At 32.2% G+C, this 128,393-nt stretch overlaps 11 protein-coding genes across 23 annotated transcripts; 4 read left to right on the forward strand and 7 right to left on the reverse strand.

The window, feature by feature from the left end:
• The first annotated feature begins 46,467 nt into the window (after positions 1 to 46,467).
• Positions 46,468 to 47,077, forward strand: LOC108731783 (uncharacterized). The gene is made up of 2 exons (XM_018462286.1): positions 46,468 to 46,611; positions 46,883 to 47,077. The coding sequence occupies exons 1-2, from the start codon at positions 46,468 to 46,470 to the stop codon at positions 47,075 to 47,077; spliced, it is 339 nt and encodes a 112-aa protein (XP_018317788.1).
• A 9,270-nt stretch (positions 47,078 to 56,347) lies between these two features.
• Positions 56,348 to 57,836, forward strand: mRpL46 (mitochondrial ribosomal protein L46; the record flags this gene model as incomplete). Its single annotated transcript, XM_018462309.1, has 4 exons — positions 56,348 to 56,597; positions 56,786 to 57,151; positions 57,335 to 57,477; positions 57,576 to 57,836. Coding segments are annotated over exons 1-4 (828 nt in total), but the record flags the coding sequence as incomplete, so codon positions are not given.
• Positions 57,837 to 58,841: 1,005 nt separating this feature from the next.
• LOC108731798 (probable 18S rRNA (guanine-N(7))-methyltransferase) lies at positions 58,842 to 60,882 on the reverse strand. Of its 2 annotated transcripts, XM_018462303.1 has the most exons (5): positions 60,718 to 60,882; positions 60,538 to 60,575; positions 60,272 to 60,450; positions 59,147 to 59,573; positions 58,842 to 59,013 (listed from the first exon to the last, which is right to left on the reverse strand). In XM_018462303.1, exons 1-5 carry the CDS (start codon positions 60,754 to 60,756, stop codon positions 58,869 to 58,871), a joined length of 828 nt encoding a protein of 275 aa, XP_018317805.1. In that variant the 5' UTR covers positions 60,757 to 60,882; the 3' UTR covers positions 58,842 to 58,868. The 2 variants fall into 2 exon arrangements, with proteins under 2 accessions (XP_018317805.1, XP_018317806.1); XM_018462304.1 differs by lacking the exon at positions 60,718 to 60,882 and having other exon boundaries at positions 60,272 to 60,436; positions 60,538 to 60,553.
• Positions 60,883 to 63,370: 2,488 nt separating this feature from the next.
• On the reverse strand, positions 63,371 to 69,645 carry eIF4A (eukaryotic translation initiation factor 4A). Its single transcript, XM_018462318.1, has 8 exons — positions 69,554 to 69,645; positions 68,156 to 68,273; positions 66,782 to 66,929; positions 66,508 to 66,617; positions 66,137 to 66,412; positions 65,122 to 65,573; positions 64,493 to 64,684; positions 63,371 to 63,440 (listed from the first exon to the last, which is right to left on the reverse strand). The coding sequence occupies exons 1-7, from the start codon at positions 69,574 to 69,576 to the stop codon at positions 64,540 to 64,542; spliced, it is 1,272 nt and encodes a 423-aa protein (XP_018317820.1). The 5' UTR covers positions 69,577 to 69,645; the 3' UTR covers positions 63,371 to 63,440; positions 64,493 to 64,539.
• A 1,256-nt stretch (positions 69,646 to 70,901) lies between these two features.
• LOC108731796 (uncharacterized) lies at positions 70,902 to 72,974 on the reverse strand. The gene is made up of 3 exons (XM_018462299.1): positions 72,798 to 72,974; positions 72,343 to 72,524; positions 70,902 to 72,225 (listed from the first exon to the last, which is right to left on the reverse strand). Exons 1-3 carry the CDS (start codon positions 72,969 to 72,971, stop codon positions 71,037 to 71,039), a joined length of 1,545 nt encoding a protein of 514 aa, XP_018317801.1. The 5' UTR covers positions 72,972 to 72,974; the 3' UTR covers positions 70,902 to 71,036.
• Positions 72,975 to 75,094: 2,120 nt separating this feature from the next.
• LOC108731800 (activating signal cointegrator 1 complex subunit 1) lies at positions 75,095 to 77,942 on the reverse strand. Of its 2 annotated transcripts, none has more exons than XM_018462306.1 (7): positions 77,830 to 77,942; positions 76,824 to 77,057; positions 76,557 to 76,666; positions 76,041 to 76,359; positions 75,694 to 75,854; positions 75,401 to 75,513; positions 75,095 to 75,313 (listed from the first exon to the last, which is right to left on the reverse strand). In XM_018462306.1, the coding sequence occupies exons 1-7, from the start codon at positions 77,847 to 77,849 to the stop codon at positions 75,200 to 75,202; spliced, it is 1,071 nt and encodes a 356-aa protein (XP_018317808.1). In that variant the 5' UTR covers positions 77,850 to 77,942; the 3' UTR covers positions 75,095 to 75,199. The 2 variants fall into 2 exon arrangements, with proteins under 2 accessions (XP_018317808.1, XP_018317809.1); XM_018462307.1 differs by having other exon boundaries at positions 76,824 to 77,010; positions 77,830 to 77,861.
• A 1,234-nt stretch (positions 77,943 to 79,176) lies between these two features.
• Positions 79,177 to 89,590, reverse strand: Set2 (SET domain containing 2). 9 transcript variants are annotated; one of them, XM_018462328.1, is made up of 16 exons: positions 88,914 to 89,590; positions 86,340 to 88,134; positions 85,741 to 86,111; positions 85,467 to 85,656; positions 85,220 to 85,339; positions 83,991 to 84,119; positions 83,633 to 83,834; positions 83,443 to 83,540; positions 83,140 to 83,308; positions 82,358 to 83,015; positions 82,188 to 82,248; positions 81,678 to 82,051; positions 81,306 to 81,569; positions 80,782 to 81,227; positions 79,565 to 79,900; positions 79,177 to 79,494 (listed from the first exon to the last, which is right to left on the reverse strand). In XM_018462328.1, exons 2-16 carry the CDS (start codon positions 88,106 to 88,108, stop codon positions 79,339 to 79,341), a joined length of 5,343 nt encoding a protein of 1,780 aa, XP_018317830.1. In that variant the 5' UTR covers positions 88,109 to 88,134; positions 88,914 to 89,590; the 3' UTR covers positions 79,177 to 79,338. The 9 variants fall into 9 exon arrangements, with proteins under 9 accessions (XP_018317830.1, XP_018317828.1, XP_018317822.1 ...); XM_018462326.1 differs by having other exon boundaries at positions 85,467 to 85,596; positions 85,675 to 86,111; XM_018462320.1 differs by having other exon boundaries at positions 80,782 to 81,569; positions 85,467 to 86,111; positions 88,914 to 89,052; positions 89,499 to 89,590.
• A 1,670-nt stretch (positions 89,591 to 91,260) lies between these two features.
• Positions 91,261 to 96,909, reverse strand: LOC108731823 (uncharacterized). The gene is made up of 5 exons (XM_018462341.1): positions 96,722 to 96,909; positions 93,545 to 96,530; positions 92,703 to 93,352; positions 92,330 to 92,457; positions 91,261 to 92,209 (listed from the first exon to the last, which is right to left on the reverse strand). Exons 1-5 carry the CDS (start codon positions 96,827 to 96,829, stop codon positions 91,261 to 91,263), a joined length of 4,821 nt encoding a protein of 1,606 aa, XP_018317843.1. The 5' UTR covers positions 96,830 to 96,909.
• A 1,334-nt stretch (positions 96,910 to 98,243) lies between these two features.
• ksr (kinase suppressor of ras) lies at positions 98,244 to 106,208 on the forward strand. Its single transcript, XM_018462290.1, has 16 exons — positions 98,244 to 98,562; positions 99,501 to 99,638; positions 99,786 to 99,933; positions 100,030 to 100,284; positions 101,511 to 101,697; positions 101,833 to 102,197; positions 102,272 to 102,535; positions 102,677 to 102,810; positions 102,994 to 103,111; positions 103,192 to 103,400; positions 103,485 to 103,661; positions 103,767 to 103,952; positions 104,709 to 104,842; positions 104,933 to 105,067; positions 105,687 to 105,816; positions 105,942 to 106,208. The coding sequence occupies exons 1-16, from the start codon at positions 98,413 to 98,415 to the stop codon at positions 106,092 to 106,094; spliced, it is 2,883 nt and encodes a 960-aa protein (XP_018317792.1). The 5' UTR covers positions 98,244 to 98,412; the 3' UTR covers positions 106,095 to 106,208.
• Positions 106,209 to 108,173: 1,965 nt separating this feature from the next.
• Positions 108,174 to 110,214, reverse strand: LOC108731818 (lys-63-specific deubiquitinase BRCC36). The gene is made up of 7 exons (XM_018462335.1): positions 110,138 to 110,214; positions 109,488 to 109,621; positions 109,192 to 109,396; positions 109,014 to 109,102; positions 108,653 to 108,757; positions 108,469 to 108,571; positions 108,174 to 108,337 (listed from the first exon to the last, which is right to left on the reverse strand). The coding sequence occupies exons 2-7, from the start codon at positions 109,599 to 109,601 to the stop codon at positions 108,192 to 108,194; spliced, it is 762 nt and encodes a 253-aa protein (XP_018317837.1). The 5' UTR covers positions 109,602 to 109,621; positions 110,138 to 110,214; the 3' UTR covers positions 108,174 to 108,191.
• A 325-nt stretch (positions 110,215 to 110,539) lies between these two features.
• spin (lysolipid transporter protein spinster) lies at positions 110,540 to 121,575 on the forward strand. Of its 3 annotated transcripts, none has more exons than XM_018462332.1 (11): positions 110,540 to 110,561; positions 110,657 to 110,949; positions 111,049 to 111,291; positions 111,431 to 111,627; positions 112,179 to 112,330; positions 112,393 to 112,596; positions 113,625 to 113,759; positions 113,866 to 114,127; positions 114,205 to 114,303; positions 114,370 to 114,574; positions 121,165 to 121,575. In XM_018462332.1, the coding sequence occupies exons 3-11, from the start codon at positions 111,093 to 111,095 to the stop codon at positions 121,275 to 121,277; spliced, it is 1,566 nt and encodes a 521-aa protein (XP_018317834.1). In that variant the 5' UTR covers positions 110,540 to 110,561; positions 110,657 to 110,949; positions 111,049 to 111,092; the 3' UTR covers positions 121,278 to 121,575. The 3 variants fall into 3 exon arrangements, with proteins under 3 accessions (XP_018317834.1, XP_018317835.1, XP_018317836.1); XM_018462333.1 differs by lacking the exon at positions 110,540 to 110,561 and adding an exon at positions 117,757 to 117,849 and having other exon boundaries at positions 110,870 to 110,949; positions 121,165 to 121,231; XM_018462334.1 differs by lacking the exons at positions 110,540 to 110,561; positions 121,165 to 121,575 and adding an exon at positions 115,754 to 115,836 and having other exon boundaries at positions 110,870 to 110,949.
• The last annotated feature ends 6,818 nt before the right edge of the window (positions 121,576 to 128,393 follow it).

Consider the following 128,393-nt stretch of genomic DNA (forward strand, 5'->3'; position numbering starts at 1 on the left):
AGCATAAGTGTCATATCAATTTTACTTGGCCATTTGCGCGTAGAAATCGGTCTCCGTGATTACAAAAGTCAATCAGCCTCGGAGTACACATCGAAGAAATTGAGTACCGGCGTAAATTATATTCTAAGTAATCATTCTGCTACTACTGTAGTTATCTGATTATTTGTAGTGAATAATATCACGGATTATTATTACTGAACAGATTAATTAATTATCAATTAATTTCATAGTAGTATAATTATACGAAATAATGTCATAAAAAATATCAAAATAAAAGCACTGTCCTCGTAATGAGTTGGCCCATGCACGGATTCTACAACACCGCGATTCGCTATGTACGATGTACTATGTGAATATAGTGAAAAGTTGAGGCTATAGACGAGAAGATACGCAGTGGGAATGCGAGAGTCAGGAGACAAGAAGGAGATGGGGTTCGGGGGTGAGGAATTAGAGAAAGTTTTCGAGGGTTGTACTGACCCCTGTTCGCTCATTGTTAATATTTAGGGTAGCCCGGCGCCACGAACAATGCCGAATGTCCCCCAACGTGCAACGGGGAGTGTCTATAACGTTAACCTGTTTCAGTTTTAGGCTGCGTATACTCGCACGCGTACATAGCGCAGCGTCTCTATTTTCGTACACACGCGAATGAACGTCCTTGCTTGTAGAATCCCCCGGGTTATGATTAATGGATCTGGCGCATATTAGCGCCCACTTGGTGCACCCTCGTTGGGCTTCACCATTCACCATTTGCATTTGCAATTTAATGATCCTCCCTGGAGGCTGATTGACTTTTGTAATCACGGAGACCGATTTCTACGCGTAGACGTATCGATTACTATCGAGCTCAAATTCAAAATTTATTATGCTGCCCAAAGTGAACTGTTAATGTACTATGGTATTATGGTAGTTTATAATTATATCAATTCTTGTTTTTTCAGTAAGAATATATCAAATGTTACATTTATATATTTATAATCTTATAGTATTTGTTACAAATAAATATTCTTCGAAAAAAATATATCAAGTTTATAGATAAAAATTAATTTAGAAAAAATTAATTTAGAAAAAATTAATTTAGAAAAAAAGATGGACATATCGCGTTTTCATAGAAATAAATTTATATATTGTGTAAGTTTTTGGACGAATAGCGTATCCGATACACGTTTACTAGGAATTTGTTGCAACCGATGCAATTGATGACTACAGTAGTGCAGTATAGTAACTATCGCTTGGTCAGCAGATGGACCGAACTGACCGATGCTTTCAAGGGGACAATAAAGCTCATACACATTGTATCCCACTCGAGTATCCCATTGTAACCGTATGTGAATCCGTGTCGTGCCACGATCCGATAATTGTGATTTCACCCACGAACCATTTCGATGAATCGCCAAAGGACCGTAACGAAAGCGAAGCAATATTTTCTGGGTCTGAATCATGCGCAAGGCATTTTCTGTGTACATTTAAACTTTTAAAGATTTTATATCAAAGACAGAGAGAAAAGAAAGAGAAAGTTAGAGAGAAGAGTAATTAGAAAAGAAACCTGATAGTCACTTTATCTGTGATTTCCACAAACTTTACTTTCCGAGATTCAAACTTAGCAGTGTACAGATCAAACTAGCCGCGAACGCATAACCACCTGCTATCGTTGGATTGTACTCGGAATGGTGTACTCTTTGGTGTTACCGTAAATACCGAGACCACGGACTACACACGCCAAAAGGATGCAACGAGGAGGATATACAGAGGGTCTCGAACGAGGAAGTAAGAAAAGCACGGTTAATGGCCGAGCATTCGCAAAGTTAGCATGCAACGCCGCGTTTCGAGACACGCAAACCCGGGGCCGGAGCTCGTGGTGGGTAACAACCCACCATCGTGTGTCAGTCGGCTGATTGACAAGTCGAAAGATTTGCCCGCGATTATTATGATTGTCCGTGTTTCGTATCGTTCGCTTACTAAAATTGCCGGTGGGTCGCCAGGAGGTCAGCGTTAATTATAGTGGTACCGGTTAGGCAGGCGGACGGATATCTATCCGTTTATCGGATCACAACGAGTCGCTCCGTCGACCATGCTGGAGCGCTCGAGAGATCGTTTGCTTCGTTCGACATCGCTATCGGGGCTAACGGATGAACAAAAGAGTAACACGCGAGGGAAACAAAGAACAGTATGTATGTGTCTATGGTGTTTTCCTCCCAATGTATTCGCTATACACTCAAAGGCGGATTTATACGCATTTTTTTTCAATTGTGTGTGGTTGTACCTTTTATTTAAGTTTATTAAGTCTTTCATTCTCTATAACTGTACTCTATAACTCTATAACTCTACTTTTTATGTTATTTGTTTTTGTTCTTTTATAATATACGTGTAATGCAAAATTATATTTTGCAATAAAATTACTCGCAGTTTTTAAATTCCCATTAACATTTAACTATTGATATTTTTACAAAAAAATTATTAAATTGCTTGCCAATTTAATAAATGATATTACTACTCTAGTTGCTCATGAATGCGTTTTAAGACGAAAAAGAATTTCGGAAAAAGAGAAAATTTTGATGCACAGTTTGCAGAATCAGATCTTATGTATATAAATTTTCACACAGAAATATTTAAGTACTAATTGTAAGATCCGCTTTGACCGAATATATATACAAGAATTTAATTAAATAACGTTATATTATTTATAGTATAATAAAAAAGGTTTTTATTTATTTATTCAACGACATATTTAATTTGTGGAAGATTCGAAGTTTCTTAGCAACGTTAGATAGTATCAAAACTCATACTACTTTCCAAAATCTATTTCAAACACGCGAGAAATAACGAAGATCGGATCTACTCTTCCCGGAAGATACGCGCGACCGACCATGAAGTTAGAGCAGAACGACGTATCCTTTCTGTTAGCTCAATTAGATAATATCAAACAAAATCTGCCGTTTCCCGAAATCCAACTCTCACACTGACTTCCGCTTGTTATCGTTAAGCTTAGCACTTTTCTCAGTCGTGCTTGCACACAGCTCTCTCTCTCTCTCTCTCTCTCTCTCTCTCTCTCTCTCTCTCCTCCACCTCTTCTCTTCTTCTACGAAATAAATTAAAACGATGCAGCTGTAAAATTATTTTTTCAACACCTATTGGCAGGAGAAAAATCGAAAACCTAGACGAACATGATACATATATTTTGCTTCTATATGTATGGTATCAAAAGATAACTTTTATATTACACTAGCTTATTTATGATCTTTGCTGAACCCCAATGATTTAATGAATAATTTTTTTCTCAGAAATTTATGCAATTTGGATTTGATATATTGTCAACGTACCGATAAGATAATTTATTTGAGAAAAGCAAGTTAATTTTAACAAACATTTCAATTACTAGTAAAATATCATTTGATCAAATTGATTAAATTCACAAATTTCAGACAACTGATGATCATTCATCAATAACACATACCAAATAATAAATCTATGATGAGTCGAGCAAACGAAGCAAAAATCATTTGACTCATCGTTAAATTGTAAACTTTAATATTTTTTTAATATTCAGCGAGAATAAAACGTATATTATTTATACAAAAAAATTTACCTGATTTGCTAAACATTAAATCTACTATGTATAATTCGAGATAAACAAATTGTACTTGTTGAGCCAATCAAATTCTACTTATAATCTGTGTAATTATATTCTGTGGTCTATGCTAATCTAGAAAATCTGAAAAACCGCGATACGTCATGCAACCGAATGAATGAATAGACAGAAACGACGCGGCATGGATGGGCGGAAGAGTGCATCGCGGTCGGAGATGCAGTTAGGGTAGTGAACAGTAGAGAAGTAATTCTCCGGTATAATACTGCGTCAGCAGCAACAGCAGCAGCAACAGCGGCAGCAGCAGCAGCCCGGCAGAACAGATACGTATGCTAATGCAACGCGATGCTCGTTATAATAATCTACAAGTCGAATGCGCACGGAACCTCGCTCCACACTCTCTTGCAGGTTGCCGGTGACACTGTGCCGGCGCTATCTTGAGCGCGGGATCACAACCAATGGGGGAGGGGGGGCGTGAGGGCCCTATGTAAGCCGGTTATCTAAATACCGTAAATAACAACATCCCCCTTTCCCCCCCTCTCCATCACGTGAAGAAGAGGCCTGCGACCATCTCTCTATGTATCATCCCTTTTCGCGCCTCCCTTGCTTCATGACGCACCAACCCCTTTCGTATCCTCGGCCAAATCTGCAACGCTCTGCCGCGCAAAGGAATCTCACCCGAATGACGCTATACTACGTTGAAACAAATGCATTATTTACACTAATTTTTATTAATAGATCGTCCTTGCTATCGAAAATCAAAATTTTTGCAACAGCAATTTGCAATTTCAATAAAGTTACTAATGTATGTAATGTAATCCATTTCCACCAACGTAGATTTAATCTCAGTTCATCAACTTTTCATCTTTTTTTAGTTCTAAAAGTCTTTTATTCCTGACTAGAGTGCATCACAACTTTCTTCTTCGCTTTTGGCAAATTATCAAATACATATATACATATCATATATATATATATATATATATACACTCCTACTCTATTTTAAGTTACAAAAGTATACATAGTTCAGCTATAAAAAACAAACCTAATGAATCAGAAAAAGATGAAGAGTGAGATAAGATTGATAGTGGTAGAAACGAACATAAGAACTTTATCTTTATGAACTTTAATTTAAATTTAACCGATTCTTTATTTTTTCCGAAACCAAGATTAGAAAAAGAAAAATAATAAATTAAATCACGATCGAAGTGATACCAGACGTGAGGGACACATTTCTTACAGCATGCATCCTAGTTGTGACAATTAATAACTATTTCCGCCGGTGGGTACAACATCTCGCTAGAGCATCGAACGGCTGTCAGAGGCACCAGCCAATAGACAAATGAATGCATCGTGACGAGCGGCATTTCTCGCTTAGTCTGTCGTGAAAACGGTTGGCGGGCTTCTCCCCTTTGAAGACTGATCGTTAGATGTTATCGTTAAAAACGTTATCGTCATCTCGTAAATAATCTTTAATCTCCGAGCGCGCGCTATAAAGCGCCCCCTCCCGTTCTTGTCAACCCTAAAATGACACTACCTCGTCGTTTATGGATGCGGCGATGCGACAAGATGCTATCTCTGGATTATTTTCTGGATAAACGGATACATCTCCGGTCCCGTGTCGATATCCGCTTAACACGTGCACGGCGACGTTTGCATTAGTTCGCACGTTATATCCGCCGATACGCTAACGCGACGTTCCTAACAAAAGCAAATATGAAACGAATGGTCACCCTTACGTAAAATACATATCGATCCACCCTCTGACGCCGTTTTCGAAATGTACGACATCGTTATCGAGGATTATCCTTTACGTGGCTCAACGATGCCGTTACTGCGAAGCGCTAAAAGCGAACGAGAGTGAAGAAAAAAGCATTCGTACTGAACACGACTGAAAAGATACGCGCGTTATATGTACATTATTTGATTTTTAACAAATAGATTACTTTTTTAGATATTATACGTATATATACTAGTATTATATTAGCAGATATTCTGCTATATATCTAATATAAAAAAAATAATATGGAAAGACATAGTATAAATATAATACAGAAATTTTCATTGTAATAAATAATTAGTATAGAAATATATTCTTGTATATGTGTATTCTGTGTAGTGAATTTAATTTTCTTATTATACGCTTTCTAAAAGCATTATAGTCTTATTCTTCAGGGCAAACATGTTTAATTGATTTTTCCTGTATCTACTAAAAAATAAAATAAAATATGTAACAGAAGAAATCTATCATGAGTTATTTTACATAATATATGTATATAAGATACTTTTAATTCCATAAATAGGACAGTATAGATCAGATAGTAAAGGGAGAGAGAAAGACAGAGATTATTATTCTTATTTCCGACATTCCGATACAATTTACAGTGATGCAATAAAGGGAAAATTTTCAAACATATTGAAAATGTTGTGCGATATTGAGCGCGTTTAGTCAATCCAATAAATCTGGAGAGTAACAGATGAATATCGACATAATGTATAAGAGGGAAAAGAGGGACCTCACATCTATTGTCAATATGCCTACCGCGAACATGCCATTTCTTACCCTTATGTTGTTTTGTCGCTTTTTATTGGCACCTTACGCGCAAATATATCCACGCGTGATTACATTGGCAGCGCTTCATATGCTTTGCAAGGTGTCGACAGTAAAGGCAAGGTAATGCAGACTTGAATGATAGGTGGTACACGATTGACGTAGTTACCATAGACTTACCTGTAACAAACAAAGCATCATGGTTATGTTACTTAATTTTATGTTTGCAACAAACATTTTAAATAGATCTATTTGGAACATTATATTAATGCTTAAGTTATTATTCATAATAACTAATAAAATAACTCACATTTTTATAATATTTGGCATAATATTTGGTATTTTATTAATACTTGCTTTTCGATTTTTAATAATATTAAAATTTAACAGCAAAAAGTAAAAATCAATTTTAATTTAATCACAATTCAAGCAGTAATGGAAAGTCTTGACGTACGCATCTGCATCCGCCATCTTCGATTAAATTCCGGAGAACTAGGGAGGGATAAAAACGATGAACTTTATTTTATAGCTGATGCGGGGGAGTCGGGCTTTCGGGTTCTTTAGAAATAGAATATGTTTCGTATCATCATAGGGGATTTAGCGCCGTCTCCTTTCTATCCATAACGCTCCCGCCCGCCTGGCAGCCATTTTGAATACATTCTCACCCGAGGAGAGTTATCTGCGAAGCGTTTCGATTTCCCATTTAAAGTATCTTATATGTACACGTTCTCTCGGGGAAGGATGCGCAGAAGCATCGAGAATAGACGGAGGAGAAACGGATGTCTGAAAATATTAGCCTGTTTGCCGTTATTTCACTGACATTCCCGTTTCTCTTAGATACCAAAACAATCGCATTTGGAATGTTGAAATCATAAAAAATATACATAACCGCGTTTTAATAGAAATTTATTCAAAATTATTATTTTGCCTCGATATATTTTTCATTTCTAAAGAAAAAAAAAGAGACATAAACGACGATCTCTCTGTCTTCCTATAAATCGTGTTATCGATCGCAAAAAAAAAAACACGTATTAATGTCATCAAGCTTCAACGGCTGCTTTCGTATTCAGATCTCGACGACACTGAGTAATATACCCGGACGAGGGATAACTTTTTTCGATCTTCTCGAGAGGGAGAGAGAGGACGCCGATGGGTGGCTGAAAGAAAGAAGCGGTGGTCGGTATTGGCTCGCTAGCGGCGTATGCTTATTTTAATTGAAACAGTCGAACACCGCTACCACCTTGCCCCCTGCTATTGCCATGTCTCTTTCTCTGTTTCCCTTACCTCTCCCATGCCCCTCTGTCTCGTGTAGAAGGCGACAAACTCTCCCTCCATTCTGCTGGCGCCCCTGCCGCGTTAAAACGACCTACCGCCGCGCTCACCCGAGGATATTGTTTCAAACGAATATGCAAATCATGAGCCAACCCAGAACGTGGTCCGCTGTAATTTCTATTGCTTCCACCTAGCGGGCGACACAAATAGATATCCTTAACGCTTCCCAGATCTAAAGGAGAAACGTGCGCCGAATGTGCTCCACGCGATCCAACTTCCCTCTCTACCGCTCGCTATCAGCTACGTAGCAGAATTTCCGCGGACGCGGCGGGGAAAGAGCGAAAGCAATTCTGCTCAAAGATTACCATTAAGGGTGTAAACAATTTTCATTAAGCCCGGCATCGCGTACTCACTATTCGCAACGCGCTGTTCGACTTTATCAGTAAACTTCAAGCTACATCGACTGCACGCGCCAAAGTTAAAAATTTACACTCTACGCTGCTCGTATGCTGCTCAAAGTGAATTTCTCTTTCATATTGGCGAATAATACCGTGTAATATAGGAAGAAAATATTAGCCTGTAATTTCCAATATTTCTGTATACATATAAAATTATGAATATGATTTTGCTTCTTGGATTCCATCACGAATTCGTCTAAAATGAATTTTTTGCATAAAAAGTAAGATATACATAAATTAAGTTAAATTAAATAAGATTATTACAAGTGAAAATATAGAAATATATATAAATGTACTTAAATCTAAGTATTAATCACAGCTGTATTAAGGGTGTGATCAATTCGGAAATTTTCTAAACTACAATACGAGAAGTTTCATGTCTACGACGAGCAGTCTAGCATTTACGTATCGACTCTCGTGGGTGGCGAGATCGATTGCAAAAGTTGTACGTAGAAAGCGTACCTCAACATATATATAGAACGTCTCTATACGTAGCGGTTCTAAATATCTGCGAACGGAACAGCGAAACAAGTATCCACAGTTTTCAAATTCTAGTTGTAAAACTTATTCTATCTTACGTGTAGATTATGACATGTCGTCCGATTCTCTCTCCTAAAATAGAATAATATAAAATTAAATTTAAAGGCAAGAAAGTTACAAAAGTAGAATTTATATTTACATAAAAATTTTCCGTAGCAATTTAACTAATAACATTTCCATTTATTCGTTTCTGAAAAAATCCGTAGTAACGCGATAACGCGGTAACGCGAAAATCAGACGTGTTTCTGAAAATCAGATTCCCTCAACTAAGAAGGAACTGAGATTGATGTCCTCCAGCCAGTCCGGGGACGCTAACCTTCCCCAGCTCCGAAGCCCGGTTAACTAAGTGAGAGAGTGACCCGTACTTTGTTCCCTCGCGCCGCGCCAGCAATATTCTCTCGTAAATACGAAAATGCTATCCCATTATTTACTGGTTAATTGGATTAATGAGACTCGTTATTCCGTGGAGGGCCGTGACTCGCGACCCACTCTGGAGTCTCTGTCGTAGAAGAGAGGAGAGTTAAGAGGGATGGGTCACCCGGCGGCAGGGTCACGACGGCGAAGGATGAGAATAGGGAATAAAGGGTAAGACCACCACGTGGACAAATATGTCCCGACACGTCGCCGACATGCACGCGTGCGCGTATAAAATCGTATACACCGACGTTATTTTGTGGCGTACCCATAGATTTTAGAATCTTGTTATACAAGATAAATTCTCACTCCATTATGATATCTTGTTGATAACTAAGTTCTCAAAGTTAATGAGTTGATATGAAAATTTTGAAAAAAATTGCGTGCAACATTTTAAAGAAAACTGATTGAAATCATTTCTTAAATCATAAAAATTTATCAAAAATTTTTTATTAATGAGTATAAAATCTCTTTTTATAGATTGCATTATAAGATTGCGTATAATTCAGATTTAGTCAGCAAAAGGGAATATTGATAATTTTTATAGATATACAACATATAATTTAATAAAAATTCGAAGAAGGAAAAGCGTGTGAAATTACAATTTGTACGTGCAGTTTACACTTATATGTGACAACATTAAAACATAAATCTATATCCAACAAAATATTAAATCTTATGAGGGATTAAGTATCCCGCTGGCGTTAAAAAGCTTCTCGCCAACTCGCTCGCTTCCGTGTTTCGACTCACCGCACCGTCGCGTTAAGGACTTCAGCGACAATTAATTATTCCTAATGCCTCCACAAAGTTCGCGGTGCCTCGCGCCGGTTTCGATTATTCGCGTGTTATTGGAACGATAAATCAAAGATTCTCTGAGAAAAGCTGCGCGTCAAACCCGAATTCCGCGGGAGGGATACACTTTTGAAATGGCAAGCCGACTTCATTAATCAGCGGCACCGCCGTGTCAAGGGCGGCTGCACTCTGGATGCCGTATTATATGGAATAAAATTAATGAGATACACAGAAATACACTCCAGTTCCGGCTCAGCGCGGCGCGCGCGATCTCGTAGTTCCAACAGAACGATCTCCCTTAGATCTAGACCTGTACATATCGCTCAATGCTCCAGGTCTGAATTAGACATTCCTGATTACATATATATGTTTGTACGATCGTGATTTGAAACATTAAAATAAATACATCTTTCAAAATGTCTATAAATTATACAGAAAGATAAATACAATGGGAATTTGCTTTGGGAAACATAAATTTGTAAAGCAGACTAGTTAATAAACATTAATTATATACTCTTATCTTTACGATAAATGTCTAATATAATATCAAAATATGTTTTGTTTTATTATTTTTCATTACTTTTATTAAAATTATCTTCTAACATTTATTAAATGTTCCTTAAAAATATATCTCATTCTCATATGACAAATTATTTGCGGAAACTTTAAAGATCTTTGCTTCATTAACTATTCTATCTTTATTTTAAAGAATAATCTTAAGCACTATTTTGTTTATTGTAACTAAACAATTTGATCAGACTTCTTTGTTATTCATATTGGCTTATTTATCATTATAACATTTCATTCTGTATATATAAATATTTATTTATCTCTCAATAAAATTATTAATTATATATATTAATTCCCTATATTTTTATTCTTAAGATTAATCTCTCTCTCTCTCTCTCCTCTCTCTCTCTCCTCTCTCTCTCTCTTTCTGTTGTAATAAATTAATTTTATTAAGTGTCATATGTTAGCTGCTATCAAAATAGAAAGATTGCGCGCGTTTCCCTGCCAAGTTGTATATGTTGTACTCCAACGCAATTTAGGATATACCCAACTAGTCATGCAACTAGCGGTCCGGTGATAGTTTGAGCGCGAGAACGTCGCCCGAAGGACGAAAGGACCTGCCGCGCCGCGCCGTCCAACTTCCGCCCTCCGTGCGTCCCCACCATCTCCGTCATCACGCACGCGACCGCTACCCGCAAGCAAGTAAGACAGAACGAGAAACGTGGACAGCGTGCCCGCTGCCGGGAAAACGTAGTGAGCGCGAGGGAGAGATAGGAAGCGAGAACGAATGAGGAAGGGAGGAAAACGCGGTGAGAAACGGAGAGTGGGTTCTAGCAGCAGCCTCTGGTTCCCCAACGGGATAGCCCAAGGGGGGTGTAAAGATGGCGGCCGAGGAGGGAGAGAGAGAGAAAGGACGCGCGTCGGTTATGATAAGGCGATGCTTTAATGACAGCGCGTTTCTATGGCAACGGGCGTGTAGGGGCTGGCCGCCGCGACGCCCGGCGTCGGTCAGCTCGGGGGGTGGAGAGTGCATTGAGCGGCCAGCCGCCATACTAGTGGACACACAGCCTCGATTCTCAGGGATGAATTTCTCTGTGTGTGCGCGCGTGTATATACCCATGCCATTCTCGCGCTCCCCGTTTTACTCTCTACTCTGCCATTCCTCCTCCCTGATACACACACGCGCGATCGTCCTCTCCTTCGTCTCACACGCAGGGGATGAAGGTTCCTTCGTATATTCTATCTGCTCTTACATCTACCATTTCCACCTCTGCCTTTGTCTTCCCATAGCTGGGGCATAGCAAAATCAGTAACAACGCAACGTTATCTATCTTATAAATTCGACACGAGACGTCTCCAAATATTGAAAATTCAAATGAATCTTATTTACTTAATTCAGAAAAATATTTTTTTTTCAGCAAAAGCTGAATAATGAAACATTAATTATATCATAATAATGGTAGAAATATATAAAAAATATAAAACTTATATTGAAATATTTAGTGAATAATCAACTTTACAAGATTTAATAACGAGCAATTATATCTTTAAACAATAAATTTTAGGAAATATTGTACTATATTCTGACTCGATTAAAAAAGTTATTAAAATATTCTATTTTTACTTTATCTCTCTCTCACTATCTTTTCAAAATATTTTTCTTAGTGAATGAAATGAAAAATTTTAATTTAAAAAATAATTTGAAATATTCAATGATTAAAAAAATGTGTAATAATTAAATGTTTTATTAATTTTTGCAGTACTTCTTCCTACTTCGTGATTTCAATTTGCCTATTCTACTTTAACATTAAGGCATACATAAGGATTCCTCAAGTTATTAAACAGATTCAGAAGTTTCCCCATAAAGTTCAAATTCCCACAATTAAATGAAGCGTACGACCCCCTGCGTGCGAGAATTTAGAACCTCTTCACCTGTAGAAATTGCTCGGGACACGTTAGCCTTTCAGCGGGAACATTTTAGGAGAACATCAAAGAATCTTTAATCGTTCTGCGTGCGATCCCCTTTGCGCCGTCTCTCAATGAATATCCTCGATAAGCTGGTTGCCTTCCGTCAGGCTATATACTGTATATCGCTAAGTAAATTATACATTCGATCATAACGGGCATTTTAAGCGTATGCTAACTTCCATGTAATAATCGCTCTATTGTAAAATATAAATTTATGTTTTATTTACAATTTTTTCGAACATATATTTTCTCATACGTGTCCAAGAAATTGTCAGATCCTTCTAATATCTATAATCTCTTTTATAATTTTCTTATAAGATAGAATATAGATAAAAAATAGAACAAAAACATAAGTACGTATAAATATCCGTGTAACTTCTGTAATCTTTAATTCGTCATTTTCGATTCTAATTTAAATTTGCGCACTTGGCCCAATCTGTTCCGCTTTTGTGCGATTTTCGATTCGTGATATTCACGGTACGATCGCACGCCGATCAAGAGTGCGAAAACGCCGAAATAGCTGCCTTCGAAAATTCAAAAGCAAATCTCCGTGGACGACGCGGATATACATACATAAGAGCGATAACGGAATTTCGTAGTAGGAAACTCCGGGCAGACAAACCGGGCATCAAGAGTATCCGAAAACACACAAGGGATGTTTAGGGGAACGCAAACACACCGTGTCTCTGCATTATGGATGCAACGGAGTGGACCGCTACCCTAGCTGCACCCCTTCCTCCCCCTCGATTTCCCCCTGATTTCCCGCTCCCGCCTCCTCGCTTTGCCTTCTCTTTCCGGTCCTCTCTATCCTCTTTCCATCCCCGTGTGCACCACGCGAGATGGTTGGTTGCGCTGGCTCTGGGCTTCACCCCCGCTCGCATTTATTTATAATCAAATTCCATGTATACCGGCAGCCGGTGCGGTGGCGGTCTGAATTTCTATCCGAATGTGTACACACTCGTCCGCGAGGAGGTAAGCGCGAGCGCAGGCACGGCGACACACGCGCATGCACACACATGTGTATACATGCATATACGGGTGAACGAACACATAGATAAACGCGCGCGAGTTCGAGGGTGAATTCTTCCGCCTCTCTCTCTCTCTCTCTCTCTCTCTCTCTCTCTCTCTCTCTCTCTCTCTCTCTCGCGAGGGAGCGGGAAGGCGCGGATTCGCTCGGCGGTCAATTTAAAAATCAATATTGACCGAGGAGCAGCCAATCCTTTATTTATCGACGCGGATTGTTGGCTGCACGGAAGAGACGCGCCAAGAAGATTGCTGCTCTCCCCTTCTTACCCCACTCACAGCATCCCCTAGGTTTCCGCTGCCATGTTGTTCCAAACGCGTCCTGAATAATGCGGTCATCCTCGTTACAGTCCCTCTTTAGACCGTCATGTTACAGTCCGCCTCGCTTCAGCAATGAAAGTTATCGAAAGAAAAATGAACAGTTTACCATTTTTCCAATAATTGACAATTATGGCATTGAAATGGCATTTGTAGATATTATGATTTGTTAATGCGATCACGAAAAAAGATAATTCAGAATTAAGTAAGTTGCATTCGGTAATATCTGCAGTAAAAAAGTTGTATTCGGTAATATTTGCAATAAAAATTATAATAAAGATTTTTAGGCACAGTGAAAGTGCGTGTGTGAAAAAAGAAATTAATTTATAATATATATTTTTCTTAATATATACTTTATATATTTTCCTTGGCGTTTATTTTATGTTAAAGTATTTGCGCAACGGATGAGCGTGATTAAGCGACGTTTACAATGAGATTTTAAGGCGTAAAATTTAAGCTTTAAATCTTAAACTGTAAGAAATTGTCCAATCATAATCGAATGTGAGGAGAACAATCAACTATGATTGGTCAATTTTTTACAGCTTAAGGTTCAAAGCTTAAATTTTACGCCTTAAAATCTCATTGTAGATGCCGCTTTACTTCAAAAGAGAGATAGCGGTTTAGAATGGTTGTAAAGAAGAGCTCGATAATCATGCCGCAGTAATCGCTTCCTAGGATGAATTACTAGGTCCATTTTTTGGATTGATCGTCCATAATAGTGGGTGTTTGGGATTGTGGGCTGATCAAAGCGGGAGCCAAGGCGGAGTCGGGAAGATGTAAGACTCAGCATCGAGGGTTCGACCCTCAGTATCCCTCCGACTTACCCTTCAGCAAGGTACCCTAACAGACATGATCAAGAAAAATGATATCACCCGTTCAAAAGCAGATGACTTTTTGCGCAATGGCGGACGCAGTTCTTTCCTTCGCCAGACTACCATTTGTTATCAAGAAAAATATGGCTGCGTCATTAAAAGACTAACTACTTGAAAAACATAAATTGCTTGAATTTCACGTTAACTTTATATTTCGTTTTCTAATTTTGCAAAAACTATCGTCACTTTTTTGTCATTTATTATTTTATTTCATATTTAAATATATATTTAATATATTAAACATATTAAATATATCAATATATATTATATATAGAATAATATCTCAATTAAAGATAATTTCATTTAAAATTCCATTTAAATTCCATTCATTTAAAAATATGGTTTTATTAAATGTTAATACTCTTGAGACTTTAGTCATTAAAGTCTTGCTTATGTGATTAACTGTAATTCAAAGATCACGGATATCTTCACATTACGGTAATCACCATTCTTCTTAATTTAACCTTTAGTATCCCCATTAAAAGGAAAAGCGATGAATCAGAGACACCCTATGTAGCACTTCTCGGCATTATAAAGATTTATTTTATCAAACCGTATTTTTGCTGGTAATGTACGAATTACTTCGTTAATACCATGTAGAAAATGTATTTCTTATTTATCTCTTTGCAAAATATTTTTTGTAAAATCAAAGAAGATCGTAATATGAACGTAATCTTTTTATCTATATAACGTAAATAATAGCAAAATATTTCATCATTTTTAAACGCAAATATGCAATAGATATATCAATTCCGTTCATTTATTCTTATTCGATCGTTGACAATACTTACATTTAACTGCATGTAAAAACAATTTTTTTAATATTCTCATATCTGTTGTTTGACTGTTTATTTGTGGCATTGTCGTTTATGAGAAGTTCATGCTTATGTCAAAATACATAATAAATGCAAAATTTTCAAAAACCTCTGTGTGTGTATTCTAAATTTTATATAGTCATCATATATTACTATTTTTATCCAATTTATATTCATTTCTATCAGTGTAAATCAACTTTAATTTTGGTTCTTTATACTCTCTATCTTTCTTTAATTCTTAAAACTAGAAAAAGATGAGAATTTAGTGAGAAATCAAGATTAAAATTAAATTACATTGGTAGAAACGAACATTAATATCTTGCTACAAAGTTCAGCGATAACTGTTGTTAAATATATCTATTCTTATATATTGGCTTGCTCAGTTGTGTCGGCTCGCACCGAAAACATCGGAAATACGAAACCACCCCCTGCCCATACGTACGATATGTCCATCTTCGAACGCGACGGACACGAGGCGGTCGTCGCGCAAACAGATCAATGCTTCACGTTCCAATATAAACAGTATTATTGAAACAAAGCGGGCGGGACGGAGGTGTAGCTGGATGAAGCCTGGTGCGCGCGTGTGAGGAGGGGACCGAGGGATGAAGTTGGGGCAGGAAGAGGACAAGAGAGGCGGTCGGGCGCTCTTCGACAAGGGCGAGGGAGGAGTGAGGTCAGGGGAAAGCGAGCGAGCGGGGGTCGTGCGGGTAGAACGGGGGAGCAGGGGGAAGCGACCCAGCGAGGAGGATGAGGGTTGATGTTTCTGCCGTTCCGCTGGGTTGCGGGGAATGAACGAGGGGAGAAGAGTTATGTTGCCGCGATATTGTGCTGCGCGGCACGAGCGAACCTCGAGGGGGTGGCTTCCTGTTCCACCACCCTCTCCTCCTCCACCTCCGGCCAGGATCCCCCGTCCTCCCCCCTCTTCGTCCCCCGCTGGATTCTACGCCGCGCCATCTCGTCGTATCCTCCTGTTACCCCCTTCCCCTCCCCCGACTCCCGCCAACCGCGCTCTTGCTCCCCCTTGTCAGACTCACGAACCCATCGACTGTCGATTCTGTATTATATGTCAGGACCCAAACTCCTTGATGCACGTACCACTCTGCCACCACCTCCCCCTCCTGTCGGTCCTTTTCTTATATTCGCCGGTAACTTATAGCGCTGTCGGTGTTTTCTTCAATAACGAAAGAAACGTATCCTCCGCCTCGGATTCGTTCATGATAAAAAACGACTTCCCGCGATCAGACACAAGAATTGATGCTGTAGAAAATAATAGTCAACTACACTGAAAAAAAGATTGACTGCTGCAGCAAATTAAATGGTTAAATATGGCATAACATTTTTAATTGGTTGCAGCAGCCAATTTTTGGTTGTGTTAGCCTATCGAAATCCTATACTGACATTGTGGATAGGCTAACGCAATCAAAAATTAGCTGCTGTAGCCAATTAAAAATGCTGTGCCATATTTTACCATCTAATTTGCTGCAACAGTCAATCTTTTTTTTCCGTGTATATCAGCAAAAATTTTATTTTGATACAATAACATTTTATCGTTACTTTCTTATTATTACTACTTTTTATTTTACTTGAGTTAAATATAGTTGTAATTGAGATTCGCAATTTTAATTAGCAATTATTCGAGAGCAAAATTTTAATTTCAAAAATTTGCTTTCTTAATTGTGATATGACGATTTTTAATAAAATTATGAACAATCAAAGTCAAAATGTTCTTTTTGTTTAATCCGCGATAATTCAGTAACAAAAAATTTTAGAAGTAAAAAAACAATTTTGTATGAAAAAGTTTAAGCTTTCACGTTAGAAAGTCAAACAATTTTGCAAATTTTTTTTCAACACGTGGCAGGTCTAGAAAATAAGAAAATTTCCCATTTTGTCCAGCTCGTAGTTTTCTATATATAAAAATTACTAAATTTACAGAAACTCAAAAAACATAGTGACTTTTGGAAAATAGAGATTTTAAAACTTTAAAATCCTTTCTTTAATTTAAATTTCGTTTATTTTCTAACGAAGTTGTAGCTGTTTAAATTTTGAATAATAAATCAAGCACGATAATTTTTGCACCCACCCAATATAATTACACAATGGATTGAAAATTATTATAAAGCCACAACTATAATAGTTAGCTATAGTTTTATATTTAGTAGACTATCATTTTAATAAATATTCTTATTTCTTTTGTGATACTTATTTAAATTTACTAAAATAAAAAGTGATAAAAATCTAGAAAAATTCTATTTTTTATGTGTTATAATTATACAGTAATCAAAAAATGTCGAGAATAAAAAATGACATATGTAACAAATGTTTTGCGGAAAATATACACAACGCAAATAAATCATCTATTAATATAAAAAGATGTGTTAAATATATAATTAACGCGATGTGCATGTATATCATTTTAATGAAAATCATAATAATGCTTTGCGGTAAAGTCAGTAATTCGAAATAGAGGTTTCCAATCTAGATCGACATTGCGTGCGGCAACTCTTGCCTGATTATTAGTGCTACTACCGTGGCGAAGCAAACAGTCAATCAGGATAGCCGTCTATTCGGGTAGGTGGGTAGCTCGCTGGACGCAGTCAACTTGGTGTGAAATTAGCGCAGATGTCGCGGCGATGGTTCATGCTACAACTTCTCTGTTCATTTTCCACGAGAATGGCTTGGGAAGGGGTCGTCGGCCCTAAGCTATCTTCTACCACTCACCCTGGATTTTCAGTTTCTAGCATTAAGCAATCGTTGACCCAATTAATCCACCCACCTCCACGATATTCTACAAGATAACTCTTTGAAGAAACGTAATCCCGTGGTATTATTGCTGTTAATCAACGAAACTAATTAATCCTTCAGTAGATGGTTCGAGTAGTCGGTAGTTAATTTCAGTTCGATACATACCCGCGGCAACTCGGGAAAAAAATCGTCACGTACTACGATTTATTAGATATAAATCTTTGCAAAACGACTGAAGCTTTCTTTCATCCTCTCGCATACATAAAAAGTCGAAACAATAGCCGTATTTAGTCGTGAGAAAAGGATTTTTCATTAGGACAACCTAAGCCCCGATGCGAAAGGATTAATAGAAGTTATAAAGTAGAGCCCGAAGAGGTGGAGGAACATTACGTGACCTGACTCCGATCGAGTCTTTCTTCAGGTTATATTGCAGGTTGCCGTCGTTTCTCATTCACCCCCCACGGCTCATGCGCATCACATCTGACCAATAGAATCGCGTGGTCCATCTCTGCTGCTGACCAAACCCCTTGACTCGTACCACTCTTGCCCCCGAGATACATTCCCCCGCGAAGAAAAAAAAAGAAACTTTGAGACTGGTCTTCCCTCTACCCCTGGCAACCCCGCCATCCAGCGTACCCACGTCGAGTGTGTATTTTCTAGAGGAAACCTCATCAACTCCATCGAAACTCCATTTCTAAGAACGAAATTGGAAAAGACGGAGAAATACGTTTGATTCGACGTGAACGATATATGTATAAACATATCACCCGAAAAAATATCAACACCTAGCCAGAGAAATGATTGGTCGATCGACGTTGAATCAGCATTGGTTCAACGTTGCTCGACCAATCATTCTGACTGGGTAGATACCTATAAGTTTTTCATAATGATTTGTCAAGAAGAGATATTTCTGTTTCTTTATTTTTAAATTACTGTTATACGTATGTGTGTGAGTATACACATAATATAAAAAATGTAAAAAATATCAAATCAGTGTAATTATTCTATAAATTACATATTCTTCCAAAATATAAAAAATAAATAAATTTTTAACATAACCAAATGTATGATAAAAATTATTTGATTAATTCATTTTTCCAAAACAATTAAAATAATTCTAGAACACCCCAAATATTAAAATAATATTTAATGTCAATTAGGACCTACATTAAGTGTATAATCGGGATAATTACCGACTATACTGATAAAGAAATAAATAAAGTTAAGAAATGCGCAATATAGAGCAATAGATTTAACGAAGATTTAACGAAATGGCGATAATCGTGGTTGAAAGTAAAAAAACGAAGAATGTGTTTTCGCAACAAAACTGGCTTTAACGATTCGACAATTCGCTCTTATCCACCAATCTGGCGTTAACCATAGCGCAAGCTTTCTCGCGAAACTGTCTGGTTGGGCGCGTCGAGCATGACTGGAGTGCGACGTGAATAACTTAGTAGCTCAATTCTGCTCATCCAGCGCCGGCGAGACCCGGTTCGGCCTTCAACCGAACGCAGTAGCTACATCCATTCTTCGCCACTTCGCAGTAATATAATATTATCCGAGCATTGTACCCGACTAATTAGTTGTACTAACGCTGTGCGACCTGATTACACATTCGGCTCGGCTACCCCGGACTTACAGAGTTGCGAAACGTATAAAGCTTCAGAATTCCTTACGAGTTAGTTGGATACTTCTCGAGTTGGCACAAATAATTCTTACTTTTCACAATTACTATTAAAACTAAATATTTTATATAATATATATATTCTAAATGTATATCATTCCTTATAAATTTCTGTTCGATTTGTCTAATGACGATATAAATTTTGGCTTGAAAATTTTTCTTTAAATCTTTTAGGATTTAGTTATTTATAAAAATAGAAGAAGACAAAAAATCCGTAAGCTAAATGTATGTATCTTCTAATAAATAATAAACAATAAATAATTTTGTTGTATTACAATAGATAACATATATCTAATTCAAGCATATATAAATAAATAAATAAATGTCAAAGTTTAAAAAATATTTTTAAAGCAAGCGAAATATTGATAACATTGCTATAAATGATTAAATAGCATTAATAAATTCTTTATTCTTTTTTACATTTTAAATAAAAGAAACAATTAAAAAATGAAAGTAGAAAATAAAACATATTTTTTATTCTGTCTCCGATACAAAAAAACATAAGAGCTGTTAAAAACATTAGAGAAATAAATAAATAAATAAATCCCAAGATCATAACTCTGCTGAGATTGCTCTAATCAACGTATATTGTTTGCTCATGTTATAAGAGACTAAAAAGAATGGAAATTTTGGAAAAGGACATTGAACGATTAGGTTTTAGCACGAAATAAAAAATCAATCAATCGCACTGACTATACGAGCTGGTTCCATTTCCATCGACAAATATTTGGTCAAAACTAACGTCACGCCACACTAGCTTGAATCGATACAATGTTTTGATGCTATTTCGAAAAACTTGGAAACAATTGAATCGACCATGCGACTATAACAGCGTTGTGTAATTTTACTAATTCTTTTTTGTTCTATCGTATATTGTAGACTGGTAATACAGCGGATAACAATTGTGTATAGATTCAAATGAGTTTCAACTTTTCTGGAAGTTTGACAAATGACAATTGTTGACAGTAATCAATCGATCGATTGAAAATGTTCAAAGTTATTCACAGGCCCATATTTATATTTGTTACATAAATTTTAAATATAAAAAATTACTTTAAAAAAATTGTTTTAAAAATTATTAAAATAAATTATATTAAATTAATTAAACAAATAAAGTATGTATTCATATCTGGAAACGCAGACAGTTCAATAGTCATATTTGTATTATATATTGACTAAGTGTGTACTCAATTAACTGTAAAATTAAGACCGGATTTCACCAATGTACATAAGATTAATTTTTATTTTGATTTAATTTAATGTTTATTTTTTTTTAATACTTAGATTTAGAAAAAGATAAAGAGTAATTGAACCATAATTAAAATTAATCTTACATTAGTAGTACTGGATCCCTATTCTTGAAAAGTAAATCTACGAAATGTTTATTTTGTTTCACGTAGAAACTCCTTAAATTACTTCTTGAAATTATCATGTGTTTCAAAAATTATGAAAAATATATCCTTAAATTTTTAACAGCATAATAAAATACAATTTTTTCCTTTTTTTATGTAATTTTTAAATTTTTTACATATCATAATGTTTTAAATGAGGAATATTGTTGCGATTTAGGCAACGAATTACTTCGTTTTCGAAAAAAAAAATTTTGATACGAAATGTATAGGGTATCCGATAAGTTTTGACAAAGCGCTCGTGTGTAAACAGAGTGAACTAAACTGAGTCGGAAAGTTCTCTACTATTGTGCAATTTTTTTTAGTTACTTAATAAGCAGAATCTCTAAAAGTTGTTGTGACGCATAAAATAAGATTAAGATATCTTTTAGAGTTCGCTAAGAAATATCTTTAAGATATCAAAAAAAAACACTGGAAAAAATCTTAAAGTTGTCTTATGTGTCGATTTTACTCCACTTATTCGACAATCTTTAGAAATTAATATTTCGTTTATTGCAAAAATTGTAAAATGATAGAGGACTTATCGACTCAGTTTAGTCCACTCTGTCTACACAAGAGCGCTTTGTCAAAACTTACACTCTGTATAACGTATTATGAAATAAATGTATGTTTTTTTATTTTTATATATCACACACACACACACACACACACACACACACACACAAATTTAATTATCCACACGTAATGATCAAAATAACGTAGGATTTTAATATTTGATGTGACAAAATTCGTATAATTATTCCGTTATCAATCTTAAAATCACACATATATTGCATTTAAATCTCGAAATTCAAAATGTAATATGGAAAATATCTGAATTTAACCCTTATTGTGTATACGTTTAAAAATTCATTAAAAGTGTTAATTGATAAACCATTATAATTTTTGAGATTTTTGTAAACCATAAACATATTAGCAATTTTGATAACATCGAGACGGATTATACACTGTTTATATAGTAACATGTAAAACTTTATTCTAAACGTCGCGTCGACTTCATATTACAATACCCCTATGCAATCAGGATGGTAACAAGTAATAGCCGAAACAAGGGTTGAAAGGAGGGGTTATACTCACACTCGACATCCTCACTCTTTTCCATTAGCGCTCTTTTTCACGCTTTCTCTCTCTCTCTCTCTCTTTCTCTCATTTGCTCTCTATGGAGCAATTTATCTATATTATACTCTCAGTTGGTTTCACTGTATGTTTTGACACAGGAACGGCATTATTAAATGCCCTAGCTATCTGATCCTCGACACCCCTAATATACATAATACGCCTTTTTCTTACGCGTGGCCGGTTATTCCCCGGTGACTGTGCGCCCCTAGAACGCTCAAATGGTCAATCGCACATGACGATTCATCGCAAAGAGATAAAAAAATTTTTCCTCCATAAAGAAAATTTTCATTATGAAGAATATTTGAAATTTATTTAATTTATTAGGTTTCCTTGAAAAGACCGAAACTTTTGGCTCATTTTATACACGGAAATTTGTAACATTTCAAGCATTAAGCAATATGCTTATTTAGAATATAAAATGTAAAAAACATAGTTTACATGAGAGAGTTACTTATACTTCACAATCTTTATTCACTAAATAAGTGACGTAACGGCGCGGAAAAACGAGCAGTCCACCATACAAATGCAAGATATCTACTTATCCCTTGTAACGGCAGTCTTGTCATAATATATCCTTGATACAACTTAATGATCTATTGTCGAAATGCAGCGGGGATGTACTATAATTCTCGACACGTTTCCTGTCACGTGGATCAGCTATTTGATGCGTTCTACTGCCATTCAATGGGATTACAAGCGTGCATACATCGCTAATTTTTCTCATGCCCACTGTCACCCTGTTATCTGTGGATGATCCGGCTTTCATCCGAGCCGCAACATGCCAGTATCCCATAAAAAATGTGGGATTTCAGCTATTCCCACCGGAATAAATATAAGGCAGATAAGCAATGACGCGATCTTAAAACCGTCAATTAAAACTCATTATTGTGATGGATCGAGCAAATTATATTACAATACAGTTAAAACCTATTCAAGTTTATATGTGTGCATAATAAAAGAGATACTATTTATCAAATTTTCAAAATAAATTTGCTTATAGAAACATGCTCTAAAAATTTTTTTTTTTATTTTTGTGACTTACCTTTTGATGCAAATCCGTAACTTTCCCATTATCTTCTCGATTGCACCATTAACGGAGAACAATGTACACACTGTAATGAAAAAAATTTATTTAATTAAAATTCATACTATATTTGTAATTGTGTATATAATTATATTGAGCTAAGAACGCTAAGATATATATTTTGTATATACAATAAAATAAATTAATACATTAACATAAAATAAATTAGTTACAAAGCATTGCTTTATATCTTTAATCTGGATTATTGAAAACAATATTGTGTCAAATAGAATTTATAGAAATGATGCTATTTGCTGAAATGACTGAGAAAATAACGATTAGAGAAGCTCGCTTTTGCGTGTAATAAGAAGAGGTGGGCAATAATTGCGGTACAAGTACGTGCTCGCACCGAATAGAGTTTAATTCTGAGCGATATTATAATTAAGTGGTTCCCAACGTAATGGTTGGCGTCACGTCAAGCAGTAACACCGAGGTTGGCGCTCATCATACTGCTTAGTTCGAACAATCAGCGACCCGATGGTGGCCGTCACGCGAACCTATCTTTTGCCTCAACTAGCGTCCTAATATTCAAGAAGTCTTATATTAAAATTATATAGGTATAAATGCGGGAATAAATATCCGTATTTTAAATTTGGCAAAAAAACGCAAAATAAATTAATAAATTTTTAAAATATGTAATATAAAATTACTTGAATATAAAAAATGTTATTTATTGATCTACAAAGTTATAAGTTATGGAAATAATTGAATATTTATTGTTATCAATTTTTAAGAACATAATTAATAAGATAAACGTGTAATTCTTTCATACATTTTGCAAAAATTTAAATGTTTACATAAAAATAAAACGCGTTAAAGATGTATAACGCAAATATAAACGAAACAGCAGTTCTCTGAAATCACAGTCAACGTATGTATTCAATCAATCAGCATTCACGATGACGAGGAACACGTCTTCCGCCATGCGAATTAGCGTACGTCAATCTGGATCAGACTTAACACACCGTTGAGTCGAGTACTCTACCGATCGCCGAACCGCAACCGGAAATTGGCCGCTTGGTTATCAAAGTTTGCGGTTTGCGTGTCTGCCGAGCTGAGCGGTAAATAGGCGAAAAGGGAGGAAGGTATGGGCGGATGGGGTGGGATATCCCCATTAATAAGCGAGCAAGAGATAGCTGACTCGTTGAATTAGGGTGCTGAAGGTAAATATTCATTTCACGATTGAACTGACGCCAGCAAGCAGGTAACGAATCCTTTTTTTTGCAAAAAAAATAGCATTTTCCGTATCTATGTTGTGTTATAAAATACATTTATTATTGGAATTTGAATACTATTTCTTTCATTTTCATTAAAAAAAATAAATATGATAAATATAAAAAAATAATTGTACGTAAATAAGTGTACATATCAAAACTATTTCAACATTTAAATTTCTTTTTACATTAATCTTAATATTAAATTTAAAAAAACTGTTTTTTTAATATTTAAAATTTATTTAAATATTTAAATGCAGTTTTTTTTAATTAGAAAAAAGTATTTTCCGTTTTTAAAGAATTGATTTCCTAATAAAAACAAATATATGATTTACGAAATACAAAATTACGTTGTTTCACGCGTAATATATTAAACTACCGCTACAGAGATATATGTTATATTGTGACAAACAAATAAACGTATTTCCAATTTGCATTTGCACTCGACCCGCGCGTGCGATTGTTCGTCCACGATGGCGCGCACTCGGAATCAACGCACCGACCGCGATGCGGATGTCGTCGCGAGTTGAATAATAAATTGCGCCGTTAATTGAAACAATTAATTAATAATTCATGATAGGCAAGGAGAATTTGCCAGCCGGATAGTGAGCGAGTGAGCGGATCGGGATGGAAGGGGTGCCTGGTCGGGGGTGTAGTGAGGCGGTCGTCGCGGAAGCTTGTAATTTGCGTCACGAGTAATGCGTAAAAGCGAGACAGTGAGGAAAGTTGCGGGCGTGTGGGACGCAGACGGATGTATATACGTCTACCATCCTGAATATAATTTACTTGAACAAACTAAAATCCCCATCGAGAGCGCGCCACTTCGTCGCGCCTTCTGCCGCGGTAGCTTGGCATCCTTTTCGAGAACCTGTCGCGTCTCGTCGCCTCAGTAACCCTCAACGCTCCCCGTACTCCGACCTACGAAAACCGCCCCGATCGGTCCCGCTCAACCCCATCGTTTCGCGATTCGCCCGATTCACTCCTTTAGGAATACTTTATAAGCCGAAAGACGCAACCCGATGCCGCGCCGCTCAAACTTATTCTCTATTTATGTTTAGTCACGGCCAAAAAAAAACGCAGCTTCTCTCCACAAAATTTCTCGCTTTTTAAATCAATCTCACATTAAACGTTACTTCCTTGTAGAAATAATCTTGCAAAACTAATTTTAATTACTAATTTTAAAAGCTTGGCATCAATTTTTAATAAAAATTTAATGATGATTGTTGCATTCTTTTCAACATCTCATCCTGATAATTATGTACAAGTTTTACATTTAATTTCTAAGATCTTCTTCGTAAAACAAATTAAATAAAATAATATAATTTTTTTAATTTTTAATGCAATATTTATTACTATAAAACAATGCTTTGACATTAAAATAATTGCTACTTTTCAATATACACATATCCTTATGTTTTGTCCTCGAAAAAATATCCAACGATTTTCAAGCTTTTTGTATTCGATAACAAAAGTTAACGTTAAAATTTGCAAAACGATAAAATTCTATTCTTCAACTAATGGAAAACACGTGTCGATCAGCGAAAGATTCTAATCAGATCGACTTAGAGAGAGCTCAATCGACCTCCTCGGCGAGATGTGGTTCAATCCCTGTGTGCGGACGATAAAAATCCAAAAGGATAGAAAGCTGCAGGTTCATTTCATAGGGAAGAGCAAGAGACGCGCAGGGTGTGGAAAGGGGAAATGGGTACAATCAGTAGGAACGACGAGGAGGCGGCGGGTGGCAGACGAACGGAGAGGGATGAACCGTCGTTCATAAATCTCGATAGATTACTAAATCCCGGGTTTGATGAAACTCTGAGCTGGAAGCGTACATACACGTATGTCACCACGCGACGATTACGCATACACGCACTCACGTAAGTCGGTGTTGGTATCGCGCTAGCTCATCGGGAGCCGGGCGCTGATAACATTATCATAAAACGGCAATATCGCGCGGATATTGACTCGACAGAGAAGCGCATCGCATACACCGTGAGCTGCTTGCCGTCAAACTGAGCTTAAGAAGTAATCTAAAACGTGGCTCCATAGCTTACAACTTTTTCATATGCAAATAATCGAACAGAATGGATTTAAATTTTGAACATTACGTGAACTTTCGAGATAAGTAGTTACATATTTTCTTTAACTTATTTCATTATTGTAACGTGAATAAACAAAATATTCTGTTACAATATTACGCGATCGTAATTGTAGTAAATAATCGTGAATAAATAATTATCAATAATAAATGCATAATATGTCAATATTAAATGAAAGTCAACCGATGAGATTAAACACACATGAGTGAAAAATGCCATATTCGATCAAGGCGGTTCTTCATGTCTAATAATATTTCTTGTATTTGTATAGTTTCTGTATTGTATTGAATTAAAAATTAAAAAAGATTTAGGATTGTTTCAAGGCAAATTAACATTTAATGTTAAACAAAGACAGATGATCAATCCGAGGCATCGGAGGTATCGAGCGACGTTTTCGAACGCAGTCATTGTAGAACAACCATTACGCTCAAAAATAAAACACTCAAAAAATGCAACACTCAAATCGCAGCGAGAGGAAATACGTTATTTATAAAGATTAAATCGATATTTTTACCAAATCTATCAAGTTTCTTAAATTGTACTTTAATCCTGTAAAAGGATGTTTTATTCCGTTCAGTCAATTCGAAGATTTTTATACAACTGTAATGTGATAATTTGGTCACTCCAGCATCCCCTTAATAATTATTAAATACTTGATCATGTTTCTATAAATTATTAAAATTAGATATTAATTAATTATTATTTATTAGTTAACGACTTATTTTATTAATCTTAAACTTTATTGGTTTCATTCATAAATCCCGATGCTTTGAAAGGAAATACGATTTAGAAGATTTACAGGTATAATTTAAGCGACTGGTTGCTTAAATTGTACCTTTAGTAGTATGTTAAAAAGAGATCTATAACAAATTAATTTGTTATTAATGAAAAAAAGTTAGACGTTAATAATAAATATCAAATTATATCCTATTATATTAATCAAGCATATTCAATGTTCATGTGCGTACAAATCAATATCAAAGATATAATAAAAATATGAAAGATATAATAAAAAATAGCTTAAGTGATATCTACGTATTCAGGAACTCTCGCCTATGATATATTTTTAGTAAATAATAAAATTATTATAATTCTTTTCTTAAGGAAAAATTTCGAATATTATAGTATTATTTGTCATAAATGTTATTTCTTATGAGTATTATTTGTTGATTTTTAAATTCTATCATGATTAAATAAAAGAATTAAAAGTACTATTTAATATTAAGATTACGGAATTTTCAATTGTTTTTATATAGGTATATCAGAATTTCTTTCAAACTATGTCAAATCCTCTCAGTCCTTAATTAAAAAATTTTATTGCGATAATAAGATTTCACATCAAAGTGCGGTTTGATAAAAGGGTGAATGCAGTCGAACTAGGTATAAGAATACTTCAGAGACGCGCATCTTCCTTCTCTCCTTCTCTTTCTTTCTTATTCCCTCTAGCAGTCGCCTCGCCAATAATGTCTAATATAGCAGAAGGCCTAGATGATGAGACTTCGTCCCGCCTCAGTTCAGTTCAGTTCAGGTATTAGATTATGAATATTCATGGCGGTGTGTCTGCGCGGTGCTTCATTACACCTTCCCTCCGTGCCCCTGTCGCCTGCTCAGTCTCCGCCTCGGTTCTCCGTCTCGTCCTCTTCTTCTTCTCCACCCTCGCCTCCTGATCCGGCAGCAGGCGCGTCAATCAATATGCAACACCACACCGCGCTTTGCTTATCTTCCGCAGTTTCCTAACCCACGCGAATATATTCGCCAACCGATCCACGCGAATATCTTTCCAATTCATGCCGCGTCTCACGATGATAATGATACGCAGGCAGATCGATACAACGATGAAACCAATCAGAAGCTATTAAAACCATCTGTTTCAGTCTCGATATTATTGATAGCGAATGACTGGTTGGTTAAATACGGTGACAAGTCCATTAGCGTAAACAGCGATGAAGTAAATCCGATGCACCACAGACAAGCTCGTCTCTGAAATATATGCAACTCTGAGATTCACTAATTTTTTGAAAGTTTAATGGAATCGATCAAGAACATTGTGTTTAATAGCTAATTTTTTTTTTAATTTTAATACGATTAGCTTAAAACGGAATTTTTTGATACAGTTAAAAAGGACACGGCACGAGAGAGAATACGCGAGACATGACGATTTTATACTAAATTCAACATTGATTTTCAATAATAAAACACTTGAGATCAAGTGCTTTAAATAAAATGTCAAGCTATTGCAAATACATGATTGAATGACAAGTGGATGATTAAATATCATCAATTATTTGATCTTTTGATTTAGTAACTCGAATATTAGTAGCTATTACATATAATAGATAAGATCTACCAAATTAGTAACTAATATTTAACATACGTCGCTAATATAAGTATACTGAACTATTCATATTGTGTGATTCAAACTAATGTGAATACATCTAATATTCGAATAAATGAATAAAAAATGATTGAAAATACTCATTCGAATACATTTCTTTTTTATTCGTCAAGAAACGAATAAATACTTTTTCATTCCATTTGAATGAATATTTTCGTTTCGTATTATCACTTTTATTCTGTATTATCTGCACATAGCCTGTAAGCCTACAAGAGAAAACAGAAATCTATAAAAACAATGCGGCTACAATTACACCGTGGTCTTACTTAGTCCGCAACCTACACGATAGGCGTTCTTGTTTAACCTATAAAAACATTTAAACATTTTTATTGGGAATAAATAATATATCTCGGAATTTAATGTCCTCAGACCATAATGAACGACGCGTCCAAGATATTTTATAAAGTGTTTATAACATTACTGTGATGTAACTGGAATTATATCGGAATATGTATGGCGCTCTATCAAATAAATATTTATAAATAAAAAGTGTACTGTTTTCTAAAATATTTTTCAAAATTTCTAAGTTTTCTTCATAAAATCTGAATACTTCAATGACAAAAATAAATAAAATTTATTTTTTTTAATTAAAGTCATCAAAGTGCCGGTTATAGTTAAAGGATAACGATTGCTTATTGCAGCTCTCTTTTTCAGTTTATATTTTGTTTGAATGAATATAAATACTCGTTAAATATTCATAGTTTTTTTTATATGAATAAATGTTTTTTGAAAACCCAAAATTTTATAATAAATGAATATATGATTACATGTTTTTTTATGTGAAAATTTTAAATAAATACAATTTGGAGCTCAATTACAAATTTTTGTATTCATCGGGTATACTAATTCAAACGAATGATTTTTTACGACTCTCTAAATGCGTCTGTATGTCAGAAATAAACATTAACCGCTCATACATAAAGTAAAATCGATGAAAAGACATAGTTTAAGTGAAATAAACGTAACATAATCTGGCGTAACTTTGTACAAACTCTTTCATTAAAATGATAAGTTAAAAAGCTATTGAACGCTTAATAAGCTTTTTAAATGATAAAAGTTTATCGTGAATTATATAGATCGCGTGAAACAAAGCTTAAGGAATTAAAGTTGCAATTAGTGGAAACTATTAGTAGCGGCTCATATTAGCCGTGATTGTTGGCGCACACTCGCTTAGTCGCCAGACAGCAGACGCGTCCTATTAGTCACTTGGCCGGCGATCGGGAACAATTTGACGCCCCACCGTCGATGGAATTAATAAAGCGCGGCCGGGCAATCTGCTCGTACACACCAGGCCGGACGACGGGGATACCAGAGGCACGTTGGCGGCGGCAATATAGAAAAGTGGGGAGCCGGCAACCCCGGAATCAACGTGGTGGAGAATCCCCCGTGGCGACGACGACTACCGACTACTACGGACTCGGTCGGAACCTGCATGATTTGATTAGCCTCAGATTGACCCCACGAGCCATCCCCGTTACACTCTCGCTTTCCATGCTCGCCATGCGGGGCTCTAATCACTCACGAGACGATCCTTTTTACTCGGTCCATCCCTCCCTCTTCCCCGCACGCTCCTTTATGCTGCGCAAGCGACACCTACTGCGCGCAGCAGCGCGGATAGCGCCGGCGACGGCACCCTTGCCCTCTCCCTTCCGCGGCACCCTCGGCCCTCCGCACCATTAGTCTTACGCCGGGCACTTTATGTCGGGAAATTTGCAATCTTTCCATTTAATATATCGACGGTGCGCAGTGGCTGGAGGCATACGATTTGAATACATTAGCTCGACAGGAAGGCGCTTCTCGCTTCTGTCTCCTCGGCACGAATACCATGGTCGATATACGTCAGGACAGCAAAATGCGAAGCTACGTCACGTAAAGAAGTTTGCCAAGTTACACACAACCTGCGATTTTTTTTCGGAAATAAACGGTATTTATTTAAAACTCGGGAAAATCTTTCAAATTTCTCAACTAGTAATATTTTTCCACTAATAATTTATTAAAACTTTATCGACATCCATCGAGAAATTATTAAATTCTTAAATGCATATCATATTTCTGCAGTTTTCTAGAACGCCATGTTTCTAAATTTGAAGTTTAATTACAAATAATAAAATCTTATACTCCAGTAACAATCTTTGATCTGTTTTTCATACTTTATGCAAATTTCATATTTTTACGATCTTATTATAGTAGTAGTAGATATATAGTAGACGTAAAGTAGCAATCTCTGTTAATAACGGAAGTAAGGGTGCGACCAAAATGAATGGAAGAAAGAGTACTGGATTAATTTGAGACAACGCGTATAAATGTAGTTGATATTGAACATAAGGGACATCATATTAGTCAGGGTGCTACCCTCTCAAATTATATACACTAGCCACACCCCGAAAATGAATATTGTTACAGCTCATATTTGGCATCTGGCTTGATTTTTCCGAATATAATTTCTACGAAATATAATTACCCTTACATGAATAAAATTCGAAAAATTGTAATCAATGAAATTAATAGTAATTATCATTAATATAAGCATTTGTATCGAAACGCCGCGTGTTTAATAATTAATGACGATTCGAGCAAGATTAGATGTGCTACTACTACCTATAGTACCTATAATTCAATTAGACCTTAACCTTAGACGAAGGTTGAAAGAAGAAAAGGTGGTGGACGCGCGGAAGCTGCAGAAAGAAGGCTCCATGAACCTTCATTATGTTACTCATTATGTTCATTATCTTGTTCACTTGGTTGCTTCACATTAATATTGAGCGTGTAATGATTTTTTCTGCCAAATAAATGAAGTATTATAAAATAGAAGAATCTCTAAAATAACTAAAAAAAATCAGATACAATTATGTCACGAATTTTAATTTCATCTTCATCTCATTGATGATCGTCCTAATCGAAACGAATTATAAATATATTCATAACGTAATATAATATAGTATAGTTTATACAGTATTACATAATATAGTTTAATTATTATTTAATAGTATTATATAATATAGTTTAATTTAAATTTTATAAATAAAATATGCAATACAACAATAATATATGTTAGCTTGAAAATATATTATATTACTATAAAATATTGAAATTCATTTAGAGATAAATTAATTGTTACTGATGCTAATTTGACAAAAGTATATTATAGATATAAAAATAAAAGAGTAGAAATAATACTAACAATAAGTAAACTAGAAAAAAGTTTTATTTAAAAGAAAAATATTTTACCTTAAAAATGTGTTTCAATATTTTATAGTAATATATTTTCAAGCTAACACACACACAATTACTTTAATTATAGAATTTTATTAAGAAGAAAATATTTTTGCTCGAATATTGTTGATATTAATATTGTTCGCTTCGAAAAGATAATAAAATGAACAAATTACACTTAGCAAATAATACACATTTTTGTTAACGTCAACAGAATTTCATGGGCGATAATGATCCAAGGCAGTGCGTAAGAAATGGAGAGGGTTTTGATGAAAAATGAAGATGTTTGCACGAAAGAAAACACTGGTTGGTTCGCAACATATACCATCTCAAACACGGGAGAAAAAGACTGAAGGGGCGTAAGCAATAGACGAATCATTCATTCCAAGGATAAGATACCTATCGTGGACAAGATATAAAAAAAAAGACAACGTCGCCGAAGGCGCAAGATTTGTTGCCATAAAGAAAATTGCTTGGCGCTAATGAAGAAACATTACCTCGGCAATATTGCGTCCTTATTCACTACACTGTCTTGCATTTATGGATGAGGAGATAAAAAGAATCGATCGATCCGAACAAATGGGTTAACGCGCGTACCGACTTTAACATTAACATATTAAAAACCTTTTAGAATGTTTATTATATTACATAACAAGAGTGGTATTGCTTACATGAATTTTATTTTATTAAATATGCAATATATAATATATAATATTATTATATACTGCAATATATTGCAATATTCCGCAATATTGACAAAGCTTGATAGGAATAATACTGCAGTCATACATATTGCAAGTAGCAATGTTTGATAAAATTCTTGATAAAAGAGAGAGTATAATCACTTTTGCGCGCGCTTTTTCATTTATAACTCTCTTTTTGTTTATTTGTACTTCAGTTGTGAATCAAAAACTCTGAAATTGAGAAATCTGAAATATTCTGCATTATATCGCACTGTGGTATCGTATAGTATTACTACGGTCATTCAACGGTCCCATCTTTCTCTTTCGCATTCATTAAAACCTTCCTGACATCTGTCGCGTTTCCATCCGTTAGATCGATCGGCGTTTCTCCTCCTATGGTCAGCCTGACAAAGAGATACAGTCAGTAACACACCGATGATTTGTGAAACTGTCCGGTCAGCAAGTATGCCAGAATGTATATGGCTTCGCGCAAGCGCAACCCCTTTTTCCGGCGACCCCATGTATTGACGCGGTGGTCACTAGCAGAACTAGAGAACCCTCACTGACCAGCACCCCTCTATTCCGTTCGGGCGTCCATGGAGAAGGCTGTATGTCTTACGGAATGCCTATGATGCTTTCTCGCAGCCCCTCCGAATCCTCCTCCGACACCCCTTCCGTCCCGCCGTACGCCCGTGCATCCTCAACTTCCAAGCACTCTCCAGCACCCCGATTCCCCGAGTCACCCTCTCTATCTCTGTTTCTCTCTGGACCCGACCCCATCTCTTCTGACGGCCACACGCTCGTGACAAGTGCGAGGCGGCCATCCAATAACCCGCACCGGCCACTGGCCTCCTCGGACTCCCACCTTCGACGCCGCCATAACCAGCCAAGTTATTGAGGACACGGAGGAATTAAGAAACGGAAGGGGATGCGTCTGTCTGTACTTCGAGTCCCTTCATTCTTCCTTCACAATCTTTCGGCAGATGATGCATGTGGAAATATCAAGCATTTTATATAACATTTTTTTTTCTTGATCCACAAAGAGCGATTCTGTTATAAAATTCATAATTATAACATGTCTAATTTTTCAAAGAAAAACTTAAAAAGAAAATATTTAGATCCATTTTCATACTTCACTTTCAAATATATGCATTTATTTTGTAGATTTTATAGTATATGTAACATATACTATGTGCTAAATGCGCGCATTTATCGATAAAAGTGAGATACAGACTTTAATGACATTCAGTAACATCGGAGATGTAATTTGTTACCACGATTATCTGTGTTATCTATTTAAAAAATATGTCATTGTTAATATTATGTATTTTCCTTTTAATAATTACCATAAGACTTAATAATTCATGAAGTCTCCAACAAATTTATTTTAAAACTAAATCTAATCTATACATGATACAATGTTGAACAGAAAACGTGAAATATTTTTCAATAATTCATCAGATTAACATAGAATAATCTACAAAGAAGTAATAATTAATTAGAATCAAGAAGAAATCATATCAGGAGAAGTAAATAATTAGATGTTCGTCCGATCTTCTTTCGCTAACAATCTATCCACAAAATACATAATAAACGAGTCTCTCTATCTCTTTCTCAATTTTCATTATATATACATATAATTTCAGATATTTCAATATTATTAAAAAAATACATTTAATTATAATCGAAAAGACAGATCAAAGCCTTTAGATATAACATTATTGCACAAGATTAATAGTCTCTTCGATATTTGAAATTATTGAATGTCGAGATAAGTTGGACAGCTTTTAAGAGTCAAGCTGCTATTATTAGGCAAGACTCATTGTAAATAATAATACGTCAAGAACAATTAATCTTTCACAATGTACGCCTCGAAATAACAGGTGCCTGAGTGCTGTACAGCGTTCATTCTGTATTCAGACGAATGGATGAACATCGTGTGCTGACGGTTATAGTCCGAAACGCTGGAGATGAGGCACATTTATATAGGCACGCACACGCGCAAGCAAGTCCAGTAGTCGGTCCAGTGGCCGTAGCTGCGGCCGGCAGCTGCGGGGGTGGCGATCGGGGCTTTCCCCCCTCGGCCGTAGGAGGGTGGCGAGGCGTTGATCAATACGTGAAGATAGAATCCGATGCTACCCATCCAGCCATTCCGCCTCCCCCCTGTCCCCTTTCCCTCTTTGTCCCCTTGGTTCCTCTCCACCATACGCCAGCTCGACAACGCTACAACCGCCGCTGCCCGGTCCGGCTGAGGGTATCGCGGCTCAATCGACTGATTTGTCACCCACGCATCATTTTCTTCGAAGGAGGGTGGATTTCTCGAAGCTTACCGTAGAGAGCGTTCAAGCCTTGCGGCGTTTCCATTAGTAGTGGTAAAACGTTTAATTTTAAACTTCAGTATAAATTTGCACGATTTATCATTAGTACAATCGCACGATCAAATATGATAATTGCAATTATATATCATTCCATTCGTAATACTCAAACAAATCACGAAATCCATTCTAGTTTCGTAAATGTTATACATGTGATGAATTTTAATGAAAGCTAGCTCGTATTCAGCTCAATAATACAAAAAGTAAAACCATTACAATATTTATAATATTTAAAAGAAAGAGAGGAAAACACATTTTATAGTTTATCAAGTAGATCATTTAAAATATCCCGAAACTTTCTGTTTGTTAAAACTTTTTTTTATTTAGTGTTGATAAATCAATTCACCTTACGATTCGATTTAGCGCTTTAATCGCTACATTTTTTTTGGCAACAAAGCCGTTCGCTCAGAATACGAAAAACAAAATTACTAATGCGATATTAGCATAGAGAAAATAACAGGTAATTTAACACGGAGGGATTAGTGCGATAGGAGGGTCTAGAATTTTGCAGGCAGGCAGAGGGAAAATGCCAGTCCGGTAACGGGGCTCGCTCTGAAAGGAAAGTTAAATCCCTTTACAGTTTATACGACGAACGCTGGTGTTCCCAACTTAGCTGGTTTAGGGTCATAAACCTTGCCCGAGCATGCAGAGGAAAACGCATTTATAACTAACGTAACTCGTATCCCGCTTAGCTAAATAATTAAAAGATACGAGAGAAAAGGGGGTTACGTTCCACCTCCCCCGCCGTGAACATTACTACCATTACCGCCGAGCCTCAATTCCCTTCAACTGTCAACTATATTATGTACCTTCATTACGTCGTTATCATTGTTTCTGCTTCGTATCAGGAAAAAAATACTCTTACAGAGTGTTTTACTTTTATTAATCATATATCGTTCTATTTAAAAATGTAGCAGTGAAAAGTAAAATGTAATTTTCCTTTATATTTATATAGGTATCTAAATGACAGAAAGAAAAGTTAATTTATTTCTAAAACAACGTTATATTAATATAATATAAATCTTTTATTATTCCTTGATCTTCGCGCGTATATAAACCGTATTAATTATTGCAACTTGTAATTAATCACCCAACCAGATCGTATTATTCGATTAAAAAACAGGATGAAAGAAAAAAAAAAAGCAAAATCTGTCATACTGGTTGGATAAATATATGTACAAGGATGAGAAGAGAGAGCGGTCATTGGACCGTTGACGAGAATCGGTTTAGCGTGCCGCAGTGTAAGAGGTAGGGACCAACGTTAGCTTTATGTTAATCTCGGCTAGCGGCGCTGCGGCTGACAACGATGCTGTCGCTGTTAATATCGCCCGGTGACGTAGTAGTAACTAGTTGCCGGTATACCTGCCGGCCAAACTGCATTGCGCCGACACAGTCTGGGAGCGTACGTGTGGAGTATGCAGCCTGCCGCTACGTACTCTCCTATGGTGTACGCTTCGGGGGTGGTATCGCACGATATGGTGTGGCTGTACCACCGAGAGGGTGGCGACAGGGGTGGCAATCAATATGGGCCTCAACGCAAACACGGCGCCGCTGTTGTACTAACATCAAATAGGCGGATAGCGACCGGTCGCTCGCCTCGTGTGCATTGTCTACTCTACTACTCTGTATAAACCGACCGCTTTTCGATATTTTTCGCCCGGCTGATCGAGTCGGGTTAACCGTTGCCGATCGTGCCGACCTCGATACTTCCAACCTTTATGCCTTCGTCCAAAGACGTTAGTAAAAAAAAATAATAAGTTTATGAATCTAACTACATATATAATACAAAGATAATGGAAATCTAATTAACTTCTTTCTATTGACGTAACATTTTTTTTTACTAAATATTTGAATAAATATAAACAATTATCATTTGATATTGAAAATAAGAAGAATACGATTCTAATAAAAGATTTTGCGTGTACAGAGTCTAATTTGTTATTATATATTGTAGATGTATACTATTATCCCCTATTACATACGCATAGTAAAAAATAATTTACAAAATCAAAACTGATGGAAACATTTTTCATTTGTGACTTGTAAACGCAGATAAATAAAAGCAGTTTGCAGTAGATACGATTTTTTGGAAGAAAGTTATAAAATCAAAATTAATGGAAACATTTTTCATTTGTGACTTGTAAACGCAGATAAACAAAAGCAATCTCTCTCTCTCTCTCTCTCTCTCTCTCTGCAGTAGATACAATTTTTTGGAAGAAAGAACAAATAGCGCGCAGTGAAATTCTGGGAAGCATCGCACCATAAATTCGAGGATTGCCGAGAACAAGGAGGCAAAATTCCGCAGTCGGAATTTTCTTCAACGAAGTAGAATCACGCGGGCCGCGAGTCGCCGCTGCGCCGCGCTACCCTGCCCACTTCTCCCTCGACAAGGCGGAGCAAAAATTCGATGGTGGGAACAATAGCGAGAAATAAATTATGCGAGATTACAAAGAAGGCAGCATGGGTCGGGGAAGACACTTTATATTATCCGGAGACAGCGGTAGCATAATTGCCACCCGGACCACCGCCGCTCCTTGAACTCGCCCCCGACCGTCTTTTTCCACCCCCGCTGTCTTCTCGACCCATGTTCTTCGATAACGCCTCCGGAAAATAGAAGAAGACGAAGAAGTCCCTCGTTATGAGATGCGAGCTGATTTCTTGCTCAGCTGTTTTCCCCGCACTACCATTCTTTAGTAAGATTTCCCCAACGTAAACATCCCGGCTCTGGTTCCAGCACACCACTCCACTCACTTCGCTCCATTCCACTCGATTCGGCCTACCATCCGCACTCCTTCAATCCCACGGAATGAGTTTCGCTTTGTGCGTCCATCAAAGAGTACGCGTAAAATTGCATTTAATGCATTTGTCAGTGATAATTAGTAATTAATTCAGATTTTAATTTTGCTGAAGCAAAATGTTTTTAAATCAATACTAGTATTTTAATATCATGTATGAAATTAATTTTTTATATAAAATTATAGTTATATTATATTCATAAAATACATGCATATTTTGACTTAATCAGAGAAACGAATTTGATAATATACAAATTTTATGCATAAATGGATCAATTGATAATCTCGTGAAAACCCGTAATAAATTAAGATTTTATTCGTTCACGAGAATCTCTAATTTAAATGCATGTCTCATTGCCTCAATATCCGTTGGTCTCTTAGTCAATTTAAATGTTGAAGTACTTTTTCTGTATATTGAGAACGAATCTTCCAATTGAAGTTCAAGTTCTGTTCATCTGTTGTCACTCTTTTTTTAACTAGTATAATAAGAACTTTTTATCAGAATCTCTTTTATATAGTAATCATGTTAAATTTGCTACTTACATAATGTATGACATCTTTACTTAATGCATGACTTTCGCACATATATTGCAATAAATTAGTTTTTTATAAACGAAATTGTGATAATATTAATGGTAATATTTTAACGCAAAAACTAAAAAAATAAACAAAACTATATATATGAAGTACGTAGGAATATTAAAGCCGGTTGTAACGATGAAGATGGTCTTAGGAGCACAAGGTTTAGGGTGATGGAAACGTAAGATGTTAATGAGGCTGGAGGGTTGGCATTCCTAGCGGCCTCCAAGACTTCCAAAGATTTCTCTCTGGTGACGTCAAAATTCTGATCCTCCACGAGTCTTCGTTCAATCTCGACGCGCATGTTTACTCTAGTATAGTATAGTTTTTCTCAAGTATGACAAATTTAATAATTTGCAACGAGAACTGTGTAACGTTACACACAGATGAAAAATTTGTTAAACTTAACATATTTCACGTGTCCCAAAGGGTTCACCCAATTTTTGTTAATTTAATATAAAATGAATACGTTAGAATAAATAACAAATATTATGTAAAAAAATCCACTTTCAACAATAGTATTCTACAGCAATCGCATCAATTATTTTTTATGTAATTTACGTAGATTCTTGAAATAAAATGTTCAACAAGAACATTATGTGATACAAATGGTTCTCCGCTTCCAAAAAAAGTGAAACATTATCAATTTCAATTAAGTTTTATCAAAATTATTTCATTATTTAATATAGTGATTAAATCATGAGAAAAGTTTTGAAAATACACTCGTAAATAATATCCAAAGCTTTAAGTATTTTCTCGATTAAAATCGCGTATCTTAATTTTTTTGCTCCTTTTTTCGAAGCATAATGGTACGCAAAGGCTACCCCTGGTGCTCTTAAATTATTGTTGTTCGGGGTGGAGCATACAGCACGCGAGGGCGTATCATACGAAGAGATATGATAACCCCAGGCTATGGGTTGGTTCGGTTAAACGGACCAATAATATTCCATGGTTGTCCCATTCATAACCAGATATCATAAAGTACCGCCCACCGAAAGAAATTCTCTTACGTATTATGTGAGACTGCATTTCATGTATATTATACTTACATACCGATATTTTTATTTATTTTTAACGTCACTATTACTACTTATAAAATATATAAAAAATTAGATTGGAATTTCTTAATTTTAGATTAATTCATTTTTTATGTCGAAATATTAATTTGTTTATTTCAGTTATATAAATATTTATAATATTGTCTTTTCTATAAGAAAACCATTATTTAAACAATTTAAATATAAATTTAAATTCGTAATAAAAGTAAGAACTATATCTAATCTCACTGAGATTTTGTTTCGCTTTTGTTTATTAAAAAGAAAAAGATCTCGTTTAATCGTGATTGGTATAGTAGGATCATCCGTATTATAATTTTCTGAGAGTTCAAGAAAATTGCAAATGTCAGGTACAGCGCGGAACGCTTAAGACGTTTGAGCAGCAATGAGGGGGTGAATTGCGGTGAAAACGTTAGGTAGAAGCAAAGGGGGTATTCGTAGGAAAGAAGAGATGGGGCGGTGAGGGGGTTAAACTAAGAGATAGAGGGTTGCTGTCACAACCACGCCAACCGTTACTTCTGCTCTGGTAAATTCTGCGCTCGCTAGAACATCGGATGATGTTCCGCCTGTTCGTCTGCTTGCGATCAGTTTCTTCGATGCTTCAACGAACACTTTATCTCCTCTCTTTTTCTCATCACAACATAATTATTGCATGACGAATGAGACTTTTCTAAGCGATACTACTGAAATGACCACGCATCAAAGATACAAAGCGTTGGCAAATTTACAATTACAAAAACAATTCTAAAACTTCTATTGTAAAATAAAAATCAGTGCTGTACATTATGTATAACATGTATACTAGATGTTTCTTAAAATTTTCCTACGAATCGTACAGCGCTATTTCTGATCAAAACTGATATATATATATAATTTCGTGAATATAATAAAAAAAATATATCATGATGAACTTTATACATATTATAAAAATATCAAAGTGTAGATAAAAAGCACAGGTAACAAGATAATAAATTCTACGTATGCGTAAACACGACTATATAGGTATGAAATTGTGAGCTCGCCGAGTCTTCCGCTAAGGGAGCAAAACATCAAGAAAAAGAGAGGTAGACAGAGCGCGGAAATTGCGGTGCGATCTGTTTCAACCTTGAATATCAGCCCCGCATCGTCGCCCACGAGAGCGTTCAGTCGCATCTCGCGTGGAATATCGCTCGTTTAAAAAGGGAAACGCCGCCAAGCACACGAAAGCTTTTCCCTCCTCCCTATACGGCGCATCAATTTATACGCAGCGTTGAGAAATCAAGCGAAGGAAGCTACCCCAGGCGCGCGCTGCTCCGCGCTGTACCGCGTTCTCGGTAAGCGGCCCCGTTTATGCGCCGATAGGGATGAAACTGAGGGGTGGAAGCTTTGTTTTATACTTATACGAGTTTGAGCTCGTGATGTATTCCGACAAGGAGCACGAGCGTGTCTCAATTGCAAAAACGAAAGAGACGGAAAATATAGGCACGTCGGCAGAGAATGGCAGGGCGATGGGAGGGAAAGCAAACCCCGAAAGTAGTAGGGACGAATAGATATCAAACCGCGATTGCCATTTTTCCTTTCACGATTCGGCACGCGCGCATTTCACTCCTTTACTAATCCAACAGCGATTTTAATCCGTATTGAGCGTCACGCTTTAAAGAGAGAGAAAAAGAAAAAGAGACCGAGAGAGAGAGAGAGAGAGGGGGCGTTAAAAGGACATTGAGAGGGAAAGTGACAAGAGCCGTTGCTTTTTCAATAGACTCGCATTTTCAATCGCGCTACACGGAAAGAACGTTTTTGCTCAAGTACCTAAAAATTTAGCTAGATACGGAAAATAATTTTGTTAGACTATTAAAATAAATACGTAGAACGGTCAAGCGTGACGAGTAATGTTATAAAAAGTTCTGATATTCTAGTAACCAGTTTGAGCGTTCTACATAATTATTTTCAGATCTGTATCTAGCTAAATTTTTATTAATAATAATACTTCAACAAAAATTGTTCTTTCCACATAGTGATAAAAGTTAAACCGTGATAATATTTCGCACGTTGTGATGAATATTTCAAGTTGTTTATCAATTGAAGGAAATACTATGCTAATGATAGAATAATCACGCAGAAACTTTCCCTCTTTTATGTCTCGTTCGCACTTATCATGGGGATAACTCACTCCCTATCATTTTGCATGGCGTTTCTTGAAATTAAAAAAAACTTGAGAAAACTTGTTCGTATATACATACTTCTTGTACTTGTGCAATATGTATTACATTATGACATGCATAAATATATTCAAAAAATATTGTTATTTCATTTAATCAAAGTTTTCCTAACTTTTTTAGAAATACTCATGAGGATTGATAATTTATAATAACAAATATGTTTGTTATTATAATATAAAACCACGATTGATGTTTTAAAATATAAAAAATTGCATAGAGTTGCAAAATGTAGAAACAAATATCAAGATGAAAATAATCTGGTCGGCAACAGTCGAGCGCAACATATCGTTCAGCAAATATTTCGATAAATCAGCGAGACCATGGCGAAAAGCGGCACGGCGTAGTAGCAAGGTATACAACACATATCTTAACGTCGTATAAATCTCCCACTGGAAAATTACACCAATGCGAGATAGACGAAGAGATCGCGAAAGAAAGGATGAGAAGGAAAGTTTGCATCGAAGGTGGGCAAGCAGAAGCGAGAGTAGGGAGAGCATAGAAAGCACGAGACTCCCCTCGATCGGTAAAGGTGAGGTGGCTCCGAGAGTAGAGGGCGAGGCGAGGCTCGAAGATCCCGGGTTGGGGTAAAGAGTATACTTCCCCTCTCCTTTTGCAATCCACCACCCCCATCACCTTCTCCTTTACCAATACTGCCATCACGATCACCACCAGCACTATTCCAAATCCAGTAGTAGTAGCAATAACAGCGACAGTACCAGTAGGAGCAGCAGCTTCGGCGACAGTGGCGGTGGCGATAGCGATAACAGAACGCAGCTGTAGCGGAGGCAGCGGAAGCGTCGGTGGCGGCTGCGACGGTGGCGGCAGTGGTGGCAGCGGAGGTAACAGCAGCAGGAGCAGCAGCTTTCCCCACTTCAGAAGAAAAGCACTTTCATAAATCTGCCAGCAGATATATGTGCGCACAATTTCCGAGATCCGGCCATTAAAGAGCCGCTCCTCGGCTATACCTCCCCCTACCTCGTCCATTTCTGCCGCTTCTATCGCCCTGAACCAACCGGTCCACCCTCCTCCTCTGCCGCCCGTTATCCACCCCCCCCTAGCCGCCGAAGCGGCGTGGATATAATGCGGCCGGGAGCCTGAAAGTAATTCTCTCCGTGGTTATATCTTGATCTCATCCCCACTCCGTTACCTCTTCCTCCGCCGCCTCCTCTTTCTCGCACAGCCACCCTCAGAGAGAAACCCTCGAAACCATTGCTATGAAGAATAAACGGCTAAGCAATGCCAGCGAGCCCGCGATCACCCTCCCTTTCCCGCCTACCTCATCTACCATTCCGCTCCTTTCCACCTGAACCTTCCCCGGTTTACCCCGAGCCGAAAACTCAACGCGTTTAGATAACGTACTGAAATGCCTCACGGCACACTCCTCCGCCTACCCCACCTTCTTGCCCCCTTCCTACCTTCGTTTCCACCTCTGCACACCACGTGGAATTCACCCTTTTCTCGACGTTCACACAACAGGCGAGGGGAAGGAGAGTAAGGGCGCGCGGGATGAGTATGCCCCGGATATCCCGCGGCGTGGAGTAACACGCTGTAAACAGTTTACTTCTAAATCGGCGAGTTTCCTATATATTTTCAGATAGGGGCTGACTTATGCCCGCCGACGCCCCTGGTAAGCGTCGACCGTTTTTAAAGATTTATCTTGGCGCAATACGCCGACACGAGGGGCTGCGCCATTGCATCGAGCCACAAGCTTTTGCTTTGAAAACGTTCTTACAGAAAAATCTTAAGAGCTGGCAGTTTCATTAAGCTCCACAATAGTTGAGAAAAAAATATATAAGCAAATATTATCATGATTGCTTTCATCCGTGTTAAATTTTGAAAATAAAAGTGAGATAATATATGTCTATTCTTATTTACATTATTATTTTAGATAACTAATGTGTTAATATTATTTGCTATATTTTCTTATCATTTACACATATGGTATATAATGTGTCGGTAATATTTGCTATAGTTTCTTATCATTACCCATTTAAAAAATCAATTATAAACAAATAAATCATTTCTAAATATATTAGATTTAATGGTTTCATATAATAAAATTAACTGATTATTCTTATATTATAAAAAATTTATTACAAGAAAATATTTAATAGGAATATGTAATTTGTCCAAATTATTTTATTTTGTCGTTATGTTTAATATATTATGGAATTATCATTTACGATATAAACTAATGACAATGTCAAAGAATACAAGGTACAGCTTTGTGCACTTTCCTAATATAATTTACTCTTTTATATGATATGATACTTTTTATGTTTATTAGATTAGATAGACATTTAATAACAGTGATATTACATGCAAAATCAATAATAGAACCTCTTTCATCAATGTTCATGATGGGACAAAGCTTCCTGCGAGAGGAAACAGATGAGCGTCTCAACTACAGCATATTATACAGATTAGTTACCTCACTTGTATCTAGAAAGGGGATATTATTTATCTTTGTAAATCCTTCCCTACCCTTAAGAAACATCCAACTATACCTAAGATAATTTCCCTCTTCCCTCTTTCATATACATATCTGTTATATTTCTTAATTTATAATTTATAGTAACATTGTCTAATTTAAATTAAAATCTTATCTAAATTAAAAATCGTAATATTATGATCTCAAGAGAGTCGGAAATCCATAAAAAAGACAAAAAAGAAGAGTTGAGAAAATCTATTTCTGTTCCTATCTGTTATTTCCTAATTTATTTTCGGTCCTATCTGTTATTTCTTAATTTATAATTTATAGTAATATTGTCTTTGACCTAATTTGAATTAAAATCTAATTTAAATTAAAAATCGTAACATTATAATTTCAAGAGAGTCGAAAATCTGTAGAGAAGACGAAAAAGAAGAGTTGAGAATCTATTTCAGTTGACTAATACAGATGAATTGGTACATAATAAAATCTATTACAGTGATAAGATTTTTCCAATGTTCCAAAAATAGAATATGAACCAATAATGAGATCAACACAGTATTAATAAAAATTACAAAGAAGAGTTAAAGATATATTAAAAAAAAATATCAACGCAGAGTGGCTATCCGGCTTCCAGTACAATAAAATTTGATAAAGAAGGACAAAGTTTGTAATACAGTATTCTCGGCTCTCGTTCTCAGCGCAGCTATGAAGCTTTTGGTCGTAGTAAAATAGAAGGAGAAAGCGGGAGCGAAAAAGGAGAACGCGTTTCTATAAGCGTAGCGAGGCACCGTTACCTCTAGTCGCAACTTTCAACACAAAAAAGAAAGTTTAGTTAGATCTAAATCACATTATTGTTGTTGGAATCATCACAATAGCACAAAATGTATCAATGACTCACTTATATCAATTTTGAGAAATAATATTTAGCAGTTTCATGTGTATCAAGTTGCATATAACAAATTTTACAAAATGAAAAGTTACATATATGTATATAAACTTATATTTACATATGCCATATAATATATATAACTTTATCATATTTAATTACTTATTGTAAACAACAATATTTCGTAATTATGATATTACAATTAATGTGAAATATGCGTAACATTCGTTTACTAAATTTTTTAAATTTAAATATATTTAAATGTTTATATTTATCAAAATCCATTTATTAATATATACATTTTTAGAGAATTAATTAAATGTATTTTAGTATTAAAATAAAAGAACTAGAGATATAATCATAAATATATATGTATAAACATATCTTATTTACATATAATAATATATAGCTTTACTTTATTTAAGAGATGAAAAAAATATTTAATTTTTACACAATTTGACGTCTGTCATTGCTCGCGAGCCGCTTCAATCTTGTAAAGAGATGCTCGAAACCAGACAAAACTGACCCTGAAGAGCTAAAGACTATCTACGGGTGGGTAAATATGACTCTACCACATACGACCCTCACCTGTTTCGCTGTCTGGGATCTAATTCAGGGGAAAAGCGAGGAATAGTAAGGAAACGGAGAAATACGGAAATGACGAAGATGAGAGAGAAAGAGAAAGATAAAGAAAAGCATAAAACGAAAGAAGGATAGATAGAAGAGCAGAGAGAGAAGGCGAGAGAGAGAGAGAGAGAGAGAGAGAGAGAGAGAGAGAGAGAGGCAGAGAGATGAGGAGAAGGTGAAATACATCAAGATTGCATCCCCACTCAACATCGCGGAGGACGGGAGAGGACGTTCTCCCCTTCTCGTGGTCGTTGCAGGGGAACGTGAGGGAGATTGTAGGTGGATGAGGAGGTAAAGGACGACGGGAGAGTGGGTGATGGTGGTGGTTGTGGCTGAATTCAACGGGGTGTACCGTCTCTGTTGCCAGCCCCGCCCGTCATATTCCGCGAGGGCCAATCCCGCGAGCTCTTTTTATTAGATCCATAAATCCATCATATCGAGCTCACCCCATGGACCATACGCCCTCGCGTACTCATTGGTCGGCATTATGATCTCACACCTACGAGATCGCAAAGGTTTATGGCAGTGCGCGATCTAGATCCGCCGTGCCTTTGGCGCATTGCGGACTTTTCTTCACCCCGCCTCGTTATTAATATTGAATTTTTCCTCCGTGAGAGAAGAGCGACCGGGACGAGAAGACCGAGAAGCACCCTTCAAGGTGCGCCAAGAACTTGCTCGCAGTGGTGCTCGCAGAGGAGTGGTAAGCTCTCGTGTGTAGGTGGGCTCAAAGGGGCATCTATGTTGGGGGAAGGGGGCACACGAGATGCGCGCGCAAATCTTCCGTACCAACCTTGCTGTGCAGACCACTGTCCACTCTTCGCCACCCGACGTTCTTTCCTCATCTCGTGTCCTACGTTCCGACGGGACTGACGAGACGTTTCTGCCGGAGGGATCGAAAATTTGCTCGGTAATGCAACCAACACTACGACACATGTGCCCTTAACAATACTTCCAACATATTATAGAATATTATAGAAAGAAATGTTTACTTCAACTTTAAAACTTTTATATCAAACTTTTAGTTAGCCTATTGATATTGAAAATAAGTTCGGTTTTTTGCGTTTGACAATCTCTCAAGAAAAAGTTCGTTCGAAGATAAGAAAATTAAACAGAAATGAACACAATATGATCATGATGAAAGTATTCATAACTCGAACATAATCACATTATGTAAACAGGGATGTTTCAGTTCCCAGAGGGCTAGTTCTCTTGTCCCCAAGGAGTCGCAGGACCGAAAGAAACCGACGATGAGCGGAAAGCGTAGAAGCGGGGAAGACTCGAAGACCATCAGACTGCTTGACGGACGCGAGGATCAATATCCTCCGATACCATACTCCGAAAGCTATATACGAACCCATTTCCACCGCCAATAAAACGCCATACCTACGTGTATTGCGCTATTCGGGCGATTCTCTTCCTGGCCTCCTATTGGCCGTAAAACACTGGTCGGCTGAAAGGTTGAATTTTATCGCGGGGAAAGAAATATCGATGTAAAGGAGAGCAACTCAGGGCGGTACGGTATGTACATATATATACAAACAGTCGCTATGTCTGTTGCGCGTTACGATAAATGTGTCGGTGAAACGTTTCGCGTTTTCCATGATCTTAAAATGAGAAAACATAGAACAATGTTTATATTCTTAAAAGTGCTTGTGTTTTTAATTAGAATAACAAAATTAGAGCATAAAGATTAGTCCGTTTGCACAATCAGTTAATAAGTATAGTAAATAAAAAGTATTTGTATAATTTCTAATTAATTATGTCTATAATATGATAAATATATACATATTCGATAATATAAGGTAGAATAAATTTCACGAAATTGCAAACAATAGTTTTATGGAAAATCGATACGGATTAAAAATATACTGAAAAATTTTGAACTCATAAAGTGCATAATATAATATATTGATAAAATTTCTTGTAACCTACATTTAAATTGTCACATCTAAATTAAACAAGAGATAATATATAATACCTAATTATTTAATCTCTTTCTCTTTTAAAATATTCGTGAAATCTAGTTTTAACCGCGAGTACACCGGGATATATTCCGCAAACGGAACGCCGAGATAGAAGAATCCCGTGATAGAAGAATCCCGTGAATATAGATAAGACAAGCTTGCGCGCGATCTCATTGGAAGATCTGCGGCTCCAATCATAAGACGTACCGATATCGCGTTACGCTATGATATGACATTATCATAACGCGGCCGGTTTATTATTGGTCGCGGGTGCGCCCTACTCTGCCTCCTTCGCTCCTTCCTTTCTTCCGTTCTTCCAGTCACCCCCGAACTGTATCTCGACGCATACGTATCTCGGTTGGTGAGGTGGGGCTCAGAACCCCCTATTCCGCTACCACCCCGCTGCCAACTGCCGCTTCCCCTTCTAGCCCCAACCGTTCTGCCGCCATCTCCCCGCCGTCCTGGCCACCCTCCACCCCCGCCCGAATTATGAGGATCAATACACGAGGAAGCTTGCAAGGGCAGCGCCGACGCTACTCGTTTGTCGACCTTCTTCGAGCGTGGACCTTCTTCGTCTCACTGGACATCCGTAGGAATGACGGCATCTCAGTCGCTAACTTCCTCGCACATACCATTTTTTTATTTTAACTGTCCTATCCTTTTACACGACTGTCTGCACACATATTGTTATATGCTCGTGCAATATAATATGCAATATAGTAATTGTGTAAGGTTTATTTTTTATAATATTAAATTTTATACCTTCTCTTCATTTATGATCGATGAAACTCTGAGAGGAATTGTAAAATAAAATTGTCAAACTTTTACAAAAAGTCTAAAAAGATTTTTAACTTCTTCAACTAGGCCACGTGTCGGCTTTCTTTGTCTCCCTAAATATTCGTGCGAGTGATGGCACTGCCTTCGCTTCCTTACACACGTAGTAGGTAGTCATTTTTGTTTTGCTCCGATATTCTGTCTTCTTTGTATAGATATACGTGTGTGTGTATTTGTATATGTGTAAAATACTTTCTTAAATATAATATTATAATAACGTTGAACGCATATTCATTTTAATTTTTATATGACATTACATATTATTCTATATTAAGCATATATCATTATCCATTATATATAATTATTTCAATAAAATATTAAATTTGTAAAATTACATAAATATAAATAAAGAAAATAAAATAAAAAGAACTCTTTGATCATAATATGTAAGTCTATTCCAATTTTATTAGTATTTCTATATTTACATGACTCATCGATCTTAAATGAACTGCAGAAGATATAAAATTAAATATTATAAAAAATAAACGTTTACAATTATTTATATTTCATTTACAGTGCAAAAGATATCAAATTATTGCTTTTATTATTAATTTATGCGTATACAAAGATTTAAGATTTTTAATGTAATATTGACACAATCCTCAAGTTGAACAACTCTTTCTGCTACTTTTTAACCGAGTATGATAATGATAATCAATTCATAAGTATCTGATACCTGATATTTTAAACTATTTTAATTAATTTGGTAGTAATTACGTTAATGTAAACGATACAAACGTATGTACGTATATTTGTTAACATTCTCATACATAATATTTCTCATAAAAAATATTTCTAATAAAATTCATTTTATAATATCTCTCTCAAGAAATTGCGAAGTATTGCTCATAATAGTCATAATTTAATTTTTGTAATAGCAAATGAATAAACTACCCCCTATATTTATAGAAATGTACTTAACAGTAGTTTCTTATTCAATTAATAATATCTAATTTAAATAAAATACATTAAATATAAATAACTAAATATTAATATTTATTATATTATATATATATATAAAACATATATATTCTAAATTATTAATTAAATATATATTTAAGTTTCGATATCTTATGTGTGTGTGCATGAGATGTGTTTCTTTTACAAAATTATTTTTTAACAAGCATTCTTTTATCGATTTTATCGATGCAACTTTCGTCTTTTCTCAACAATAATATATCGAAGTAATTGTATGCTGAGATTCAAATTAATTAAATTATTTTACTTTACTAAATAATTTTTTCGATATTTTTGTCTAAAAAAGATGAATTTTTGTTATTAAAAGATCATATCGATGAAGTCAATGAAACAACATACTAAAAATAGTTAAAGATTGAAAATTCTTTTTAAACAAATGATGAGATATATAAATATTAAATAAAAAAGAAAATAGACGATCATAAAGTCAAATAAATTAATTAGTTTAAATTGAAGTTGATTGGAAAATTCGAGAGGTTTAAGTGTAAGAGTAATATTTATTTTTGCATTCTGACTCTAATTGAATCTCCTCTTTTTATTGTGATATTAAATATTAATTTAAAAATAATCTTTATATAAAAATTGAATATTTCACTTAATAATAATCTTTCTGTACAGCATTCAAATAGCGAAATTCGCAAATATTATTGTTTATATTTATATGAAAATTATATTATTATATATGTGAAAATGATTGCAAGTCCTTTTCTTCAATGAAGCCTATTGTATAAAGTGCCTACGAGGATGCCTATATATAACAGCAATAAGAGAGATACACAAACTCGGCACGAAGCACCCGCATAGTCTCATATGTGCGTGGCTAGCATTATATCGCAGAACAATCGATACATACGTCAGCACACGATAGAGCTCGAATTCCCAGCCCCTGTTGGCCGAACTAAGCCAACCAACCCTGCACTACCACCGTTCGACGACCACAAACTGCCTAGTTCTCCAACATTCGCGTGTCACTTTGCATATCTTACAAGACGACGACCACAATCTCAAAACCGTTCGAGCCACCTGTTCTCTATACATGGTAGAGTGTCCGCAAAAAGATCTTGATCTCTACTTCTAAAGATCGCTTCATCCAAATTTTCTCTTTTACACGTGATACGTAATAATTCACATAATTCTAAAATACCTCTAAAATCTTATATCTCTGCCGTACTGTAACCTTTAACTTTTAATAAATTTTAAGAATCAAATTGGAAAAATGATTATATTATATATTCAATATGCTCGTTGACTCCGACATTTATTGCTGGTACTAACACGTATCAGCATGCACAATACAATTGTCAAAAACATTTTTTCAACTACGGATGTTTCATCCATTACAATGCTTGTAGTATCTTCAGTCAAACGCGACGGCCACGTTATAACCTAGAGATGTCCCTAAGAAAGCATCATTCCAGAAGCAGCATTTGAAAGATGCTAGAGGATGTTAGTGGTCCGTCAGTCGGGCGAATATAGGCGTAGGTATAGTTCGTCGGTGGTAGTAAAGTAGTGGAGAAAACGGGTAGGAACCGTCCGCGGGAAAAAGGAGAAAAGGGAGTGAATTTTTTATCGGTAAAAACTCCATTAGAGAGAGAGAAGCGACGGTGTTTGTTATTGGTCATCCTCGGGGAGAAGATAGAAAGGGTAGGGTAGAGGGCCTTGTCCGGCGCAGAGATATCCATCGATCCGAAGGACGGTAGATCCGCCACCATCCTCGATTCTACCCCCTTCTTACATTCTATATCCTAGGGAGGATCCTCCTCCCTTTACCCACTGTCGGCTTCTATGATGGTGAAACGGAGAAAGATGGAGAGAGAGAGAGAGAAAGGGAGAGAAGCGTTTCGTCCCTTCCTACGGGAGCTCTACGTACGTACGCAGGCAAGCATCTACAATGTTCCTTTGGCGCGGGTGGTATCAAAGAAATCAATTACCCAGCAACACACACGCGAGTCCTGCAGCCGATCTCCACACGGTCCACCCAAAATTCCCCACTACGGAGGCAGTACCGAGCACTCACGCCCTCTCTCCAAGCGTCCATCTTTTCTGGAGTGCCACCCCCTGCGTCTCACATATTTATTTTATACTGCCCGCACCTTGTACGACCATTCCACAGCCCCAGGATGGAATTCTTTATCAAGCCGCTCTCCCAACATAGAACCTCCGTCTATCGTTTCGATCGTACGCTCTCTCGATTGAATCGAGGCGATATTGAATTGTCGAGCACGTTTTTTCACAAAAGCTATGCACTAGCATTTTGATTTTAAACGATCCAATCGTGATTTACGTGTCATAACTCGTTAGGTTTGAAATTGTCTATTGTTGAATAAATGACAAAAAATATATATTTCATATATGCTCTTTTAGCAGTAATCAAATACATAAGATACATTCTTTCCTTTGATTCAATTGCGAATCTAAACGTCACGACACATGCATCGAAAGCTTCGTGACACACTTGAGATCGTATCCGTTTATCAAATTACGTATCTAAAGCATCTCATGACAATACATAGTATTAGTCTAAACTAAAAATGGTCCTTCGTAGTAGCGTCGCCTTCGAGAGACAGGCTCGGAATCAAATGGATTGCGAATGGACGGAGAACAGTGAGATCTAGGAGCGAACGAGAGGAGACAATGGTAATAGTATAAGAGAAGAAAAAGAAAGAAAGAAACAAGAAGAAAAAGAGAGAGAGAGAAAGAGAGAGAGGATAGATGGGACAGACAACAGAAAAGAGAAAGAAGAGAGGAACGGAGAAAAACAGAGCCTCAATGTGGCGTGGGAGGATAGAGGACGGCCGTCGGAATAGCCTCAACTGGACAGCACGTGGACGACTGGACTACCTACTTTTATATCGCTCGGGAAATAATGGGATTCCCATCATGAAGTGGATTTCCCTTGGGAGCCAGTGGACATCGATGCACCCGTCAAGAGATCCAACACCATCCGACGCCCGTATCCTCTATCGGTCTCCCGCACCCCCGACGTTCATCATTCGTGCCCTCCCATACTCATTCACCTGTTCGGAGCTCGCGTCGTCCCGCGTTACACTTTGTTGCGTTAGAAAAATGACCGGAGCTAAGTTCGGAGGATCGTAATGGTATCTCAATTAATTTAATCGATCAAATTTCTCGTATAATGAATTCTTTTTCTTACTTCTGACTTATATATGTTATACCATTGGTGAAAGTCCTGATAAATCAAATACTTTAGACTTTTATTTGGCATTTAATCTATTCGTTAGTTAGACCGTTAAATCCTTAAATTATTACTAATTTTAAATTTTGTCGATAACAATGCATAAATTTTATAAGTTTTATATGGAAATCTTTTGACTTATTTTAAATTTTAGTACACATAAACGAAGAAGGCCTTATTCGGTTAAAGCAAATCTTGTTGCCTAATAATATTTTACATATATGAATTTTTACAATTTCTGATTTTACAATTTATTACGTACTCCAGCTTCAATTTTTCAAGATCAACAAATAATAATCGGCGCGCAGTCTGCTTAAACTGGAAATTGTAAAAATTTACAATATAATTATAATATATAAATATTAGACACTAAAACACGCTTTGACCGAATATAACCTTCTTCGCTTATTTGTGTTGAATATTTCTCGATCGATTTTAATTTATTGTTTAAGTTTCAATGATTAATACATACGTTTTTCTAATTATTTAAATTTATTTAATTTTATTTATTATTTAATTTTTAATGATTTAAATGATTTTTAAAATACCTCACAAGCAAACATATATTTTTTCGAGTTTGATAAGTTCTGAATAGATATATAGATTTGTCTATATAGATAAAAATGTAAGTGTTTTATTATTATTAAGTGTTCTTATGTACATTAAGAAATAAAATATTCTTTTGAACAAAAAATAACTTCAAAATATTTTGAAATACACATCGTTAAAACAGTAAAAAATATAATGATTCAAACAAAGATTTTCTAAAAGCTTTACATAAGGATATATTAATATTTCTCTAAAATGTTATATTTTTCAAAATATTCTTACCATTTATTGTTGTTTCTAATAATAAAAATTTCCTACAAAGTTAAAGCTTTGTGAAGACAAATTTAATCGTGCATAAAAAATTAAATGTTAAAATATATATATATATATACATTATGTATGACGTACATATATTCTACGATTTTATAAGTCTGCACATTATATGTATATTATTCATAAAAGTTTACGATTATAATACTAAATACAAAATCGTTATTATACACTAGAGCCATCTCACTATATGTATGCTGTTTATTTTCTCAGAAAAGATAATAGCAATCGATAAAAAAAGCCTATCGAAGACTTTAAGAGCCTCGATTTATCTTTGAAATTATTACAAAACGATTACCTTCGGGAGGTTTATCGATTGAAAAGAACTAACAACGTTACTAATTGAAGGTAACTAAATTTACTTATTGCGTGAATATAAGTCCACGTTTACTTGTATAAAGAAAAATACAAATTTTATATATTATATTAATTAAGAAAAGATATACCGTCAAGTATCTTTATATATGTATGTAAGCTTTTATATACTCAAATAACCAAACATGTCAGCATATTTGACCACGTTAAGTTCGTTGTACCAATACATTATACTAGTTAATACGTGTAGTCATTACCTATGTCATCTTGTATGATAAAGCAGATGATAATTACGTTTAGCAGAGAAAACTGATCAGTGAGTGCTCAGTGATTCTTTAACATGATTGATTCCTACATTTCGATCCAGCGAAGAACTAAAGATAAGAACCAATCATGTTAAAGAATGTTTTCTCTGTTGAACGCAACCAACAGGTGCATTCAATGGACTTAACAGTTGAGTGAACACTTAATGCTATTACTAGTATATTCTTTTATATCATCTAATCATTTAGATCTAGAGAAGAATACACCAATTGCAGAGAGCGTTTATTCGATTGTTCTCAACATACCATTTTTGAGAGTCTTATTTTTATGATAGTAATTTTTATAATTGTAATTTTTATGATAGTAATTATTAAAAACAAAATAATTTTTCATAAGCAATGAATCGTCTCGTTTTAAAAGCAAAACATGATTTTTCAGACATAACTTGATTTATTTATGAAATATAGATTAGAACAATTGCCAATGAGAACAACATCAATATATCAATATCAATATCAAATAATGATCGTGTGTATAAATCTATTTAATACGTGCAAGAGTAACAACAATAGTAAATCTTTCGATTCAAATTCGGATTTTTCGCAGAACATGAATTATAGATATCTAATTTATTTAGGAGGATCCGAATTAGTAATTGGCATAATCGATTATTTGTTAGAAAAAGATTATTATATGAAATAAACACGATTGTATTGATTGCGCTTTTCGACTATATAGTGCAATTAATTGGGTACAAATAATTTTGTCTGTCACTTCTATCGATTCTCAAGACTATAAATAACTAATTAATTTTGTAAAGTGATAAATTATTAATTGATTATGCCCATCATTATGAATTAGAGTTAAAATGTTTAATATTGTTAATTTATTCATGTAATAAATGGACTTATACACACGAGCTTCTAATATAATGTGTAGCTCTTATTAACAATTATTTCTAATTTATATTTCATTTTTAACCCTTAAGTTTATTGTCCTATATATCCTATATACAGGGTAGCCCATGTAAAGAGTTACAAGCTATTATCTCTGAAAGGGTGTGTTAAATGACTAATATGTTCAGACAAAAGTTTTATGACTTTGTGGAGAGCATAAGATGGTACCGTTTGTTTGACCTTGGATAGCATTGTCAAAGTGAGAGCAAGGCTACTTTGAATTTTTTAGATGGAACTCGCCATTTTTTATTACATTTTCTTGTAGCTTACCTCGAGCTTATACAGTCGGCATTAGCATTACGCAAGTTGTTCGACCGACAGTTAGAACCTTTTGAATGTTGTTCAGGATCATGTCCTGGGTAACATTTGTCAAGATCAAGGTCATTGGAGATTATTCCTCTTATTTTCATTTTTGCACTAAAAATTCATTTTTACATAAAAAATGAAAATAAGAGGTACAATCACCAATGGCCTTGATCTTGATAAATGTTATCCAGGACATGATCCTGAACAATATTCAACAATATGAACAAGAGGTTTTAGTTGTTCGTCGGTCGGACAACTTGCGTAATGCTAATGTCGGCTGTACTGTAACTTTCGAGCCTTATAACTCAAAAAATACTTAATGAAAAAATATTTTATTATAGTGTTTTGGAAAGTTCTCGAGGTAAGCTACAAGAATACGTAATGAAAAATAGTGGGTTTAATTTAAGAAATTGAAGGTGACCTTTTCATGTGACCTTCAAGCAACTATCCAAGGTCAAACCAATGGTACCATTTTATAGTCTCCTTGAAACCATACAACTTTTGTCTGAAACATTTTCTTGTAAAATGGACAAAATGGTACCAAAAAGCGATAATTATTAAATGCACTTGGAAATTGATAGTTTACCTTTAAGATAGCAAGCAAGCGGCAAATGATACGAATTGCGAAGATGATGAGATGAACCAAAGAAAATCAACTGAACAGAGGTGGACTTGCAATACTGATGTATATTAATCGTATATTTCACACATTACGAATTTTTGATACCTTACAGAATGCTCACGCGACTACTTCTCGCATATAAAACACATTTTCTAGATTATTCTAGAAGATATTAATTACGTACATTACAGATCGCGAGAGAAACAAATGACATGATTGCGGCGCAGTGATCTATCGAACGATATTGCGATTCTCGAAGTGTCGGATGGTCAAGATATCGAATCGATCGTAACGATCACTTTTGTTAAGTTAGGTTGACCAAGGGGTTAAGTTAGGAAAGACCAAGCCAGAGAGGCCAATTCTTTGATTAGGTTATGAAATAACTAATAATATAAAAGGTCTATTTTCTGACTGAACTAGTAAACATTTTTGGAACTTAAAGTAAGATAGATATATGTTTGACGAAAGCGAGAAAGAGAGTTTTGGTGCAGTCTTATGCAAAAATATAAAACAGACTTAAAATGTTCAAACAAATTTTTCGATCTTTCGGGTCGTATAGTTTAAATCAGATTTTACCGGGTAAGCAAAAACAATTGGTTTTTTTCTCTTCTATTTGAATATTGGACAACATTAACTTAAAAAAGCAACAATTCTAGTATTGTTAACCTTCAATTGGACTATTAACAATATAATGTTATGTAGCTATGTAACATAATGTCATCTATAATTGTGCACTAATATCTCACAATATTAATTTTTTTATGCAGATACATCAAAAAAAGTTACCACAATATATCTCAGTGTCATTCAACATCGAGATACTCGGACGTTTAGTACCATCACATCTACGAAAAAATGGGATTTATACAGCGCTGTTTGTTTAGAACGTCATCCAGTTATAATACAATCAATGCAAGAAATAGAGCTGAAATTTTATAATATGTTGAAAAAAATTGAATATGAAAATAGTTTCAAATCTGATTACGAATTGAGAAAAGAAAAAGAGAGAGAGGAACAGAAAAACCCAAGCAGCAAGGAAAATACAATAAAAACCTTAGTACAAACTGCACAGGATTTTGAGGATAGTGGTCAAGAGGAATTAAACAATTTTAAATTTGCGCCAACAATTACAAGTATGCATTAATTTTCTTTTCATAATAGAGCGTAACATTTTATTAAAAAAGCAGAATATATGTTTATAAAATAAATCATATACAAATCTTTATTTCGTGAATCATAAAAGAAATTATTTTATGTATTATAAGTTTTAATACTATTTTTCTTATAAATAAGTTATTTATATGCATTATTTTTAGAATTTGACGAACAAAATGTAACGTCAACTTTAAAACGTAAATTGGATAAAAATTTGCTTTTATTAGTACAACAAAAAGTAGGCAATTCACATTATTGGATACCTCCACAAGGCATTCGAAAGGAAGGAGAGACAATGAGACAAGTATGTTTTCAATTTTTTTTGTACGACTAACTTGATATGTGTGAATACTTCAGCAAGGACTAAAAATATGATTTGGTTAAAAAAAAATTCTTTTGCAGACTGCAGAGAGAGTATTACAAGATGCATGTGGTGCAAATATTAAAGTGAAGTTTTATGGTAACGCACCTATCGGTTTTTATAAGTACAAATATCCCAAAAAGCTTTGCGAGCAAGAAAGTTATGGTGCTAAAATATTTTATTTCTTGGCAAAATATATAGATGGAGATATCACCAATAATGTAAAGTATCAGTGGTTGGATAATGAAGAATTAGAAAAAGTGTTACCTAATGGAGTACAAGAAAGTATTTCACGATTTATGTTATTTACTTAAATATAAAATATTGAATTTATTCTTCGTTTTCTTATTGTTAATATAATCTATTTCTAGTAATATTAATATTATTAAGAATTCCTAATACTCTTTTAATATTAAAATGAAGGAACATATATGAGGAGCAGATTTTCAAAATGCGTTTTGTCCAAAATTTGTAATTTTCAGAAAACGAGAAAGAAACTAGGCACGCAAGAAAATTATGCATTTTACAGAAAATAATAATAGGCCTGTTCTTTTTAGCTGAACTTTGTACCAATTCATCTTTCTTCCTTTCTTCTCCAGGAGGAAAGAAGAGGAAGAAAGATGAACTGGTACAAAAGTTCAGCTAAAAAGAACAGGCCTAATATGCCAATCAGTATATGTGAAATATTAAACAAAGTTGCTAAACAATTACTAAAAATATTAAACAAATGCATTTTGTTTGTCTTTAATTAAAAAACATAATGCACTTTGAAATGTCTGTTTTTTCAGCACATAAATTAATGATGAAAAAATGCTTTCTGAACATCTCAGAGTAGCTTATACTACGAGTCTTTCAACACTGAACATTATATCTCTAACTAAAAAAATAAAATTTTTTACAAACGCATTTTGAAAGTCTGCTCCTCATATATATATTTTCATTGCCATAAAACACCTTAATAATTTTGAATTATTGTAAATAATATAAAGTTGATAACATTTTAATTGTTGTCTCTATATATCATTAATCTAATATTTGAAAATAACATAAACATGATAATTTCTTTAATAATAAAGATATGTTCAAAATATTTCCATAAAATTTAATAATTAACTATACATAAATGTATTTATCGGAATATTATATACATCTATATATATATATATCATTTTTTTAACACCTCTATTATCAAAGAAGCTATCATATTCATATTATTTTAAAATATTAAATTGATGATAGACAAAAATTAAGATTTTATAAAATTTATTATTTATAATAATTCAAAATTATTAAAGTATTTCATGTTAATGAAGTTATGTGTAATGAAGTACATTTTAGAATCGGCCAGATCTCTTTCGTCCAGTATATTTGGAATTATCTCTAACTTCTTTTCCTTGCCGTCGCCGCCTTTCTTTCTTTTCTAAAATCCATTCTCTACTTTTCTTCAGTGGTTTACCTCTGGCTTTCTTTATGTATTCCCTATAATATAAAGTGCGTAAAAAAATGACTATTTTTGGAAAGTTAAAAATATATATATAGTTTAAAAATATTTTTAAAAATGAGAGATTGCAAATTACAAGATAATAAAAAATGAATAACAAGAAATTCAAACCTTTTAGAATTAGCGACAGTTTGTCTATCTTCGTTATCTACTCCTAATGCCTTCGGAAGCGGAGCAGCTCCCCCAGTCATTAAAACTAAGAACATCTTCTTTGCTTTTGTGCTATTTGGAAAATCAACGACCACACCGCCAAAAAAGCCAGCTTTTGTAGCTTGTGCTGTGATTAATTCAACCTGTTCACTGTTCTCTGGATAAAATTGTAGTACTGCTCTTGCATTCCTTGATAGACATGCATACAATGTTGAGAAGAATTGATATAAACGTTTCGTAGGATTGTGTGAAGCTTTGCTTGCATAACATAACCATTGAAGTGCAGATATACTAATAGCTCCATCAAATGTACCAGCTTTAAATGGCAATCCTTGACCTACATCTCCCAGGATCAAGTCACCATCTATTTCTCTTTCAATAGCGACATCTAAAATAATATATTAATATGATTTTGTATACATACTATATATATATATATATATAATAAACTTTTTAATGAAGATTTTGTTCGAAATGTGCACCTCTTGCAGCAATACAAGCATTGCATCTGTCAAACACGGCTCTTGTAGCAGCCAGGCACTGTTCTTGCGATATTCTGTTCGCTGCAGCTACGATACGATTTCTCAAATGTTGCTCTGATTGAATAGGCGAAGAATAAACTTCTTGCTTCAGAGTACCCCATGCATAGAAATCTAATGGCGTTAAGTCGGGCGAACGAGTTGCCCAATGTACTGCTCCTCCACGTCCAATCCATCGTTGTGGGAATTTTCTATCTAACCAGGTTCTAGCGACTCTGCTGTAATGAGCAGGGCATCCATCTAATTGAAACCACATTTCAGTACGTTGTTGTAATGGGATGTTTTCTAAATAGTCAGAAAATTCATTCTCCAAGAAATTTAGAAAACGGTCCCCATTTAATCTTGCAGGTAAAAAAAACATTTTTTTTCGATTTCTCTGAAACGGAGCAAAAACGAGCATATGTCTATAGGACTTTTTTTCTTAGTTTTTTACTCCTCTACACGCTCCCGAAGTTTTGCGATTTAATTTGGAAACACCCTGTATATATGCATTTAATACTACATGCTATAGAAAATATTGTTAAACTATCAAAATTAAAATATTTACCAAGCATAGCCGAAGAAATATCAATGCCTATCCATACATGTCCCTGATCTTCCAATACGCTACCACTAAGGCCTGATCCACATCCGATATCCAAAAGTAAGCAGCTCTGATCTTCAGGTAACAAAAGAAGTTCTATAGCACGTTCAGACATGTGTATTTGGATTTCTATCATACGAGAACTGTAAAAAAAAGGATATTACATAAATTTTATTACAAAGATGTAATAGATGTAGGTACATAATTTGTATAAAAATTATGAGACGTACCTTAGAGTATATTTATTAGCTTCTTTTTCATCATAATACTGTTACAGAAAAAATGGAATTAGCTTCTCCTTCGATTTATTAATATAATTTTTTACCTTTTATTAATTATAAATGAAAAAATATATAAAGTCAATGTGTGAGAGAGTTTACAATGTAGTTTTAATAAAGTTTGCAACTTACCACTTCAGGTGGTGCCATAAGCTCTGGACGCTTAGACATTTTGACTAACGATATTTATTCGCTTTTCAGTTCAATTTTTATTTTCTTTTATATCTGTTTTAAACTGTGTTTTGTTCCATTAATGATTAAATGACAATTAACCTCTAATAATAAAAATAACTTTAATTAGCATCAATATTATTGTATTGTTAATATTTCTAATTGACTTTTAATATTTCTAATTCTTATAAGATTTCCAATTTGTTTGAGAAGTCAATATTTTTTTTCCAATATGCCAACAGTATTTTTAACAAATACACGTGTCTCGTCGAACACATAATAGAACCTAACCTAATTTTAGACAGTTGACATAAAGCTGTGTTCCACTTAACGCTCAGAACGCTCGCAAGCATCGTTTGTCCTTGTTTAATATTTGATAAATGACAAAGATGAAATGATTCCACGAGCGTTGTGAGCGTTAAATGGAACGCAGTCCATAGATTTGTTCTTTTTGCTTGTACTTTCCGAACACAGGGCGATTTAGCCATTTAGCGGGCTCAACAGTTGAGTGAGCGCTCGCTGTTATTGGTCGCGTTCAGCAGACTCAACTGTTGCGGAGCGGATCAATGAGCTCTCGCTGCTATTGGATGATCTAAAAGAATACACCAATAGCAGTGAGCGCTCACGGATCCGCTCCGCAACAGTTGAGTCTGCTGAACGCGACCATTGATGTATTCTTTTAAATCTGAACGTCTGATTGGATGATCTAAAAGAATATCAATAATAGTGAGTTCTACTATTGGTTGACATTACATGGTTGTGCGTTAATAATTCAACCAGATTAGAGCAAACACGCTCGGCCCTCAGATAAAAAATGCTAATAATTGATCGATTTTATATGATTCCGCAAATGATATTAAATAATCCTTTAGAAACGACTTCGATCAAATTCCAATTAATTTAATTAATAATTAATTTAATGAAGCGATGCAATTATTTACAGTAAAACTTTTCATTTTTTCCTTATCCGTAATCTAATTTCTCTTTCAACGCCAAACATTAATAATACTTCTAGTTTTTATAAATATTGCAGAGATCACTCAATTAAGTTTCATCACTCTAATGTTCATTGTAAAAAAATGTAGAGAACTTTAATTCTCGATTTTATTCTTTTTTTATAACTTTTTTACCTTTAGTTCTAAAAACAGAAAAAAATAAAAATTAAATCGAGATTAAAATTAATTTGTACTGGTGAAATAAACTTGTTTTATGTCCATTTCTACCAATGTATTATAGATTAATTTTAATCTTTTTTCTGTATAAAGTGTTGCTTTATAAAATCAAAATAGTCAATTAGAAAGTTTCGAAAATCAATGTTGAAAATTGTTGCATATATTATATATGTTGCATATATTTTAGTCTGTTTTTTTATTCCTGCACTAGAATTCTCTTTCTCGCTTTCGCCAAATATTAAATATACCTATCTCATTTCAAATTCTAACAGAGTAAGTTCAGCTACAAAAAACAGACTCATTGTTGTATCGTTGTACGTATGCCTTGTAAAATTAGAATAAGTCGCAATCAGAAATGTATACAATAATTCATATGATGTAATTGAAAAAGAAAAGTCTATAAGAATACAAAAAAATTCTTTTTTTTAAACTCATTGTAGATAATGTATAAAGCGTGCGAAATTCTCAAAATTTAAAAAAAATTGTTACTATATTTTACAACATATAGTAATTGTGTTATATGATAAATACTTACGACTTAAATAATTAATGTTTTCGTATATCTGTTATGTTTTTAATTTATAAGTTTAATTTTCAATATATATATAATTATACTACAAAATATTTTCATCAAAATGCATCTGCAATTGTGCACTTCAAATATTCTTAAAAATAACGCATATTAATTTCATTTTGCATCGATAAATGATTACAGAACTTTTCGTAATTTTAAGTATGATTTTATATATTTTATATATAACATATGCAGTTCACTTAATGGTATTGATAATACACGTATAAATAAAGGACATTTACGTTTATTATATTCAGTTTATACGTTCAGTCATAAATATTATTTATATGATATATAAATACAATAGACACACAATGGTCCATCCCTTCAAGGTCTATTTATATAATATTTACAAGAATATTTTTAAGAATTAGTTTTCGGAAATTCGAGATGATTTTGCATTAACATAGGACACATTCAAATGCGCGAGCAAGAGGAATTAATGTTAATGCAATCACAAATCAGAGTAGCTATAAAATGTGTATAAGCACCTACATGATTTACTCACTCAAATTTTCGAAAACTATTATTAACACTTGCAAATTTACGATTAATGACGACAATAGAGTATGTGATATCGCAATATTTTTAATAATTTTGTAAAAACACGATACAAAAGTTCTCACAAGGCAGATAACATTTTAATTTAATATTCGGCATTGATATGTGCACGGAAACTTATGAATATGCGATAAAGAATGTTTGCAAAGAATTTTATTGACAAATATAAAAAATCTAATAACTGATCAGCTTTCATTATCAATAAGAATGTAAAAGTATAAAAAAGAAAAAGAGAAAATGTACATATATTATTATAGCCTACACGAAAGGCAGGAGTTTAGAGAGGTAATCGATTTACAAAACTTCGATTTTGAATCAGGAAATCTGGTCTTTATTTCCAAAAATATGTCGCCCACATCTGGACTGTCCAAAACTGCCTGCAAATACAAATAAAAGAAAATTGTGAGAACTTTTTCGGCATATATACCGCAAAACTTATTCCCAACGTGGGAGCACTCGAAAATTAAAAAATCTCACTCGTAACACAGTTTGTCCATTCAGGGTTTTCATTGTGAAATTGGATAAAATTTGATAAGACAATAAAGATTTGTAATAACAAAGACCACATTTTCTTAAAAGGTCAAACACTTTATTTAATAATAAAGGTGTGTGCGCCTGGGATTTAGGATATACAAAATTCATATTATCTAAGCTTGAATATACGTCTCCTTCGGCAACGCTTGTGATTAAAGAACCCCTTCCAATACCCAACTAAACCTCTGCCTAGACAAACAAGTTGTAATCGCGGTGATAGAAGCATGAAATATGAACTATTAAACACAACAGATTTAATCATCCAATTAGAAATATCGTGGGGAAAAATAAGTGGGACAAAAAGTCTTAGAAAACAAGTCTTGAAGATTTTTATGATGGCCATTGGGTTTGCGATAGAATAAGAATATGGACGCATTTTGAGTAATATAAAACTTGTTGCGATAGTAGAAATAAAGTATAATCAAATTGCGCCGAGCTGCGCTTTTCGTATATTTCCTAATTCTATTTACCACTTTGTGGTATATTTTTAGTCGTGGTAATATATCGCTATATTATTGTTAAAAATTAAAATAAAAATATTGATATAGCAATCAATACCGGTAATACCAATGATAGTAATATATTTATAGTAATATTAATAGCGGTAACGATAAGAATAAGAGTAGTAGCAGCAGCGACGGCGGCAATATCGGTAGCGGCAACAGTAGTGATAATTACACTAATAGTAATAATAGTCGTACTATATATACTATCTCCTGTAGCGCAACAGATAACTATTTCCGTAACCTACTATTATAAATCGAAACGAATATGAAAACGTTGGAATATTTTGGTTTAGATCGCGTTTACATAAGCGATATAGTTCACCAACTCACTCAATATATATACTCACACACCATGAGAGATCGATCAGCTGAGAGCTTCTGTCACTTACTTTTTATTATTTTTTTTAGTATAATGGATTATAGCCAATAGTCGGACTTAGATCAGATCAGCGACATTCATTGGCATTTCATCGATGTGAGTGTTGTAGAATTGCTCGATATCTTTCAGGGTTCGTTTATCTTCTTCTGTCACAAAGTTGATGGCCACACCTTTACGGCCAAAACGACCACCACGACCGATTCTGTAAATAATAAAGTAACAAAGATATAAATATGTACATAAATTTTTAAATATAAATATATACATACATAAAAAAATTAAACGCAAATTATATGAACATGGTGATATCACTAAATTCTAACATTTTAATAGCTGTAAAACATGAAGTATGTCTATCTTCTTACAACATAAAAATTATATTATTCTAAAAAATATATCCATGATTTTAATTTAAAGAAAAGAAGTGTCAAAATATAGTATTCCAAGAGATCATAATTGTTGATAAAATTGTTTTAAATTAAAGCTCATAAAATAAAACTTATATATATTTTTGTTTTTTAACATAAGTTTTTGCTCTTCTATTTTTTGCTATTAGAAATTTCTGCTTTGTTAAAATGAATCAAAAATATATACTGCGTTTTCGAGATTGTAATTAAAAAGTATCAAATAATAACTTACCGATGAATATAGTTTTCTCGATTAGAAGGTAAATCATAATTAATAACAAGTGACACTTGCTGCACATCTATACCGCGTGCCAGAAGATCAGTAGTAATCAAAACTCTCGAAGATCCAGTACGAAATTGACGCATAATAAGGTCGCGTTCTTTTTGTTCCATGTCTCCATGCATGGCGGAAACAGTAAAGTCACGTTTATGCATACTTTCTGTTAACCAATCGACTTTACGCCGCGTATTGCAAAAAATAACCGCTTGGGTGATGCTTAATGTATCATACAAATCGCAAAGAGTTTCCAATTTCCAATCTTCACGTTCGACGTAAACGAAAAATTGTTTAATACCCTCTAATGTTAGCTCTTCTTTCTTAACCAAAATACGAATGGGATTCCGCATAAAACATTTGGATACATCCAACACGTCAGATGGCATTGTCGCAGATAATAATATAACCTGGAAAAAATAATTATAAAACATTAGAAATACAAAGGCTGAAATTGTATGCAAGAAACCATGTTTCGATACAATGTGATGATCAATATTATATATGTCGATGAAAGAAATAAACTGCATTTACTGAGATGTTATACTATACATATATGTGCAATATAATAGCATCATGCTGTAATAGGAATTGTAAATTGTTGCTATATTACAAAGATATTAAGAGTGACTAATTGATTTTTAGGACATTATGATTATTATTATTAGGAGTGCTATGCCATAATAATTGTTTGCATTTAGGCCGCTATTATTTCCAAAAGATAACACATTTCATGATACAGAGCATATGTCAATCCAGTGTACATCTGTCAAGAAATGACACTATTACGACGCACCTGTATTTTATAATATATTTGTTAACTTGACTATTATAAGGTACACTGCAACTTTTTCGTCTTGTATGATTTGTGGACTTGTCCAAAAAAGATACTTTCTAACAATTAAAATAAAATTATCTATTAGATAATTGTAATAAAAAATCTACATTCCTCGAAAATATTTTTTATATTTACCTGCACTTCATTAGGTAATAATTTGAATACATCGTGGATTTGATCCTTAAATCCTCGAGAAAGCATTTCATCGGCTTCATCCAGCACGAACAGTTTGATGCTACTTGCTCGAAGTGCTCGTCGGCTGATCATATCGTAAACTCTACCGGGCGTACCGACAACCACGTGAACACCCTGATCCAATTTTCGCATATCTTCACGAACGTTGGTGCCACCAATGCATGCATGACATTCCGCATGCATAAAATCTCCTAGAGCGATAACGACTTTCTGGATCTAAGTAAAAATACAGAATGTTATTAAAATTTAACATCTTTTCTATTAAATACAATTTTTTATTAAAATAAATATTTCTAATGAGCTCTACTTACTTGCTGAGCTAATTCACGGGTTGGTGCAAGGATCAAGGCCTGGCATTCTTTAATACTAGTGTCGATTTGTTGAAGAATCGATATGGAGAACGTAGCAGTTTTTCCAGTACCTGATAGTTAGAAACATTCATTGATATAATATACAATAATATTTTACACATTATATTTACAAGATAATATTGTTCTCTCTCTCTCTCTCTCTCTCTCTCTCTCTCTCTCTCTCTCTCGCTCTCTCTCGCTCTCTCAATATCTGCTCTAGATCAAAATTTCTTACCAGACTGGGCCTGAGCAATAACATCGAGCCCCCGTATACATGGTAGGATGGCACGTTGTTGAATTGCAGATGGTTTTTCAAAACCATAAGCGTAAATACCACGTAACAGTTCTTCTTTCAAGTTCATTTCGTCAAAGTTCTCCACAACCTGTTTAGATTAAATATATCAGTAAAATATATCACTTTAATATTTTTTTATTGTTATTTTAAGTTTATTATCCTCATAATATACTATTTTAGAAGTATTTACCAAATTTATCAATATTATACATTATACATATAATATGTAAGTATATTATATATCTATATACATATATATATCAATGAAAATAATTAAATTTAATACTTTTAATTCTCCTCTGCAATCTGAGTCTTTTTTTTACTCTTTCCTCATTTTTGCTCAAATTTCAATTTTTATTAAATAAAGGTTTTAATATTTGAGTTAAATAATTTGGTGATATAAAAGAGATATTAAAAAGTAACACTGAATTTTTCTATATTTTTTAAAAACCTAGAACAGTAAAAAAAACTTGGGCTGGACAAAAAGATCCAGATTTTGCAGACGAAAAGAGTAAATATAAGACTGCAGATTGAGAATTAAAAATTACAATATATAAGGATTAAAATATTTTAAGTGTTAAATTTAAAAAAAAAAAAAATATACATATATAATTAGACAATTTTTAATAATATAATTAATTTGAAATAAAAAATCACAATAGAACATAATTATTTTAAACAGTTTTTTTACAGTAGAAATAATAAATAATTGGTTCTCTTAATTTTATCTACAGTTTTTCTTAATCAATTCAAATTATTCGCAAGTTATTCACAGAGGACAACACTAGAATATTCTTAATTTGAAACAGATTAACTATTAAAAATCTAAAACATACATCTTTAATATTTTGATTTTTTTGTATACATGAGATGTTCTTTTACTTCAAAATAAATAACCAACATGTTTGGATCTCAAAGATTATTTTAAAAATAATCTAATAATTTTACATTACGTTACATAAAATCTTCATAATATTCTTGAAAGTATTTTTTCTTTAATTATAGGCGTGGGTATAGTAGGTAAATTAGTCTAGACAATTTTTATAAGTATTAAGAAATGTGTATGTATGTATGTATATATATATATTTTCATCAGTTATGTTAATGTTCTTAATAATTGACAAGAGTGCATAAATATGTACATTATAAATGTGCTATTTTAAATACATGTACGTTAAGTATAGAAATTATAATATATACTAATAATGTATTAATTTGTACTAATGTAGAATATCAAAGTATAAACAATACATCTTCCAATAGATAAAAGAAAGCCAAATCTTATCATATTCAGAGAATGCAATAGTCACTTACAACGTCCCAGTTGGATTCGATGACGCCATCGGGATCCATTCCAGGAGGTCCATCGTATGTGGGTTGTTCACTTTCACTAGGACCATTTTTTGAGTCCCCCGGCCATTGATCATCATTTCTGAAATGATAGATAGAATATATTAGAACAAATAATAAGAATATAGATAAGATTAATAATATTAAACGTTAAATCATGAATCACATACTTTTATAAGATAGCTAGTAAGTTTTTTACATTATAAATAAATTGTAAAATATATACTTAATGTATATTTACAAAATACAAAAGATTTTAATTTTATTTTATTGCAATACTTGTACATTAATTTCTGATACAAAGAATACATTTTTGACAAAGAGGAGTCCAAATTTAAAGGGATTAAATTTCTCTGTAGTGCAAAACTTAAAAGAAACAAAACTGTATTGCATTTCTTTATGTCAGTAATAAATAATCGAACTTTACGTAAGAAATTTATAAAGATCTTAATAAAGGTGCACGCATCAGTATTTAAAATTCATCCAAAATCGATAATATCGGTCACGGCGATCAGGCGATGACAAATCACTTTAAATCCACGTGACCTTGAAAACCGAACTTATAATTCGATCCCATGAAATACATCGTCCGTCGAGAACTATACGGTTCGATGGCCATTTTTACGTTTCGCAAGGTACGAGCAAGTCGGCGGAATCGAGCCCGCGTGGAGGCGGCACGAGAATCGTCGCTCGTCGCGCTAATCGCTCTGACAGTGACTCACGCGGAAGCGTACTCCAGACGCGATACGTGTTGTTCCGCCGAGGCCAAGGGGAGCGTGCGACGATGACTATGCGTCCAGCAATGCGAGAGGAGCCTCGGGTGGCGGGTCAGCGCGATTGATTTTTTTTTTTTTCGTCTTCCCGACACAGAAATCGTGCGAAAAAGCGATATTTTCATTACGTAATTACGCGGCCGGATCGGAGAAAACGTGCTCGCTCGTCGAGCTCGCACACACGGAGCGGACGGGAAAGAGAGCGCTTCACCCACGCTAACGGCGTCGGGGCGCATGCATGCCGTTGGGTCGCCGTGCTCGCTCGCTCCTATCGTGCCACGCGGTCCTCCGTCGCGGTATCGCGACGAGGAGGTTAAGCGGCGGATCGACGTGGACGGCGTGGATCGTGGCTGTTAGTCGCGGCGAGGGCAATGTGACAAAAACGAATGCACGCCATGTTGTCAGTCTCGTGTCCCCCGTGCATCCGTCCGATTGCGGTACACTGTTCTTCGTGGACGTATTTTAACCCACGTACGCGCGAATTTCGCGACGCGCGCGGTCCACGACGGTGTCAGCATCACGGTAATCACGACGCGCCGCCAGAACGCGAGCGAGGTACGCCATTACGCTGGAAAAACGTCCAACTTACCTTCGTTCTGCAGTATGCGACATGTTCAACTCGCGAGAGTTCGACAGAAAGGAAGAGATCGAGTGGCGTCACGAGGAGTATTCTGGATTCTACCACTATGGCGCTGCGCACGGTGCACCGGAATTCGGAAAGCACCAGAAAGCACTGGTGCGACGATTTTTCGGTGGACGCGTTAGCTTCGTATCGACGCCGAAACTAGTACGTCGATTGGCTCGGTTGCACCTTAACGAATCGTGACAATCGAATCAGAATTTTTCTCGCAAATGTAAATGATTTTAAAGTTAATTCCACTTGCCGATGGTTACCGCGCATGACGGAAATGACGTTGCTATTCTGGTGCTTTATAGCGCCCCGAAATCGTCGTGGTGGGATCTTATCGCGGGAAATATGAACGACTGGCACAGCACACAAAATTATAATTAAATAATGCGTTAATATAGATTACATTGTAATCATAATTATAGTCGTTAAAAAATATATGATTTTATTATCTTATAATTAATACATGTAAGTCTCTATAACAATACAAACGTTTATTTTGTGCCATACATACAAACTTATCCAAGCAACACAAAGTCTAAAATTGTGACACAAGACGTCTTTAAGTCGTCTTTAAACGCAAAAAACGTCTTATGATCCGATTTTAGATACTGTTGTCTGGGTTAGATCACAATCTTCATTCAGCTGCCCTTTACTAATTAATTTAGGTTTCGAATGCGCACATTTAAATCTCAGAGTATTATGTTCTAAAATTATGGAATGTCTATTTAAATATGACCATTAGAGCTTCTTTGCCTAATTTAGAAACAATTTTTTATAAAAAAAATATTAAAGAAATTTGATTGAACTTCACATTAAAACTGTAGATAAAAAAATTAAAATAAAAAATAACTTGAAGAGTTAATTGAAAAATATAATTTCATTAATGGTTTTTCATAGTTTTTTTTTACTATTCGAAAATTAATTCGCAAAAAACATTGTAGCTTCTATGTAGAAAATACTCGTGGAAGCCTTAAAAGTATTATTCCGAAACTATAAATATAATTGACATTTTTATTGAAACAAAATTAATTCTGTAAATGGATCAATAATTTGTAGAAAAAAAGGATATTTGTTAATCTTGAAACATTCGTATGCGTACATTTACAAAATTTTTTTTGTACTTTATACATACATTATATAGAATTTTTATATCTATACATGTATTTATCAAAATAATTTATTATAGGAAAAGTATACTAAGAAAATGAATAATGAAATTACATTTTTTAAATCAGTGCACACCTTATATTTTAAGTAAACTATTTGTTACTTCTATTGATATGCATAATTTCTTTCGTCTGTAATTTATATTGAATTTTTAATCAATTCATAGCTTCATGTAAATTTGTATTTAAATGATTTATATTATGATGTGTGAAACAACAATTTCACAAAGTTGTATGTACTTATGTCTGCAGATATTTCTAAGTAATCGATTTAATTATATAAAAGCACAACCAAGAATTAAGAGCAATATCGCAATTGGAAAAATCATATACGCGCCCATTCGTGGCTGACAAATAGAAATTAGTATGCCAGCGTCGTCCATCTCATTATGCTCTATACCGTCCTTAGTTGGTATTTCGACAATTACCCTATCCGCTGACAGCAGGTTTATACGAAATGAGCATTCAGTTTGATTAATACACGATTTAGTCACATTTTCATATTGAAAAGTCGGTTTATATATATCAAAAATCGCATAAATATCATTGGACACAATATCGTTATCACTATAAAAAATATAATAATAATAACCATCTTGTCCCACATGGTGATTTGCCTGTATGTGTTTACTATTAAGCAAATAGGAAATATTAGTACATTGATCTGAAGGTTGAAATTCATGAGCTAACAATATTTCACCATTGTAACAATTTAATAAACCAGTTTCAAAACTGGAAATAGACGACTCTTCGCTAGAATCAGATGTATAATTTTTGTCGGCATTTCCACCATGCTTAATGCCTTGATCTAGTAAGGATGGTGGCTTTAAGAGTTCTCTACTTCTTTTAAATCTTTTGGTATCCATTTCATCTCTCTCCTTTGTTTCTTGTTCCTTTCTATCATTGATTATATATGAATTCAATGTTTCTTGTAATTTTTGTATACGCATTTTTTTATTGTAATTATAGACTCCTTTTCCTCTTTGCTTTATTATTTTATTTTTATTTATATTCGACATATGACGTTTAGTATGTCTCCATTTTCTAATGTTATTATTCACACTTTTTTGTTTATCACCTATATATTTATCAAGATAAGACGTTGCAGTATGATACAATGTCTCTAAATGTTCTAAACTCTTCATCAATTTTTCATCCGCAATATATGCCCGCGTGCCATTTTCTAGATTTGTTTCGGAAATTCTTTCTAAAGCATTTTCAGAACTCATATTTATAGCTGGTTTATCTACTTCATTGATATTATGTGTAGGTTTAGTAAGTTCAATTGTGGTTGTTTCTTTAGAATCAATTTCTTGTGCATTTGATTCATATATTATTTTAACTTGTTTGTTTGCATCTGGAAAGAAAATTTCTTGCGATTGCTTATTAATATTGTGTTCTAACAGCCCACAAGTACGTAGATTTTTCTCTCCTTTCACTACCAATATAGAAGCTCCTTCGAATCTGAAAATATTTTTCTTTTATATATGTAATATCCTATAAATAAATAAAATTCGAAAACTTACATTGGTAGATTGTCTCTAATCATAAAAAAAATATATTTCGTTCAATTTTCTTTACCTTGAACACACAGAAAGCGCTACAGTTGCATTTTTTAATAAATAAAATCCCCAGTATTCCAATGTATCATCTGGTAAATTCATGCTCTTTTTAAGTCTTATGTGTTTTCGTTTTGACGCTATCTCTGGTCGATGAGTCATTTGGAAAGCATTAAAAGTGCCATTCATTTTTAAAGTATGTTCCTATTAAAAGACATTCTTTAAATTAATTTAAAATTTGTTTGTGAAACATGACAACAAAATACCAGATTAAGCAAAGATTAAATACTAGATTAAAAGGACATATGTTCTTTAATAACAAATATAAATGAGATGCTTTCTTGTTATATATAATATATAGATATATAATAAAATTTTAGATTAATTTTTTTATCTATATTAATATTTAAGTAACTATATACTTGCACAATTTTAAAGAAATGTGATGACATTAAATATTTAATTTTCTTTTCTTACCGAACAAAATATTGTTGAGATCCCATCGTTAATTTCTATAATATCAGATTCTGTTACAGCATATGCAACATCAGCATAAAAAATATGCCGTAAACATAAAGGAATTATTATAAGTATGAATGGCAGAACAGCTGTCAACATGCACAAAATTATCAATCTTCTTATAACATCCATTTTTACTATGCCTATTAAACAAAATTGATAATATTATTATTACCGTTACTTAAAATATTAACAAATGAGATGAATTATTCATATGTATATAACATTATGTCTTTTTTTTAAATTGATGATACTTTATAGATTATATATATTCAGTTATTTCTCAAAATATAAGATAAGAAGTCTTAAACAAATTAATATTAAAATTATATAATAAAAAAATAAAACAAGAAATATATATATATCTAAATATTTTATATATATATACACTTGTTATATAATTATTTCTAAATGTTTTTTCTGTTTCTGATTAAGATCATATAAATTTGATAGTATTAAAAAAATGATGAACACTTGAAAATATTTTGATACATATTTTTATATAAATTTAGAAAAAATATATATATAAATTTTATGAGAGTGATATTAAAATTATTACCATATTATTATACTAAGCATAAAAACAAATAAAATGATTTTTTTAAAATCATCTTCTAACACTCTCGAAATTATTTATAGATTATAAATAAAAACACTTGTTCGTTTTAGAGGTTATGTCTTCTAATTTATTTAATAAAAAATATAAGCTTTGTTCACATATACAAGCATCAATAATTATAATACTTATAATCTTAGTATATACATCATTCAAGTTGTGTGCTTACAATTGCAAGTTAAAAATGAGGTACAGACCTTTTTTATATCATCCAATCTTTTCCGAAAAAATAATTATCCGTAGCCACCGTTTCATTATTTAGAGAATTTCGATATTCTGGGATTAGCTTTTTTTAACCAAATATTAATTAAATTTATTTAACAAAAGAGGTTAAGCGTTAATGAAAACGGTAAGCAGATAGAAACTGGATTCTATTGACAGTCTGATAAGGAAAATACATGATTAGGATTCGACCAATGTCGTAGCTGATTCGTCTATTATACTGATACACGAATGACATTTTTTTAATGCGTAGATAATTACAATACATGTAGAAGATAATATATCGAATCAATGCTTTTAATGAGACATTTCTTCTAGCCAACTCAGAGTCAATGTCCTTCAACGAAAAACGAATTGAGGAAAGATAATTATTTATTCCGATTTAGATTGAATATTTCTTTTTGTAATTGCATTATGTAAATTAAAATTCTAATAAAAAAAATTTACCTTTTCTTCCTCTATTCTTTGTTGTTTTCTAGATTTCGTTATAAAAGGATTTGCTGTATATTAACCTTAATATCTTTTTACATTCAAATTCGATTTTTACACATAAACTTGTTAATACAATAATTTAGCTTTATAACTTCTTGTCCTCTAATATAAGAAATTATATATTTCGATATTCGTAAGTGTTTTATGAACATATTATAACTTCTCTCCAAAATTTTCTTAGCACACATTCCCTGATTCTATCTTTTATAAATATCTACCCTTATACTCTTTCTACACTTTCTTTTTCCCCTCTCCTAATCAGGAGAGAATTTTCTAGTTTACATTGAAATCTCTTAAAACTGTCTGAACCAATAGTCTTTCGATTACTAATGATTAAATTTCCGGAACTAAAATCGTCCGTTGGACGATAGAAAATTTGTAATAACTTAAATTTTAATTTGAATCTGTAAAATATTCTTATACATAAACAGGTATTTATGAGCACTCAAATCATTAAATGATAAAATGTTCATTAATGTAAAATAAAATTACACATAAAATAAAGATTAATATAGTCTCTATTTTGTTAGGTTTATTTAAATTATATTAAAAAAAAATCTAACAAGGGAAATTTCACAACTGTCCGGAACCGATTTGATTCACCACGAAAAGTTGTACGGTTTCAAGAGTATTCTTTTGTACTTTTGTTTAAAAAAATTTTTTACATCTTTTATACTTCTGACGATATTCGCCTCTCGAAAGAAAAATGTTTCACTCCTTAAACATGAGTTAGGGCACATATAAAAAAATAAGCGTCCCTTAAATTTTCGTGTTTAATAATATATTTTATGAAGAATTAAATCGGTTTCGGACAGTTGTGAAACTTTCCTTGTAAGATATATATTATAATACGTAAAACATTAAACAAAACAAAAACAAAATAGACTATTGAAAATATTATTATTATATGTACATATACTTCTGCTTGTGTGTGCGTGCGTGCGCGCTGTAGATATAGTAGATTTTTCTAACTTACTTTTTTTTTAATAAAAAGAGGTCATTACTATAATTATAGCACATATCCCTGTACTTAAAAAGTAATGCTACCTATTGATTTATAATAATCGTCTTTGGTAGCAGTATGAAGTTCAGATATATCAATCTTATTTAATATTGTTTTTCCAAACGGTGTATCCTTATATACCTAAAATATGAAATAAGCGTAATTATTTTTATATTATCAATTTTATAGCAAATATTAGAGATAAATCCAATTTATAAATCTTATTACTTTTAATATTTCATTTGCGTCATATCTTTCTTTAAACCTTGTTGAATCTTTGAATGCTGTATTCATTAAAGTAGCATGTAATTTTATTTTTTCGTATTCTTTTTCCATTAAACCTAAAATTAAAAATTAAACAATGATATAAACGAGATATTACAGTTAATATTAATAAAAATATATATTTTATAAAATTATATAATCAAAAAAGTTAACATAATTACTGTTTTGATCAAAATTGCACAAAATGTATTTCAAAGATATTCAATTCTATATAAGATATATAATATATTATTTACCTATATAAATAAAGTATTCAGCAACTTTATCAACGAGTTCTTGCAATTTTTCGTTAGATGCAATTTGTGCAAATAAAACTTTAACATCAGTAGGATCATCATTCATACATGCAACTCCTTGTAACTGTATATTTATTGGCCCTGTTTCTTCAAGAATAGGACTGTAATAGATTATGTAATTATTTAAGCATCTTTTGAAATAGTTATAATCTATCATATTTATGATACTGTAATATGTAATTACAAAACTAGATTATATGATATTAATTCAATTAATATCATATAATTTAATTTTGCGAGAATAATTATACATAATATGCTATTGTATAAAGTCAGATATATCTTACTCTATAATGTTTTCTTTACAATTTGTGAGAGCATCGATAGCATGCTTTTTTTCATTATCATCAAATAATTTAAGCATACCAATGGTAAGGTGTAATTTAGATGGATTTTGAAAAAGTGATTCATCAATATTGTGTGTAGTTTTGTAATACTTCTCCAATATATCATTCTTGAAAGAAATATATTTATCAATTATCTCTTTTTTATTTAATGGGATTGACAAAAAGTGTGTATAATGTATCTTTTTCTTTGAAGCTTCTATTAGTAAGTCAATTCTATGTCTTGCAGATATTATAGCTTTATGTTCCCGTCCAGTAATAACTACAAATAAATATATAATATTTAAAAATTTATTCAATTCACATATTTTTCTTATATTAATTTGCATTCTATAAAATATGATGTACATCATATATAATCATTTTATCTTTGTTGTTTATTGAACAAACAAGGATAAAATTATACTTCAAGCACATCATACGCTCTACAGAATTAAGGGAATATCGAATGATTTTTACCAATGTTTCCATCTTTTCCTTTTTTTGGTATATCAATAGTTGTTCTTGTGTCATGTTCCAATTTCCTGCGTGTCATACCTTTTGTACCAATTATGTGTGAATAAAAAATTCTAAAACATAACAAATGATAAAATATAAATTATTACTATGTTATTGTACAATCTATATTACTACAGTAAATAATCCTTATATATTATTAAATACTAATATTATATAATAATATATATATATTTATTATGATAAAATAATATTTAAAATGATTCTCACTTGGGTACGTAAAAAGTATGCTTAAACAATGTATCATGAGGAATTATCTCTATATCATTTTCAGATTCATCATTTGAACAAATTGATTCTTTATCCTCCATATATGGAGCTGATGTATGAATGTTTTTCCAGGCAGTATTTTCGTAAAATCTATAGCAGCGTCCATCAACCCAAGTTAATTCTGGTTCTAACACATCCATTATATAAAATGTAATATGTTTTATATAAAGACTCCTAAAATTTATATTAAATTACTGATACATTAATTTTTATAGATATACATATATACATTTTTATACATATATATATATAGCCTCGACATTTTTATATTAGGATTTTCGTTTCAAAATTACCTCAAGAATATGTTCTTAAGAGGAAATGCAATAGTTGTGAGATACCCTGTATATAATATAAATATATGTATTTTATATATATACATATGTAATAAACCATGCATAAATTCTCAGAATTAACTAAAATAATATTTTTTTATATTTTATCACTTATAAACAAAATACAAAAAGTTTTACAAAACGCTTCTCAATATAGATATTATACAGAAACTATATGAAACATAATGTTCAACAATTTAAACATTATATTAGCATTATACAGATGTAAAATACAATATAATTCAAATAATTTATAAAATTAAAGATTAAAGTATATTCATTACGTTAATATGCACGTATTTATGGTGTATTATAACATCGCAATGTTCAAATTTTTATTACGCACATACATATAACTTTAATAAACAAATTGTTTTAACATATAAATTAAATTAAATAACTGACATAACATAATCATGTTGCACATTAATCACTGCATTAATTAAAAATGTAATTTTATTATATTTTAATTTTGTGTTTAAGTTATTTGGAGTATGCTCCTTTAGATTAGAGGTTAACACGTAATACGTAGTCGTCTAATAATACGCAATACGTCATACGATAAATAAATAATTATCACATCGTTATTAGGCATATTTTTACATAATGCTCACCTTTTCAATGCATTCAACATTAAATATATTATTGACAGAAATATAATAAAATTGCTCCTTTTTTGAAGTGTATTGGTTATTGACCAATCACGAGGTACAATCTTCTACGAGAGCATGAAGTGAGACTGGCGGTGCGTTCGGGGAGACGCTAATAGCGCTAATTCTGTCATTCTATCTTCGTTGTTTATTAAACGTAAAACAAGGATAGAATGATACAATAGCGCTAATAGCGTCTCCCTGAACGCACCTTGGGACTTGGGCGAGACTATAGTATAAGGATAAGGGTATGCTCACGCGCACGCGACCAATCAAAATTGTCAGTGAAATGTCAGTGAATTGTAAGTGAAAGACACTAGATCAAAAACTTTTAACGATTTCGGACTAGTGTCGTCCACGAGCCAAGCATCGCGCGCTACGACAAAACATGAGGAACGGTAATGGATGTGAATACCGATACATTTCAATTTCAAGCCAAAAAACACCAACCCTGGACAGCTCTGATTTAAATAATACATTGTGTAATACGCTATAATAAATAAAATAAAAATAAAATGAAGATTTATTTTTATTGCTTTGAAAACTGGATGCAAATGTATGCAATATAATGATTTCACAGTTAAAAATTATGATTCTTTACTTAAAGTAATACATTCATCATATTTATACATAAATAGAAAACAATAAAATTGCTCTTAAATTACATGGAATTATGTTAACATCAATTAATTATGTCAACATCAATTAATGTTAACATTAATTTATATAAAAAGACAGAACTATTGAAAAAATATAGAGCGCTATTCTCACAAAAACAATTATTATCAGTAAATGTAGAGTTGTTTTTTATTAAATATTCTACATTGCTTCCGTTTCAAAAATCACGCATCACATTTTTATAACGTGTAAAGACAAAATGTCGGTAGTACAAAATTAAATTTATAAATGCAAAATTTATATTTTTATCTTTTGTTCTTTCAATTTTTATAAATATCAGACACGCAGTCATGACTCAGCAAGCACAACAGCAACCCAATGAAGCAGTTAAAAATTCATTTATAATCTTAAGTAGTCATTTATAATTATTTACAGAAGTTATTGCATAACGTGTATAAATAAATATTTTTATTGAGTATTAATTTTAAGACACTGATACCGAAAGGTAGGTTTAAATCTTACACAACTATCAGAGTATATATTTTACACTGTGTGTGTGTATATTGGCATATAAGTTACAATATTTATAAAAGATACAACATGCATAGTTAGCATGTATAAATGAACAAGTGTCAAATTTATACATAAAGTATGGGAAATTAAAAATTTGCTAAAATTTATTAACTTCTAAACCATGAAAAAACGTTTATCACGCATATACAAACCTATCTATTTTACAATAATACAATTACAAAGGTGTATCTACATACGAGCCTAAATATATTTATCTAAATATATTTCGCAGTAGTCAAAGTGCTCGCAATAAATAACAATTTTTCATTTTATAAATTACAGCTAATCCTCGTCTGTACCTTTCTGATACACTGTTCCGAACTTGCTCATGTACTTACGTACAAAATCTCTTGCTTTATGTTTAACATTTTCATTACATTGTAATTCATCCACGCTTTTACAATGTTTTAATTCTTTTGCAAGTACAAAATGTGTTAACTGTAACAAAATGTAATTATAAAGAGCACTTTTGTATGATAAATCTATCATACTTAAATACTCAACATACCTTTCTAGCTAGATGCTTGAAATCTTCAGTATTAGTTATTCTACCTTGTTTGCAATCATTTTTCCTATATGGATTTAAGAAGTGAACCATCACATTAGCCATGTTTATTCTAAATGTATCTTTAATTTTCCTTTCTGACATAGGAGACATCTCAGCTGATGTTGATTGCAACTTGCTCAATCCATGTCGCGAGTAAGACTTCGATTTATTACTTCGTCTATGTTTTCTTAATTTCTCAACATGATCTTTTAGTTTTGTCCTTTCTTTCTGTCGTCGTAATTTATCTTTCATTTCCTTATACGTTTTATGATCAAGACGATCATCTTCCCTACGTGGCTATAAATAAGTACCAATGAATTTTATTAAAAAATCGGCAAAATTATAACAGTTTCAAAGTTATATTAATTGATAAAGGAGGGTACAATATTTTTCACATTGAAATAAAGTTAATAAATATTCTGTTAACAATATAAATAAGAATTTTATTTTTTATTTCAATGTACCAATTTTTCCTTGAATGTAGCATCATTATTATAATAACTTTCGGTTGCCATTGAAGAAAAATATATAAGAAAATATAGAAATAAAACCATCCCTGACGGTCACGAAAAAATTCTTTAATATTGTAATATAAACAATGGAGCAAGTTCTTTTTTTTTTTAAGATTGAATGTTTTAAAAAAATTTTAAAGAGTACATTTTAATCCTTAATACACGCAAATGAGTCATTCGTATGTACGTATCCTGCGTATTTCTTTCCTTTCAAATATTAAAAGCACTTGGCTAAATAATGTTCTTTATTCTTTTCCTAAAAAAAAGTTTGACATCTAAGAAACAAGTTTGGTACGTTGTCGGCTTCCTTTCGTGCGTATCCTTCGACGAGCGCCTCGAAAGTTCATCTTGGGTCACAAATAACCCAATCGTGTATAAAGTACTTTTTCTGTAGTATTTGAGAAATGTTAATTTTTTTATTTTCAATTAATTCCCATTTAGATTGTAAGGATTTAATTAACTATTTAAAAAATTAAAGAAACATCAAATTTTGTGTAAGAATCACTTAATAATTTCTGTATACTTGTAAAAGTGATGAAAATGAACCCAAAACACGAACGATCATCATGTATAGTAATGGATCAGGAAATCATCGTGTGTATTAAGGATTAATGTTATTATAAATATAAAAACTGAAGATAAATACAAAAACTAAATTATACTTACACTAATAATTCTTTCTTGGACCAATCCATCTCTTCTTTTCTTAGATTCGGGAAACGGCAGTGAACTTCCAGTCAGATTATGACCACCTAATTTTTTAGATACATTTGGCCTAGATGTGCTCAAAGGACTGTCTGTTAGAACGCTACTTGCCTCCATATCATCGTTTCTTTGATCCTCGTTATGATCATCATCAATATCTTCATCATCCTCATTTGATGAACTGGATTCATCACTAGATTCCGAGGTAGATGATGAATCTGGTTGTACTCCAATATGATCGGGTGGTGGAGGTAACCATTGCGATATTCTTTCCTTCACGTGATAATAGTATGTTCTACCTCTGCTATCCGTTGCACTCTTCCATTTCGGTGGCAAATCTATTGCCGGAACTTCAGGTGGTCGACTCGTAGTATTTTCCGCGGACGTAAGATTAGAGAATTGTTGATCTGCGGGATTTTTGACATGGTTATAAAGAGGCGTTTGAATTGATGTAGAAGAAATGCCATCAAAAACAAACACTAAACTATTTGAAAGAGATAGTTGCCCTTCGGTATACGGTTGCGGATGCGATATCAAAGAGTAGGAAGATGTTTGACTGAACACAGGCGTTTGACTTAATGAGTAAGCTACTGGTGGTGGTACACCAGGTGGAATACCAGTCGTAATTCCAGATGACATATCGTTTGTCATTGATGATGATAATACATGAGGACTTTGACCCATTATACCAGTAGATGGAGCACTTCCTACATATACAGGAGTACATTGTTGTGTTGCTTCTCCACCATCTATAAAAAGAATATTACATTTCCTGTATTAGATATTTAAATTATATAGATGCTTGACTATAAAAGTTATTAACATTTCTGCACACAAAATACATTAACAAATATGACCTTGAGTGGAATAATGTTGCCATTGATCTAGAGTTGGATTATAAAAAACAGGATAACCAGTTTGTGGATCAACCATGGCAGTAGTATGGGGATCTATACCCAATGCCAAACATCTATTCTCATGTTCTTGCCACGATTCTTGTTGTTGACGACGTTGCCTTTCTTCTTCTTCTTTTGCAACTTGCAATGCAAATAATTGCCTACGTTCGTACTTTGTCATTCGTGGTATAGGAACTAGACTCCGTTCTTCTACTCTTTTATCTTTCGTTCTACTATGATCAGTTCTACTATGATCAGCTTCTGGAGATTCTCGTCCTCGTCTCCTATCACCACGTTTATCTATATCACTTCGACTATATCTATCAGATCTATGTCTAAAAGTGAAAAGTTATAAAATTAATAAATTATAATGTTTAACTTAATGTTTTGTTGCAGTAATATATTGTTAAACATCACAAAGATTTACAAACTTTAATGATACGTTTTTTTCTTAAGAATACAAATACATACCTATCATACGACGTGATTCTCTTTTCTTCTTCTTTCTCTAATTCTTCTCTGTATCCTCGATCTACAACAAAAATCCCAATAAAAATCAAAATAATGTTATATAATGTTTATACATAACTTTTGACTTTAAAAGCCATTAATATAATTTGGAAGATAAAAACATATTTAACCTGCTTCTCTTTCATGCTCCTTCATTTGCTCAATTCTCTCTTTTTTCGGTATTCTAAAAACTTCTTTTAAATTAGACCATTCAGCAAGAAGACTAGAAGCTAAATCGGGAATAAGATCTGTATTCTCTGATTTAACTTCGCTAACAACTGCCAAACAGCTTTCGATATTATTATTACTTTTATCTGGAATGTCATTTAGACGTTCTTCAAGACTTTTTTTCTCACTGCTATCAGAATTACTATTCAATTCTTCACAGCTTGTCTTTGATTTAATCTGATCATCTTCTGGGGAATCAGTATTTGGAGAAAGATATAATTTTTTCGCCCATCTTTCAACTACACCATATATTTTACTATCCATTAACATTGTCTTGTTTGGTATTGGCAGTGTATTTAAAGTCTTCAGCACATCTAAGCGAAATTGTTGAGCTTCTTCTGATTCGTTTGTAGCAATATCCATAACATAACTCCAAATCAAACGTAATCCGTGATAATCCAAAAACAATCTTCGACATGGTTGTTCGCCACTTTGAATGAGACGTAACAAACGTGTTCTATGTTCTAATTCTCTGCTACGAACCATTAATCTACTCAACGTTAATGTGTGCGCACGGTTTTTCAAACCACCTGAACACAATTTATCTATTTCTTCCTCCAACTAAAAGTAAAAGAATAAAGTAATGAAGAAGTCATTGCTTAAAAAAATCATGTTCATTCTTGTAATATTACTATTATTATTTTATTATATAATACTATTACTATTATTATTTGTTGATACTTACATCCTCATCCTCCATATAATCATCAGCTGGTTTCTTTTCTTCCTTCTTCTTCTTCGTATCTCTTTCCTGTGTTTCTTTCTTTTCAATTTTCTCCTTCTCTTCTTTTGGTGTTTCACCTATCCAACCTCGACAATTCAGTGCCTCACAATAACACTTCTGAGCTTCTTTGCTGTTATTAAAACATATAACAAATTGTACTAATAAAAATAGAGATATAAATTTCGATATATATAATCCACAGTAATAACATAAGTAAATAGTTACTAATAACTATTAATATAAAAATATCACTAAAAAACGTACCCATAACGTTGAAAATGATAGTCAAATGTAATTTCTTCACCAGCAGCTATGAATTTTTTGTTAAAAAAGCCTATCCGTAATTCCCCATTTACTGTCCACTAAAAAAGTATTTAGTTATAATAATCAGCATTGTTCTGATATTAAAAAAAAAATATTTTTGTATTAATTATAGGACAAAGCACAAACTCACCTTTTGCGTTTCCGCATTTGGATCACAGCTGTGATTAATAAATCGGGATATATTTCCTTTCATTGTAGCGTCTATAATCTGATCAGATTTCAACGCCATAAAATAGTAATGTCTGTTTTTATCTTTGGAATATTCTTTTGCTCGACGTCTAAAATCCTTTGGATCTACAACTTCACCTACATACTCCATTATAAATTCGCCCCTGCAATTGTAAAAACAATATAAAAATAAGAAACGTTTTTGCTTATCATGTTTTATTTGTATATATTATATATTGATATTTTTGTAATTATCAATTTTTGTTAAGAATAGAAATTGATATTCTTATTCTTAAAATTTTACTTAAAATTTTACTTACGTCATTATGTCAACAACAGCACGTAATCCAAAACCTTTCTTTTCTGTTCGAAAAACTTCGCATTTGGCATATTGACAATTTTGAAATCTTTTATTTGTACATCTATCACTTACTACACATCTAGGTCCACTAATAAATATTAAAATAACATTATTATCTCCATCTAATTTATTTCTTTTGCTATATACATGGTATCCCATCGCTGAAGATAAATATTTTAAAGACAGATTTTTTTATAACATTTTAAGACGAAAAGTCTAAATATAAATAAGTCAAGATTATGATAGTTTCCAAACGAGAAGAGTTCAAAAATTACAAATGACAGGGTCAAAATTTCGTACGCTTAGGGGTGGCATATGGTCAGTGAGAAGATATTGGGTGCATCCAGCAACTTGACCGCTCACTGAGCAAGAAAGGAATTACTTAATATGTTTATTTATTATAATATTCATAATGTAGAATAAAACTATTTGTTATAAAAAATCTTTAATATTATATTTCTTACTTATCAGTGTTTATTATTTCTTTAAGACAAGTCCGTGACAGCATGAACTCAGTGAGCTATGTGAGAGTAATTTTATGTCGCTTATACCACTCACTGAGCGCTCACACTCTTACGGCCTTAAAAATAATCAACAATAATAAGTAAGTAAGTAAGTAAGTAAGAAATGTAATATTAAAGATTATTTATAACATTATGAATATTCTACATTATAAATATCATAATAAATAAACATATTAATTTCTTTCTTGCTCAGTGAGCGGTCGTTGCTTCTGGATGGACCCATTGAATTTTGTTATTGTCAAAAATATGAATTTTGAGGAAGCACTTTCATAGTGACATCCCTGAGAGCGCGAAATTCTGGCCCTGTTATTCGTAATTTTTAAATCTTTCCATCTGAATTATAGCCTCGACATTTTTGTATTAGACTTTTCATCTAAAAATGTTATAAAAAAATCTGTCTTTAAAATATTTAGCATCAGTAATGGGACACCCTATATATATATATATATATATATATATACACACATCTTAATCTATATTCTATTATATACATATTCTATTTAAAGAAAAAACATTACTTTATCTCATTAATATTTTTGCACATGATACGAGGTATACAATATAGATTAAGATATAATAAATTAATATCTTTGCATCCCATATCATATGCAAAAATATATATAAATTGTAAAATTAAAACCTTATTAAAAATAAATACTTTTACCATTCTATCATGAGAAGTCTATTAAGGCAATCTTCCCCACAACCAAGTTCTCCTCTCTCAATTTCTTCTTCAGTTAAGAAACAATCGCATACCATTCGTTTGGTTTCCTTGTTTGTGTATCTAATAACAAATGTTATAAATATTTAATATTTTATAAATATATAAAATAACTGTATACAAATACATTATATTCATATATATATATAAAAAATATTATTTTAAGGTCTTAATTCTTAATTCTATATACCTTTCTGTAAGATACAAATTTTCATGCAAGTGCTCAAATTGACTCAGTCTTTCTTCCATTTCTCTATCTTCTGTTTCGAGAACCATCGGCAACGAAATCTTTGCTCCTATAGTTTTTGGAATTTGTGCTACTGTTGAAGTAGTAGAAACATTACTGGATATGACTGGTACATCTTTAATTTGCCCTATTTCTGTACAAAATTTTATACTTGTATTAATAGCATTATGTTTTAATTCTGATGATGTAGATTCTCCTATATTTATTGGTGCATTACGTCCTGATTCTGATTGAAGTGCAATAGATGATCCAAGCATTGACACAGGAGCAATGATAGATCCAAATCCTGCATTTGATCCACCCATTTCAAGCTCACTCGATCTTCGCCAACGGGATTTTACTTTAACAGGTTTTGAAGAGTCAGAATCATATCCTGTGGTACTATAACTAATACTTAAAGGTGTTAAAGTATCAATCGACGTTGAAATCTTGTTAGAATTATTTTCTTTATCACACTGAGTCTCAAAGTTATCTATTTTTACTTCCTGAGTAATTGAAGAATTTGTATTATTAACTTTTTCTTTTTCTTGCTGAAGAATAGCTTTTGAGTCTACATTAGGTTTTGTAACCAAACCACGTCCGCGAGATCTAAAAATAAGTTAATTTTTTCACATTAAAATCTGTAAAACAGGATATATAAAAAATATTTGTCTACATATGAAATTAAATATTAAAAATTTTGTAAATATATTTTTTACTGCAGAGATTATTTATTAAAGTTAATAAAAATAAATATAAATTGTCATCATATTAAAATAATTTAAATATCTGCTATAAATTTTTTATATCTTGAAGTTAAATTATTTTATTTCATACCTTTGTTTCATCAATCCAATAGACCGAATTCTACTACTTCGTCTTACACCTGAACTGTTTGAACTATTTTCGGAACTTGTATCAGTACTTCCACTACGACCTCTGAATTCAATTTTTTTGTCAATATCATTCGTATTGTTAATTGCATTTTTTATATCAAATTCCCGTCCTTTGTAGTTAGTAAGGGATAATAATGTATCATTGCTATTTTCACTGCTGCTGCATAGTTTGATATCTTCATTATCAACTTTATTATTATCTCCTTCACTATCTTGATATTCATCAGTAGTTGTTAAATATTCTAAATTCTTTTGCTGACTTGTACTCTTTTTGTCTTGTGTAATTTTCGATTTTAATGAATCTCGATCTGTACATTGAAGTCTATCAATGCAAGAGTTGGATTCTAAAATATTTTGTTCTTGATTTTTAATAATATTGTTAGGTTCTACAGTTTTCGAGAATATTTCCTTATCGTTAGAACTAACAGAATCATTCGAGCGATGTAATTGCTCCATCTTATCCAATATTGACGAACTACTTTCGTCATCAATATTTAATTGTACTGGAGACAGTTTTTCCATATTTAAAGGAGTTTGTATCAGAGAATCAGCGCTTTCCACACTAGACAGATCATTCACTAATTTTTGTATTTCTTGTGAAGATTCACTTATCTGCATATTTGCTAGTTTATTATCTATTTTATTAAAAGAATCTTCCTTTGACAAATCTATGTTCATATTTTTTGCTTCTAAGTCTTTGCATTCCCGTTTGCAGTTATCTTCTTCAGTAGAAGAACCAGAATCATCTTTAGCGGAAAATAAACAAATTTTGCCAACCATTGATTCTGAAATTTCTTTTGTAATTTTATCATAAATTGTCTTTTTTTGTTTTTTACTACTCTCACCTTCTAATACAACTTTCTTTTTATTGATATAAGATTTATCTGTATTAGAATCTGTGGCATTATTATTCCCACTACTGCATGAAGTTACCAATTCAGCAGTATTCATGGCTGATATGGAATTTTCTGATTTGTTCATATGTACACTATTAACATTTTTTTTAATAGCAAGATATTCATCGTTCAAAATTTTTTCTGACTTAGATATCATAGATCCATTACCGTCCTCATTCTGTATCACAGTAAATTCTACAAAATTTTTGTTTTCTAGATTAGATTCGTTTTCAAGTAATACCTCTTCAACTATAACATCACTCTGTGCCAAGGAATAATGGTTGTCTTCAACATCTTGCTCCACTTGCATTTCTTCACAGATTATCATTTCCTCTATGACCTCTTCTGACCACGTTTCAGCCTTGGCTGATGCAGGTAAAGATTCATTGCTTGGACTTGGATTACCAATAACAACTTGTTGTACATCCTCTGGACTAAGTTTTTCTGAATTTTTAATCATATTATCCATATCATCTTGACTGTCACTTTCACCCGTATCACGTTTATGTTGAATAGCATTGTATAAAGCATATTCACTATTTACAATTACACTGTTGCTGGAAGTACCTTTATGTTTGTTATGTTTCTTCAGAGAATTTTGATTTTTCTTTGAAAAAACTTGGCTATGACCTTCAATAGTAGACTTATATTCTTCTGAACTGTTTGAGCAAGATGTTTGCGTGATGTATCCATTTATCTTTTTTTCTTCTAATTGCTTCTTAGCTATTTGTCTACTAGATTTACGTACAGGTATATATTTATGAGATGATGATTTCTCAGATGCTTTTACTTCAGTTTTACGTCTGCGTGCCATTTTGATTCCATATATACTCTCTCAGTCTGGAATAATTAAGATCAGCATACAATTTGTTGTAAAAAAACTGATTAAAAAAAGAATTTTTATTCAAATGAAATATAACATATTTTCTATACAAAACATAATCTAAGATAGATATTAGAATAAATGTATATAAATACCTAATAATATATCGCTTTAATATATTATATTCCTCTTACATACTATAGATTACAAAATAATTTTGTAATCATTTAATATCACAACAAATTTTGGAAGACTATTGAACAGCTATGAAAAACTCAATTCTAAAATATAAAAGTATGCAGATAATTAAAATCTTGCTCTATCAAGCCCATCAATTAAAGATAGGGAATAAAATTTTAATACAAGACAAAATATCAGGAAATTACTAATTTATCAATCGTTTAAATAAAATTTTGTATAAAAATATGCTACTAAATGTTATAATATAAATTCAGTTGTAAACAGAGGTCAGAGGAATAAATGAACAAACATATTTCAAGGTCGATCAAGACAATTTGCTTTGCATTTAAAACTGAAGACATAATTGAAAAATTGCCATTACATACTTAAAATATATTGCTTTCTCTTCTACTTTTTCTCTTAAAGTAGTTGTGAATTAAAGATCCACGGACAACAATATATGATATGGACAAACGAAAAAAAGGTCCTGAGAACTTGCTGACCATCTAAGTCAATTATACACTATCGCAAAGCAAGCATCATAATCACTCTTGCATAGGAAACCAATTGCTACATCTATACTTCCACTTTGACCAAGTAATAACAGCTTACTCACTGTATGCTTCTAAAATTGTATCTGGCGATTCCAGTGAGAAACTCATTGTTTAGGATACTCAACAACTGTTCCCAAATAAATGCTGTATCGTAGTTCTCCAATTTACCGACATAATCAGGAGTGTGAGACGTGGGTTGTGCTAGAATTGCTTGAAACGTGAATACTGTTGGGACGGCTGCGTGCGGGGAGGCGGCTCGGCAGGACCGTGAGTTACTTTTCGAGTTTGACGTCAACAGGACTTCCACGTGAACAATCGCAGCACGTCGTACATCGATGGGCTCCTTCTTGCTCCTCAGAGTTTTTCTCGCGCTATCTACGAACCGTGTGGCTCGGCGTTCGTCACGTTTGGCACTACACGAATCTCAACTCCGTGATCCTCGTGGGGGCCCACGATGCCTTCTCACGCTTGGCTGAAAAAAATCCTCGTTTTGGCAGACGTTAAATACGACGAGAAAAGCCCATTGCGTTTGTAAGTGTTAAAGGACTCGTGAAGGAAAGTATATATCGTCGATGTACAACATTCTGAGCATGTATATACTCTTGTCGCTACCGAATACCGCCTCTCCTCACTCCGTGCAAACTCACCAAAACTCACTGTCGCAAACAGTCACAAACGAAACCCAGCGTTAACAACGACCTGTAGTGGCAGTATCACGAACTTATGGATGAAGGAACGATCAAGCTGATCGAGCTACAAAACTACTTCAAATGGGAATTATTTCTAAACGAAAAAATTGACTACGCTATATTATGTATATTTTAATCAATGCATCTCTTGTGCACGTTGAACAGTCATCAACAATATGGCGTATTTTAAATGGTTTTTCTCTTTCTCTTTCATCTATCAAAGCTAGAAAGGCGGGAAAAGACGCAAATTTAAAGTATTTACGAATTAGACGAGAAATGTATATATAATTTTTTAAGATATTTTTAAAAAATATTAAATTACGTACTTATTATAATATTGTTTAACATTATTAATTTATATTTTTCATAATATATACATATAAATAATTCTTTGAAAATGATTAAATTCTGCTAATTCATCCTGTATTTATAAAGTATCCCATAAAGACCTCAGGGCTTAAGAGTAGATTCCTGAGGTCATTTTGAAACGAAAATCCTAATATCAAAATATAGATTACATTTTGCATTGTACCACACTTGAACGCGCGATCTTTAGACGATATGATTCGCTAATTTTAAAGTACTTATAATTAAAGACTATTATAAATTTGGAATTAAGATATTCCCTCGAAATGATTTCAGGAATCGACTCTTAAACGTTATTACGATCTTTACAGGATATCCAGTATATCTTTCTCATCATATACAATAGAAAATTGAAATTAAACGTAGATAACATTATTAAATAATTAATTTCTCTCATTGTTTCATACTCAATTCGTAGAAGCGAGAACGAGAGAAATATATAAATATTTTCATTTATTTAAAAAATATAATAAGTATAAAACAAGAAAAAATGCAAATATGTATGCATATTTTATAGATATCATCTTATATATATTCTATTTCTTAAAAGTTATCTTATATATCTTTTCTACTTTATAAATCATACATTTCGTTAAAATCATCCTTGTTTAGAATTACAAATTGTCAGTCTTTTAATTTTATGTATTCCTTTATATTTCAATGTGTATTCTCATGCTATTAGAAAATATTGTCAATCTTGAACACGATAGTCATAATTCATGACTATTCAATCATTTCGATTATTTCTTCCCTTTATGGCTGCGTTCAGAAATTTCACCCTGGTGCACCCAGGTATCACTTCATCTTTGTTTAACAAACAACATAAAATGATATCTGAATACACCCGAGTAGTTTCTGAACGCGGCCTATAATGATAACGTAAAATTGAGAACCAATAATTCAATTTTAAAAATGTAATTATTTCTCGAATAAAATTTAAAATGAAAAAAGTTTACATATAAACTTTCTATAAAATAATTATACGATATTAAGAAATTGTATTAGCTTTGTAATATTTTATCTTGTTAATACAACTCAGGCAATATATGTGAAGATATGGTCATCTAACATTTTATGAATTTTCATGATATTTAGGAACAATGTATGGTTCTCTCTAATTTTAAGCTGCTTGCAATGAAAACACAAATGTACTATTTATTATAATAATCGTGTACTGTTCAAGATAAAAATAAAAAATAAAAATTATTTATATGTCAACGAAAATGATCCCACATATATGAGAATATCCTATTTTACAACTAATTGCCCATAAAAAATCAAGTACAATAGAATACATTTGTAAATAAGTAAATAATAAAATTATATATATATATATACATATAAAACAATTCTGTCAAAGATTTTGTAGTTGCTTATTATCAGATTTTGTTTTTGTAAGTGACACATTAGGTACAGTTAAACTGTCACTTGGATCTTGAACGCTTTCAGATGTATTTGTAGTACTGGATCTTTCACTGTTAGAATTTGAATTTTGGAATTTAGGCGTGGAAGTCCTTCCTTTTAAGAGTACAGCTTGTTCGGTACTCTTGCTAGCTTCTTTGATCGATATCGATGATACATCACTAATATCCGGAAAGCCATTTGAACCATGTTGTTTTTTAGTAGGAGAAATCATCCTTCTAGCTGTATTTATTGGTGTAACATCCGAATTCGAAGATGAACTAAGAGCACTTGCCTCTCGAGTTTTCTTTAGCGTCGTGACTGCCCAACCTAAACCTAATTTTTTCAAAGCTATTTCCATTTCTTCCGGTGATGAGGTATGTTTTAGCACATCCGATGATGGAGAACTAGTTATTTCGGAAATACCAGATAATCCGGAAAAACTGTACACACTTGTAGACGTCATTTTATGTTTACTTTCTTTATTTGGATTATTAAGATCAGTACTTATGGAAGAACCAAGTTTATCTTTTGTTTGAGAAACAAGTTCTTCTGTTGTATTACATTGTAACTGTTTATTACATTTTTCGACCATATACTCCCTTTCAGCATCAGTTTTTGTTTCTGTAATACAATCAGCCATACTTTTTAATTTTTCAGGAGAATTGCAAATAGTTTCTTGTGATTTCTGTGCAAAAGATAGCTTTTCAACAGAATGTTTTATATTGGATAACGAATCTGCCGGTTTCTTTGAGGAATTTTGATTTTGTTGAACAGGTAAAGGAGCAACATGAAGAGATGGCTTAAATTTTGCTGGGCTCTTGCTATTTTTATTAACTGTATCCGTTGTATCAAATTCCACTATCGTTGATAATTCATGTCCTGATGATTCTAATTCTGGTCTGTTTAGATTAATAAAATAAAATAAAATAATTAGAATAGTTCATGAAATATAAAGAATTTATAAAACAAAAATATAATTGAAATAGTGATACTAAACAGAATTATTAAATTAATCTTACCTATACAGTCCATTTAATAATGTAACAGGAGGTTTAGGCCTTGCACTTATTGATGTCACATTTCCATGATTGCGCAATATTTTGGGAATGCCAGTTAATATAGGAATAAAATCATTTTCTTTTGTTGTCTACAAATATATATATATATATTATATAAAATAGCTCATACATAAAAGTTGTTTTATTATAAATAATATTAATATTTATCATACTTATCATAAAATATACTATAATCTTCATATATTTATAAAGATGTACAAATATTTTATTCTTTTTCACGATTATATTTTTAAAGATATATAAATGTCCAGTATACAGGGTGTGTATACTGGACATTTATATAACCCTGTATACAAATAAAAATGTTATTTACCTCTGGAACAAAGGCAAATTCTTTTGTAAGGCTACTGTCCTTTTCATGTTCTAATGAGGCACTCTTTTTCAAATTAAGATCCTTAAAAGGCGATGCTTTTTGCTGTATTTCATTATTTTCTTTCGAAGTTGCAAAGGCGGTGCTCTCTTTATCCAAATTTTTACTCTGTTCTAAAATTTCTTTTGACAATTTCTTTATTATCTCTTCTTCATGAAGAGGAAGTGTACACGGGGGCCAAGAGTTACGCTCCAACATTTTTGTTGCCGACATTGCTTGAGGTTTTTGCTGCATTTTAAATCGGTTAAACTGTATATTAACTTTGTCATTGCTAATAATTTTTGGCTTAGCTTTGCCTTCTACTACTTTGGATTCCTGTACATGTGCTTTAATAGTATCTACTAATTTACTTCTAGGAGTGGAAGTGATCGCCTGGATTTCCGCATCACACAAGGTTTCATCCTTCAAAATTTCTTCGCTTCCTTGCATAATTCTTTGTGATTCAAGAAGAGTTCTTGCAAGTTGAGCATGAATTTCTTCTATACTGTCAATTAATCTGCGAACTGCTTGTACATCATTACGTGCTGGTTTTGGTGTAGATAATTGTAATAAGCTAGTGTCATCGCTTGGACTGATTAGTGAAAGATCCATATCTGCAATATGTATATATGCTATTTTTTAAGTTTTGTATATGCAGAAACAATATTTTATTAACATATTCAATATATTATTTCATTGAATGTTAATGGTAAATTGTGCAGAATTAATTGAAAACAACATAAAAATATGTTATGAATGATTAAAATTAAGTTGCATATTAATTAAATAATTTTTTAATACTTTACCTTTTTGTTCATTTCGTACTTTTTCGATGAGGTCAGTTAAAGATGCTATTCTTTCTGTACATAAGTTTTGTAGATCTTCATATTTTTGCAATATTTCAGGACAATTTTTCAAAGCATAATCGTGAATATCATCAAATTTTATGTGTAACAATTTACATTGGGGATTTTTACATATACAAACTTTAGATGGCTGCGAAACAGCAGGTATATATTTTGATGCTTCAGATTTCTGACAAACATCCAATGAATCTGTTAAAGTGGACTGATCACGTTGTGTCGATGATATCACAGTACTATCATTAGTTTGAGAATTATTCAAACTAAATCTAAGCATTCTACTAATCTTATCACGATGTGGAATGTTTGATGGCATCATCATTGTACGAGGTGAAGGAGTTTCTGGTGTGGAAACAGGACTGATGTCTTGTAATCTTCTTAATTCTCTAGGTCCTGGAGAATCTAACATTTCTAAAATCGGCGTGACGTTAGCCAGAGCGTCAAATATTGATTTAGGCTTTATTGGTGGTGGGCTTGCAAATGACGTTGATGTATCTGAAGTATCTTTCATCCGAATCCATCTTTTCGTTCGAGTCCGAACCCGATACGGTTTACCCTCTTGATCTTGATCGTTCAGGCCTGAAATTGTCTGTGAGCTTTCTGCACTAGCATCTATCGATACTCTTGTTTCCTGCGATGGATCTGTCTCATCATCAACTTGCGCAGATTCACTCATGTGAATATCAACTCTTCTAGTAGCTGTATCTGGCGTATCCAAACATTTCGTTTTCTTTTGAGGAGTCGAACGAGAGCCTGACTGAATTCTCGAGAATCTCTTCATAGGCGACGTCGCTTTAGAACTAATCGATGTTGAGCGAATTTTTTGATAAATTCGAGGTGATGGTCGCTTTGATATTCTCATGCTATTTTTCTTCTTTTTAGGTGTTACAATTATTTCTTTTTTGTCAATTTCAATGATCATACCACTCTCAGAGCTTGTTGAATCATTGCTACTATTGTCTGTCTCTGGTGTAACAATAGTAATTTTTGGTTCAATCGGATGTGGCATTCGTTCAATTGTATCTCTGTCAGATTGTGGCATATGCACATCTTCTTGAGATAATTCCACTTGTACACTCTTATTCTCTGCTGGACTCGTTTTATCTAATGGACTCGTTTTTTCTACTGGATCCGTTGCTTCTGTCTGAACAGCAATCTCAATCTTTTTTACAAGTGATTTATCAGGTTTCTTCATCTTATGATCTTTTCTAATACATTCGTCACTACTAGACATATTTAAAACTTTAATTTCAGGTGACAAAGGCTTGGCAGTACTAGCGTCTGATGTTTTTGTTGGCATTTTATCTTCAAAGAGTGGCTTCATGCTGACATTAAATATGTTATCTGGCAAACTGGTGCCAAATTCTTGTAACAACAATCTTTTTTGTCTTTCAATTTTTTTCAGCATATCCAATACTTGTTCTTCGCGTGACATTTCGCTATCTTTATCCCTTTGTGTATGACAAACATCTACTTGCTGTTTAATAAGATGAGGATCTTCCCATGTGCAATGAGGTACATCATCGTGCAGGCCGTCTTTTTTTTGTACTGGTAAAGTAATGATTCTTTCTGTGAGATGAGTGTGCCGGGTCGGTACATAACTGTCTGTACTGCAAATCTTCTTAGCTGCACGGTTTAATTTCTTTTTACGTTCTTCTTGACATTTATTTTTCTGATGTAATCGCATGCATGTATCTTCTTCTGTAGATTGAATTTGACTAGCTTTTAGCTTGCGTTCTTCCTGCGCAAGATGATTTAGATTTTGTAGGAGCGCTTGATAATCTCTTCGTACTTTTTCTCGCAAAATCGCATCTTCCCCACGACGTTCGGCACGATGTTCAGCACTTAATTTATGACTTTTGGATATATGCGTTTCTCTATTCTCTGCATTTTTCATTACTTGCGCCACTTCCATGGCACTTGGCTCATTTCTGATATCAATTCTTTCAACCATAGGAAGAGGCCTATCATAAATATATCTCTGATACATAGTGCGATCACATTGTGATTGTACTTTGTTCTCTGTTAAAGCTGGAGTTTTAGGAGTCTTGCATGTAATTTGTTCTATAGCATCAGAAAAATATGACGAATCATCGCTGGTTGAACTAGAATTGTTAGAACTGCTGACACTGCTTGTGTTATCCGATGTGTTATGCGTGTAATTTGCTGGATTATACTTTATTTTATCAGATTTAGTTGAAATAATGCTCATACTTGGCACTGTTGTTCGTGGGATTTGATCATCACTTACATCATCAATAATATCCTTAATATGATCCGATGTATATTTGTCTACTTTCTTCCTTAAGAATAACTCAGGAGACTGTACAAAAGATTTCTTTTGTAATCCTGAAGGGCCTGGTTTAGGTGATGTTTTTTGGTGTTCCTTTAGATTAGGTTTTTTTACTTTTCTAGGCGATTTTTTTTTAAGAACCTTTTTATTCTTTCTTTTTGGAGTTAACGCTTCGTGTACAATTTCTTCATTTATACTTTGAGAAGGATTTCTTTCCATCCTGTCATTTTCCTCAGGTGGCTGTGGAAGTTTGGCTATCATTGCAGCCCTTAAATTTTCTATTTCGCGTACTCTACGTAATCTTTCTTGACGAGCTGCTTCTGCATCATCTATCCATTTTGTTTCCTTCATGCATTCCATGGCATCCTTTCCTCTTTTTAAAGCCATAACTCTATCTTTCTTTCCTTCCTCTTTTATTATTGTATTTGCGTCTGGTTGCAAAGCAGCTGAGGCATGAGCTTGACCGATATCTTCCAAATCTTCCTGATACTTGCGTTGTATGTCCATAATTTTTCTATCATGCATCTGCTTGAGTTCTGACTTCCCATTTTTCTCCAATTTGCTAAGTTCCTCCCTCGCTATCTTCTTAGCGCGTTCTAAAAGTCGATTTGATATCTCTTTTGACTGTTGTCGAACCTATAACGCAATATGTCACTTTAAATTAGACTTATGTTTACATTGTCAAGCACATAGGACACAATCACTTACATACAGAAAATTGACAATTTAATTTGTTTATATAGATTCAAATTAAAAGAAATCAGTAACTCAATATTTCTTATTCCTTTCATTCGAGCAGTTTGAAAATTTTCGACGAATACACGTACCTGCTCCAAGCGTAATCTTCGTCGACGATCACGTTCGTTCTTCTTAATTTGATCCAAATCGGATAGCACTATTCTTCCACGACGTACATTTATAGGATTTCCAGTCATGGTAACGTGTATTGATACATTTCATCGAGAAAAATTGCATTAACTTGCATGAGCTGAGCTCTTATCAACGTAACCGTATAATACAGTTTAACTCAAATTTAAAATGACAGAAGAACGGCCATGTCAATTTCTAGGGAATGGCTGCGTTCAGCAAAGAAAGCAGCGCAACTGTAGGGTGAAATCACACGGTGCAGAATCCATGTGCTGGATTCACACTGCATCCGATTTTCGTCGTACGACACTCTGCATCCAATGTCGTATGACGAAAATCGAATGCAGTGTGAATCCAGCAATAGTCCGGTCTTAAGGTACTTTTTCATGCTGACGCTCGACGCTTATTTTCGGCATCAAAATAAAGGTGCATTCACATGCAAGCGTCAAGCATCAAGCAGCGGAAGCAGCAACCAATCAACGAGGCGATTTTTACAGTGGCGTAAAAAATATTTTTGCACCACCGTCCGTATCACCCTGATTGGCTACGTTTACACCGTGCATTTAGGCCGCGGCCTGTACAATAGATGTCTTTGTTTATCCTGTATATTAAACAAAGCACCTATCGTATAGGTCGCGGACTAAGCGCACGGTGTAAACGTAGCCAATGATTGCTGTTTCCGTTGCTTGACGCTTACATGTGAATGCACCTTAAGTCACGTGATAGCATTGGTCGCGTTCAGCAGACTCACTGTTGTGGAGCGGATCCGTGAGCGCTCACTGCTATTGGTGTATTCTTTTAGATCATCCAATAGCAGCGAGAGCTCATTGATCCGCTCCGCAACAGTTGAGTCTGCTGAACGCGACCATTGACGAATATCAAGCGTCAATTTTGATCACATGACCTATTTTGACGCTGAAAATGAGCGTCGAGCGTTAGCATGAAAAGGCACTTTTACTCAGGCTGCGGTCCACGCTACAAACGCTTCGAAGCATTCTTTGATTAGTCAATTCGTAAAATTCTTTGTTCTGATTGGTCTCTCAAACGCTTCGAAGCGTTTGTAGTCAAGTGGACCGCAGTCTCAAATACACGATGTAAACTAGGCATATGACCCCTTTTACACCAAACACTTGTGGTGCGTTCGGGGAGGCGCTAATAGCGCTATCTGTCATTCTATCTTCGTTGTTTATTAAACGTAAAACAAGGATAGAATGATACAATAGCGCTAATAGCGTCTCCCTGAACGCACCTTTGACCTGAACGCGTATTACCTAGTAACTTTCTATTAAATTATTTTAATTTCAGCAATGTATTTAAAGAACGATGTATTAAATTGATAGAATATGCATTAAAATGATTAATTAAATACACATATCATGTATATGTTTACACGTTTCGCCGGAAATTAAGATAATTCAATAGAAAGTTACTAGTTAGTATCCGTATCATGTGCACGATGTAAACTAGGCAATTGACGTCATCGTCAGGCGGCCAAGATGGTTGTCAATGTTGATAAGTGGTTTGGTTATACGGTGGATCGGTAACAATAAACGACTGGGGCAGGGGTATTAAGAATAATCGGCGTTATGCCTGTCAAGTGAAAGCCCGTACCGATGAAAATCCACGCATTAGGTTGGCCGTTGCGCGAGGAATGGCAGCCTATGGAAATGTGGAGAAAGTACGACGTGCTATGGACGTCGCACAAACTATGATTAATTTGGCCGCTGATCAGCTTGACGATTTGCGGTCTCAGTGCTCCGTTAATGCTCCGCTTACTCAGAAAGAAATACGGCAAATGGAGGTGAGGGGCCCCTCGAAGGCTGGCTGTACCTCGCGCGCGAAAATCAAGATCGATCTGTTCGTCTACGCTGGTCATCGCGTCCCAGCGCGGCTTCTCGCTGTCGATCGTCAACAAGTTGTAACTGTGCTGTTCCGGCGTCCTTTAAAGTCTTGAGAACCTCTGGACTCCGTTACATCGGCGAAAACGCCAAAAAATATTGCCTCCGGGTCCCGCCGTGCTTCGTGATACGGCAGCATCAGTTGTTTTTAACATTTGTTTACATTGTTCTTGAGAATGCTTACCTGCCGTTGCCAATCTGAAAATGAGAAATTTGTGATATCTCTCTCACTCCATTGACAAACTCCGTTAAAAACATATATTATTTGGAACTTATTTACAATTTTTTATTTTACAATATGATTATAATTTCAAAATTATTTAAGATGTTTTTGTAGTCAAAATTTATGGTCTTAGAAAAGTTACGATATAACATTTGATAAACATAATTTTTACTCCCAGTATAAAATGTGCAATATGTCGTGTTGTATGCTTATTTTGAATAAATACGCTGCTTTCAGTCTGTGATTGAGAAATTTGTGATGTCATTCCATTGAAAGATACAATAGCATGAATTAAAACTTATTTACAACGGTTCAGATTACAATTGTAATAATTAAGATTTTTTAGTGATAGAAATTTATAGTTTGAAAATTATGTTATGATATTTGATATAACTTTTTTTTATTCTTGGTACATTGTGTTTGTCTTCTTATTTTAAATAAACATACACAATCACGGAAATAAACAAAAGTTTAAATTAATATATATATATTATAAATTACATAACTTTGTTGTGATTATTAATAATATTAAATATGCGTCACAATAGCTGTAATATTGAATAAGTTCTATTTATATTTAAACTGTTCATATATATATATATTTAAACATTTTTGTAGGCAAAATTAATAAAATTATACTCCAAACAACTTGCGGCAAAGGCTAAATTGGCCGATTCGTTACCATCAGACATGATACAATATCCATTGTTAGAACAATGGTTGAGGGTAGTTGGTCTTACTGAGGACTCAATACAGGTAACAATGTACACAGATATGAGTAGATTCTTTATGATTTGTTACAAGTTTAACATGTCATTTTTATTTATCTGAAAATAAATTTAAATAACATTACACTGAGTTTTAATTTCTTTTTCTTTAATGCTCTGCATTATAATATTTTAGATGGTTTGTTCTAAAGTTAATACTATTGAGGCCCTGAAGGAGAAGTCTGAACTTGAATTAAAGGGTATGTTAAATGAAAATTGTATATACTACAAGGAAGAATGTCGTAGGCTTTGTAAAGCATTGGACATTCTATGGCGATACACTGGTAAATAAAATTTTATATTATAGAAAAAATTCATTTTATTTGTATAAATGAATGACATAAAACAACACATATATTCGACTATTATGTTTTTGTTAGATATTCTGATAAGAGGAGCTATGGAAAAAAATGATTCAGATTTATACTGGGATTCTTGGGATAGTTTACGCAAGGAAATTTGTCCTAAATCAATTCTCTGTCGTACTACGCGGTGTTCCATTCCATCAGAGAGTAGCATTCCATATCATAATAACAACAATGATGTATTAGTACCAGCTTCTGCAATATCAACTTCTTTTTCAATACCAAGTAATCCTCCCTGTATCTCATTACCAAAGAGAGAGCTAGAGTTTGGTAAGTGAATTGAAGAAAAGATGCTTTAATTATCTCTTGTGTTTTGTTATATTTTAAAGATTGTATGAAGCAGTTTTTAACATTGACTTGCATGTCACTCATGTCATGGGTGATGCATAAATTTTCGCAAACGTTTCATCACCCAGATGAGGTGGGTGACGATTTTATTTATTCGATTAAAAGAATCATTTTACTAATAATAAGTATTTGAAACACACATTAAAGAAATATATAAATACAAATTAAATATTGATATAAATTATATTAAGATATTAAAAAACAAATGTATTAAAAAGATTAACTCTGATCAGTACTCTCGTGAATTGAATACATTTGGATATTTTCTTCAACTACGTTATGAAAAATTGTTTATAATAAATATTTCATAATTTTACATAATTTTAAATTACATAATCTTATTCCTCGGATTTTAACCTTGAAAATAAAAAAAAAAATCAATCATGTTAATTTTAAGCAAAGATGCATTAATTTAAAATACACTGGACCCACGAACACCAGTGTTAAGGAAATTTTTAAATGAATATAATTAAATTAAATTAGAATTAAAAATAATATATGCTTAATGCTGAAATGAGTTTGGTACTCGAAATTTTAATATGATAAAATTGTATTGAAGATATACAAGGTGATTCTCCGGACAATTGCGACAAACTTAAAGGATTGTTAGGTCTCATTAAATTAAATTTTGTGAAATAACTCGTGCCTGGTAATACTTCTATAAAGCCATTGAGTATTGTTGACAGTTACACATTCCTTACTCCCAAAACACAGTACAAATGAGCTTAACAGGATAATGAATGTATATGGTATAATTCGAATACTCTTGGAATTTTCCTGAGAGTACATTAATTAAAAGTGTACCATAGATATTTATTATAATGTTAATAATAAAGTTACAGATATCGCTATTTCGAATATTTATTGTAATAAAATAAACCAAGTAAAATTAAAAAATATGATTTGTTTTTAATCTAATATTGAACAGAAATCAAATAGCGTTCAAGATTAAAAACTGATGCCTAGCATTTTAAGAAGGCATCGCCGGACATGGGTTACTTAACAAAAATTCAATTTATCGAGATCCAACTCTCCTTTAAATTTGTTTTATTTATCCAGAATTACCCTGTATATTTGATATACAATATGTCTTCACATTTAATATTAAAATAACTTACCTACTAAATACATAAATTTTTTTATTATAGAAGTTAAACCTCTGCCTCCAGAAGTTAAAACTCCTCCTCCATGTAGAAAACATTTGATTAGTGTACAAAAGAGGCCATTACAATCTGAAGTGCTTCCGTTAGCTAAGTCAAAATCTCATGAATCACAATTGGCAAATCGTCGTCTTGCTAACATAATACAATTTGATAATGATGATATATCATTTAGGTAATACTTAAAATAGTATTATGTATTCTCTCTCTATTAATTTGATATATGTAATTTTAATTTTGTTATAATTTTATAAATTTAATTTTAATAAAATATTAATTTTTTAAATGTACTAACATTATATATTTTTAGTTTTAGAAATAATTCTTCTATAGAGAAAAACAGCGATTCTCCTGTAAGAAGAAATCTACTAGCAGAACAAAATTTAAATTGCGGTACAACAGATTCTGGAAAAGAAGAAAGTCCTTTATCAAGCAACAGTAGTCCTATTAAATCACCCATTAAATCACCTATTAAATCACCTCTCTCTATTAAATCACCTGTTGAATTACCTACTGAATTACCTTTCAATCATCTTAAATCACCTGTTAAATCACCTATAAAATCACCTGTTAAATCACCTGTTAAGTCATTTGTTCGATCACATTTTAAATCACCACCACCACCTCCAATCTGTACCACAAATCCAGAAAATGATGATAATCTTGAGGGAGCAGGTACATAAAAAAGAAAAGCTTGTTAGCATTCTCCTATGAATAAATACAATATCATTTTGTTTGTTTATTTTTAGGAACAAGTCTCCAAGTGCCAAACTCTCCATCTACTCCTGGTTCATCTCGCGGCATGAGTCATGCAATTACGCATCGATTTACCAAATGTTTTAATATGATGACAGTATGTGACTATTGTGAGAGACCAGTGTTTGTGAATACTTTAAGATGCAAGGAATGTAAATATAGGTGTCATCCAGAATGTCTATCCAAAGTACCCTCTTCTTGTGGCATACCTCGAAAATTCGTTGCTGCGTTTAAACGATCTATACAATCTTTACAACGTGCGTAAAAACATTGCAACTAATACAGAATGGTGATCCTTATCTAAGCTTTCTTTTCACATTTTCTTGAAGCTATACTAAAGTTTTTTTCAAGTATAACAAACGTTTAAAAGTAAGTTATAAAAAAATTAATTATTTTAGATTCGTTGAATGTTTCCCCAGTATTAAAGAGGACTGGCATGACATCTTCGAATAATGTAGACTTATTACCCCCTTTAAATCGCAAAGACAGGAGACGGTCATACACACAATCTTCTACAAATATACCTGTTCACGTACGTTATAATTTCCATTGAATATTTTTAGATGATTTTTAAATATCATGAGTAATGTATAAGTAAATTTTTATATAACGACATAAATGTATTGATTTATATTGCATAACGAATCATTTTTGATCATTTGATATAAACATAATGATGTAAAATCTTTATATAATAATTATTTACATTTATTAGGGCGATTCTAATTTAAATACATTCAGCCATAATCGCTCAACACCTTCTAGTCCAGCATTGCTATCAACCACTGTTAGCCACAGTACACATTCGTTTCTAAGACAGTTTCATTTTCCAGGTAAATAAAAACATTGTTACAATATTATGATTTGCAACTTTATTGTCAGAATACTGATGTATAATTTACTTTGCTTCTAGATGTAATGATTAAAAAGGAGGCATTATCAGGAAAATTACATGAGAAGAGATACAAATCTGAATCAGCGATTTCGAATGATAATAGAAGAAAAAATGATATGGATGATACTTCAGATTCAGAGGTATCAAAGAGAATTGATTCTCAGGAATCTTTAAGTTCTGACAGCGAAATAGTTGAAAATCCATGTCGTTGGCCTCGACAAAATAGCGTATGTATTAATCTTACTAATAGCTTAATAAAAATATAAAATATATCTAATTAAAATTTATATTTTAATTTTATTATCATATAGGTATTGATGCAAGAGTGGGACATTTTATATAATGAATTGAAAGTTAGAAATTTGATTGGAAAAGGAAAATTTGCTACAGTGTATAGAGGTTTTTGGCATGGGGATACTGCAATTAAAATTTTAAATATGAGTTATTATTCAGAAGATGAGAAGACATTAGAAACATTTAGATTAGAGGCAAGAATATATAATTATGTTGATTATCTTAAATACTGAAATTATTAATAATCAAGGATATTTTATGGTTACATAATAAATATTTCGTATATTTGGTTATTATAGGTCGCCACATACCGAATAGCTCGGCACGACAATATAATATTATTTTTAGGAGTTTGTACGAAACCTCCTCAATTGGCTCTAGTGACTAGTTTGTCTAGAGGCATATCACTTTATACTTGCCTTCATATACGAAAAGACAGATTTACTTTGACTGAAATTAATTCTATAGCTCAACAGATATGTCAGGTAAATATGAAAATCATATATAAATATTATGTAAACATTTTAAAAATAACATTAATTTACAAAAAAATTTTTTTAATTACTTTGGATTAGACAAGGCGTTTCTTATAAATTTTTAGCTGAAAACGATGCCAAGTTAAATTTCATTAGCAGTTTCATTTCTGAAATAATTGAGGTTTAATGTGCAAAACATTATTTGACATTTTTCTGTATAAAAAGTTAACGTTATCTTGAAATTTTGACCAGTGGAAAATTTGTTATCTTAGAAAAATCTTGTATTTAAATCCTTCATAACATGACTAAAAAGTAAGATATTGAAATAAAAAGATTCATTTTATAAGGAATAAACAATACATTCATGACTTTTAATTGGAATTTCAAGATAATATTAACTTTCTTTACAAAAAAATATCAGATATCATTTAAAAAGCCATTTTTTTTGTATTAAACTTTAATTATCTTGGAAACCTGACGTGCTAGATTTTTTATTTGCAGTATCATTTTCAGTATTCAAAAATAAGAAACACCTAATTCAGTTTGAAGTAATTTTTACTGTAAATTAGGATAATTTTTAAGACAAGTTATCTGTATATACATATAATTATACTGTTAATTGAATAAACTTAATATATTAAAAATAGCATAATGATAAAAATGTATAAATAAAATATTTTATTAAGAAATTAAACATTGAAAAATTATAAATATTTGAAAAATCTTATTATATAGTATATTCTTGTAAACAACTTTATTTTGTAGGGAATGAAATATCTTCATTCTCGCGATATAATTCACAAGGATCTTAGAAGCAAGAACGTATTTGTAGAAAATGGAAAAGTTGTGATATCAGATTTCGGTTTGTTTAACATTACCAAATTGTGTCACGGAAATAGGTAAAGTTATATCTTGCAGAGTAATATTTATTCCTGCCAAATAATTTATATCTTAACTTTTAATATAAGCTCATTCTTATAAATATTTAGGAAAGGAGAACCATTGAATATACCACCAGGTTGGTTATGTTACTTAGCACCTGAGATTGTTCGACGATTAAAACCATTAAATCGAGGTCAGGACAAGTTACCATATTCAGTAGATTCTGATGTTTATGCATTTGGGTTAGTACTTTTACGATATTTATATATAAATATGTAATTCTAAGTTTATCTTGAAAGTTGTAAAACACAATATATTTAAATATTTACAAAATATTACAAATAAAAATAATTAATAATATAAATAATATTTAATAAAAAATAATAAAATATTGGTTTGTCTTAAAGTGCACTATTTCTTAAGTAAGTGATGACGATTTTAAAAAGATGTATATATAATTTATATATCATCACTAATTAACTGCAAATATTCTTTAACACAAATTATATTTATTATTTTTTATTATATACACTACTTCATAAATTCGGGAATATTTGTGATTTTCTTACAGTTTACAAGAATTTAAATATCTTGATGAAAAAATTCTAGCCCCGTCATTCGTAATTTTAAAACTTCCCATTTGAAAATTATCATTAATATCAAAAACTATTATAGCTTCCACATTTTCGTATTATACTTTTTGTCTTAAAATGTTACAAAGAATCTGGCTTTAAAATATTTATTGTTAGTTTTGGGACATCTTGTGTATATATATATGTATATACAATATACATATGTATATGTATATATGTACATAAAACATAATAAATAATAAGACTTTAAAAAGGTACTTTTTGATAGGACTATCTGGTATGAACTATTATGTGGTGAATGGCCTTTTAGAGGTCAACCTACCGAAGCTATTATTTGGCAAGTCGGAAAAGGAATGAAACAATCTTTATCATATTTGCAAGCTTCCCGTGATGTAAAGGTACATATAAAAATTTAGACCATATTTGTGCATATTTATACGATCTGTATAATGATTTATTTATAAATTTTATACACTATTCTATTATTTATAAATATTATAGAAATCTTATAAATTTTTTATAGGATATTCTAATGTATTGTTGGTCATACCATGCAAAGAGACGTCTTGACTTTATAGAGATAATAACTCTACTTAAAAGGCTGTCTCGCAAAAAATTAGCACGTAGTTCCTCCAATCCTACAAATTGTACTCGTTCTGCAGAATCTATGTTTTGAATACATTTAAGTTTATTTAAATGCTGTTGTTCTTATAATGTAAATATAGAATTATTGCCAATTCTTTTGTTCAAGAAAAGTAAAATAAAAATCACTGAAAGGTTCGCGCTTGTTTGCATTACTAATTTATTAAAATGTGCGAAGGAAGAATATTAATCTAATTATAAAATGTTAAATTGTTGCGAATTAAATACATATCTTTTTTGTGAATAAGGATCATAATACTAAAGTCTTTCTCTTTAAGAGGAGATATGTATATATTTATTAACTTATATTTGTTAAATATATGTAAATATCTTTTGTATTATATATATATATATAAAATCTACACAAACATCTGTAAATAAGTAATATAATTTTCGAAACAATGATTTTTATATAGATATTATAAAAAAAATCTTCAGTGCACGTTTTAAGAAATAACTTTATTTTCGAAGATATAGTATATCTTATTGAGAATAATAGGCGACAGACAATTTGTTTATTAAATTCTATATTATAAATAAAATTATCAGATGATTATATATACATATCTATTATTAATAATTATTAATAATTATAATTAGGGCAACCAAAATATGTATAGGGTATCTTTTTTTATTTGACTAATAAAGAAATAAACTAAATACAAATTTGTTTTATAAGAAATTGTGCATTTTGAGTCCTATATATTACAGCATATTTTAGTATATTTCATACATAAGAGCATATTTTTGCATATTTCACCCACACATGCACAATATTTACATATTTTATCTATTTTTATTATATATTTCACATCGTTTTCTAATTTAGGTTTATGATTACATTATTATAAGTAAAAAACTTAATTAATATTTTGAAAATTTGTGCCATAAAAAGTAATTTTCAAATGCATATATTCCTTTCTTTAAAGCATTTTTTCAATTTCACAGAGCATATTTTAGGCGCTTAAAAAGAGATTTTTACAGCATAATTTTGGGATATATTCCTTTCTTTAGAGCATTTTTTCAATTTCACAGCATATTTTAGCGCTTAAAAGGGATTTTTACAGCATAATTTTGGTTGCCCTAATTATAACAAAATAAATGAATATAATTTTTTCTCAATCTTTTGAAAAAGATATTTTAGTATTTATCATACTTCATTATAGTTTATCTTTTATTATGTCAGTTGTCTGTCTATTCTTTTGTGCTGTATTTACATTGTATTGTGAGCAGCTATCATGACAAAAATCACGTATTTCAATCCGAATGTTAAAAAGATTTATTATCACACTTATATAAGTTTGCGTTAATTACACACATACAATAATTTATTTTATTTTTCTTCAGTTATCGCGCATACGAAAAATGAATATTTACTTGACTCGAATCCGTGTATATTTTTATACGAATATTTTTTACATATAATCGTGCAAATAACAAATAACATATAAATAAATTATTTGTTTTACATATATAATTTTTTTGCTGTTTGAATATTTCTAAGCCTCTTCCTCTTTCCTTTTTCCATCATTTTAAGGTTTTTGGATTTTATAACTATATTAAAAGCTAGATAAATTCTACAATTTATATTATTTATAATTAAGTATAAATCTTTTAACATTTGGGATTTGTAAATGAAACATTATATTTTAATAATTATTTAATATTTTATTTGGTTGATATAAAAATTTGATACTAGTAAAAAAAAATTTTATTCACTATGCCAAATAAATGAGGAAATATAAATAGTAAAAAGTAAAAATACCTAGTACGCAACATAATATGTATTAATATATAGTATTGTTTTCGATACAATGCAATTTTTTATTTTAACAACATTTATAAATGTTATATATATATAAAATTTTTAAATGTTATTAAAATAAGCATGTTATTTCATTATCACAATCGTCAAATCTATATATAAACATTATAAACATTACGCATATCGAATAAATGGTAAAAATTACTAAATATATTAAAATATATAGCCAATCTTTTTATTCAGTAAATATTTATTTTTCATCAACTTTTTTTTCATAAAATCTTATTTTTATTACGTAAGAGTTTATTATTTAAGAAAAAACTAATTAACTTAATAATTATTGATTCTGAAAAAGTACAAGTTTTTTTAACCATTACACATTTTTTGTAATTCTTGTAATTGTCTTCGGAGCTGTATAGTTCGCAGTTTATTTAACGCTATTCTTTTTTCGAACGTTTGTACCAAAGGCTTTGTAATGTTTTCTGTTATATGAACCAATGCACGTGTCCTGACTGAAAATAAAAATTATCTGAATTGGATTTTTTAAATCTATGTTTAATCCAGATACTAAATACTATTATTTAAATTGTATTTTTAATTTATAAATAAATATATATATGTATAAATGTATATATATACGTACCAGCATCATTATGAATACTGGCGAGGACATCTGGATGATCTTTACAGGCTTCAGCCATATCTTCTTCTTCTTGTACCAAAATTTTCGACAAGTCTGTCATTGTCTGCAACATTATTTAATTTCAGATAGAGTTCTCTTCGCTTTAAATTTCTTTATAATAATACAAAAAATTAAAATCTCTTACTCTTAAACATCTGTCTGAAATATCTGGAGTATGTATTATTTCTAATGGTATCTCTGTAGCTTCACCATTATCTGATTGAAAACAATTTAAGAAGATTTCATGTTCCTTTAAAGTAAAAAAAACATTATTACAACATTTATTTATCTGTATATTATAATTTATCTACATAAACGACTTTAAATTATTCCATAGAATATTTATCACATAAGTTAATGCACTAAAAGTTTTATATTGATTATTGACAATATCAATTTACTATTTATTAGATAAAACTGAAGATTTGATTTTTAGCTACATAAAAGTTACATCAATAGCTGTGAATTTATTGATAAAGAAATTAAGATAAAGAAAATATATATACTTTTGATTCTTTGCCCTCTGAAAATACTGAGAATATTAAGCCTACAAAACTGTGATCCATTGTTTGATAAGTAGCTTGAGTTCTGACATCTGCAAAACAAAACAATTTAATGTAAACATTTTTAATGCAAATTATATTATTTAAACGTTTTAATAAGAAAAATATTTATAATACACACCAACATGTGATGGACAAACTGTAATATGTGGATGCGAATGATACCAGCCAAGGACACGCATAGGTCGATTTAATTCTACAGTTAATCGTTCAGCTTCAGCAGCAGCTTTCAGTAATTGCTCTGACGATATCTCTACTCTGTCTTTCTTCTTATCTAGACGTCGCAAAATAATAACAGCTGATATTTTTGCTACTCCACACTCAAACTAAAAGGGGGATAATTAATGCTTTGATTGCCTCATTAATTGTACAGGAAATAAAGAAATATCATGAATAGATGTTCTAAATTCCACATACATTACCGATAAGTAAGCCCATTACTTCAAAGTTCTCTGTGGATAAAGCATGCTGCAAACATACCATATAGACATCTGTTTGCAGCTCTACTTTTTGCAATGGAGAGTCGTCCATTGTTTATGAAGATATTAAGCCTTTGGAAATGAAATACACAAATGTGAATAAATTTATAATTGCTGAACTTTATAATCGTATTTGAGATATTACAAATAACGCTCTAGTTGCTTAGATTTCTAGAACAAAAATATAGTGAGTATAGGCCTGTTATTCGTAGCTGAACTTCTGCTTTAGTCAAAATTTAGAGTTATTTTCTGAGAATGAACAAATATATACTATCATGTATGTGCGTTTTATTTTATTAAGAGAGTTGCTTCTTAGACAGAGAGGTTTCTGTCTCTCCCAAGCTCCTTTAATAAGACAATTATATATACGGACGAGATGACGTGATAGTATAGTAATTTATGCATAACCTACATCACTTCTGAATTGACGCCCACGTATATGTTTGTCCAACGTTAAATTAGGTGTACATGTAGTCTGACTTCGAGTAACATTTTTTCGTGTGGAAACTGATGTCATTAAGATATATTTAGTCTAGTGCGTTACTTGCATGGTCTTTCGAATGTTGTTTTTTATTCAGCAAACAATACCAGCGGACTATAAATTGACGAGTCTTCAGTGGTCTGGAGTCCAGGTAAACCCGATAACCCGTGGTGTGTTACAGCCGAAAGCCAAACCCAAACGCGAGTCGACAAATCTCTTCCTCGTCAAAAGTCGAGAGAGAGAGAGAGAGAGAGACTGAGAAAGAGATTCTCCGCGTTCCTCGCTCCCCCGGTCCAACGATCTTTTCCAATCTTCCTCTTCGCCTCCTTCGCCACCTTCTCACCGTTAACGCAACAAAGACGACGGAGCGTTGTGTGAATCGGGATTGATCATATTACGATTATATTACCAATTTACGAATATTTCGCTAAAGTGAGCGTCAACATTCAAGAAGTGTGAAAGGGAAATCCCTAAATTCCATAGGATCGTATTACGTGGATAAAGTCAGATCGCTCTCGCCGTATGTTACGCGTCACGTCGTAAAGTGCCAAAGAATCAGTTGGCGGAGATCAATTCTAGTCAATTTCGTTTGATCTATGCTGATTTATGCCGTTTATATTTGACAGGCTTGTGCAACGCAATTATATCGTGGCGTACGCCGGATATATTTAATACGGATTTTAGCGCGCGAGAACGGAATATTTAGCGCGTGCCAGCGTCTATGTGTATACTACTGACCACATACATGCAACGTATATACGCACACACGCGCGCGCGTGCATACATGTACATACACACTTCTTGATTGCTCGCACAATCCCACTTTTACCCACTTTGGAGTTTAATCAGAGGTGGTGTGATGCGCGTACTGTGATGCTCGAAGATGCTCGTAAACAGTTTTTTGTCATCGCGCGGTGGGGTAAGTCGATAGATTTTGAGGTTATGTTTTGTCACAGGCTAACTCGTAGCCTAAATCGATAATAATTTGCGAACTCATGAATTACATTATCTTTAACAGCGTGAAACAATTAACAACGGCAACACTAAGAAACTTGTCGCGTCATGGTAGATAATCGAACACCCATTAATTCAGAAAATAAGTATGGTGCAGTAAACACGGATCAGGACAACCCAAGGGAAACACGCGTGAAAGAAACGATGCCTTCGGAGCTGAGGTCGGTCAGCGTGGCCGACTGGATCACAGTCGCGGTCCTCTGTTTCGTAAATCTTATAAATTATATGGACCGCTTCACGATTGCTGGTGAGTTACTTTGTTTTAGGAACAATTGTTGAATTAATAGATTTCTGAGAAATCTTTTACAATTTGTAAAACGATTTCCTGAATAGAGAACATCATTTCTCTTTTGGTTTATACACAAATACTTAATCTTTTATTTCAGGAGTATTGACGTATGTCAAGCATGACTTTGAGATTGGTAACGATAAGTCCGGGCTACTGCAAACAGCGTTCATTTTGAGCTACATGGTGTTTGCGCCATTATTTGGATACTTAGGAGATCGTTACAATAGAAAATTTATTATGAGCGGTGGTGTATTTCTATGGTGCCTAACGACATTTATTGGTTCTTATATGAAAGTAAGTATATCTAGGGTCTCCTTTTTTATTCTTGTACTGAGCTGAAATTTCTTTCTTGTCTTTGCCAAATATTAAGCATATATAATAAAAGAGTACATTAGTTCAATTACAGAAAACATCTTTTTTTTTAATATGGAATGAACCCTAGGACCTCTTTCATCAACTTCTGGTTAAATTAACCAGAATCTACTATCAACTTGCAGAAGTGTTTTAAATTAATCTACTATCAACTTGCACCAGCAGTTTAATATATCAGAACGTCTTCTTATTTTTTCTCTTCTGAGATAAACTGTGTTTAGTTCTCAAGTTGGCGATGGTGATGGTTGAGTTAATATTAATCATAGTTGGTGGAAGAAGCTCTTATACTTAAAGTAAACCTATAATCAAATATAAGAATCTTATTAAAATTAGATGTGTTATTGCATCACTCTATTAATACCAGGTTGTATTCAATGAAGAGATTCATTAACACATCTAATTTTGTCATGTTCAAGAACTTATATGAAATATAAATTTGATGTGTAATATTTTTAATTTTTAATTTATTTCAGACCTTTGGATGGTTCCTATTCTTTAGAACACTTGTTGGCATAGGAGAAGCTAGTTACTCTACAATCGCGCCAACAATTATTAGTGATCTATTTATAAAAGATGTACGTTCTAAGATGCTCGCCCTATTTTACTTTGCTATTCCAGTTGGAAGGTACGTTGATTATGCGCTCCATGATTAAAATATATGTTGCTTATATGTATATATTATTTTAGTGGTTTAGGATATATTACTGGAGGTGAAACAGCTCGTGTTACTGGTGAATGGCAATGGGGGTTGCGTATTACTCCAGTATTAGGAATTGTAGCGATTCTTCTATTACTCTTTGTAGTAAGAGATCCTATCAGAGGTGAACGTGAAGGAGGTGTTCATTTGACAAGTACCACATGGTCATACGATATCAAGCAGTTATTAAAGAAGTAATTATATTAGCAATATTATTTTCATCGATTATATTTTTTTCATCGAAGTTGTATTATTATATAGGATTTATTTTTTTATTAATACTTTTATTAATATTTGTTTGTCATATCAGTGATCTATGTCATCTATTATTACTAGAGATGCAAAATTACTGTCAAATTCAATTTTACAATTACTTAAGGTAAAATTACGGTAAAATGGTAATTTATTGGTAATTTTGGTAAAATTTGTTGTTTCTTATAGTTTTATGCACAAATAGACTGAATTTTCGTACTTATGTATTGTATAAAATTATACAATCATTCAATATTTCTAATAGGAATCGCTGATAGAATAACAGGGCTATTGACTAAATCTAAACGTACCCTATTGAAAAAAATTATGTCACAAAGTTACATAATGAAATCATGTAATTAAAACATGTAAATCACGAAATGGATTGTTCCAAATCAATACATGATTTTTTAAAATCACGTGATTTGAAAAGTTATACGATGATATATTTTTTTTTTCTATTTCTATCATTTAATTTTATAAGTTTATAAGATATGAAAAATATAATTTAAGACTACTGTGTACCTGTCACACTTTTTGTTTTCAAAATTTTAATAATTTATTTAAAGTTTCTCTAGTTACTACGTACCTGTATAGTTTCTTAATTATTATATCAATAAGTAGTATCAAAATAAAAATTTAAATTAAATAAAGTGTTTTTAAACTTTTTAACTTAATGACTAAATGTACTCTTATATCAAATTACTTTATTATTTTTATAATTTTTTTAAATTACCATCTAATGAATTCAATTAAACTTTAATTATTTTTTCACTGTGAGTTATTTAATTGTATTTAAAAATCGAATAATAGTGCCACTATCACAATGCACAATGATGTTAAAAAAAAAGATAATCAATAGAGATTGATTTTAAATGCAGTGACAAATGATCAAATTCAACATTAGTTTTTCTAATAATTTCTAATAATTTGCAGTTAATACAATGTTTCTTATATTATTGATTTTCAGTTCAAGTTTTATGCTGTCTACTGCAGGATTTACTTGCGTAGCGTTTGTCACTGGTGCACTGGCATGGTGGGCGCCAACATATTTACAATTAGGTTTCCAATTACTTCCTTATGAAGCAAATGTTGATCCAGAAGAGTAAGTTTTTTTAATATTCACATATTATAGTATGTTTATTTTATTATAAAAATGTATATTTATACATAATTATACAATTGTATTTATGTGTGTTATAATGTTTCAGTGTTGCATATAAGTTTGGCTTAATTGGTATGGCATCTGGTCTAATAGGTGTACCTTTAGGCTCTGCTATAGCACAAAAATTAAGAACTTACTGGCAACAAGCTGATCCTTTGATATGTGCCGTAGGCCTTTTAATAAGTGCTCCTTTATTATTCTTCGCTATGATTACTGCCAATACAAATTCTACTCTTTGTTATATATTAGTATTTTTTGGTCAGTTATCATTAAATTTGAATTGGGCTATTGTAGCAGACATATTACTGGTAAGGAACAATATATTAAATATATTTCTTTTTTATGATTATATTTTAATAAACTTAATTATTTTTTATTATTGTAGTATGTAGTAATTCCCACAAGAAGGTCCACAGCAGAGGCATTCCAAATACTCATTGCACATGCTCTTGGAGATGCAGGCAGTCCTTATCTTATCGGACTTGTATGTAAAAATAAACTCACTGTACTAATATTACTTACTAAAATATTAATTATTAATTGTTTTTAGATATCAGAAGGATTAAAGTCCACATTCTTGCCGGATGTAGGAAGACAATCTGATATTTATAATCAAAATATAGCCGTCGAGTTCCATAGTCTACAATATGCAATGTTTCTTACAATGTTTGTAGAAGTATTTGGTGCTCTATTCTTCTTCCTGACAGCATTGCATATACAGAAGGACAAGGCATTAGTCGATCTTGCTATTGCGGGTAAGTAAAAGAATATGTCTATTATTAGTTGAGGCAAAAATCGATGTTTAGATAACGCACTGTGTTTTGCATGTCTACAGTTGAGAAATTCTTACTAATAGCTTGATGTTTGATATATATATATGTATACATATATATACACATACATATATATAAATATTGTTATGAACAATTATTATTGAACTTGTTTTCATATGTAAGATATATTAGTGCAAGTATAAATGGTTTTTGCAAGAATACTTTTTATATTTAGTGTCAAACATTATATATACATAAACATTAATATATCTGTCAAAATTATCACAACAAGTAAATTCTATCAAAATTTCGCATACTTTAAATAAGCATGATTTCATGGAAAATTATATTTAATTTTTTTTGCATTTTCAAGGATAAAGTCTGTATTTTGAAGAGATTTTGAATAAATTTTGAATTTATCCTCTCTTGTCTTCATTCTCTTAAAAAATAAAGATGTGTTACGTCTCCAAAAAATTGCATAATTTGACGCACTCTACGAGACGGAATGAATTTTTTTTCGCAAATATGGTAATCATCTTAAAATTATTAAAATATGGACTTTTTCTGCAAATTAGAATAAAAGAAAGTTTGTTATGATTCTTCGCCGAGTTATGGCGTATAAAATTTATCTATGCATTTTCGTCAGTTGTATTATGCATGCGTGCGTGTAGTAAAAAGAGGGATGTACCTTTACATTAAAAATTGCATATTCTGAAGATGAAACGGATATACTCTCGTATACAGTTTTAAATGTATACGAAGATACATCCTTCTACTCAATACGCGCGCACATACACACGAAATGCGCAAAATCTGATTAGCAACCTTCGCGTGATGCGCATCGAATAATACTACGGCTGTGTTCCAAAATTTACTGCCAGTACTGAAAATCTATAATTTATGTCACATGCACTATAGATTTTCAGTACTGGCAGTAAATTTTGGAACACAGCCTACATAATGCTGGCGGTAACTGAAAGAGATGCATAAATAACCTTGATATACCACGAAATAAAATCGTAACAAACTTACTTTCTTTGTAATTTGCAGGACAAGTCTATTTTATGTTAACCATGATACTTGGAAAAAATTAATTTCATGCATTAGAGTGCGTCAAATTACGCAATGTTTTGGAGACATAATACGTTTTTATTTTTTCAGAGACGGCAGAAGAGGAGGAAATTCAAAATCTATTAAACGTTCCTTAAAGTACGGATTTTATTTTTGAGAATGGAAAAAAATTTTAATACAATTTTTCGCTAAGTTACACTTATTTAAAGTTTAAGAAATTTTGATAGAATTTACTTTTTGCGATAATTTTATTAACGAATGTATTAAGTAAAATATCGAGTGCTCATACATTATCTGGTAAGTGTGATACATATATTGAGATATTGAATAATGAAGTAGATGATTAATATATTATGTAATAATACTGTAATATCGCATTAATAAATAAACATATACATATAACATACATATGTTACTCCTGTAGTCTAGGTCTGGTTGGAATGTGAAATAAAAATTTGTAACTAAATTAAAACATTCTATTTTTGCACAGTGCATGAATTGTTCGCAACTTTGGACTTACAAGCACAAGCTTTGGGACCAAAACGAAGGTAGTATACCTACCTTTATTACTTGCAATATCATTTAACACGTTAAGCGCCATAAAACTTGTCTACTGAAAGATATTATGTAATATAAAAAGTATATATGAGAAAAATATATAACAAATATTTGCGTATATAAATATAATAAAATAAAGTGTGAAATAAAACAATGAAATAAAATGAAAACAATGAAATATTTTATAAAATTGCAGAGATAGTTGGAAAAATATTTATTTTTATTTATGCACATTTTATTTATTTATTATATTAATTTTTTATTAATAAAATTAGTAATTTTAATGAGAAAATTGAAAAAAATATTTAGATTGTTTCTTAAAATTTATTAAATTTATAATTATTTTTAATTATAATTGTAATTTTTTTAATGTAAAGTTTATTTAATGTAAACATTATTCTCCGAATTTTTGTAAAATTTTATGTATTTTTAACCGTGGCGCTTAACTTGTTAAAATTTAGGATTTTTTTACATTTATGTTTTATTATATGATCAATTGTTTTATATGCGGTAATCTTGAACGTTTTTTATAATCTTGAATTTTTATTTTATATTCCACCCAAATATATATTACAAAGAATATGATATCCACATATTTATAATAAATTTCTTAATATAGAGACATTTATGTGTTTTTAAAAGCAAATAATTTAATCATATTAATTTTGTTATCAATTTTCCTATTTGTCTGTATAATATTGCTCTATTAAAAAATGGCGCTTAACGTGTTAAGGAATGAGCGAATTAATTGAAGATTAATATTAATATAATGATTTTAATAACAAATCTCTCAATCCACAAATAATTTAAATTTATGTATACACTGTTGATATATCTTACAAATTGATAAATAATTATTTTCTTATTCTCTATTATTAATCTTTTATATGCATTTTTATTGCATTTTTATATGCATTTTTATTGCAACTTTTCATATATACAATTTTACATAATTATGTAAAACATGAATTAGTACATTTATTCATTATCATTTATAACAAAACTTGCAATCCCATAATTATGGTAGTAATATCTTTTTATAATTATAATTTTATAATATTAATTTTTATATGTTTCGGAATTATTCTATCTTAAAATATATTGAATTTATATTTACTTTCATAATCTTAATGTATATGGAATAATGTACACATTCCACATACATTATTATAGGCATAATTAAAGCTTTATGTCTTTTGTTTCTTTAAATTTATTAGTACAAATAATAAGCAATTACGTAATGTTTTCTAAATAATAAAGCTACATTTTGTATACAAATTTTTTATACTAAATCTAGAAATATGTTATATATATGTTGGAATTTTTCAATACGTTAACAAGTTGTGTATTTATATTTTAATACTTTAATACTGGATTTATATAAAATAATTAATGGTTTATTATTTTTGTTATTGAAATATTTTTCAGAAATGGGCTATATTTATCGTAAATAATATGCGTGATATTGTCACATGGTTTAGTCTGGAATGTGCATGTAGTTATTTTTATATAACATACAAACATCTTTCTTGCAGACAAATGTCTAGATACTAAGAATAATGGGCAAGCTGAATCAACGCATTTATAGATCATCACTGGGCCTCCCCTGATAATATGCTGTATATCTGGTACATAATTTATTTTCATGATTTTATTATTCTTTTTTTTGTAACTTGATTTGGTAATCAATTTAATTTGGTTTTATATAAATGGTTATAATTTTCTATTCTGTAATAGTTAATTTTTTGTATATACAGGGTATCTCACCGTACAGTACCTTCACAGTATATTCTAGAGACAAAGTACAGTAAAAATCCTAATATGAAAATGTTGAAGCTTAGAATTTTTTACCTTTAGAATACGCTATAAAAGTATTGTACGGTGGTTGTGAGACACCCAGTATATACTTATAAGTTAAACTATGTATTAAGAAGGGGAAAAATACGTATTGACATATATTTAAAAAAAGATGTTACACGTATTTATTAAATTATTTATTTTAAAAAGATACGATCAATACACAGATTAAATTGTAATGATTAATTAATATTTGAATCATTTATATATATATGTATATATACATCTTTTTATATTGTACATGAATTTAATAGTTTTTTCTATTTGTAATTTTCATTTATAGTTATCTATTATTTATAACTATTATATCTATTCTTAATTCTTGACAATTCGTGAATACTTACGAAAAAATATCAATATCTCTTTATATCAAATAAGACTCAAATTTAAATATTTAGTCTTTGAACTAAATCTTTAAAAAAATTTAAATTTATTTAAGAAATGTCAATTGATTTTAAAAGAAAAATTAGTGTCTTTTTATATAATTAAATTATTAATATTTAAAACGCAATTAAATAATTAAATTGATTATCAATTATCATTTCATACTATTTTTTATATTGGGTTTTTAAATCATCATATTTTTTTTATGTATAATTTCTACAAATACTTTCATCTTTCCTCTTTTTATGATTTATATTTTATAAGGATGCATGAAAAGTTTTCAACCCAGGAATATGAAGCTTTTTTCGTTATTTTTATTGTTTTGATTTCATGTTTTCCCCGTAGATGTCATAAGTAGAAATGTAACTCACGAAATAATTAAAAGTTTTCTATTTCTATTATTTAGACATTTTTAACAATTACAAAATTTATATAAGGGTTTAATTTAAATAAAATAATGTCTTTAAATAGTTAGATAACATGAATAGAATATATAGTTCAGGCTTGATATTTCTATTACTAGAATTTACTTATTATTAGAATTAATACTTACAAAATTGATTTTTACAAATATTTATTAATTAGAATGAAGAAATCATATTGTGCAAATACTTACAACAAAATTTAACATCAAAACAATGTGATATCATCTTTTAGACTGATGAAGCTTGCCTATAAATCTATGTGTGGAATGTAGCATAACTAATAGACTTTATGTATATTTGTGGATGTATGTTATATGGACATGGTACAATAATGCATGTATTTACAGATTTAAATTGTAATTTGAACAGAGTGAACGCATAATTGATTTTATTAATGCAATTATATGATTTGGTTTGTAAATGTATAATTTTATTTGTCTATATATTTTGCTTTACAAATTTGTCAGTATGGATAAATATATTGAAAACTAAATAAATAGGATTTCAAGATGCATTACGCACAATTTATGCTATTAATATTATTATTGCTTTAAATTTTTTATCACAATAAATTTTAACATTTTTAGCTATATATAGATTATAGATGCTTGAAAGATTGCCAAAATATTGCTTATATATACCTGTTAAGTCTTCGTTAATGAATGTATATTAGTTGTGTGTGTCTACTATCTTTTTATTACTTTAGAAATCGTATTATATGCTGTTATTACATAGGAACAAGAGTCTTCTTTATATTTAATGTTAAGCATTTAAATACTATTTAAATGTAAACAATGCATTTTATTTTTTTATAATTGGAGAAATATATAATATATAATATATACGTATATACTTCAAATATATATACATATATATACACATTATATACATACAGAGTGAATCTTAATGAATATCTCAACGTTTTACCATGGGAGTAAATTATCGATTGTAACACGTGAGAGAGAAATCCACGTATAAGGTTGCATTTGGAATCATCAACCGAGTGCCTCCGTGTATCGTTTTATACTTGTTGTTCACCCAATGTTAAATAAGGATAAGATACCCGGATGATGTTTCCGAACGCAACCTAAAAAAGTGAAATATTCATCTTCTAGGGTAAAATTTGAGATATTCAGTGGGTGCATTCAGAACGACAACTGCTCAGTGAGGGATTGTCGTTCTGAATGCACACTTTAAGTTTCACTCTGCGTGCATATACATATACATATAAAATTAACTAGCTCCCATAAAAATATAGGAATTTTTCGAATAAAAAATAATGTGCAATCTTAATACAATAGTGCGTATGAATGTGTATAATTTTTATCGTATACAGAGTGGAGTAATAACTTTCATCTGGAATTTCTTCTATTTTTAGAGATATAAAAATAATTATGAAAATTGTATAGTATCAAATTGATTATAATATGCTAATAATAATATTTCTATGAGTGGAGAAGCTTCGGAGAATTTAAGGTCGCCTTTATTTTTTTTATATATTATATGATTTTTTACATAATTGATTTTTTTTATTCTGCATATAAATGTATTAAAGTAGAGTTATCAAAAAATTAATAGTTTACGAGATATTTTATATTTTATTCTGACACATAATTTGGAAATACAAAATATGTCGTAAACTATTCATTTTTGGTAACTATGTCTTAATACTTTTATGCACAGAATTATGAGATAAATTACTTGGTGTAAAAAAAATACAGTTTCTATTAGAAAGAAATTTATGCAATTTGCAACATACATTATATACTTTTTTTTTAAAAAACGATGCACTTTATTTATCAGTTGATTCATCTCATCATTTGGTGCATAAAAATGCTAAGGTCAAAAGATTAATAATGTACGAGATATTTTATATTTTATGTCAAAATGTGTCAAAATATCTCGTACTACTGATTTTTTGATAATTCTATTTTTGATACTTTCATATTCATAGAATAACTATAAGAATATTAAATTTTAAAAATCGTATGATACCATTTAAAAAATAGAGGTGATCTAGAGAGGACCTTTAAAGCATTTTCGAAGTGTTTTCAGAAAAACTTTTTGCATATTATAAAAAAAACTTGCATATTATAACTCTCTTCAACTCTTTTGATACTACAGAACTTTCGTAATTAAAATATTTTCATATCTTTAAAAGTAGTGGAGATATTCTAGGTGGAAAAAACTTCATCCTGTATATTTAACAGCAGACTTTCTATCTGGAATTGCATATATTATATAATAAGATATATTGATAATTTATACTATTTTCAGGTGGAAGTCTTTCCGATTCAGTATGTATTTGCAACGACGCAGTTAACAGCGAATTACAAAATAATACAAATGCTATACTGGAATTTAATAGACACGTGGAACCATCTGATTAGATTTTTGTAGGGTCTTAATACTTTAAATAAGCTATGAATGAATAAGCTATATAAATTATATTACAATATATTTGTTTTTATGATATAAAATGGTTATTGATACAAAGATACATGTATTATGCGCAGAGTGTATATTTGCAAAAAAAAGTTTTCATATAATCATAGTAAAGAGTACCCTCAGAGAGATAGTCACAAGTTATCACTGTTAATAATGTACAGTACGATAGATTTGCAAACAATGAAGCAAACAATGAATTAGAGTTTGGATAAAAAAAGAGAGAGATACACTAAATCGTACAATATTTTTAAATGTTATATTTTTGTAATAACTCGTATTGCAAATTTATGTAATGTATTATTACGAAATCATCACATAATAGGCTAAAATTGTATAAATAATCTATGCGATAAGGTTGTGTTATAAATAATTAATTTAGATAGTATATAAGTATTATTTGATTTTAATTTATCAGTATTTTCGTACTCTGTTTCAGCATTAAATTAAAAATGCTAACATTTGTATGATTTCTCAAGAGACATTTTCAACAATGCTGCATAAATCTAATTTTTTATATATAAAGGTTGTAGCAATTATTACTATTGCAGTTTGAATAAGTCAAAGACATGTGTAGATACTAGATACAAATATTGAATATAATCATAAGCATAATATTATATTTTTTCTTGAAACGTTAGAATATATATTTGGACATTTTTTAGAAACAAAATATATATTACAATTATAATATATAAATTATATTACAATATATACTTAATAATACCAAATATATTTAAATTTAAAATATTGTAGAATATATCAGAATTAACTATCTTTTTCTTCCAGTGATATAAAATATTGATTCTTTCCACATTTTTTAATAAATAAGTCTCTTTCAATATTAATATCTATAATCTCTTTATAAAGCAAGTTTGAAATATTTATATCTATATATATATATATATATGTCCATACAGCACAGAATTTGCAGCAATATCGCTGCAATAACGCTGCAATATTGGTGCAACTTTTGTGCTGTAGGAGTGTGTATGTATATATGTATATATACATATATATATATAATTAAATAAAAGTATAATATTCTGTTATGTAAAATGCATCTTAAGATATTATTAAACGTTATAAATAAAATCTATAAAAAAATGTGTATACATATATATATGTTTTATATTTTATAATTAAATATTTAACGCCTATATATCTACATGAAAAAAAGTGAGCATAAAATTGATTTAAAGTTGATTCTTCATTAAGTAAAATTATAAAATTTATATTAAATTATTAATTTTGTTTTGGAAAATTGATAAATATGAAACTTATTAAATTAGACATGATCGAAAAAATATAATTATTGCAAACTTTTATTCAAATTGTATTGGATAATATTTACAGCTAAGTAAACCGTATAATAAATATAAAAGTTGAATCACATGACATGCATTTTAGCGCAAGATAACAGTACTTATGTATAAAATAATAAGCAGAATTTGTGTGCAGTGTGTGTGTGTGGATTATAGAATTAATCCACATTTGATATTTTGATTGTAAAAAAAAATTGTATTTCGTTATATATTATGCAAATAAATTCTTTTGTATACACATATGTGTAATAATATAACAGTTATGTATTTCAAGATTTCCAAGAGAAGAAAAATCCATCTCGCGAATAATAATTGTTATTTATACACAAATATTTTTTTCAATCATATTGTTTTATTTTTTAGAATAAAGATGAATATATTATATAACAATATTTTTTTTTTTATAAAAGAAATTTCAGTTAAAAAAAAATATTTTTTTGCAGAATCTTTAATTTAAAAAAATATATTTATTTCGTCTTTTCGTATTAATTTATAAATATGTTGATAGATTTTTTTCATTACGGATGTTATGTTAACCCTAGATTGATCCTTTTCTTGAATCACCCTGTATATGCTGAATACATCGCAGCATCGTGTAACGTATACCTGCAGGTCGCGGTTGCGTCACAAATAAGCAGGCGAAGCTGGTATTTTTAATGGGAAGTCGAAGACGGCCTGAATAGAATGAGCTATCGGAGAGGGAAGCGACACTCGGTTTCTTTGATCAATAATGAAACTTCTCTTCACCTTTTTCTTTCTTTCTCTCTCTCTCTCTCTCTCTGTTTCCTTTTCTTTCTTCTCTCTTTCGTTGTCTTTGCTCTTTTTCTATTGGTCTCTCGATTTCTCACCCTTACGAATCTTCCTAGCCGGTGTCTTATCTTATACATTTTTAACCCTTACTTCGGCTCCCGCATATACAAGGAGAAAGACTCAAAGCGAGAGAGCCAAGTTTTAACAACCCTTAAGATGTACCCCAAGGCCACCGGTCCTCTTTCCTCTAGATAATCCACTCGGCAATCCATTCGCGCGTGAGCCTCTATGGAAAAGGATTTGGTAGCCTGCATACTTCAAGGAATGGCTTCGAATACGAAGAAACGAGGAATTTGGGTCTCCGAAACTTCTTTAGAAGTCAATAAGAATATTAAGGCTTCATTTAATACAGGGTAAGTATATTACATTTATTGAAAATTCTTTTAGATATTCTTTGATGCGTTCGCAATCGATTTAATCTTAAGTAAAATTTTAGGAATAAATGTTATTCTTCACATATTTTTCTGACTTTAAATAATCACTTTAGCAAGTAATATTCATGTATATAAAGTTTTTGTTAAAGTAAGCTTCGAAAAATATAATTTTGCAGAGTTTATTAATTATGTATATATTCTTAAAGCGAAATTTCTCAAACATTTAATTTTTTATTAAAGATTTCCGTAATTTCAAGAAGAAATCGATTTTAAATTGATTAAAGAATTTCTCAATTAAAATCTGATGAGAACATGTGCTGATTATAATGTGATAAGATTAAAATAAGATATCGCGTAGATATTTAAAAACGATAATTTTGATTAATTTGAATATTCTTTGCTGCTTTCTTGATTACGGAATATTTTTGTTAAATAAATTTAATTATAACATTTTTGCAAAACATTTTATTTTGTACATATAAAGATTTAAATTTAATGTGTGTGTGTGTGTGTCAAGAGATTCTTTAATTCTTATCTTTTAGTAAAAAAATAGTGAAGAAGCATTACGCATAAAGTTAATAGGAATTATTATAAATTAATGTAACATAAAATGTAATACAAGTATATCTAATGTATAAAATAATAATATGTAGAATATCGATATTTGTAACTTTACAATTTTTCAAACTTTTGCTCGTTGCGAGCGAAGTTATCGAACAGGCCGACTTTTCGTTGTCCTTCCACAATTTTTCTGAACACAACCCCGTGTCCGATGATGGGGACAGTGGAACATGAAACAACGTCGAGAGAGGGAATATCAGGGTGAGGCTGGCACAAAGAAAAGTGTGAGGGCGGGGGATGGGGAGAGGCCGCCGCGGTGCGGGATAATGCTTAACAAGCCGACTTGAAAGGACAGCCGCCATTTTGAGTCAATACTTGAAAGTCTTTGCTCATTAAGAATATTTTACGTCTACCTTCCACACGCTACGCAACCGACATCGCTGTTGCCTCCCTATAACCGGCGCCATCTCCGCTCTTTTTTCTCGCCCCCGCACTAGGACTTTCTTTTTCTTCTCGTCCTCTCTTGCCCTCGGCTTCGAGAGTCGTTTTCCTCCCCCTCCTCCTCCTCCTTTTCTTTCTCATCTTCCTCCTTCGCCTCGCGCAGGACGGCTGCACCCTCGAAGATGGAACTTATTTACGCGGCACTCGGAGCACGCTCCACCGTCGCGACCCCGTAGCCGACCCTCATCCCCGACGTTTCGATCTGGTCTCCCCTTTGCCACGCTAACACGGTGCCCCCGCCTCATCGCCCTCGCCCTCGCCCTCATCAGGCATGCAGCAGCCACTGGGCAAGGAAGGGTGGCCAGCGCCAACCCCCCATTCCCGTTCTCTCGACGAGGAATGGAGAAATCTCCGACTTCGCTATGGGGTCCACCTTCGCGCGCCCTTCCAGCAACGATGGGTAAACACCGTCCCATCTCGCGGCGTTTTTCCTAATTCCTACCCAATTTCGCTTTTAGCATTTCAATTTCTACCTTCCTCCCTCTCTTTCCTCTTATTTCCCCTGTCCGCCGCGTCGGAATGACGGATTATCGTCGGACGAGCGAGGGCTCGATAGGGAAGAACCCTGTGGGCGGAATGGATGAGCGAAAATGATGAATAGCTGCATACGATGGATGAATGTTTATCACGAATCTGGGACAAGTCTTTCAGAATATAACGTAATAGCAATTTTATCTGTTTGTTGATAATGCGCACTATTACATTGTACTTACATAACAAACTATTCCCCTACTTTATAACTTCTGACTTTTATATGCGAAATAGTCACGTGGAAAAATGATAAACTAATAAATTCTTGTTACAAATGTCAAGCACACAATTATATTTGGAAATATTTTAAATATAAAAATATACGAGAGTTGCTATTTATGAATCACGTAACTTCAGATTCCTCAAGTATGTACAAAAATGTTGACATGTTATTAATATTATAGATACGTAATGTGTACTAAAATATTGAAAATCATATATCTAATAAGTTCAAAGAAAAAACGGTTTTGCTTAAGTATCTAAAAATTTATCTAAATATAGATCAGAAAATAATTTTGTTAGATCATAAAAACAATTACGTAGAATGTTCAATGTTTGCAGTTATTTATATAAAATAATGTAGATAATTATTTGGATGAAGAAATGGCTTCTCTCATCTATCTTTGTTTAGATTATTAGAATATGTACGTACGTATTATCTCCATCTTTATTTTATATTAAAAAAATGTTATCTTTTTCAAAAATGAAGATTGATAAAGCCAAGAAAGACGAGCATTAATATCTTTCTTAAATTATGTTAATGTGTGGCAAATTTAGCATGCACTGGCGTAAGATTTTAAAACATCTCCTTTTTTATAAGCCGGTCGTTTATGTTTAATGTTGTTAGATCATGTTGTCCAGCATTTGTAATTCTGAGCATAGACTTAAGGGAGGATTCTGGTCTAAAAGTTTGATATTTAGGCTATTTTCACGAATTTTTTCTGAAAAATTCGTAAGGTCTATTCAAATCAGGGTTTCTCCTACATATTAGTACATATTTCAAGTATCTTTCAGAATTTTTTTATTGTAATATTCCAAGAAATATGCCCTATATAACAGTTTTTGTGAGATCGTGAAAAAAACACGGTGACTATGATTGCGGTTGTTCTACTTGTCTGAAACAATAAAACCAAAGATTCTTAAAGCATATGAGTCTGAATATCGCCTGAACTAAGATAACAAAAAAAAATTAGAAAAAATAAAATGGCGCCATTTAAAAAATTCCTTTCCGATTTTTTCGAATCTTTCATGTGTCAGCGTTCTCACCTTCTTTTTTACATTAAATAATAAAAGAAACACTCTACATTGAAGTAATTTTATGTTTAGAATCTAAAGAATTAAACTTTTACTTTTTTATATGTTAAACAGATTTTCTTCAAGTATTAATATATTTTGCTATCATCAGAGCTAATTGAGCATTTAGACAATAGATGTATGCCACGCAGTAATTGTTAGACAGAACATTTGAAAAACTCTTGTTTTTAAGAAATGTAAATTTATATCATAAATGAAAATATGAATTAATATATTGTTTTTATATCCTCTGAATTGTTTTGCGATATCTTAATCAGCTAAAATTATCTATACGACGACTAGGTAAATTTAAAATGATGAAATTAGATTTATCTTATCTGTATAAGATACATTTTAATGTAATTTATCTTATCTTTATCTAAATAATTTTGTATTATCTAAGCGGAACACTGAGCATGTTTAAGCTTAAGTTGATGACAATGATAACAGTGCTATAAAAAGTTTTAACATTCTAGCCATCATTAGTTTGCAGAGTGTCCTATACAATTATTTTAATGGTCTAAATACAATTATTTTTATATCTGCAATATTTAGCTAAATATTCAAATATTTCAGTAAAATTATTCTTTCCGTGTTGGCAATATAAATGTCTGGACTAGTCATAACTGATGACTGAAGAATCGGTTCTGACATATGACATTAATTTCATCGGTTCGAATTATTTACTTAAGTTAATTTGCTCTCATGCGCTGAATTATAGTCTCATGTATAATTTTTCATTATAATTTTTCACGGCTAAAAAAGACTAAATAAAGTATATTAACATTTCATAAGCTTCATGTCTGCAGTTACAACGTGAATAAATTTATGTATATTATTTGTCATTTAAAACTGGCTCATTTAAAATTTTTGACTTTGGTTTAATTTCTTTACTTCTTTGCATATATACAATACAAACGAATATTTATATATTTTTAAACATAAATAAATAATATAAGAAAAATATTATAAATTATAAATAAACAATCTTTTAGTTAAAAAAAACAGTACAGTACATTTTATTACGGTACATTCTAATCCTTCTGTTAGTGCACGAACATACATATCTAAGTACCAATTTCAAATTAAAAATAGTAAAAAATTTTTTACTTTTACATTTTTAGCGGTAACACGGTAGTGAAAAGATGAAAAATTATGCATTGATGGAAGGGTTAATTATTATATTATTAGCAGTAATTGCAATGGCATTACATTAAAATGTTTTCAAAATTGGTTTGTTTATTTTTAACATCTGTATACATATACATTAGATTCCTGGTAAATAGTCACCCTTATTACATTGCATATATCTCGCTGTGTTTCATATTCATATGTGTCAAATAATTCACCGTGTCCAGGACGAAATAATTTCCTCGTCACAAAACGCTTCCGCTAGTTACGGGCAATGATTCATATCCGTAACTGTGCCTCGCGTAGAGCGCTTTTTAAATCGTCACGAGGTTTTTTTCGGTTTTTTCTCCCCGCGAGTCCGCGTCGGAAAAACAATGGAGCACGATGTTCCCGCGCGTGAAGACGGGGGGTTAGCGTGGAGCGGGGGTAAAGGGGTGACTGCGAAAATAAATCAGGCCTGTACCGACACGACGACTGACGACGACATTTCTCGTTCAATTGTATCAACTTTAACCCCTTCATTGTCTCATTTTTT

Source organism: Mycetomoellerius zeteki, unplaced genomic scaffold (assembly GCF_001594055.1).
Source record: "Mycetomoellerius zeteki isolate Tzet28-1 unplaced genomic scaffold, Tzet1.0 scaffold138, whole genome shotgun sequence".
In the NCBI taxonomy this organism is placed as follows: domain Eukaryota; kingdom Metazoa; phylum Arthropoda; class Insecta; order Hymenoptera; family Formicidae; genus Mycetomoellerius; species Mycetomoellerius zeteki.

What these genes read in the sequence shown, in the direction of transcription:
- LOC108731783 (XM_018462286.1), top strand. Translation starts at nt 46,468, where the DNA reads ATGCGCGCGCAAATCTTCCGTACCAACCTTGCTGTGCAGACCACTGTC. An exon ending in AGGGATCGAAAATTTGCTCG is followed by an intron (nt 46,612 to 46,882) that starts GTAATGCAACCA and finishes TTATGTAAACAG; the next exon opens with GGATGTTTCAGTTCCCAGAG.
- LOC108731818 (XM_018462335.1), bottom strand. Translation starts at nt 109,601, where the DNA reads ATGGACGACTCTCCATTGCAAAAAGTAGAGCTGCAAACAGATGTCTAT. An exon ending in TGGGCTTACTTATCGGTAAT is followed by an intron (nt 109,397 to 109,487) that starts GTATGTGGAATT and finishes TCCCCCTTTTAG; the next exon opens with TTTGAGTGTGGAGTAGCAAA. An exon ending in CAGAGGGCAAAGAATCAAAA is followed by an intron (nt 108,758 to 109,013) that starts GTATATATATTT and finishes TTTACTTTAAAG; the next exon opens with GAACATGAAATCTTCTTAAA.
- spin (XM_018462332.1), top strand. Translation starts at nt 111,093, where the DNA reads ATGGTAGATAATCGAACACCCATTAATTCAGAAAATAAGTATGGTGCA. An exon ending in GCAAATGTTGATCCAGAAGA is followed by an intron (nt 113,760 to 113,865) that starts GTAAGTTTTTTT and finishes ATAATGTTTCAG; the next exon opens with TGTTGCATATAAGTTTGGCT. An exon ending in TTGTAGCAGACATATTACTG is followed by an intron (nt 114,128 to 114,204) that starts GTAAGGAACAAT and finishes TTATTATTGTAG; the next exon opens with TATGTAGTAATTCCCACAAG.
- Set2 (XM_018462320.1), bottom strand. Translation starts at nt 88,108, where the DNA reads ATGGCACGCAGACGTAAAACTGAAGTAAAAGCATCTGAGAAATCATCA. An exon ending in GGAGCATGAAAGAGAAGCAG is followed by an intron (nt 82,249 to 82,357) that starts GTTAAATATGTT and finishes TTTTTGTTGTAG; the next exon opens with ATCGAGGATACAGAGAAGAA. An exon ending in TCAAGCATCTAGCTAGAAAG is followed by an intron (nt 79,495 to 79,564) that starts GTATGTTGAGTA and finishes ATTTTGTTACAG; the next exon opens with TTAACACATTTTGTACTTGC.
- eIF4A (XM_018462318.1), bottom strand. Translation starts at nt 69,576, where the DNA reads ATGTCGCATACTGCAGAACGAAG. An exon ending in TCGCATACTGCAGAACGAAG is followed by an intron (nt 68,274 to 69,553) that starts GTAAGTTGGACG and finishes CTATCATTTCAG; the next exon opens with AAATGATGATCAATGGCCGG. An exon ending in CCCGTGAATTAGCTCAGCAA is followed by an intron (nt 66,413 to 66,507) that starts GTAAGTAGAGCT and finishes ATTTTTACTTAG; the next exon opens with ATCCAGAAAGTCGTTATCGC.
- ksr (XM_018462290.1), top strand. Translation starts at nt 98,413, where the DNA reads ATGGCAGCCTATGGAAATGTGGAGAAAGTACGACGTGCTATGGACGTC. An exon ending in CATTCTATGGCGATACACTG is followed by an intron (nt 99,934 to 100,029) that starts GTAAATAAAATT and finishes TGTTTTTGTTAG; the next exon opens with ATATTCTGATAAGAGGAGCT. An exon ending in ATCTATACAATCTTTACAAC is followed by an intron (nt 102,536 to 102,676) that starts GTGCGTAAAAAC and finishes TAATTATTTTAG; the next exon opens with ATTCGTTGAATGTTTCCCCA.
- LOC108731823 (XM_018462341.1), bottom strand. Translation starts at nt 96,829, where the DNA reads ATGACTGGAAATCCTATAAATGTACGTCGTGGAAGAATAGTGCTATCC. An exon ending in AGTACGAAATGAACAAAAAG is followed by an intron (nt 93,353 to 93,544) that starts GTAAAGTATTAA and finishes TACATATTGCAG; the next exon opens with ATATGGATCTTTCACTAATC. An exon ending in AATTTGCCTTTGTTCCAGAG is followed by an intron (nt 92,458 to 92,702) that starts GTAAATAACATT and finishes ATATATTTGTAG; the next exon opens with ACAACAAAAGAAAATGATTT.
- LOC108731800 (XM_018462306.1), bottom strand. Translation starts at nt 77,849, where the DNA reads ATGTTGAATGCATTGAAAAG. An exon ending in ATGTTGAATGCATTGAAAAG is followed by an intron (nt 77,058 to 77,829) that starts GTGAGCATTATG and finishes TATAAATTTTAG; the next exon opens with GAGTCTTTATATAAAACATA. An exon ending in CATACTTTTTACGTACCCAA is followed by an intron (nt 76,667 to 76,823) that starts GTGAGAATCATT and finishes GTTATGTTTTAG; the next exon opens with AATTTTTTATTCACACATAA.
- LOC108731796 (XM_018462299.1), bottom strand. Translation starts at nt 72,971, where the DNA reads ATGGATGTTATAAGAAGATTGATAATTTTGTGCATGTTGACAGCTGTT. An exon ending in TCTCAACAATATTTTGTTCG is followed by an intron (nt 72,525 to 72,797) that starts GTAAGAAAAGAA and finishes GTCTTTTAATAG; the next exon opens with GAACATACTTTAAAAATGAA. An exon ending in GCGCTTTCTGTGTGTTCAAG is followed by an intron (nt 72,226 to 72,342) that starts GTAAAGAAAATT and finishes AAATATTTTCAG; the next exon opens with ATTCGAAGGAGCTTCTATAT.
- LOC108731798 (XM_018462303.1), bottom strand. Translation starts at nt 60,756, where the DNA reads ATGTCTAAGCGTCCAGAGCTTATGGCACCACCTGAAGTG. An exon ending in GCTAATAAATATACTCTAAG is followed by an intron (nt 60,451 to 60,537) that starts GTACGTCTCATA and finishes TTTTTTTTACAG; the next exon opens with TTCTCGTATGATAGAAATCC. An exon ending in ACTGTCGCTAATTCTAAAAG is followed by an intron (nt 59,014 to 59,146) that starts GTTTGAATTTCT and finishes TTTATATTATAG; the next exon opens with GGAATACATAAAGAAAGCCA.